We start from the raw sequence: 144,179 nt of genomic DNA, 5'->3' as shown, positions 1-144,179 counted from the left end.
TTCTCATCAGGAAATTGCTAGTTAAAATCAGTGTGGCTAGTTTGGGCATGGTTGAGCTTTTCCAGTTCAGTGGCTAGGATTAAAATGACTTCTTTTACCTTGACCTCCTATTGGGGAATACATTCAATGCCAATGCTAATAAAAATTTAGTCTGCAGTGCTAGATAATGATGTCTTTTTCAAGGAGAAAATTAGGTCTTTTATCCTCTTTATTCACATATTTACAAACTGTGTGTTGTGTATACTGGGCCCTTTAGGGCGTACAAAAGTCAGTCTTTTCAGAGAAGGAGATGGAGAGAGCTGAAGATACTTTTGGGGTGGGGGAGGAAGAGAGAGGAACGGAATGGGACAGACAAGAAGGAAGAGAGATGAGAAGCATCAACTCTTAGTCGTGGTACATTAGTTATTTATTGATTGCTTTCTCATTTGTGCCTTGACCCTTGGGAGCTCCAGCTGAACCAGTGACCCTTGCTCAAGCTGGCAACCTTGGGCTTCAGGCCAGGGACCCATGGGGTCAAGTCGATAATCCTGCGCTCAAGCCAGTGACTGGGTTTTCCATCTTGGGTCTTCGTGTCCCAGGCCAACGCTCTACCACCTGGTATTAGAAGTACCTTTAAAATAGGTACAGCATACCTTGGAATTACTTGAAATTTGGGATTTAGGTTTAAATAAAAAATAGCTCTGTAAAAATAGATGCCACAGCTCTCTCTCTGCTTTGCTGGGGTGAGGCGCTCAGTAACCATCTAGGTGTAAGGAAGCACTGGGCTGTGTGCTCTGTGTGGGGGATGTGGGAAACTAGGGCCGTGGTAGGAATTTGAGGAAAGGTTTTGCTTCTCCCATAGCAGACTTTTCAAATTTTAGTGTATTTCATAGTAGAAAATCAGTGTAAAATGTAATGAATTGTGTGTAACTTTGTGAATTCTGAATTAGTAGTTGTTATTTGATGGCATGGTCAAAAAGCTAAAGAAAATGAAGAACATATAAAAAATTTGAAAAATAGTATTGTAATGGCAAATAAATGATATGTCAACATCTGTATAGTGCAGCTGTTCAGCATGTTGTGTGAGTGTTGTGGTCATTTCCTGCAGTGAATAATTTTTTGTTAGTGAGCCATGTAAAGCAGTACTGAGAAGAATTAGTCACATTTCTCCCTGGCTTTAATAGTGATTGCTGTCAGCTGCATCTTTTCTTTTCTTTTCTTTTTTTTTAATTTTTATACAGAGACAGAGAGTCAGAGAAAGGGATAGATAGGGACAGACAGGAACGGAGAGAGATGAGAAGCATCAATCATTAGTTTTTCATTGCGACACCTTAGGTGTTCATTGATTGCTTTCTCATATGTGCCTTGACCGCGGGCCTTCAGCAGACCGAGTAACCCTTTGCTCGAGCCAGCGACCTTGGGTTCAAGCTGGTGGGCTTTGCTCAAGCCAGATGAGCCCATGCTCAAGCTGGTGACCTCGGGGTCTCGAACCTGGGTCATCTGTATCCTAGTCTGACGCTCTATCCATTGCGCCACCACCTGGTCAGGCTGCATCTTTCTATATGCCCTACTCATAAACATCTAACCCTGCTAAAACGAAGTAGAAAAGGACACATTAGCTTTGAGAAAGGGGTGTAGGAGTGTGATGTGTATGATGATTTCTCTTTGCTGCGTTCTGAACACTTTACTTGGAAGAGCATAGGTTAGAAAGTATAACTTCTAGTGTGCTCAGTATAACAACTCCAGTACCACAAAATGGTAGAATGAAACATGGAACTTATATTTTTTGATTGGGGGAGAATTAAATGGAAGGAAATAGAGCAATTTGTAAATTATTTACATAATATGTTTGTTTTTCAGAATGCCTAAATCAAAGGAACTTGTTTCTTCAAGCTCTTCTGGCAGCGATTCTGACAGTGAAGTTGACAAAAAGGTGACTATTACTGTGCCAGGTCATTTCTGTGATACTTAATTCAGCAGTATTGCCCATATCCAGTTTTGAAGGACAGCAAGGCATGTCAGAATCTTAAAAGAGCCTGAATGAGTGTTTGTGAAAGTGCGGACGGCTGGCTCCTGGACCACTTCACTTCACTAAAATGCCTTGGGTGCTGGGACATGTATACTCCTAGCCCCTAAATCAGACTCCAACGGGCCTTCAGACTTGAACTTCTGTTGAGGAACCCTAAAGCTGCAGAACTTCTGCCATACACCCTAGTTCTAGGAATAGCACTAGAATTAGGCCAAAGCCACTATTTGCCATTGTTTATAAATCTACCTAATTTGTAGCTATTGTGTGAAGTAGTTGATCCAAATTAAATGAACTCCTTGAATGCTGATGTCAATAATTTTGACAGTCTTCTCTGCCATTGGTGTTTATCCAGCCCACAAGTATTACTTAAAATATAGGCTGGGTACATTTTAAATTAGAATGCTATTTACTCTGGTCCCCTCCTTTTTGTTAAGTCAGCACTCAGCAAAGCTGTCATGGAATTATCCATTTAGACAGAATGGGCCTTTTCTGCATTAGAGGACAACTGCACTGTAAGAGGAGCATTATTCCCCTTGACGGAGCACTTTGCACTTTAGTCAAACCTGTCCTTTATCTCTTAGAAATTTACATGGTTGTGTGTCTGAGCTTAGCAGTATTAGTTAAAAGAGCTTAAGGAAGAATCTTGGAGAAGATGGACCTTTATAGGGAAGTACTGAATATATTATCATCTGGAAGGTTGAAACAAAGCTTCAGAGAACATACATATACTGTAGTAGGAAATCTCTCTTTATATATATATATATATATATATATATATATATATATATATTAAATTTTTTTATTATTTTTTTTTTGTATTTTCTGAAATACAAAATGGGGAGGCAGTCAGACAGACTCCCACATGCAACCAACTGGGATCCACCCGGCATGCCCACCAGGGGGCGATTCTCCGCCCATCTGGGGAGTTCTCTGTTGCAACCAGAGCCATTCTAGCGCCTGAGGCAGAGGCCATCGAGCCATCCCCAGCGCCTGGGCCAACTTTGCTCCAATGGAGCCTTGGCTGCAGGAGGGGAAGAGAGAGACAGAGGGGAAGGAGAGGGGGAGGGGTGGAGAAACAGATGGGCGCCTCTCCTGTGTGCCCTGGCTGGAAATCGAACCCGGGACTCCCACACGCCAGGCCGACGCTCAACCGGCCAGGGCTCTTAATTTTTTTTATCTGTACCCAGTATATAGCATTTGAATATGTTCATTTAACAAATTTTTACTTAGTTTTTATATGACCAGCATGTACCAGTCCACAGATAATATTTAGACAGGCTCTGATTTAAAGAATAATTGCTTTTGCTTATTGAGCTGAGTTTAATGTTTGCTGTTTGTCCCAAATAGTGCAGTTAATTTTGTAAAGACTTACATTAAACACATTCTTTTTCTAAATTTTATTTTTATCTAGCTTCATTTAATTTAGGAAAGTGTTAAAATACAGGGGTAGGCAAAAGTAAGGTTTGTACAGTTGCAATACAAATACAGTGATATAATAATGGAACAATAAACGTTTGCCCACCCTTGTACTGTACTAGCTTATGTTTTCCACCAAGGAACATATTGCCCTCTACTGTTTGGGTTGGGAATTCCATTGGTTTTCATGGGCTGTTAGCTCATTTTGATTATGAGGCTATATAAAAAGCTTTTGCAATTATGCTGCTTTTAAAACATTGTTTTGATTTTGAATGCTAGCTTAACACATTACTGTCTGTCTGCAGTGATTATTTTGTGATGGGGAAGGTTTTGAGTTGTTGACTTGTAGTGTCCATACAAAACAGGTTTCTTAACTTTGCCTACTCAAACTCCCTAAGCCATTTTAAGTCTCTCTTGGAATGGGCAGAGCATAAACAAATAATCATATCCTAGAAATGGGGTAAGTTCCTTATATTCTTTTCCTTACCTCCTTTCCTCCTCTCCCCTCTCCCTTCTCCCCCCTCCCCTTTCCTTCCTTCCTCCCTCCCCCCTCTGCCTCCCCCTCCCTTTTCTTCCTTCCTCCCTCCCCCCTTCCTCTCCCCTTCCCTTTCCCCCTCCCTCCTCCCCCTCCCCCTCCCTCCCTCTTCCTCTTCCTCTTCCTCTTCCTCTTCCTCTTCCTCTTCCTCTTCCTCTTTCTCTTTCTCTTTCTCTTTCTCTTTCTCTTATTGATTTTACAGACAGGAGAGAGAGGGTTGGAGTGAGAAGTACCAACTCATAGTTGCTTCACTTTAGTTCATTGATTGCCATGTGTGCCTTGACCCTGCAAGCCTAGGTTTGGAACCTGCTGGTTGTATTCTTTCTAATTAGCCTATTTTGTTTGTAGCTTTAGTAGGCTTGTGGTTTCTAAAAGTTTATTCAAAAGCAACAAGCCTGTCAACTTGGTTGTTCCTCCCAAAGAAACCTTATGTGAGATCCTGGTCTACACAATAGTTTTCTGTGGTTAATACCGCAGAAAACACTGGTACATACCAGTGCTAGGTTAGTTTCAAAGTTTCATTGTCATTTGAAACTTATGTTTATATTTATGGTTTTTTACTTCATAAATGTCTTTTGATCCTTAAAAAATGTAATAGAATCTTTTGAATTTGTTGATGTAAAATATGTCTAAATCTGTAGAAAATTTTTATTTATGTTTATTTGAACCAAGGTGATGACACAGGGAAGCAAGATCTCAAATGCTCTGGAGAAGGATAGTTTTGTAGTTTCTCTTGTATATTTGGAATTATGAAGGGAATTTAAGGAAGATTACATGAAGGCTGGGAAAAGCAAGGCAGGGATTGGATTACAGGATAGTTAACAAAACCATATGCTCTCTTGAGGGTGATTAAGCTTCCCTGATGTTTGAAAAAGAGGCATTTCAAAGTTGTGTGAACCAAAATGCATATACAAAAAATGGACAGAATTTAGTGCAAAGATAAGACTTTACTAAAAAGTTATATATTTGGGGGTGTGACTGCCTCCCATAACCGGCTCAGGTAGGAATTTATGATCAGATCGCCCTGTGAGGTTACTTTTGGTCACTGAACTTGTACATATCCCCCTTTTATAAACCTGACATGTTTTATTCTTAAGTGTGCAAATTTTAACCATATTCATATTTTTCCTTCAAGTTAAAGAGGAAAAAGCAAGTTGCTTCAGAAAAACCTGTAAAGAAGCAGAAGACTGGTGAAACTTCAAGAGCCCTGTCATCTTCTAAGCAGAGCAGCAGCAGCAGAGATGATAACATGTTTCAGGTAGAGTTGGTTCTTTTCTTTGATCCAGAGGATTTATTCTCTGACTTGATCTGAAGACTGACAGAGGTGCCTTTATATAACAGTGTATAATCTTTGATGTATATTATAGTCTTCCTGATTAAGAATATTCATTGAAATATAAGAACAAGTTAGTAGAAATGAAAGTAATTTATCTGATGCTGGATTTTTAAAATGAGTTTAATTTCAGCCAAATTTACAACAGGAGTAAGATCTCAGTTGCTCCTTATATGATGCTAGAGTATTGTTAAGATCTAGAAGTTTGTACTTTTGCTATATTTAAAACTTTGTGAATTTAAAAGATGTAAAAATCCAAAAGAGATTTGAGAACTGCACATTAGAAAGTAGTTTTCAGGAGGTAGATTTGCTATTGGGCTATGAAGTATAGATGGGATCTTACTTGAGAGGAAATAGCAATATTATCTGCCTAGTTTTGGTTTGCTAAGAACGGAAAACATGAGTGGGTTTACTAAAATAGACCCTCTGTTTATATATAGTGGAGAATAAGGTTGAATAGTAAGGTAAAGTGAGGGAAGTTTATTAGAAGTTTCTCTCTCTTTTTTTTTTTGTGAAAAAGAGAAAGGAAGGTAGAGAGATGAGAAGCATCAACTTGTAGTTGCAGCACTTGTGTTCATTGATTGTTTCTCATATGTGCCTTCAAGACGAGCCATGACCCCTTGCTCAAGCCAGTGACCTTGGGCTAAAGCCAGTGAGCTTTGGGCTCAGGCCAGCCCAGATTTGATGAGCTGTAATAAATGTGCACATTCTTGTAAAGAGGCCATTTCCATCTCCCAGAAAGTTCCCGGAAGCAGTGGGGTGACTGTGAAGGGAGGCTAAGGGTTATTTTTTGGACTCATACATCCTTATTGTTTGTTTCTGGCTTCTTTTGCTCGGCATAACATTTTTGAGTTTCAGTATTCTTTTTTTTGCTGAATTGTGTTGACTAATTATTCTACATTTTGTTTATCCATTCAGTTTGAATTTGAGTTGTTACTTGACTTGGGTGGGCTATTAGGAATAAAACTGTTGTGAATTTTTTTTTTTAATTTATTCATTTTAGAGAGGAGAGGGAGAGACAGAGAGAGAGAGAGAGAGAGACAGTGAGAGAGAAGGGGGGAGGAGCTGGAAGCATCAACTCCCTTATGTGCCTTGACCAGGCAAGCCCAGGGTTTCGAACTGGCGACCTCAGCATTTCCAGGTCGACGCTTTATCCACTGCGCCACCACAGGTCAGGCCATTTTTTTTTTTTTTTAATGAGAGAGAGGGACAGACAAATAGGAAGCCGGGAGAGAGATGAGAAAAATAAACTCATAGTTGCGCCACCTTAGTTGTTCATTGATGGCTTTCTCATATGTACCTTGATTAGGGGGCTCCAGTTCAGCCAGTGACCCCCTGCTCAAGCCAGAGACCTTGAGCGCAAGCCAGTGACCTTGGGTTTCAAGCCAGCGACCTCTGGGCTCGAGCTAGTGACCGTGGGTCATGTCTATGATCCCATGTTCAAGCCAGCAACCTCAGGGTTTCGAAACTGGGTTCTGTGCATCCCAGTCTGACGCTCTATCCACTGTGCCACCACCTGGTCAGGGTAAAAGGCTTTGATTTTGATTGTCATATTTTAGGAATTTTCCCCTTTTTTCGGTTAATGTTTTTTTCCCTATAATGACATATTTCTCTACACCAGGGCCACAAAAATTTTTGCCAGTGTTATTTTCTTAGAATCTTTGAAGTTTTAACTTTCACGTTTAGGTCTGTGATCTGTGTAGAAATAGTTTCTCTGTGTATGGTGTGAGATAGGGGTTGGCAGTCATTTTTCTCCCCTGCATACAGATAGCCAGTTGTTCCAATACCATTTGTCGAAAGGACTATTCACCTTTTTATTGTATCACCTTGGATCTTTATGGAGAAAAATCAGTGAATATAAAAAAAGGGATCTGTTTATGAACTCTATGTATGATTTATATGTTTGTCTTTAGTACTACATTGTCATAATTACTATTCTTTTACAGTGAGTTTTGAAATCAGTATAACTCCCTTAACATTGTTCTTCATCTTTAAAATCCTTTTTGCATTTTGGAATCAGCTTATCAATTTTACCAAGTAACCTACTGATTGGTATTGGGTAAAGCTGAAGATTGATTTGGGGAGAAATTCTAAGCAACTTGACAATAATGAGTCTTGTAGTTAAGAATACTCCATTTATTCAGATCTTTTTGACGTCCTCTGTTTTGTGATTTTCTCTGTAGAGCCCTTACATATCTCTTGATAAGTTTATTAAATATTTTGTTTTTTTTTTATTGTACTGTAAATGTATTGTTTTAACTTCATTTTCCAGTTTACTGCTAGAAAAATATATATAATATTACATGACAATGTAAATCTATATAGTTATATACAATGTTATATTATACATTGTTATATACAATGTTATATACAATAAAATACTTTATTTACAATGTCAAACTTTCCATGTTGATGATATGTCGAGTTTTACATCATCCTTTTCATTCCTTTTCTTGCTTTATTGATATTATTTTCAGTACAATATTGAAAAGAAGTGGTGAGATGTCTTTGCCTTTGTTCCTGATCTTAGGGGCAGTCTTTCTAAGTTCCTCCTTCTTCGAATGCCACTGTTGCTTAGACTCCTAGGGAATGTACATACTGCTCTGGTTTTGCCTCCCTGGTATGGGAGAATGAAAGTCAGGGGATAAACGTGGTGCATTTTCCTGTGGAGCCCATCTTTATGTGGGCATTTGCATTAAAGCTTTTTATGTTAAGGTGAACACTGTTAAATTGAGCAACAGTATACAAAGTGTACAGTAAGTTTTAGGTTATAAAGTGACTCAGATTTTGGTGGAGTAGCAGTTAGTTTGTGTCTCTAGATTTTCCCTTACTTTGAACCCACAGTTGGTGTTCTTTGAAATATTGTTACAGAATTTTAGATTGTTAGTTTAATGACCTATACCTTTTCTCTACTTTGAATAGTCTTATTTAGTATACATCAAATACTAGTTATTTGAAAGTGATTAGGGACTTCAAATTATAAATTCACACAACTTTGAATATGTGGATGGTCAGTCGTATTTAGAAAGAAAATGCCTCTTATTATGTTAACCTGCAGCAAACAAAAATATTTATAATGCACTTCATTGAAATTGTGGATGAGGGCACTTCCTAGAAGTTTCTAGAGAGCAAGGGTAGAAATTAGTGAGCTAACCATTTCTTGTGTGTTTACTGTGTTGTAATAGTCTCTTTACATAAAAAAATTGTGTTACTTCTAATATAAAACTGGTAAAATATCATTAATACACTTACAATATGCTTGACTCTTTTTTAAAAATAGGTTTGCTTTTAGTCTTGATTTATAAACTTTTTCTAGTGAGATTTTAAAGTTTTAACCCTGTTTTCAGGTTTCAGATTTATCAGGAGTATGAGTCTTGTAGATAAGCAGTAGTGGTATTATTTTACTGCTTTTTTGTTCTTGTTGTCCTTGGTGTAAGAACTTATACAGGCTTCATCAGAACACTCTATTTTTCTTCTTTTTCCAAATGAGAGGAGGAGAGATAGAGAGACAAGACTCCTGCATGTGTCCTGACTGGGATCCACCTTGCAACCCCCATCTGGGGCTCATGTTTGCAACCCAGCTAATTTTAGTGCCTGAGGCAAGGCTCCACAAGACCATCCTCAGTACCCAGGGCTGATGTGCTTGAATCAAACAATCCACGGCTGTGGGAGGGGAAGAGGAAGAGAGAGAGAAAGGGGAGAGGGGAGGGGTGGAGAAGCAGATGGTCACTTCTCTTGTGTACCCTGACCGGGAATTGAACCCAGGACATCCACATGCTAGGTGACGCCAGAGCCAGAAATCTCTTACTATTTTTTCAAGTCCTTTTTGGTGTAGCTCAATCTGTTTGGCAAATATCAGATTTCTTTTTAATAGAGACATTTCCTTTGGTTGCAGTTTAGATATTGAGAGTAGTAGTTATTTCTGTAATTAAAAGTAGAGAGAGTATGCAGTAAGTTGTGGATGTACATATGGACTCTAGAAATGAATACCTTTTTATGTTTTGTTTCTTTTGCAGATTGGGAAAATGAGGTATGTCAGTGTTCGGGACTTCAAAGGAAAAGTCCTAATTGATATTAGAGAATATTGGATGGACCCAGAAGGTGAAATGAAACCAGGAAGAAAAGGTGAGATTTAATTTCCTGAATTTGGTCCAAATATTGGAATGAAATTAAAAAGTATTTTAGGGACCTGCCTTGTTTGAAATTGAAATACTGTTGTCAGTGTACTAGGATGACCTTCATTCAGTTGGTTCACTATCTTCTGTAGTGTTTTTGGGTATGGCACTTTAGCTTATTTTAATGAGATGTCTTAAATATAACTTAAAATAACAGTACCCCTAATAACACTTCAGCTGGCTTTTAATTTACTTGAACACAACTTAAATTTTTTTATATATTAATTCTGAATTAGAGGAGGCACTATGGGAGGTTGTAAAATCAGGAATGGAAAATTCTGGTGCACAGTGTCTCTTGGATATTCTTCAGGGCGGTATCCTTTAAGTGGGTTTTTGTCTTTTGTGCTTCGTCCAGCTTCATGGAAGCATACTTTATTAATTCTGCAAATAGCCAGAGACCATTTGTGTACCAAAGTAAGTTTGTATATCTGGGTAGTTAGCTGCTTTGGGTTGATGCTTAGCTAATGAAAAACTGCCTCTTTATTTTCTTCTGTTCTGCCTGTATGCCATTTTGAAAGGTACCATGTGTTTGCTTGATGTAGTTTTTATGTTTATTAAACTTAATCTCTGTGTTTTCTTAGTCTTTTACATTTTCCTGTTCAGTTCACTTCTGGATTGGTCATTCCAGTTCCAGTATGGCTAGTGTCAGATTTCTTGTTCTTGAATACATATACTAAAACAATTTGATTAAAGTCCTTTCTAGGTGTTGTCCCCATAAATTCTCCTCCTTCCTCTCAGGTTCATGGCCTCCCAGCAGTTTTCTGAGAAATACATGAATTTTTCAATTCCAGTGTATTTCTCTATTTGTATGGATCAGGTATTAGAATATTTAGGAAGTTTAAAGTACAAAATTTTTTCTGTTCATACCTTTATATCTTAAATAAGACAGACATGTCATTAGCTAACATTTTATGTATTTACTTGTGCTGAATGATAGGCTAAGCTTTTAATTCACATTAGCTAATTGAATCATTTACAGCAACCGTTTGAGGTATAAGTACTATTTAATGGTGAGGAAACTGAGGCTCAGAGGTAATGTCATTGTTTTAAGGTCACATAGTTATAGTGAGGCTGGGATTTGAACCCTGATAATGACTTCAGAATGTATATTCTAAGTTCTGTAGGAATCTCATCTTAGGGATTTCACAGAGTGAAGTGAATGCATCTGGAAGAACTCAGCACAAAGTCATTCACTTTGAATTCCTGTGGAAATTTTGAGCAGATGTTGGGACAACTGAATGTAGAATGAGGTGTCATATACCAAATTTGGACCTGGTCACTTTTGCTAGCTTGCAAGCATTTGTGAGATATATCTTCAAATCATCATTTTTTCTGACTGCAGGATGCAGTATTAAAATTGATCTCAGATAATTGTGATGAATCTAATTAAATTGGCATTTTGTTCTCAGTATAATTCCATTATGCCATTCAAAAATGGCAATTTTGATAAAACTGTTTTAGTTGAAAGTATAAAAATCCTCAAGAAACCTTAAGTAAAATGTCAACTTCTGATTTTTAAAACTTTGTTTTAGGTATTTCTTTAAATCCTGAGCAGTGGAGCCAGCTGAAGGAACAGATTTCTGACATCGATGATGCAGTAAGAAAACTGTAAAATCAGAGCCATACACACTTGTACTGTTCTAGTTGTTTTAACCTGTCTTTTTACATTGGCTTTTGTTTTCTAAACGTTGTTTTCCAACCTGTTGTATATTTGGATTGCAGAACAATTTGTAAGAATACTTTTTTTTTAATGTGCATTATTAAAAACATTCTGAGTGAAAATAATTGTCAACTTTATTAAGGAAGATTGCTGTGTGCGCCACCTAGTGTAAAATAAAATCAAGTAATACAATCTTAACTGTTGTGGCCTTCTTTGATCAGAACTTCTACTTTGTAAGGCCAAAAATTAACAGTTTATAGACCTTTTAATTTCAACTCGGCTTTTACATTCAAAAGGATCTATATTGTATTGAATTTATAAACTTCTGATTTGTGAAATCCATAGTTGATCTGTTTTATTCTTAACAAAAGTCCAGGCTTTGATTTTCTACCCCAGTGATACATCACTTTCCTCTTTTTATCATTTTCCTTTAATAACTTGTTATATTCAGTTTTCTTGTCACTTTTTGCTTTTTCTTGAATATATTATGCTAATCTGGGATGTCAGTGAAACTGTCTAAATGTTAGTTATCTCAATAAGGTACTTATTAAAATATATGAAAACCACAGTCACTCATCCTGCTGTATTAAACATTAGGAGATATAGTTTGATAAACAACATGGCTTGTATGAAAACTGAGCCAAGTAAGTGTATGTCATTACCTGTAGAGTTCTGTGTAGTAGTTATCTTATTGCTTAGTCTGCAGAATATAATGGCTTAGATGTCTGATTTACTTTCACTTATTAAACATGTTCACCATAGGATGATGTCTATAAAATCAGATATTACTAAATTAGACTAGGACTTAATAAAAATTGTGAAAGCTTACTGGCCTAACATTTTATTTTATAACATTGAGTATGGATTATATATAGCCAGAGATATCACTGAGCTTTACTGTTATAATAGAGGATGTGGTCAATTTTTAGGGGGAAGAGCATATACTTGTGTTTTTTGGCTTTTGCTCAGTAGACTTGGTTCTTTTGCAGTTGATCTACTGGACTTAAATGTTAGTAAGTTTTAGCAGACACGCAGATGTGATTTTCATCGAACCAAGAAGACGAAGCAGACACAGATGGAGGCACAGATTTCAGGGGCTTGACAGCAATAAATAGGGCATGGTGTGCCTTAGGGGAAGAAGTCAGGGAGCTACCGCTGAAGGCAAAGGGGGCAGTGAAGACGAAGGGATTCTCTTCAATCTAAGTGATGTTTTGATCACACATTGATAGGGCACAATTCTAGATAGACTAGTAAGAAGAAAAGTTTAAAGCTATGTAAAGAAATTTTTAAAAATTCTTGTTGACAAATTAGTTTTGGTACTAAAATAAAATAAAAAGTTGTTACTGCCATATCAGAGAGTTGTACTATTATTATACCAAGTTTGATTGCTAACTATGTTTAGAACATTTTTATAAAATTATCAAGGACTTGCTTTCAAAACAGTCTGCCAGGTCACACATAGAATTACCAATTTATCTGGCATCTGTTCTAAGTATTTTTATACATTTTTAGATTTACTTATTTTAATTTTTTTTTTTAGTGTTTTTAGCAGTAACTCTTAATTGGTGCGTAATTGAGGAAATTAGAATTTTTTTCTGGTATTTTAGCCTTCATCAGATAATAGGTACCAAAATGTTCAGATAATAGTTTTAGACAAATTGTACTTGATTGATAACTTTCCCCTTTTTTGGAAGTATGTATGTCCTGTTAATTGGGTAGATTTGTAAAGTATTATATATACAGAAAGGTAGTTAGAACAGAGAACTTTGATTTTGGTGTAGATGGAGAGGTTAATGGTTGAATTTACTAGGTTTATATGAATTTAAGGGGTGTATGCATTTTGAAACAATCTGCTAATAGATGGTGCTGAAATCTTTCATTACCTAGGAATTTCCTAGCTCTTTAACTTATATCATTAAATTTTCATATAAGGAATGGTTCTCTGGCAGAATGTGGTAAGTTGGCTGCTAAATTTATTTAAATGTTACTGGATATGCAGTATATAGACATTATTAATCTTTTATTGTGTGTAGGAAAGGATGAGAACTGGATTAAAATAAAGAGCTAAATTAACTTGTACTGAAAAATAAAGGGTACTTTTTTTTGTGCTTGAACTATATCTTGGTAAGATTTCTTCAGGAAGAAAGCTTGGCATTTGGGGACAGCCATTTCTAACCTTGCAATGCCAAAATGTAGTTAATTAATACCAGCCCATAAATGTACTCAGCAGCGGGCTTTTCTAATGGAGTCTTACTCTTTGTCTTCTAAAGTACAAACAGCATTTGACCAATTTCCCATGCTTTTGTCATATTGTTAAAAGACCAACCACTGAAAGAGAAAAACTGTATATAATTTGATGCTTCTCTTTTGTTTTGCTTCATAAATGCTTAAGAACTTCTTTTGAAGACTGTTCCTACCTCATTAGCTAGCCAAGATCCTGTGAAGCTCAACCTATATTCCACGTAATGTTTTTGGAAAAAAGACTTAAGAAAAAGTATGTACATCTTGACCATGGCTATTGAGGTGAAAAGAGAAAGAATTGAGAATTAAGTGTTTTTGGCTTTGGTATGCAAGAAAATACTATACAAGTTTGAAATATTAAAAGTTCTGGCTAATATTTAGGTATCTCTCCTGATATTCTTTTACTTACTTTTTCTTGAAATTAATCCATTGAAACAGTCAAAGTTGTTTTTTTTTTAAAGTAGTGTTTTTTCCCAGGTAAATTCTAAGGATAAACATTTACATAGTCACAAATATGTAATTCTGTAATTGTGGAATACCTGTATGCTTTGTTGGTACATCTTCCATGGAGATGTCATTGAATATAATACTCCATCTGTGAATATTTTAAATGTTGAAATAAAAAATAAGAAATGCACCTTATGTGTCATCCTAGTTTTACAAATCTGAAGATGAATGGCTGTTATCTGTTGAATGGGTTATAGCCAACAAACACAGTGTCTTTCTGTGTGAGTACTTTTGGAATGTGAATTAGCCTTAGCATGTTAAATCTTCTGAGGCCCTCTGGGACTGGACGACCTACCTGATCCAAATGGGGAAATGCAAATACTAAGGTATACACAGCCTCCTTTTTTCCCTGTGAATGTTTTACAGGTTGATTATTACTTGGTATACTTAACTTTATAACAGATTTTGTATATTTCAAACAGTTTCAGTTATCAAGTGTCTATTTTCATCCTTCTTGATTGGTGCTTTTGCTTATATATTGAGATCTCTTACTGTTTAAATTTCTGTTTAGGGAAACTTACACAGGGATAGAAAGATCCATTGGACACTACTTCTGGCTTACGCTGCTCCACCTAATCCATAGGAAACATTGACTTAAAAATCCAGTCAAGAAAAAGAAGATGTTACTTAGAATCACTGACTTTACAATTTTGTAGTATAGCTTAAAGGTGGAATGGGGCTAGAAAAGGGGTTTGAAAAGCACGAAACATTTATAAATTTATATGGTATTACTGTAAAACAGTTCATTTAAGACTTAATGTCCATTTGAGTAAAAGATACTGTTACCCAGGAATCCCCCTCACCCCATCCCACCTTATAAAATTTATTACAGAGTTCAGACCTTTCCAGACAAGCTTTTACAGCCATTTTAGGCCTAGATTAACAGTGACCCACTGTTTTCTGATGAAAGTGAAACATTTCTTTCTCTTCTAATTTTACTCTTAGGCTTTTGAGAGTTTTAAATTGTTTATCTTTCTGCTGGATAACTTTGGGTTGGGCATTATTTAGGTCACTTCCATTCACTTAACTGCCAGAAAAAGAAATCACATCCTGAATTTCAACAGGATACCATAAACGTAACATTTTGTGGTAAGAAAAACACTGCGTACAAAGTGCTTTCCTACCACCCAAGTCAGAATTTAACTAAAATTGTGTATGTAGGAGCTCATGTGTGTTGGAAAAGGATGTGAAGTTCCACTGGCCCACTTCCAAGTTAAGCCCAAATCTTCGGAGAGCTCCCACTCTGGCTTTGTTTTCCAATAAGCACCTGCTTTAAGAAGGGTACAGACAACTCCCACATATCCCTTTATCCAGAGACCCCAAATTTTGCCAGATGTTCCAATGTCTGTTGCAAAAGCTTCCAACCTACTTCATTGTTATGTCTGTCTAGTCTTAAGTGTGATACAGTTTCTCAGTTTTTCCTTGACTTTTACAACCATGACCTTTATGAAGTTTTGCTGGTTCGCAGGTCACTGATGACGATGACAAGGTGGGGAAGGCAGTGTCTGAAGGAGGCGTGGAGACGATAGCTTGGTTGAGAAGGGTTGAGAAGTGGGATGGTGGCTCCATGGACAGAGTGTGTGATTGCAGCCCTGTGTGACATCTAAGTGATGGTGCTGATTTGGCTGTGCTCAGTGTATGTTTAAATCGAGCTTGGTGTCAGCTATAGTTTCAGTCACTTTCCATTTTTGTTTTCTGGCGCCTTCTTCCTGTCACCTGAACTGTGAGTACTTTTAATTTTAAAGAAAAATTGTGCCTGACCAGGTGGTGGCACAGTGGATAGAGCATCAGACTGGGATGTGGAGGACCCAGGTTTGAGACCTTGAGGCCGCCAGCTTGAGTGTGGGCTCATCTGGTTCGAGCAAAGCTCACCAGCTTGGACCCAAGGTCCCTGGCTCAAGCAAGGGGTTACTCGGTCTGCTGTAGCCCCACGGTCAAGGCACATATGAGAAAGCAGTCAATGAATAACTAAGGTGTCACAACAAAAAACTAATGATTGATGCTTCTCATCTCTCTTCGTTCCTGTCTGTCCCTATCTATCCCTCTCTCTCTCTCTCTCTCTCTCTCTCTGTCTCTGTAAAAAAAAAAAAAAAGTATTTTTAAAGAAAAATTGTATGTCTATTTCATTGTAACATCAAGTGTCTGATTATTTTGGTTCCCAAACCACTTTTTTCTCCTAGGGCTGAGCTCAAAGTTAGACCATGCACTTGGCCAACAGTGCGTTTGGGCATCTGCGTGCTTGGTGCGAGAGCCGGTTGTGAGCCTCTGTTTTTTTGAGGCATGAGCTTTTTCCACTCTGCATGCCTTGGAAGATGAAAAAGAGAAAGAACATTTTTATTTATTCACACTTAAGCGATACAAAAAGACGAGAGGGTAGCGAGAAGGTACACAGCAGAAATCGGAAGATTCTGAGGAATTTGGTATTTTTAGCCTCAATCCAGGATCGAAAGTACCATATCTCCTGGTGTTTAAACTTTTCTATTTTTGAGAAGTAATTTCAGCCCTATGGTTTCCCTTTTAATTCTTTATTCAGAAACAAATGTCTTTTGGTATCTAGGCATTCATAAATAGCTTTTTTTTTGATCTGTGACTTTTCTTGCCTGATTATGGATAAAGGCTTCTTGCTCACTATAGAGTCATTAACTGGTAGAGCCCTTAGAAACAACTGAGAACATTTTCAAAACATTGAAGTCCTGTGACACTGATTCTTGAATTTTTTTTTTCTTTTTTTTCTTTTGGTGTATTTTTTCTGAAGCTGGAAACCGGGAGGTAGTCAGACAGACTCCCGCATGCGCCTGACCGGGATCCACCTGGCACGCCCACCAGGGGGCGATGCTCTGCCCACCCGGAGCGTCGCTCTGTCGCGACCAGAGTTGAATTTTTGAATAGGAGGGGAGCGAGTTATTGCTGTAAGAGGTATTCAAAGCAGTGTTGTCAGTCATTAGAAAACTGCCTCCAAAAGGTTGATGGATATAAGAACTTTAAAGAATTTAAAAAATGCATTGAAGTCTGGGTTTTGCAACATTTTCAACTTGCGCAATCTGTAAAGGAAAAAACTCAAGTATCGTATATTTACAACTCTTTCCTGTAAGTAGTGAATTTGGGTTAGAGAGACTCATCTCTGGAAATGTTTTATCTTAGTAAAGGCAGAAGCACTATGCTCTGAGTTCCATGAGAAGGTACCCTTAATCACATTTTTACATGTGGAAATTGATGTTTCCAGAAAGCAGTGGACTTGGTTATAGCTGCACAAGTGGCAGAAGCAGAATTTGAATCCACATTTGGCCAACTTCAAAAGCTGAGACCATATGTACCTCACTACGTTCCTGTGATACAGGTCTCGGACAAGGGTACAGTTCTCCCCTTGGGCTTTGATTTAGCATTCTACCGAAGTAACCCTCACCCTGATTTTCCCTGGCATCATAAGCTAGGACTAGCATCTGACCTAGTGACTCTTGTTCAGAATTTCTTAAAACCATTTTACCACATCTCCAGCAGCAGTAGGAAGGGCAGTTGTCTACACTTGCATCCCGGCACATGGTTGCCTGCTAGGCTTAGGTGACTGCCAAACCCTTTAATCAAGGCTAAACTCTTAACGAATGTGTTGTTTTAACCAGTTGGATTTTGCCACTGGACAAAACTTCGGAATAGAGGTAGGTTGAATTATTCTGGATGTTATGGACGTTAGGATTTCCTTTTGGGCTGGTCTCTACCAGCTTCGAGGCACCATGGGTCTTTTGTAAGAAAACCTAACTAGCAATGAAGATAATTCTGGGAAAAGAATTATATAAAATCTGGCCTTTTTCTTTTCCATCCTAACTTCTAATGGGTACAGTGAAATTCAAACTAAACAGATACGTTCTGATACTACTCAGTGTGGAGATTCTCTAAACTCTGGGTTGCCTTCTGATGCTCCTCCAGATCTGTCCGCCCCCCAGCCCTGGTAGGCTGGCCTAGATGGGCACAGCATCGGACACCTGCCCTCGGGGTCTGCTTGGGTTTGGCCAGTGCAGAGCCCTGCTAGAAATTGGGAGTGAGGAGGAACAGAGGTCAGATACTGGCTCCCTCTCTTCCTTCAAGGTCATGTTGGCCTGGCTCCCTGTTCCTCACCTGAAGGTGATCTGTTAAGGGCACCTCTACCCAATCTCCTCCTGGCTCCAGTGGTCACTCTTTAACTGTGTCCCTTTGGGCCTCATGGATTGACTCTCCCTGTGGTTTTCCTACACTGTACTCATATATTTGTAAATGATCTTGATTAATCCCTCCTTGGGATTTGAATGTGCCATCTCTGTTGGCACTGTGACTGCTACAACAATAGGTATCAAGAAAGGCCCCAGGAAACTGATCCGTAAGATTGTATTCTGGGATTAGGTGGCACATATTTGGAGAGGACACGGCTCATGTCAACTTGGGGGCAATGGCACATGAGTAAACTGGCAGGTAGTGGTGCCACAAGCACTTAAACCAGGGGTCCCCAAACTATGGCCTGCAGACCACATGCAGCCCCCTGAGGCCATTTATCTGGCCCCCGCTGCACTTCAGGAAGGGGCACCTCTTTCATTGGTGGTCAGTGAGAGGAGCATAGTTCCCACTGAAATACTGGTCAGTTTGTTGATTTAAATTTACTTGTTCTTTATTTTAAATATTGTATTTGTTACCGTTTTGGTTTTTTTTTTTTACTTTAAAATAAGATATGTGCAGTGTGCATAGGGATTTGTTCATAGTTTTTTTTATAGTCCGGCCCTCCAACGGTCTGAGGGACAGTGAACTGGCTTCCTGCGTAAAAAGTTTGGGGACCCCTAACTTAAACTAATCAGATGGTGTGGAATGAAGTACATTTGGAGGTGAGATTGATAGACCCAATGTCTGTGACACTCGTTAAGAGTTGTGACCAAATATTTTGCAGAACTTACTTCCGATAGCCTGGAGAGAAGGAAGGGACTTGGGGGAAGAAAGATAGAAGCTATCAACATGAAAGTCGGACACTTAAAGAACTAGAGAAGCCTCTGTTGCAGCTTTGATGGGGTCTCATCTGTGGTCATGGAGCAGCTCTGGGACAAGCCCATGATTGGGTGTGAGGGCTGCGCAGTTGTAGCACCAGTTAAATGCTCAGTCCTAGCTTTCGAAGGGCACTAGTTGGGAAAGGACATGCATGACATTTGTGCTGAGAACTTTGAACCTCCAAATTTCCCTGGACCTCCCTTGCCAGCAGAGGCAGGCCACACCACTTGCTACCGACTCCAGTTCTGTGCCTGAGTTAGATCCCAACACTTCCTGCTACAATGACAGCCGGCTCCAGGAGCGCCTGTAAACAAAGGGAGGGATTTACAGCTGCCTCCATTCTTATTGGGGTAGCCTGGAGAGCACGCGCAGGGAGTAGCTCCTCAGTGTGTTAGAGCAGTGGGGTCTTAGATGGGAGCGGCCCCTGACCCTGGACATCTAGTAACCACTTGAATATTTGCATTCCAGCCCAGTGACCTTGGACTTCATCCTCTACCTCCCATGTTTCATTTTGAAAAATTTTAAATCTACAGCAAAGTTGAATGAATAGTAAAAGGAACATCCTTATATCCTTCACCTCCTATGTATTTCACAACATCCTGTCTTTCTTTTTTGCTGAACTATTCGAAAGTAAATTAATAGGTACTTACATACATGTACACATATATACATACATATATAAACATTCACACATATGCATAATATACAAATCTTTTTGGATGAAGTATTTGAAAGTAAACTAGAGACTTGATTGCTCAATATCTCAGTACTCATTTCTTAGGAATAAACATGTTAACACATATAATACTTTTAATGGAAAATAACCATATTTTCCAAAACAATTAGCAAGAAGAGTCATTTTATACATTATCAATCTCCTATCTGCTTCTGCAGATTACCTTTTGTAATTCGTTATTTGGATTGAAGTATGTGACGTAAATTCAGCCTCACAGAAACGTAGCTGGAAAATGGAGGAATGTTTTTAAATAGGTGTTTTTTTTTTCAGATAATCGTGGTTATTCTTTGATAAATGCAAAACTTGACAAGTGCTAGTTTCTTAAAGGTTAGTTGCACAATGTAATTTTTGCTTGAAAGGTAAAACCCTACAGGTGACAATCATGCTCTGTGGGAGAAATAACAATTCAGTTCACAGTCCCAACAACTGTGCTTACGCTTTTCCTTGAGACAAACTTCAATATGCCTTTCCCAAGAATAAAGACCTCGTCTTCCTAACCTTAAAATTATCACAACTTTAGTAAAACTCAGTAATTTTATCTAGTATTCAGTTTTCATTTAAATTTCTCCAGGTGTTCCCCCAAATATTCTTTGTTTCTTCCCCTTATAACTATCTGATTAAGGTCCATGCCCTTCATTTGGTTATTAGTCTCTTTGAATTGTCTACTATTTTTGTTTTCTGTAGCATTGACTTTTAAAAGTGCCCAAGCCAAGTATCTTGTACTATTCTCACATACTGGATTTGTCTGTGTCCTAATGGCTCAACTCAGTCACTGTCTTTTGCAAGAATACTATAGAGGTCAAGTTCTGACTGCATGACACCAGGAACCTTATCAGGCCAGGTTTCTTCATTCTGTTATATCACTAGATTAGCTAAGGTGGTGATTACCAGATCTCTTCATTTAAAGACACCTTCCCTCACCGTTTGAATTTCTTTGAAAAGCGGATGAGTTTTGGGGATGGTGATAATGAACTGGCCATCTTAGGCTTTTTAGGCCCTTGAACCAATAGGCAGTTTTTGTATGGATTGAGGTGATTGATCTTAATTGTCTGGAGGAAACTGTGCTGTGGAGAACTATGGGAACCGTGGGACTTATTGGTGTTCTTTCATACTCCCTTGATCAGTTGTCCTTGTGAGTGAAACCTGCAACAACCCACAAAGAAAAGAGTTTGGATTCCCCATCTGGTAAAGAACGCTGGTCCAGCTATTATACTGGGAGAGGTTAAGGAGTACGGGGAATGGGCAGTGGGAAAAGGCAGCTATAGTGACCAACACAGACCTCCCAGAAGTCATAAGTGTATTTTGTGAAACTTAATTGTTTCTTGTCTCCCTCTGTTTTCTTTGAAATAAGTTATATGGATAACACCAATGTTGGCTAAAGTTTTAGGTTTAAGTGAGAGTATGAGAAAGTTGATATTAACTTGCAGTGACGTGGTAGGTGATAGAACTTCATGCTCACTCTGTGATGCGGGCTCTCAATCCTTCACCAGATGAAGGACCAGAGAGGATGCTAAATGCCAAAGGGCTTGGGTGGTACCATGTATATATTCTCTCTATCCCTCCAGAGCCATCAGACTCGTCTTCTGTCCTGGGAGGCTGATGTGTATAGATTGCATTCTTGGGCTGTGAGCTATTGTTTCTGGTTGAGTGTGATTCATGGTGAAAGATGTGTGAGGTGGAGTAGGGTCACATCAGGCTGGCTGTGTTTCTCATCTCTACACTCAAGGTGACTTCTACGTGAATTCCCTTTTTTGGGTTCTAGTAACTGCTCCTTCCCCTCACCTTTTGAGTGTGGGATTGTAACCATTCTTCTGTTATTGCTACCTCAGTGTTATAGCATGGTTACCCTTTGGTTTTCCTAATCCTTTGCTCACATCTTTGTAACGAATCTATTTTAATAAACATACTCTGAATTAGGTTAATTTGAGTGTGTCTTCAAATTGGGAAACTTGATGAGCAAATAGGATTAGCAAACTGTTATCAGGATGGGAGATCTGTTACCTGGCCATGAAGATTAATGTCAAAGGAAGATCAAGTGAGTGTGTCTTCTAACCTGTCTTTGATGGTGCCAGGAACTTTGTGCAGCTGTTTGGTGTGCTTGGTTCTCCTTGTGCTATGTGGCTTCTAAAACCAGGCAGATTCATGCAGGGAGATTGTCTTTCTGTGGCTGTGGATCCCATGCAGATCTCCCTCCAAGGCATCTGTCCCCTCGAGTCTGTTCTATGGGTTGATTACAGCCAGTTAGCTTTCAGGATTCTGTTCTGCTGTTTCATGGCTCTGCAGATCCTGAGAGATGTGGGCACTGGAGAGGACTTACAGACTTCCTTTGTAATTTGGCTGGGATGTAGTTGGCTCCTGTCATGATTATTGGATAAAAGATCTCAAATAGAGGCTTCTTGATGGCAGTGGTGCTGACATCTTTGGTGTATAGATCTGCCTCTATTTATGCGGCAGCCTATAAACAATTAGCAAAATACCTTGATTTGTACAAGTCAACTTTAATATTTACAAATGTCTTATACAAGGGAGATGGAATTGCCTTCTCTGTGGGCTTGACGAATAGGAAAGGAATGACAATTCTGCCTAATTACTCTGGAAAAACAGTAGGAAGTGCCTTAATCTCAATTGGAGGTGCCATTTCAAAGGTCAGGCTAGCAGTCTAGGAGAAGATCCTTGGGCACCACCTAGTGGCCATATAGGGAGCAGCAGTGCTGCTCAAATTATTTGTGGCCCAAGACATGTCATTTCCAAATGGTTGTTGATTAATATTTTTGCAAAATACAACAAAAAAATTGTTAGAAAAATTATACAACAAACAAATACACACAAAATACAGGTCTCGGTCTCAATTTTTATTATTAGACTAAACAAAGAATAACATTTTAATAAATATAATCAGAACAAACAACATGTAGGGAAAAAAAAAGAAAACTTTTGTGTGCATTGTGCATTTCAAGTGTAAATAAAACTAAACAAAAAAGAGTGAAACACCTATTTCACCATATTAAATGCCTAAACACAGTTTTAAACAAACATCATATGTACCAAATATTTGTACAAATATATATCAATATTTAAATTATGTAAAAATATTGTTTTTAATGTGATAGATGAACTTGTTTCTTGCCTAGTTAAGCATCTAATGTAGATCAAATGAATGACAATGTTAGTTACCAGGGATAATGTTTTGTTTTAATAACATTCGTAGTAGAGAAACCGGCTCACAGAGGCATATTAGTAGGGGTGGGAGGAAAAGATACTTCAAAGCAATCTCAGCACATTCAGGATATTAAATTTTTATGCAGAATTAAGCAAGTGAGGTTATATTTTCAAGGCATCGTTGATCCTTCATAAGTAGCTAATTCTAACAATTTATCTTGTTAAACTATCTTTTGATAAAATGAATTTCTGATTCATCTCTATCTTTTGATAGAAAATAAAACTTAAAACATTCCATCCAGGAAGTATTGGCAATTGTTGTTAAATTATGGTAAGTGTTGTTACAATCTACATAAAATTTGCCTTACTAAGTTTTGTTTTTGCCCTTTGATCTTATTTGCCATTGCAGAACATGTTGCATGGAAATATTAAAATCTTTTACAATACTGAAGTTATCCGGTAAAAGAATAAATATGGTTGTTCAAGTAGCATCTTTGCAAAGTAAGAACCAACTTTTTTTTTTTCTTTTTGGTAAGAACCAAGTTTTAAACTAGGAGTTTGTTCCTCAGATCAAACATTCTCAACAGACCCCTCCTCTTTGGTAACCACTGTACCTCAGCAAGCAATACTAGTTGTTTATAATCAGCTTCTCTATTAGCACATAATAGGGAGCATATTCTGGATGTCAAAGCATTAGCTGTTATGCCATTCACAATATTTGCTATGTCAATAAACATTACGATCATCCAACTTTAAAAAAACAAACAAACAAAAAAACCCTTCTCAATGAAGGGAGGAGTACATTGTATTGATTTGCAAAGGGAAATATGAGAGGACAGTGATAAAGAGGCCTTGATCTCCAATGATTTAGGGAAAAAGTGTGTGTATATATACAGACATAATTATAAAGCAAGCTGGTGAAATGTTAAAAATAGGTGAATCCAAAAAAAAATAAATAGGTGAATCCAGGTAAAGGGTATGTGGGGATTCTTTGTATTATTCATGATTATAAACATTAAATACTTTAAAACAATGAAAAGAAATAATATAAATTACTTCTCCACTCTAACTGGAAGTATAAAACCATAAATTTAACAAAATTAACTTGATTAAAAATTAAATGTAAAAATGAGAAGTTGTAAAAACAAAGGCTACATTTTCTAAGATTTCTGTAGGTGATAGTTGACAAATGTATATATATTATAATGCAGTTCTGCTGTTCCTGACCCCTGCTTGGCATGCAGCTTACCATGTGAGCGGGACAGCACCTAAACTGACCATATGTTTTGCAACAGACCCCGTGCTTGAATGTTGCACCAATGTCAAGTTACTATAAGTGTTTCTAAGTACTGACTCTCAATTTCTGTACTTAATTCATCTTGGACCAATACCACACTTTGATTGGCACTGATGTGAAGAATACTGTAAGGAAAAGCTCTTCTGTTTTTCTACTCTGGTTTCCAGATATGTGGGGTTTTCCCCTACACCAAGCAATGCTCCCATTCTCTGTGAATGCCAGTGAGGTGTCATATAATTCAATTCAGTTGTGATACCACCCAGAGTTATTGTCAGATCCCACAGGTTGTCACCAGTGCTTCTGTCAGACTGGCTATGCATGGAAGAACTCAGGAAAACAGTTTACTTAGTGGATTACCAGTGTATTGTAAAAGGATACAACTTGGGAACAGTCAGATGAGAGAGATGTATAGGGCGAGTTGTGAGGAAAGGGGCTTGGAATTTCCAGGTGCTCTCCAGATGTGCCACCTTCCCTGCACCTTTACCTGCCCACTGACCCGGAAGCTCTCCATACTCCTTCAGTTAGGTTTCTTATTTTTGTGTGTGTGACAGAGAGAAAGACAGAGAGAGGCACAGATAGGGACAACAGAGAGGGAGGGAGAGAGATGAGAAGCATCAATTCTTTGTTGCAGCACCTTAGTTGTTCGTTGCTTTGTCATATGTGCCTTGACCGGGGGCTACAGTAAAGCAAGTGACCCCTTGCTCAAGCCAGTAACCTTGGGCTTCAAGCCAGCGACCTTTGGGCTCAAGCCAGAAACCATGGGGTCATGTCTATGATCCCACACTCAAGCCAGCAATCCCATGCTCAAGCTAATGAGCCTGCGCACAAGCTGGCAACCTCAAGATTTCAAACCTGGGTCCTCTGTGTCCCAGTCCGACGCTTTATCCACTGAGTCACCACCTGGTCAGTCCATTTAGGATTTTTAATGGAGACTTCATTACGATAGTTGAGATTGATCAAGTCATTGACCATTAGTGATTAAATCAACCTCTCCCTGGATGTGGGGAGAGGCGGAGGGGGGGATTTGAGAACTGGGATCTAGCAAATTCATGGGCTGGAGACCAAAAAACATCCATAAGCTGGCCTCCTGGTTATGGACTGAATGTTTGTGTCCTCCCAAAATTCACATGTTGAAGTCATAACCTGCAGTGTGGCTGTATTTGGAGACAAGGCTTCTCAGAAAGTAATTAAAATTAAATGAGGTCATATGGATGGGACCTTGATCTAATAGAATTAGAGTCCTTAAAAGAAGATGCACCAGAAAGTGCCCTCTCTCCTCTCTCTCTCTCTCTCTTTCAAAGGAGAAGTCATGTGAGTACATAGTGAGATGCAAGTCACCTAAAAACCAAGAGGGGAGGTCTAGGAATGAAACCTACCTTCCCAACACCTCGATCTTGGATTTTTCAGCCTCCTGAATCATGAGGAATAAATGTCTGTTAGTTAAGCTACCCAGGCTATGGCCTTTTGTTCTAGTAGCCCAAACTGATTAATGCAACTACTATAGCTGCCCCACACATGACTGTCTTGACTCAATCTATTTTTACTGCACAACGAGGTCTTTTTTTATAGTGATTCCATATTCTATTTTTTCAATATGTAAAGCTTTTGTTACAGAATTGATACATATACACACCAGGGCTTTTTATATATAAAATCTCTACATAAAAATATAGAATTATTTTATTCTTAATGAAATCATTATATTTTATAATAAATTATTTATGTTTTCTTCTTAATGTCAGTAAGAAGGCCATGAAACCTTGGGTGAGTCTGTCAGGAGCTAGAGCAGAGACAGACACCCCCAGCACCCATGTGCTCCAAAACGGTCATTAGTTTTCTGGCTTCTGAGTGTGAAGTTCAGTCTTGCCTGTGTGGTTTTTAATGACATGTAGGTGGCACTGTACAGCATGCATCTTTTTCTTATTGGACTTCTTTCACTCAGCATTTGGTTAATGAGGTTCATCCATGCTGTGTGTGTATTATAGGTCTTTCATTATTTTGGTAGTCTGATCTGCCCCATTTCTCTGCATATTGTGTATGTTCAATGTGGGCAGGTGCATTTAAACCTGTTTCCTCTTGCGTGGTGTGGGTGAATCCTGATGTTCCTGACTAGTTTAAGACCCATTTGTCTTGCTCCCTTTGAGTGACAGCTGGATGGCTGCGTATTGCTTTTCCTTCACTTCTCTGTACTCTACGTGTTCCTCGTGGAAGGCAGAGTGTGGAGGGCAGGGTCAGCTCCTTTTGATAAGGTGCAACATTTGGTGGGGATCCTGGTCTTTATTCTATTCTGACCCATTAAAATGTCCTGTCTGGGACTCACTCCACACAGCGATTGGTTTGTTCCATCCTAACGGGATTAAGCTTGTTCCCCCAACTCAACCCAGGGCCTTGGACAAGCTGGCCACACTTCCTCCCTGTGGCAAAGCTGAGAGGGTGGGGGAATTCTGCTGTTGAGGGCTTTCACTTAGAATTTTCACTCCTGGATTTTCTGCTTATTTTCTTGGCCATCGTTTTGTTCTTTTATTGCCACTGCTGAATATTGGGTGTTCAAAACATTAAAAAATTTGTTTCTTCAATTATCAAGAGGGGAGACTGTCTCTTGTTTTCCTCTGCCGTCTTTGCCTTTTAACAGCTTTTGTTTTCAGCCGTGACAGATACAGGGGAACTAAGATACAGGAAATAAAAATTGTGGAAACTCACTCTAGTTAAAAATCATAAGATGTTCATTATTTTGCCAGAAGGTGGTAGCAAAGTTACAATCAGACTTCGGGTAAAAAATTTCAGTGTCTAACGTGTGCTGAAAACCAAACCAAACCAAATTAAAACCAAAGAAACAAAACCAAAAATCAGAACAAACTAGGAAAACAATGAAATGTCACCTGTATATTTAATACTTGATTTTTATCTTCTAGTCCTGTTTTTAGAACTCAGTATTATTTAAAGAAAAAAAATTATAAAACAAATGTCACTCCTTTTTGATGAAATGAATGATTATTAGAAAAAATTTGAGTTTAAGCCTCTATCAAATTAAATTTCTACCGCATGTTAATACCACTCTCTAGTGAATTGAGAGGTTGGAAATGAAAAGTGAAATTAATGGTAAACTAATAAATTTTATTGCATTCTGTAAATTTGCAGAATAGTATGCCAATTTGTGTCAAGTTACAACATTCAACACATTCTCCAGCTGGAAGACTTCAGGAAAGCAATGTTGGCATAGTTGCTGTTTTGAAAAAGAAAAAAAAAAAAAACCCAGGAAAAGGGGAAGAAGAGAATTGACTAGGGAAAACATGCATGTATCTTCTCAGATACGTGTTTGGGGAGTGGAGGGGACAGGACGGGACAGAGCCTCAGGCTGTAGAGGCAGCATCTGCCAGTGGGGGAGTGACATTCCGCCCTGTCTGCGGCAGGGGTGGGCTTGGAAGGCTTCTTTTAGCCTTAAAATTCCGTAATTCTGTTTCCACTGAACAAAATTCCACAGACTCCTCTGGTAACAGAGCCTCAGTTTTCAGTTTCACAAGCCTTAGAGTCAGGGGATTTCGTGGAAGTCCTCAAAAATGTTATAATCCACGGCACACTTCCAAGCGTGTGTACAGGGCAAGGTGGTATTATCAGCACGCAGGGCTGTGGGCTGTGAGGAGGACCGAGAATTAAAGACCGCTTCTCTGCATCTGTGAATGCATAAATGTGAACTTGCAGCCCAGCCCTGGGAATGTTTTACGAGAGGGGTGCATGCCTCTGACATGAAGCTCAGGGGCTTCATGTGCTCTGCCTCGGAGCTGCGGGCCTCCTGACGTCTGCATGGGTAGTTTAGCTGCCAGGATTTCAGACGTGGTGTGAGTGCCCAGTGGTTAGTGCAGAAGCCACATGTCCACCTTGGTGCATTGCATGGACCAGACTTGCCTTTCAGGACACCGGTGTGTTGTAGAATGCTTTATATTCCATCAGAAGTGCTTCATGGTGTTTGCTTTCAGGAATGGCTCCATGTTTTACGGGAGGTCGGCTTTGTTTGCTTGTGCAGTGCTGTCTTTTTTATCTTGTCCTCATGGGGACACACAGAGGACTTGGAATCAGGAGACTCTTCAGCAACGGAGCCTTTGTCAAGTTGCTTAGCTCCTTGGAGCCTCACTTTTGTCATCTGCGGAAAGACGGTGACATTAGTGATAGCATTGTTGAAGTGCCATGCATGTTTTCTCACGTGAATGTGTATAGTCAACACAGTCAAAGGGATTATTCTCACTGCTCTGCTCCTGGGAGCTTAGGGCAATGTAGAAAGACAAGGAGCAATCGAAGTAGCGCATTGTGTGACACACCAGCCACATTCCTACATGCACCAGTGTTCACGAGCCTGTCCTCCAAGTCCCGGTTGGCTGGAATTTGCTGTAAAACCACCCACCGGGGAAAGGTTTAAGAGGAGCCAGACAGGTAAAGGACACGTGTGTGGTAGGCCTGGTGTGTTATGGGCGTGGTGGGACTGGATCAGACTGAGTGGAGCACGCTTTGTCCGAAGGGGGCTGTTACTCGGCCTCAGCCAACTGCGGCCACTTGGAAATGCAGGCCCAGGAAGGCCAGATTTTTTTTTTCTTGATATCAATAATGAATTTTAAAAAGTTCAACATTGTATAGGTAAAAAAGCAACAAAAGCCAAAAAAATCTCCCAAATCTAACCACGTTGGAGACTTGACATGGCCTGTGAACCACCAGGCGTCAGATTGTGCAGGTGGCCCAAGCCATTGCGTTCAAGACAGTTTCTGTGGAATCAGCTTCAGGTGCAGAGGAGTTGGTAGGAAAGTTGGCTGTAGGAGGGCAGGACTTGGAGTGAGCCTCTTAGCAATGGGCAGAGTAAATAAAGATGGTGGTAAGAGTAATAAAACAGCAACAACAAAAACACTTGCATTCTTTTAAGGGGTAGAAGTCAGAGAAATTTCTAATATACACAAGGCTGATCGGAAACAAGTTATGAAGAGTCCTACGTAGAGGCGATGATTTTTCCCAAAGTTGGGGAAAAGTCAATATTCATAACTGCTACGACTCATCGATAGGCAGAAAGAGGAAGTGTTTCCATGTTCCAGGGACAGAGCATTGTTAGTTGTTCAACTGCAAAGTGAAAGCATAGGAAGACACCTCAAAATAAAAATACAAACACTAAGGAAAAGGAATGGATGTGTGGGAATGGTTTAGTTGACTTACAGGGATGTCCATCATCTTAATGAACCCCCATTCTGCTGTTCTGTGATGAAAGTATTGCACATCCAATTCAACCCCGAGTTCTGACTCAGATGGCTTAGAGACAGCTTTCAAATTATCCAAAGGAAAGAGTATCATGCAGAAAGTAACTGTTTTACTAATTCAACTCTGCAAAAAAAGTTGCTATATCTCAATTTTCCAGTCTCTTTAACTATCTGTATTTCTAGATTGTATTTACTGTGTATTTTTGGTTCAGATACTTTGAGAAAAAAAAAAGGTTTATTTGCATTTTAAATTCCTGGGTTATGTCTTAGTTATGACTCAGATGTTCTGCTGATTGTCTTAAGATTGCTGTTTTAGAATGTTTTTTTGACACGATGCCAGGAATGTTGCAAAGAAAAACCAGATTGAGAAACCTTAGTCAAACTGAGGCAAACACGAGCAAACTTCACCCAAAGAGAAAGAACGCACAGTTTTCAGCAGATATTTCTGAAAAGGCTGGCTTATTGTTTTGTTAAATTTCACAGCATCTATTGAGTGCTTGCTCATACCCTCTATTAAGTGCCCTAGGGTTGGGATGTAGGGATAAATTTAATACTCATTTTTGCCCTCAACAAGGTTGAAAGTCAGAAATACAGTCATTGATATTTTCTTCTGAAGTTCCGTTGACGTTGACAAGTAATGGCTGACGGCCTGTTGTGTGAAACAGACTAAGCATTCAAAAGTCCCTAAAGAGACAAACCAACTACATAGCCTACCAAGGAAGACTGTAAAAGACCACCAAGGTGTTTACAGTCTCAAGAATTAGATTCTCTCTGAGAATGCAGATGTTTTCTGGAAAAAGAAATGCTGTTAAACCTCAAAGGTGCCACCATCTTTTGATCATGGAGTCCCTTTCCTCTTGGAGCCTTGGGCAGGTACGGTACTTTGTTCAAACCATTAGTGAGTTTGGGAAGCTGCCTCTTTCCTCAGATTGGTCAGTCCTCGGAGACCTTGTATTAGCCCATGAGTACATTAAATTTCCAGGAGCGAGGGGTCTTGCCTTCTGAATTAGTCTGCTTGGGCTGCCATGACAAAACGTCACAGACTGAGTGCCTTAAACAACAGAAATTTATTTTCTTACAGTTCTGGAGGCTGGAAGTTTGAGATCAAGGTGCTATCAGGGTTGGTTTCTGGTGAGGCTTCTCTTCCTGGCTTGTAGATGGCCAGGTGTGAGGGGCACCTGCTGCGTGGCTCCCTGGGTTCAGCAGGAAACGTCTGAAAATGAGTCAAAGGATGCAATAAGAAGAAGAGGTAGGAACCCAGGCTTCTTGATCAGACAGGGCTCATTTGCAGGAAGATGGGGCAGGGAGAAGAGGAGTGTGGAGGAATGCTAATGTACGCACGAATGCAGAAGAATTTAACAGGCAAATGGAATTGACCGGAAAGAGAAACCTCAAGGTCAGAGTGACCGGCTGAGCTGATGAAGACTAAAAGGCTCTGGCACAGACCCAGCGACTGAGAGCCGCTCTCCTGGAAAGGACGTGAGGACTTCCCGATATCATGAAATCAGTTTTTATCGTCTATAATGCTCTATGACACTTTTTAATCTCTGCAATCTCACTTCTGCTATTAATCTCTCTTTAGATAGTCCATGGGAACCCCCACCCCCATTTAACCTGCTTTTGAATCTTTAAAGCTTAGCTAACTCTTCTTATTTTAGCTGTAAAATGACAGTGTCTAACACAGTCAGTAGATGTCACTGTCGAATAGTTGAGGTGTCCACCTACCCAAACTCTTAGGTCAGAAGCTTCGGGCTCCCTTGGATGGATTTGCTCCCCACTTGGTTGGCCCTGTAAAGTCTAAAACCTGTGTCTAGTATTTACTTCAGACAGTGCTGTTGCCGCCTCTCCGTTTCAGGGATGACAGTGGGGACGTGCTCTGTGCGGGGTCTGTGCTCACTGGCTCTCGCTGGCCTCCCGCTGCGGCCATTGCCTCATGCACTAAGAAGCCACAGTTGCCCTTCAAGGCCAACTCAATGGCATTTAATGGTATCTACCCCTGGCCCATTGCCCTCTGGACTTAGATCTTTAAGTTGTAGCCAAAATCTTAGCTCTGAAGATGGAGACGGGATCAGGTACCACATGGTCCTGAGCGTAGGAGCCAGTCTGAATGTGTCCTGTCACTTGATAGCAGACAGACACTCTTCACCAGCTACTCAGAACTCCAGGCGCCAGGAAGTAAGTTGAGGTCAGGGAGTTTGTTTTATCTACTGATTTGGAAAAATATTTAGCCTCCCTGGAACCGGGATGTGCATTCCGTGTGCCTGAAGCCATAAAATTTGGCAGGTCCCATATCAGATGCTTAAAACCGTTATACAACTTAGTCTAATTTAGATTGTAAGGCTGCCAGAGGGAATCAGTTCTCTCCCTTGGTCCAAAAGTCCCTGTGACAATTCTGAGGGTCCAAAAATCAATATCAGTCCATAGTAACAATGATGATGATGATAATTTCCATCACCCAGATTTGACCTACAGTTCAAGAAACACAGCTTTGGATAATCAAAAGCTAGAATTTGGCCCAGAGGCACATGTGAGTCCTTATGCAATAATTTGGCCAGCCTACAAATGAAGACAAAGGTATTTGACAGTGTGAATTAGAATGAAAACATCTCCCAGCCTCGTGCTTCTTCTGCAATTGGCTCTGGCAACCAGAAAGAAAAGCCATGCTTCTTGTAATTTTTGAAAGAAGAGGCTGTTGCATGCTTCAGATAATTTTTCTTCAAAATTGTCTTAAGAGATACACTCAAAACCAGTAAAGCTAACAGTTCCTTTTCAAATGATTAAGAATACTGGCACTATATTTGTGTCTATGTGTATAGAATTGTGGGAGGAGCATATGTTTCCAACTTGTCACTCAGCAGATCCTTCAGTCTTCTCATCCTTGTGTTCTGTTCATAACAACAAGCGTATTCTGAGGGACGCGAATCATGTAGACAAGAAACGAAGATCCCAGGAAAGAAAATGGGAACTGAAGTTAAGTGGGTATGGGAAGTGCTATGTGGCATCAAGTTCAACTGGCTTTTTTGTGTGTGTGTGTGTGTGTGTATTTTTCTGAAGCTGGAAACGGGGAGAGACAGTCAGACAGACTCCCGCATGCGCCCGACCGGGATCCACCCAGCACGCCCACCAGGGGCAACACTCTGCCCACCAGGGGGCGATGCTCTGCCCCTCTGGGGCGTCACTCTGCCGCGACCAGAGCCACTCTAGCGCCTGAGGCAGAGGCCAAGGAGCCATCCCCAGCGCCTGGGCCATCTTTGCTCCAATGGAGCCTTGGCTGCGGGAGGGGAAGAGAGAGACAGAGAGGAAGGAGGGGGGGGGGTGGAGAAGCAAATGGGTGCTTCTCCTATGTGCCCTGGCCGGGAATCGAACCCCGGTCCCCCGCATGCCAGGCCGACGCTCTACCGCTGAGCCAACCGGCCAGGGCCTCAACTGGCTTTTTAATTGTAGGGTCACTCAGAGCCTTTAATATGTTAAAGTATAATGAGACTTACAAAGAGGGGAACACTATGCAAATTAAAACACAATGAATATCCAAGAGTTGCCCAAACTTATCTGTACAAACTTTTTCTCCTAGAGCATTTCACGAAATTCAGGAAGTTAGGGAAATAATCATTATATTCCTCAGGGCTCTTCAGGTTGTACGTAATAGAGACAAAATAGTAGGTTAGGCAAAAAGAGGAAACTGTTTGCTCAGGTAATCAAGTCAAAGGCAGGACAGGGATGGGGGCAGCCTTGGACAACTGGAGGAGCTTGTAATATATCGTATTTATTGTGTGATGACCATGTACCAGGCACCGTTCACCATGCCACATGCACTGGTTGTTCAATCGTCACAACAGCCCCATGAGTTAAGCACTATTGTTACCTTCTTTTTATAAGAGTGGAGACTCAGGTTCAGGGAGGTTGTTTCACAAGGTTACCTAAGTAGTCTGACTCTAAGCCCACACTTGGAACCACTATGCATTGTGTGTCTCCAGGGACTTAAATGCTGTCAAAGTTCCTTTTCTCTATGTGACCCTTATGTCCTTGAGTCTGTTTCATGCTCTTCAATCAGCTTTCCCCATGAGATTAGAGATCAGGCTCCGACCTCTTAGTTTGCCCCCTCACCTGCTTTTCAGGATAGGGTCCCTCCCCCTAGTATTCTGTTTAAAATATTTTGGAGAAAGGCTATGATTAGCCCCTGACTTGAGGTCATGTGCCTATCTTAGTGGGCGGGTGGGTGGGGCATTCTAATCAGCTCAGCTCATATGTCATTACATGGCCAGGAGAATACAAAATCATGATTAGCTGTGCTGTGTCCACTATATCAACATGGGGTGATGGGGAGCAGTTTTCTGAGAGGTAGAAGGTGTGTTTTTCAGAACAGGCCTTGGGCACTGATATTCCGAACTCTGACTCACCCTGGGATCTTTTAGGATTGAATAGGATGTGTATGGAGAGCTAGCTGCCAGCATGATTCCTGGCACTGGAGTATTTGTGGAATCATCATAGTTGCTTTTTTATTCAGGTGGCTGAAGAGAATGACCTTCCTTTTAATGGAGTGCTAAACCAAGCAGGTGGAAGAACTATCTAGGAAGTGTGCTTTGTATAAAAGTCAGAGTTAGAACAAGACGTGACTATCAAGTCAGGGCCTAGGTCTCAGCAGTCAGGCCAAGCTGGGGACAAACAAAACCAGGTCAGAAGTCAAGGGAATGGGGCAGCAAGATCCAAAATTGTCATGAAGCACAGACATGCTCAGCTGGAACAGAAGTCCAATCTAAGTGAGAGGGCACAGGCTGGAGTCCAAACAGTCAGGAAGTCCAGCCCGAAGCACAGTCTTGATGGACCCACTGGGGCTGGAGTGCAGGATCCCAGCTGGGTGAGGTCAGGCAACAGTTTTCAGATATAGGACAGGGAGGCGGAAAACAATGCCTCAGATTCCAAACTCAGGGACTGACTACAGAGCCAAGTGATGCTGGAGAGAATTTCCTCCCATTCCTAGAAGGGAAAGTCAACACAAACAACATGCTGACTCACTTCAACCAGCTATACCCACAGATTCTGAAGGTCATCTCTGACTATTTGAGGAACAGGTGGTCAAATCCCAAATAGTGCCATGGCGTGGAACACTATGTTGTCAATAGTTTGAGTTCTGATGGGCAGTCTTTCTCATGTCAGGCTGCATAACAGCCAGCTTCGTTCTCAGGATCAGTAAGCCATGCTGAGCCTCCTCTTCTGCGATCACCCGCAAAGTGGATCCTCCCCACCTTTGTTGTTAGCTTCATACTGCTACTAAAATGAACTACCAGAAACTCAGTGACTCAAGACACGAATTTATTGTCTCACAGTTCTGGAGGTCAGAAGTAAAAAATGGGTCTCACTGGGCTAAAATCAAGATGTTGAAAAGGCTGAAATCCTCCTGGAGGCTTTAGGGAGGATCCCTTTCCTTCCCCTTTTCAGCTTCCAGCAACCACCTGCATTCCTTGGCTCATGGCCCCTTCCTCCATCTTCAAAGATGGCAGCCTTGCATCTTCTACCATCTCTCTAAATGATCCTCCTGCTTTTTGTTTCATAAAAGCCCTGTGATTACATTGGCCCCCACCACCCATCCAGATAACCCAGGGTAATCATCTCTTCTCAAGGTCCTTTGCTTAATCAATACCTGTAAAGTTCCTTCTGCTGTGTGAGGGAATATAGTCACAAGTTTCAAGGATTAGATGTGGAAGTGTTTGGGGGTACTGTTCATCAGCTGTCATGGTCAACTTTGAGCCTTCAAACAGCTTTGGCTGTTTGTCATATGCACACATCCTTTCCACAATCTTTCCATTGGTCTGTTCCAGGCTTTATAAGTACTGTGCCTGCCTGAGTGCCTCCAGGAGGAGAGCTGCATGCCCTGGCTGTATTCACTCTCCTGCTGGAACAGGACAGGGCTGGAAGTACATGCCATTCCCCCAGGGAGGCGGGCTCTGAGAGAGCTGTTGCATATGCAAGAGGCCTGAGTCATTCAGAGAGCCCTACCAACCATTCCGTGTCCCTCCAGGAAGGGAAGAACTGCTCAGCAACCTCTGGTTCCTAGCTACAGACATGTAAATTCCTTATACTAAAGCAAACTATGGACAAGCGGATGGGCTGGATAGGTCTTTCTAGAAAAACTCTCATACTTGTGCTCAAGGAAAAATGCAGAAATGCATCACTGTCTTGTCTGTAATGGTGCAAAATTGCAGACAACTAAAATTTCCTTCAGTAGCAGAATGGATAAATCAACTATTGATAGACCCTACAGAAATTACCATGAACGAATTAGTCGTATGTACACTGATATGGAAAAATGTTAAAAACATAATAGTAAGTGAAGACAATAGAATTATATTGTTTATATATCTAGGATGTAAATGTGTAAAAAATGTGCTTGGGATGAATGCTCCAGCTTCACACTGGTGGATTCTTCCTCTGGGATGGAGGGAAGAGAATTGCACCGGGTAAGGATAGCAGCCACATTGACTAATTTCCCTTTTCTAACACAAAAAATTAAAGTGAATATGGCAAAGTGGAAATATTTGCTATATAGTTAAGTGGTAAGGACCATGTGTTTATTATATCATTCTCTGTACTCTCCTATATATTTTGAAATATTTGATAATAAGCAGTAATTAATTTGAAAATCTAAACATAACATAAAATGTAGTTATTTGGATTATTTTAAACAGCAATGGACTGGGATGTGGAGGACCCAGGTTCAAGACTCTGAGGTCACCAGCTTGAGCGCGGGCTCATCTGGTTTGAGCAAAGCTTGCCAGCTTGAGCCCAAGGTTGCTGGATTGAGCAAGGGGTCACTCAGTCTGCTGTAGCTCCACAGTCAAGGCACATATGAGAGGCAATCAATGAACAACTAAAGTGCCGCAATGAAAAATTGATGCTTCTCATCTCTCTCCCTTCCTATCTATCTATCCGTCCCTATCTATTCCTCTCTCTGACTCTCTCTCTGTCTCTGTAAAAAAAAAAAAAAAAGCAATGGCAGCCCTGGCCAGTTGGCTCAGTGGTAGAGCATTGGCCTGGTGTGTGGAAGTCTGAGGTTTGATTGTCAGTCAGGGCACACAGGAGAAGTGACCATCTGCTTCTCTACCCTTCCCCCCTCCCTCCTCTCTCTTTATCTCTCTCTTTCCCTCTTGCAGCCATGGCTCGGTTGGAGCAAGTTAGCCACAGGTGCTGAGGATGGCTCCATGGCCTAGCCTCAGGTGCTAAAATAGCTTGGTTGCTGAGCAACAGAGCAATGGCCCTAGATGGGCAGAACACCGTCCAGTAAGGGGCCTACCTGGTGGATTCCCATTAGGGCATATGCAGGAGTATGTTACTCTGCCTCCTGCATCTCAGTTAAGAAGAAAAAGAAGGAATGGCTTTCATTAATGCAATGTTAAAAAGAAATCTGAAATAGTCTCATTACAAAGTCAAGCTACATACTGAGCCAATGAATGAGTTTCATCTTTTCAATACTCTATTCAACTAAAAATTGATTCAGCACTTAAACTTGAAACTCAATTATTATGTCATTAGTAATTTGCCTCCTTGTCTTTCTAACAAGGCCAGTGAGAATGTATTCTCTTGTTTTCCTTTTACACAAATGCCACTTGAAAAGGGAAGAAGGGGGGGGGTTCCCTAACACTAATTCTTACTAAAAACCTCACTAGTTGGATAATTTCAGCATGGACTTGCAGGGTAAACTTAATGTTCCAGAATTTTTCCCCCCCAGGGACTTATACAACAGACATTAACTTTTCTCTGTGGAACTAGATGAAAACATATGCTAGATCAATTTTTTTTTTCATTTCCCTAACCAATCTTCTGTACTCACATTTCCTTCTCTAGATCAATTTTTTATAATGAATACAGAATTATTTGTTCACTATGATACTGTTGAATATGCAGATAATGATATGAGACTCCATCGTCACCAGGTATATGTTTCTGCCTTATACAAAGTGTTACAGGCAAGTTTAAAAGTAACTGCTGTAAGGTGGTCAGCAATGGGGAAGGTCACATGAGGAACCCAGACCCGGGAACTTTGGCTAGAGCTGCCCACAACCATGCACGCCAAAAGAAACTTCCCAGGAGTCCTTGGCAAAAGAGCGACTGTCCGTCAGCCAGTGAGATTTCACCATGTCATATTAGCTCAACCACCTTAGATGGGACCCTTTAAATACCCCACACGTGGTTTCATGCGCGTGCGACTTCCCTAGCCCATGTCCCCCGTACCAGAGAACCTCATCAGGCGGGATGCTCTGTACTTAAATAAAGCTTTTATTATTCCACACTTCGTGGCTACGCCCTTCTTTCTTCCTCAGAGGGGGAAAAATAACTTACAACTGCCATTTAGGAATTTAATTTAGTCTTTCTGCCCATTCTTTTCTAGTCACCTACTACTTTGTCCAGTCTTTCCTCTGCAAGTGCCTATCACCTTGTACTATTTCTCCAGTCTTCTCATCTGCATGAGAGATCTGGCTCCGTTATCCTTACTTTATTTACTCCTTTGATCAATGTCCCGGTATGTAACCCATCCACTATCTCCACTGCAACCCCTTCCCCTGTGCCGATGTCCGTATTCCTGGGGTGCTGTCCCTGTGTGCTGGGTGTCTTTCCTCAGAGAGATCCTTCTGGCCCCCACCCCAACACCCCAGCTGGTGTCTCCCCCATGGGGACACCCTCCTATTCCTGCTATCTAGCATGGTACGCACCCCCTGGGCTGTCCCCTGTGTGTGACCATGGTGTTTTCCTTGCTGAGCTCTGACACCTGCTCTGGCCCTCATGGCTCTTTCCCTTTCTTGTGCAGAAGGCTGCCTTGTTCTGCCTTGCCTGATCATTTTAAGGCTGAATTGTTAGAGAAGTGGAAGGAGGAGGAGGAGAGGAGGTGGAAGGGAAACAGGAGGAGGTGGAAGAAGAAGAGGAGGAAGGAAGGGAGGAGGAGGAGGAGGAGGAGGAGGAGGAGGAAGAGGAAAAGGTAGTGGAGGAGGAGGTTTTATATATACTCTTTAATAATAAAAGGCCCCTAGCCCTAAACCCACTAAATAAATGTGGAGCCATTTTTAAAAATAGCTTTTTGAAAACGTGCTCCATTGTTGGCCTCCCGGGGCTCCCGTGCCTGCGCTCAGCCCGGCTGTCAAGCTGTCTTATGTATGTCTTAGTTCCTTCCTTCTGTGCAGTCGGAGCACACTCCCCAGGACGCTGGCTCCTCTCATCTTCCTTCCTCTTCCTCAGGCGTCACTGCGGAAACATGCTGTGATTTTCCTTGGTTTTCTATTTTCGACCATCCCACTTCCACCTCGTTCTTCCTTTTCTAAATACGCCTGTCAGGAATAACTTGGCTTTACGGGAATCAAAATTCCCAGGCTTGCCAAAGAGATGTATAGCCGTGCAGGTTTGTTGCTAGAATTTGTTTATCAGAGATCTGTGACTGGACTTCTATACATGTTTGTTCCTGAGTCTGGAACTTTTTTCCATAATTATTTTTGTTTATAGGACATAGCACTGTACCTGGTACATAATAGGCAATCCGTGGATGTTTGTCGGATTGTAGCAGGTGATACTGATGGATAGTACACTCTGCAACCTTGACCTCTTGCAGAGATGAAACTAGAAAAACTTGTTTTCAGTCTCCTGGTTTTTAATTTATCAAGTAGGCTGTTTTTTTGTTCTGGGGGAACTAGTCAGGACAGAACTTCAGTCATGAAAAGTGCAGCAAAGACCTTCTTCTGGAATGGAGAGGTGTGAGGCAAAGGATTGGTGGAGTTATGCCCACGGCGCTGTTGGTGGGCAGGGCTGTCCTGATGCCATTATCTTTCCTTTAGCGGAGATGTCTCAAAGTCCAGATCCAGTAGTGATGTTTTGCATGTCACTGCTCCAGGCAGCGGAGATAGTGTGTCCCTGCTCCCGTATCAGGAGTGGAGGCCCTGAAGAATCTGGGGACATACAGGCCCCAGCCTTCTCTTCCCTTGTGCTGGGGGACAGACTCTGCCAAGGAACTTTGCCCAGAGCAAAGGGATCCGGATAAGTTTGTGGCTGATCCCACATGGTATTAGTAAAGACTGAATAGCCCACTTGGCAAATGCACTTGTAGAGAAATGTGTTCTGTTGTCTTGTGGGGCTAAAGAACAATACTGGAGTCCAGTGGTTGGAGGCTGGAGTTTCCCCTGAAAGGAATGGACAGTCTGACCAGCAGTTGTCCTAGAAAGATGTCAGTCCTGGGGAGGGAGGTGGGAGCATTAGAGGTGAGTTAGAGCATCCTTTTTTCTCTGAGGCTTGGGGTCAGTCAGGCCTGGATGTTGACAAGTGGAAGCATTCAGAAAGCTCCTGTAGTGGTGGGGTGCCCTGGGCCATGTGCCCTAAAGGCAGATGGAGAGGAATCTGGGACAAGGTGCAGGATTTTAATCTATTCTCTCTGTGTTAAGTCACCTGAATTAGAAGAAAAAATCCTTGGAGCTATGGGTTGATTTCATTCAGTCTGTGTACCTGGTCCTATTTTCCTCACTTTGCAGGTGTTTTATTTTGATAAATATGCTCGTGGGTGTCATGGTGGCTCCTAGCAGTTAATTATCTGGCACATCCAATGTAACTATAAAGAAACAATAACATGCCTGACCTGTGGTGGCGCAGTGGATAGAGCATCGACCTGGAACATTGAGGTTGCTGGATTGAAACCTTGGGCTTGCCCAGTCAAGGCACACCCATTCCTCCCCCTTCTCTCTCTCTCTTCTCTCTAAAATGAATAAATAGAAATTTTTAAAAAAAAAGGAACAATGACATAAAATGAAATGATCAAGTGTCAAAGTGAAGAGAACTTCAGAGATGATCTAGGTTAGTCTCACAACAGGGCGATGGTGGTTTTTTGGGTGAAACAATCGTGTGTTCATGGGACTGTCTGCTTCATTACAGCTCATGTAGCATTTCCCTTAGTTTTTGTGACAACCCAAAGGCACCGCACATTTCCTTTTTAAAAAAATATTTTATACAATGTCTTTATTTAAAAAAAAAAGATTTAATTATTCATTTGAGAGAGAAGGAGCAGAAAACATCAACTCCCATATGTGCCTTGACCAGGCAAGCCCAGGGTTCTAACTGGCGACCTCAGCGTTCTAAGTCAATGCTTTATCCACTCCACCACCACGGGTTAGGCCACCACACATTTCCAAATGTCCCTGGGGTGCGAAAAAATTATATTCTGTTGAGAACCACTAAAACCTTCATTTTCATTCGTAGACATGCAGGGCTGAAGAGGTCACACGACTTGCCAAAGTTAGAGGGTGAATTAGCCAGAAAAGAAACCAAGTCCTCTAAGTGCTGTCGGTGAATCATTATCCTTTTCCCTGGATCGGGAAACCAAACTTCAGAGTGGTTAAGGACGTGCCCAAGCTGCACAGTTTGTAAGTGGCAAAGCCTGGTTGGTTTCCAAGCTCACCCACTATATTCCATCACGTGATGCTCATTGGCTAGCTCACATCCCATGAGGGCAAGGAAGCCCTGACGTGCTTGCCATTTTCTGAAGGAAAGGGGCAATGCGCAGATCTTCTGATAGTTCTAAAGTTTTCCAATTTTTCTCTTATAAGGTACTATAAAAAGTGACATTTTAAAGCCATCGGTAATGCAGAGATATCTACAAAAAATTTTTTTTGGTTACTATCCATCTATTAACTCATTTTGAATTGTGCAAATGATTAACCTTGCCCCAGTCATGACCTGGCTCTGCTGCCCCAAGGTTTCCCAGTGGATGGAAGGGATAAAAGTAGAGGGAGAATTCAGTCATCACAAGGCATGCAAAAAGCACAGCAATGCCGAACTCCAAAACGCCTGCAATACGGCGCTCAGAACCATATTCACACTGGGAGCAGCGGCTCAGTTCCAGAAAAATATCATCTGGCAAGTTCAAGTTACATAGTACTTTGAATTATATTATTTTTGTCATTTTGTTTGAATTGAATTTTAAAGTTTGTTGTGTCTTTATAATTTCATAAGTGCCATAAATCCAAAGATCCCCCTAATTTTATGTTTGTCCCATCTGAGCAATGTTGCAGTAAAGCGTCATTTAACATAACACTAGTTGGTTTGTGAGAACTTTTCTTTTAAACACTTTTATTTTTCTAAATTAAAAGTGATTCTTTTAAAAAAATGATGTTTTAAATGTTTTGGGCCTTTTCTTTAGGAACTGCCTTGGAGTGCATTTCTTTGAATATTTTCAATAGAATAAATCTTTCTGCTCTGGTAACGGACAGGTTAAAGTCATTGCAACGCACATTTTGCATTTGCCTGCCTAGCACCCATGAAGCCTTCTTTTGGTCACTGTCTCTCTGGTTTTTCTTTCTTGAGTGCAGTCTTGGTGGGCAGTGCCCAATCCCTCCTCTGCCCTCATCCCCTGGCCCAGGGCTGGACAGGGGATCCAAGCGATTCCAGCCAGACTCTCATTGGAATTCGAGGCTGGAAGCAGAGTGACACAAGGACTGAAAATAGTCAAAGCTGATTCATCGGAAGGCTGGAGGCCCACAGAGACTGCCTGTTACTTCCTGCTGCTTAGTTCCCTGGTTCTACCCAGAGTCTGTCTTTCTCAACAGCTGATCTGCTGTTACTTTGATTCTGGGGGTCAATCCTTATCTTGCAACAAATTCTTTTATTTTTGATTATTTTAGCCAGGGTTGAGTTCTGTTACAGGCAACCATTGATGGTGTCATAAGAGCGAAGACTGGTTAATAATAAAGCCAGGAAATGTTGTTTGGGGTCAACGAAATAGTGTGGAAGTAGGTCCTATGTGTAGGTTTTATTGTGGCTCCTCATTTGGCTCTTCATTCTTTAAACACTCATTGGAAGAAGCTGTAGGGACTAGTATCTATAGAGGGAGATAGAGCTTGTTCTCTCCTTGACCAGCTGTGTATAACCTTGAGCATGTTCCTTAAACTCTCTAAGCCTCAACTTCCTCAGAAGGTGAACAGGGAATAGTAATAGTTTACCATATGGTGTTGTTGTGAAGATTAAATAAGGCATATAAAAATATAAACATTCAAAACATGTATTGTATAAAGTATTAATTTGTTATTCTAATTTTTATATGTTCTATGTGACAATCATTGAGCTCCATGCTGAGGATGCAAAAATAATAAAAGAAATGAAATCTACCCATAATCTTCTTGTCAAACACATGGACTCTGAGAAAGTACATATTCTGCTCCAGGTGGAGAGCAAGGAATTAAGCGCCCGCAAGGAAATGCTTGATGAATCGTCAAGTGAGGATGGGAAGAGAAGAGAAACTAGCCGAAGAATGATAAATTGGAGATTTTAGAGTGAAAAGTGGTGTAATATGATCCAGCCTGTGTCAAATGAGGGAACAGTTGTCATCTGTGTTTTATTTCTAGCATTCTGTGTGGGATTTTTGACGAAGGGACAACACCCAGTTTTAATTTATATTAGTTCACTTTATACTCAGAAAGCAGACCCTTGGAACAGGATTTGGGGATTGGGTTGTGCATATATGTTCAAGAAGCAGAGATTATTTCCCAGATAGGAGGAGAGGAGAATGGGACATAGGTCACTCACAGCATATGGTGACATCATGACCACTCAAAACTATCACTGCGTGATATCAAGAAGTAAAGTGAGGTGGAGGGCAAGGTGTGGGGAGAGCACGTGGCTGTGGGATTTAGTTGCTATAGCGATAGTAGTGTTTGTAAAGACTGTAGAGCCTTCTGGCTTCTTCTGAGATCCTTAGATGATACAAGAGAAATGAAAGGCTATGGATGTAGACTTAGTACACACAGGAATCCAAAGATAGCTTTGAAGGAATTCTTCATCTTTTGTAATTGCAGGATTGTTACAGCTGAGTAGTAAAGGGGGAAAAGTTACAGAGTCCATTAAATGCTGAAAACTGCTGGGCTTCTGACCTTAATTAAGGTAAGGCTGGAGTAGAATGGGAAGCATGACTTTAAGACAGTTGGGCAGACATGAACAAGGCTGAGAACTTTGAATCTGTAAATTCTCCTTAAGTCCTTCGCTAGCAGAGAAAACCCCACTCTTCTCCAAGGGAACAAGCCTTCCTATGCTACAAGCCTTTTAAATGGGAGCACCTGGCAATTGTCTCCCAAACATAATGTCACCACTGATGGAGCTGCACAAAGCCTGGTCTGGGAAAAGAGAGCTCGTGCACATGTTCCAAGATGTCACTGACTGGTGTTGGCAAAGTCTGGGAAGCACACGGGAGAGTAGACTTTAAAGGTGTCAGACCAAAAAGGACAGCACTTGAGGCTCTTCTGGCCTGAATTGGTTAGCACTGAAGCACTCTTCCAGGGTTGGTGCCAGATATATTGTGTTGGCATTAGCGGGCGGAATTGGCTAATCTAAATCTGAACTCAGCCTTGATGTGGCAGATTGTACTTTCCAAGGTGTTGGGAATATACATCCCATCCCTTATGCTCAGCCCAAGGGCTAAGTCAGTTGGCATGCTCTCTATTACAACACAGTTTGGGGGAATATTGATCATCTTGATATCCCACTGCTGATAGAATTATACTCGTGGGACTTGGTCAGGAAACAGCAAACTCCTTGATGCCTTAGCAGACACACGCATGCTGTGGGATGGAAAACAAGCCGTGAGACAGGCTAGGGCAGGCATGGCCAACATACGGCCCGCAGGCTGGATCTGGCCTGTGTAATGAGTTTGTGCGGCCCGTGATTAAATTTTTAATATTCTCCGCTACTTTAAAATCTCAGCTACTCAGAAGTGGAAGTGTCTTTGATTACTGGAAATTGAGATATTTAAGAAGATAGTGATACGCGGAAAAGAATTCCACGTGTGACTAATCTAGGGTTAACTTCCAATAATTGGTTGCATGGATTCGCGATACTTCTTTATTTTTTTTAAAAAAAATTCCATTATAAAGATTTACAACTTTTGTACTCGTCTGTACCAAATATGAACTGTTTTGATGTTTAGCGGTGATGTGAAACCCACATTCTTTTAGGCAGAGTTTGCCAGTGCGCACCCAAGGTCAAACAATTCGTTATCTTTGTGGTCAAGTGTGCTGAATCAAGTGGCAGTGTAGCATAGACAATAGCTGCAGTTGATAACTGAAAATGTGACTAGGCTGTTTGTAAAACAAAATAATTGTTTTATTTGCGATATAACCCCTTTAAGCTCATTCTATTAATTTAATATTGTTTCAATTGATTGCAATACAGTTTGGATATTTATACAGTATGTAATTATATTTTTATTAAAATATATTTTTATTAAAATAATATTGTATATTAAAATTTTTTCACTCACATTTATTCATAAACAAATTACATAATAAAATTTTATTTACTTAAATGAGTCCGTTTGTATTTAACATTTTTTAATTTTAATATTTCGTCCGGCCCGTGAAAAACGTTTTCTTTCTAATCTGGCCCGGGCGCAAAAACTGTTGGCCACACTTGGAGGGCTTTGTCATCTTGGTGAGTTTCTAGGGTCCAGTCCATCTGGGCATTTGGGGGATGTTCCATCTAAAGTGAGAGACATTGTTGGGCCTTGCCTTGCCCACTGTTGAGAGTGAGGTGCGAAGCTTGGTGAGCCTCTTTGGATGTTTGAGGCATTGGATACCCCATTTGGGCATGCTGCCTCCACTCAGTTACTGGGCAGCTCAGAGGGTGCCAGTTTTGAATGGGGCCTGCAGCAAGATATGGTTTGGCAGCTGGTCTAAGCTGTGATCCTAACTGCTCTGTGGCTTGCGTCTTATGACCCAGCAGAACCAACAGTAGGAGAAAATGTCTTTGGGAAAAGAAACTCCAGTAGTCTAAAAATAAATATTTGTATTTTCTCAATTTTATAAAAACAACACATGCTTATTTTAGAAATCTTAAGAATACAAAGAAGGAGAAAGAAGAAAATAAATCAACTATAACCCCACAACCTATATAACTGTGCATCTTATCTTGGGCAGTCTTTCTTTTTGTGCTTGTAAATACTTTCCTTCTTCTTCAGAAAAGCAGATCATATAGTACATGGAATTTTGTAATTCAGATTTTTCATTATGTCTGATGAAAGCATTTCCCACCTTACTCATTATTTTTCAGCAACATTATGTTAAATACTTGTTTCATGTTTTGTTGTGGGTGTAGTTCATGATTTACTTAATCTTCTAGCTTTGGATAGATTGTTTTCATTTTCTAGCTGTTGTGATATGTTTTGCTGATCAACACATCTTAATTTTTATTCTATTAAACTAACACCCCAACCTATAAAAGAAAGAAAACTGTTATCTGAAAAGTAATATATCTTTAAGTGAAAAAATACTAATGTGAAAAGAAATATATACATATACTTATAATTGGAGAGGAGGAGGGTGATCCATCTATCTCTCTTGACAATAATGTTCAACTCCAGAACTTAATTATACTTCTGCAATTTGGGTGATTAGTTCAGTAACGCACCCCATCAGTACTGAGCAGTGCCTGAGACAGAAAAACGTAAAATCCACCGGTTGTATAGATTTTCTCTTGTATTCTCCATAAAGTTCTGGCAAGACATTTGGCTTTTGGTTAACTGCCTGAAAACAACTTGTCTGAGGGTTACCTTCTGTATTAATCATGCTTTTTACTCTCTATATTTCATAAAGCTTTGACATCATAGGGGGCTTTGCTGGCTGGCGAGAGACTGCCCCTTTATAGCTAGTTGCTTCCTAGAGATAGCAAATGACTCTCCCGTGAGCACACCTTTCCTATGCAAACCGACGAATCCAAATTCCTCACCTGATTCTCACACAGTTGACCCATAGTTCCCCTGCCCCCCATCAGGTACCGGACCACTGGAGACCACTCCGACAGCCCATAGTCTCACAGTTATTCAGATCATTCAATCCTGAACAGGCTCAGACTTCTCTACCCTGTTCCCCCTTCCTGTCCGAGGAAACCACAATGAAGGCTCGGGGCCTCACTTTTTCCTCTGCTCCTTCTGCCTTGTGACCGAGGACCTTGCCGCTTTCCCATATGGTCCTGCGGGGTGTGGCCTGCCCCTTCTTTTGGGAAATGTAAGCAATAAACTCTTCTTTCAAAGGCAATTCCTCTGTGTCCGGAATAAAACAGATCTGTCTCTACCTAAGCTAGACACTCTGCAGCTGCCTGGGTCCCCGTTCTTGTCTCCCTGCAGCGTGCTCGCGAGTTCACAGCGGCCATGCAGTGCCTGTGTCCCTACGCGGCCGGAGGTTCTGTACGCTCTGTGGACACATTTTCTTATCCCCCGTAATACCGAATGCCTTTTAGCTGTTGCAATTTATTTTTTAATTTTTCTGTGGGTGTTATTTTTAAGCTGCCAGAGTTACGCAGATCAAATGGGCACTTTGATTGACACATCTGTCACATGTCCAGTTACTGGGCTTTGGGGAAAGAGTCACACTGTGTAAAATTTACATTTGGGTAGCCGAGGCCTATCTTCATCATATAAAGACTAGTGGGTCTCTTGTTTCTATTCAAAGATGTTAAAGCAAAATAATGGAGTGATTTTTTTTTTCTTCTTTTGAACAAGGAAAAAACATGAAAACCCAGTAAAAAAACAAACAAACCAAAAACTGAGAAACAGAGACCGCCTGCTCACAACAAGACTAGGAAACAAAAGGATTTCTAAGAAAACAAGTGATTCACCAGAAAAGGATATATCAAATAGAAATAGAACCCAAGGTATTAAGTACATAGTAAAAACATTTTTTCCCCTGTAAAATAACTGTGGTAGGTAAAAAAAAAAAAAAAATTGACTTGATAAAATGCTGAATTTAGAAAATTAAGTCACACATTGAAAGATCACTGAGTAGTAAGTACCTCTGCACACTTCAGGATAAGAACAGGTCTCCCAAGAGTCCTTAACATAATGTATTAATGTAATATAGTAATACAAACACAAGTATCATACTGAGGAAGGATCGAGTCGCGATGCGCTGGTCTTTGGCTTGGCTTCATTTGGTGGCAATGGACACTCACTTAACTTTCTAGGCCCTCCATCTCTGAAATACAAGGATTGCACTGGCCGAATTTTTCCAGTTCTAAAATTCTAACATGTTAATAATTCACTTGGGATTCTAGGACTCTTGCAAGCCCACTTTTAGGTCTTCAAATAGAATCTCCTGTTCCTTCCCACCTCCCTCCAACCCCCATAGAGACCTTTCCTCTAAATTTATTAGCAGTACCTAATATTTTTGATGTGTTGAAATATTGACCCATACATATACTTACATTCTTTAATAAAGAAGTGAAAAAAGATTAATGGTTAAAATGAAAAGTGGACAATTATTTCTTGAAGCAAGAGGGTAGCTTGTGTTCAGCACAGTTAGGAGCCCGCGGGCCCAGTGTTTGGGCCGGCAGAGGGGGCTCAGAACTGTTCTCTGCGGAGTGACAGTTGACATGGACAAGTTCACTCTCGTTCTGGTTGAATTCAAACCCCCTGTCTTGCTTGTGGAACACTTCTTGGGAAATGGGCTTTAGAGTTAAATAATGGGGTTTAAATCTCAGCCGTGTCACGTGTTACCAGTGCAGATGCAAAGAATTACCTTTTTTGAAGATTCAGTTTCATCATCTCTGAGACTGAACTGACAGTAATGCTGACTTTGAGAGTTATTGTGAGGATTAAGGGAGGTAATGCATGCAGAACACTTAGTGCCTTGTTCTGAATGAACTGTGCTCAAGTAGTTACTGTTCCTATGCTACATTGCCTTTGTGGACGGCAAAGCGGCCACATACCAAACCTGACAAGCTCAGGGGACGTCTGCATGGCGGTCCTTACAAACTCAGAGACCTGAAGTAACTAACTACACAGGATGGTCTGAACATTAAAATTCCTAACAAAAAACTGGTCATGGTGGGTAGTCACGTCTAGGCCTGTAGCTTCCTTGACAAAGGTCAATCTTTACCTTAAATGAGCCTATCTATTGTCTCTTTGCAGCTAAGATAACAGACATTTGAAATGTCAGAGTAATTTCCTTTTCCAGTCCCATCAGGGTACAACCTCTGCACAAAACACTGACCACAGAGACCTCATTGTTATCTTGTTCCTGGAATACCATCTTTTTGTGCTGTGAATGTTACTTATTAACTATCCTGTACCCACCAATGTCAAAGAATATGTCTATCCATTTTACTCTATGCAACCCCTGAGATTTTCCGGCTTTGCTTTCTCTGGCCCCCTTAGTCAACCACCAGTGGATTTCCTGCAGCCCTCCCTACATCTCCTCTTTTGATTCTACTGTATGAAAGCTGCAGAACTGCCCTGCCCTGAAGCAATTTCTCAAATCCTTAAGATTTTGCTTCTTGGGAATTGTCATCATTTTGGCTCACATAAACTCATACACATTCTTTACAGGTTTAGACTTTTCTTTTTTTCTTTTTTCTTTTTGTATTTTTCTGAAGTGAGAAGCAGGGAGGCAGACAGACTCCTGCATGCGCCTGACGGGGCGCCTGGCCGGGATCCACCAGGCATGCCCACCAGGGGGTGCTGCTCTGCCCATCTTGGGCGTTGCTCTGTTGCAAACAGAGCCATTCTAGCACCTGTGGGAGGCCATGGAGCCATCCTCAGCACCCAGGCCAACTTTGCTCCAATGAAGCCTTGACTGCGGGAGGGGAAGAGAGAGACAGAGAGAAAGGAGGAGAAGTGTAAAGCCAGTAGCCAGGGCCACCATCACAGCCGCCTGGCCCATGCAGGTTCACATTGGATTCGGACAGATGGTAATGAAACAATGGAGCCACAAACTGGTGAGCCATTATCTTTAATCCTAGCTTGCACCCGGCGGGCAAGTAAAACACACACTGGGCTCCAAAACCCACTCACATTCAGTGCTCACAAAGCTACTATCTTATCCGAGTTTCCTAGAATCAAAGGTTTCTAGCTCACCAGACTTATTCACCTCTGTTCCCCATCTCCTTCCTTCTCCCTGCACAAACTCTGCACAAACTGCCTTCTCACTCAACACTACACCATCTTGGCTGCTTCTCTTGGCCTCCTCCACGTGGCCTTTCTCTGCTCTCCTCTCTGCTCTCTCCTCTAATGATAATCTCAGGAACCAAGAGAGAAAGCTCCCATTCTGCCCCCATTTTATAGTGTAGAAATCAAAACCTTTAATCCAATATACAAAATAGGGAAGTCTCTAGCACAAAGTCACTTATCAGAGACATGATGGGATTGTACCACTCCACATCAAAAAGGGTGGGAAAGGCTTAATTCCCAAACCAAGCCCCAGGCTACAAAGATCCTGCTGGCCCACAGCCCGCCTCCAACACACATTAATATCACCTGGGCGACGGCTTCCATGTGGGCAGCGCCATCTTTAACAAAGTGAGCATAATATATTTTATCTGCCCAACAAGAAGGGTAGAGAAGCAAATGGTCACTTCTCCTCTGTGCCCTGTCTAGGAATCAAACTCAGGAATATAAAAGAAGTTGGGGGAAACTAGAGTGCCTAGTATATGAGATAAACAATTTTGAAAATGTATAAAGTAAGTCCCAATAGAGTTTACAAAGGCAAAGATTAACTTAAGAAATGACATTTAAAAAATCAGTATCAGGTTGGGAAAGAAAACAACATTTTGACTCTCATGAAACTTTAATGCCACAGACATTTTAGTAAGCAGAGGACCAGGAAGGGTCTGATTGTCATTTTGGTGATAACAGCAGGAAACAGTCAATGGTTTCACACCTGCTTTAGGACAGGGGCGCTCATCCAGTGGTGGGATTCAGCCAGTTTGCACTGGTTAGGCAGAACCAATACCTAATTTTTTGTTGAGTTTGGTGAACCAGTTGTTAAAATGACACTTGTGATCAGGGTTCTCTCTAAGGTGGGCACCTGGGCAGCTGCCCAATGTGGAAATCACAAATTTACATTCCTTACCATTTTTTAACGTTCATCTGCGCAACAGCGTATTCTAAGCGCCCGTAGTAGTGCTCATTCTGTCCTTAGATGAAAAAAACTGCAAGTGAGGACACCAATCAGGAAGCAATATGGAAATATCTTAAATAACAGTTTTATTGTTTTCTTTCAGGTATTATTCAATATTTTTTCATTAATGTTTTAAAACTCATAGTTTTGTGTACCTCTTTTATTGTTCTTATTTAAGTATTAAATGCATGAAATAATAAACTAACTTTCAGTATATCTTTTTTCATACTTAAAACAGTCATTAGGGCAGAGAACCAGTTGTCAAATTATTTGAATCCCACACTGCACGCACCCCACCTGGTGCTGGGAAGTCGGCAGCTAAGGGCTACCAGGGGAGTTACTCTCCGGGCATTGCTTTCAGCTGAAGAAACCCACCTCATCCTAGATCATGCCCATCCTGGGGGTCAGTCTTCAAGGTCAAGCTGGGCACCTTCCTTCAAAATTGCATATTTCAGCTCCTGAGCTCTTGGTGGGATTGCATTGCCGTTAGGGGAGAAGCAGCTGGTGACTTTTCCTGTGTGCCCAGATTGGGAATTTAATCCAGGATGTCCAATATGCAGGGCCAATGCCCTATCCACTGAGCCACCAGCCAGGGAAAAGAGTCAATTTTAAGCATTATCACTCACACACAAATAACTAAATGAAGTGATGTATGTATTAATTATCTTGATCTTGGTAAATATTACACAGTGAATACCACACAAGTTATAAACTTTAAATACATACAATTCTTCTTCAGTAAAGTTTGCAAAAAGGATTACCAGGTCTAAAAATTAAACAAAACCAAAATAATAATGTGAATATTTTACCTAATAGTTAATATCTATCCATGTCATTCTCTGTGAAAATAAGAAATGGCAGAGTACAATTTCTATATTGAAATAACACATTCATGCATGAGAAACATTCTTTTTCAATAATATAGATCCATCTTCATTATATATTCAAAACAAAGAGTCTTATGGAGTAAAAGAATGTGAAAATAGCAATAAAGGGAAGAAATAAAAAAGATACAAGAACCTTGCAGATTAATATTGAATGTGCTAAGAACTGAAGATTAGGTTAATTAAAAAAAATTTGTATCTGAGGTTAAAAACAAACAAACAAACAAACCCAAAGCAATTCACTAGAACATGAATGATTTACAATTTGAGACAATTTGTACACTTATATACACTTGAACATAAGAAATTGCCCAAGAAGAAAGTCATTTCCATGCCATATCACAAGATTTCCAAGAGTCTATAAAACAACAGATTCACGTTAAAATACTCTTTATCATTTCCCCCTAGGCAGTTAGTACAGGGAAAAAGAAATAAAGGCTGACAAGAATATTCTTGTAGAATGATGAAGAACAAAATAGAACATTAATGTTGTGCAGCTACTTGGAAAACAGTATGGTGTTTCCTCAAAAAATTAAAAATGGAACTGCCTTTTGACCCAGCTATCCCACTTTTAGGAATATATCTTAAAAAAACCAAATCACCAATTCAAAAGAAGATATGCACCCTCTTGTTTATTGCAGCATTATTTACAATAGCCAAGATCTGGAAACAGCCCAAGTCTCCATTAATGAATGAGTGGATTAAAAAGCTAAGTGTGGTATATATACACAATGGAATACTACGCAGCCATGAAAAAGAAGGAAATCCTATGTTTTGCGATGGCATGAATAGACCTGGAGAGTATCATGCTAAGTGAAATAAGCCAGGCAGAGAAAGAAAAAAATCATATGATCTCACTTATATGTGGAATCTAATGAACAAAGTGAACTGAGGAATGGAATAGAGGTAGAGGCAGGGTCACAGGGAGCAGAGGGAAGGGGGATGAGAGGACGGGATTGGTGAAGGTGGAGGGATTAGTGAAATGATATATACATAACACACAGATACAGATAATAAGACAGCAAATCCCAGAGGGAAGAGGAAAATGGAGTTAGGGGGATGGGGGCAAAGGAGATATAATGGGGGACATGGGGACAGGGGGTGAGGGTGTTATATAGAGTGGGACACTTGAGTTCATGTTAACACAATAAATTAAAATTAATAAAAATTAAAAAAAGAACATTTAAGGTCAAAGGAGTTACCAACAATTAAAAAGTAACAATCTGGCCCTGGCCGGTTGGCTCAGCGGTAGAGCGTCGGCCTGGCGTGCGGGGGACCTGGGTTCGATTCCCGGCCAGGGCACATAGGAGAAGCGCTCATTTGCTTCTCCACCCCCCCCTTCCTCTCTGTCTCTCTCTTCCCCTCCCGCAGCCAAGGCTCCACTGGAGCAAAGATGGCCCGGGCGCTGGGGATGGCTCCTTGGCCTCTGCCCCAGGCGCTAGAGTGGCTCTGGTCGCGGCAGAGCGACGCCCCGGAGGGGCAGAGCATCGCCCCCTGGTGGGCGTGCCGGGTGGATCCCGGTCGGGCGCATGCGGGAGTCTGTCTGACTGTCTCTCCCAGTTTCCAGCTTCAGAAAAATACAAAAAAAAAAAAAATAAAAAGTAACAATCTGGGGGTTGGGGGGGGGCTGGGTAAAAAAGGTGAGGGGGTTATCAAAGAAAAAAATCACAGACACAGACAACAGTGTGGAGATTACCAGAGGGAAGGGGATGTGGGGGAGGGAGAAGAGGGTAGAGAGGGAATAAATGGTGATGGAAGGAGACTTGACTTGGGGTGGTGAGCACACAATACAATATGCAGATGGTGTATTATAGAATTGTACTCCTGAAATCTTTATAATTTTATTAACCAATGTCACCCCAATAAATTCTATAAAAATTTAAAAAGAATTAAAAAAATAAAAATAATTATAAAAGAAATGTTCTTTAAGAAGAAGAAAAAATAAAAAATATAAATAATAAAATGTCAATAAATACATAGCTCTAAAAAAATAGAAAAGTAACAGTGTCAGCTTAATGAAACAATTTTCTCCACTAATGTCAGGGTGAAATTTAATGTTAACAACATGATCACCGATAATATGAGAGGGCAAATGTTAAGAATTTGCCTGATGTTTTCCTCATGGCATCCTATTCTATTTTAGTCTCGTGCATCAGCTAGCCAAGATCTGATACCTGGTGGAATGTACTCGCTGGAAAGAAAACAAACAAACAAACATATGTATATATATCTTCTAACACTGCACATGGTGATAAAAAACTTTTCTCATCAGCTTTTATTTCTGTTCAGAGCATTACAAAAAATAATGTACTGATTTTTCTAAAAGGATATGGCATTTTCCCCATTAACAAAGAAATAATCATGAATTAAGCATGAGTGATGAGGTGCTAGTACATCAATGTGTTAAGACCTAAAAGTTGTATTTAGGATATTTTGCTTCTTATATTATTTGCATAATCAGAATTCCAAGATGATAATATTTGAATATTTTGGAAATTATTTTAAAAGTTTATATATATTAATTTATATATGTGTGCTAATTTTTTTTTTGGATTTATCATAGGTGAAATAAAATTTTAAGTGATTTTACAGAAACAGAGAGAGGAAGGTAGAGAAGGGGGAAGCATTCATCTGTTTTTCTACTTAGTTGTACATTCTTTGGCCACTTCCTATTGGTGTCCTGACCTGGGATCGAACCCGCAACCTTGGTGTTTCAGGACAACACTCTAATTCACTGAGGTAACAGGCCAGGGCCCATATATCATTCTTGAAGGAGGGAATGAAGGGTTAAAGGAAAAGGAAACTGTAGCCCTCATGGAGTTTATATTCTAATGAATTAGTGCTAGTTAATTTAGAGCATAAAGTGTTCAATATCGTTACATAATAACATCAGAAAAATGATTGTTATGTTTTTGAAATTGAATATATTTTTGTCCTGCTCAAGTTTCTTTTAAACATAACTCATTTGGCTGTTATAATATGATTGACTAACACAAAGTCATATCCCCAAGGAAAACCCATGTCTGATACAATAGGTCTAAACTAGAACACCATAGTTCTTGACACACTGTGGATGTTTAAAAAGGTTGAATTAAACAAGAGCATTAAACCCTGGGCCTGACTGACATCTTTATAGCCTGTGTATGGGGATACACTTTACTCTTCTATAATTATTAATAATATCTTTGATCTAGAAATTAAATCTATTCCTTCCAGTATACTCCTCTTTTGCTACCATACAATCTGTGTATTCCTTTCTCATCCTTAAAGTCCTGCCGCTTTGCACAACCACTTGTATTTTTTCTGGTTTTTAAAGAAATCCCTCTGATGCATCCCTGTCTCTCCTCGCTACCTTTAGTTCTCTAAGGCGGGAGGCAGCCTGACTTCCCGAAGCCCTATATTACAGCTAGCTGATAAGGGCAGGTCTGGGGCGGCAAGTCGATCTCCTGCTGTCTTTGCCAAACTACATAGACACCCAGAAAGAATATTGAGCCAGCTTTTGTCTGAAGCTAACCAGGAAATATCTGAGGGTGGGAATCCAGGGCTAATCTCAAAGTAATTGTCAAGGTCATTCCCCTACGGAAGCCACCATCACCAAATTAACGTTATTAAATAAGGCCTGCTATGATTAGGCAATAGCCAATTCCAAACAAGTTTCACATAGCCATATCATTTTAGGTTTTGGAGTCATTCCTTTATTTCAAAAGCATTTATTGAACACTTGCTTGGTATGACACCCTTTACCAGTCATTAAAGGGACTATAAAAAAACAAGAACTTCCATTTATTAATTTCTTAACTGTATTTGAGGCTCTTTACATTCATCCATTGTTTCTTTCTTTTTTTAAAATTTTTCGTTGATTTGAGAGAGAAAATGAGAGAGCTGGGGGGGAAGTGAATTGGGGGGCACCAATTCATCATTCCACCTAGCTGTGCACCATTGGTTGCTTCTTGTATGTGCCCTGACTGGGGATGGAACCTGGGACCTTGGTGTGAGGGAGGACGCTCCATCCACTGAGCCACCTGACCAGGGCCTTCATCCATTGTTTCTGATCTGTACTTTTGCTAAACCAGCATGATATCATTATCTCCATGTTAGAAGTATGAAAATTGAGGAAAGTGAGGAAACTGAACATCAAAGGGTCTAGATCAGGGGTCTCAAACTCAACTCAGCATGTGGGCCGCAGAGCAAGATCACAGCCATTTGGCAGGCCGCACTAGGTCTACAAAAGGCAACTGTTATGCAACACTTTTCTCACTGCAGTTGAAAACAAAAAAAATCAGTACAACAAGCACAATCGTACATGCAGTTTACTCAGTGTCACAAAACGACCAGAAACTGTAGTTCGCATCACAACTGCTGTTAACTAAGCTAATATCTAGCTAGGATGCTAGAGAAATGAAAAATACAAGTAGGCCCCTAGGCTTACTTAATTTTATCCAAAATATTTTGAATTTCGTGGATTAGTCTGCGGGCCGCACAAAATTGTTCGGCGGGCTGCATGCGGCCCGCGGGCCGCGAGTTTGAGACCCCTGGTCTAGATGATAACCTCCCGATGTGTTCATGAGGCTTCTAAATGCCTGCTGTTTCCACAGATACTGCTCCCAAGACTGGATCCCCACCAGACGTACCTCCCTGTAAATAGAAAGAAAATTGAGTGTGATCGGTAACTTTGTGGAAACTCAGATGGGGGTGGACAATGTCGCTGAGGCTTGGAACCATTAGTAAAGGCTTGAGGACCGAAATAGGATCCAAGAGAGAAGGACCCAGTGGCTGTGCATTTTGTCCTGAGGAAAATTTTCTAAAATGCCAGTTTTTATGTGCCTTCTCAAATCTTTTCTGGAATAATGCAGTGTACTACTTTGTAAACCAATGAAATATAGTCAGTATTGGTGTGTATGAAGCTGAGGTACATCCACTGCTTTTGTGAATGTAATCATCTACATTAAATGACTTGTCTGTAAATCAGTGACATGGGAATTCTTCACAGGGCTTGCGAATCCTAGAAAACTCATACCAACTCTACATTTTTGGGAAGTCTTCCTCATGTTATTTGTGTCTCAGAACATCTCCAAAGAAAAGAAAACAAGACTGTGGTTGATGGAAGCCTGAGAAGACAGTGAATATAGAAACAAATTTATATTTGGCCATCATGAGATCCAGCTGTTAGAGCTGTATTTTCAAAAGATCCCTTAAGGTCACAGTTAAATGGAGTTTCTGATGAAATTGTATCATAAATTTAAGTAGAAAATATATATAATCACTATTAGTTTTAGTGCTGGCAAAAAAAAAATGGTAGATTTGTATTAAAAGAAGGGGGTGGGGGTAAATTAATAGACTTCTTGTTAAGAAAAGTTAAGACCTAGAGGCAGAGTTTAATTTAACTTTTTGGCATTCATTGATTTTTCTTCCTATGTCTTGAATGCTCCCTCTAAAATACTGACCCTCTGTTAAAAATAAGATCTCAGCACTCAGTTACATTATAGAAATGTTCTTGAATTGTGTGTAATATTCTTTCATCTTTTCTGCCTCTAGGGGGAAGTGTGTTTTCAACAATTCCATCCTCAGGAGGTATTTTATTTTATTTTTTTATGGGCTATAGGCTTCCCAGGGACATTCTCCAGTGTGACTTCAGGGCTGGTTTATCAGGGAAAAGAAGAGATTCTTTTTGAGGGTCTGGAAAGGCTCTTACTTTAGAGGTTGCCACCGGGATTCAGAGGGAGAAGGTCACACAGACTATTAAAACTGGTGGAGAAAACCTCTTGGATAGCATTTCTAACATATTGCAAAGAATCGCATGTTAAGGTTCCCTATATAATGTTGTCTTTCCTGGTAACAAAGGGTAAATATAGACACTGGTTTCATGTCAGAGCTGAAAAACAAATAGTTGAGTACTTTATGGAAAATTTGCCACCTTATTTTAGCAACTTAAAGTTAAAAAAATATGGGCTGTGAATATTGATAAAAACATTCCTAAATCCTATAAAAAGTATCCATTTCTGCCACATCATGTGTAGGGCTAACATTGTTTTACAGCTTTCATTTGGCTAATTTTATTTTATTTTTCAGCATTCCCCTGTAACTTTCTTTTGCTTTCATTCAGCATTTGTAGCCTGAAAGAATGCACTCAGAGGACAGGTTAGCAATGCTTTGAGTGTTATTAAAGTGCTTCCCCTTCATTTCAGTATTTTACAGATTGGAAAGGGAACAATATTTAAAAATTGAGTTGAAGGGATGAATTATTTCCATTTTTTCCTTTTTTCTTTCTTTCTGAGTTTGATTCATCTTCCTGATTATAGTGTTGCAAAAATTCTGTTAATAAAATATTTTTCCATTGATTTAGAGAGAGAGGCATCAAGTCTCTATTCCACTTAGTTGTTCCATTTAGTTGTGTACTCATTGATTGCTTCTCTTGTGTGCCCTGACCAGAAACTGAACCTGCAACCTTGGTGGGCCAAGAAGACACTTCATCCACTGAGCCGCCTGGCCAGGGCCTGTTATAAAACATTAGAAATCTTACTGTGATGTATATTCTCAAGACTTCACACAAAGTAAAATTTGGATTTATAGGTTGTTATTTCTGCCCTGGCCAGGTGGTTCAGTGGATAAACCATAGGCAGGGCTCACCAGAGGTTGCGGTTCAACCCTCAGTCAGAGCACACAGGAGAAACAATCAATGAGTGCACAAATAGATGAAACAGCTAAGTGGAATGGTGAGTTAGTGCTTCTCTCTCTCTCTCTCTCTCTCTCTCTCTCTCTCTCTCCCTTTCCCATCCTCTCTCTTTCTCGCTGTCTTTTAAATCAATGGGAAAAGTAAAGAATGTTGTTACTTAAAGTGAAAATCAGCTTTGTTCCCTCTTTTACGTGCTTTATTTCTAATCTAATTCCATGTGAAAATATTCTCAGAGGCTGGAGAATTATTAAATATGCCATTTATAGTCTTTGGGCTTCAGTTCTTCATCTGGAGAGTACTGGGTGTCGGGCTAGGTGACTTCTAAAGTCTTTTCCAGCCTTAATATCAGAGAACTCCATGACATTCATAATATTTATATTTACACAGACTTTCAATTGTTTGGGAAACACCTAATTTGATGGAAAGTAAACAAGCTCATAATATTAAAATCTGTATACTTATATATTACTTGGTGGGTCTTTGTATACTCTGGTGCCTATTTTCACTGGAAACAATTTTTAAAAATCCTAATTTCTGCTCTTTTGAAAAATTTAAGGGGTGCTTTGAGCATCAGCAAGAACAGTAACACTGGCTTTTCTGGTTCTGCTGTCCAGTCCAGGGGCTCTTCCCTTCCACAGCCTGGTTTGCCGGTGCTTTTGAGTGACAAGCTGAAAGTTGAGAGCTTTAATCCAAAGGCCACCGAGAGGCCGATACTCACCCAAACATAAACTCACTGCCCTGCGAGTGACCCTCGGCGCGGCAGGGCAGTGCCTGCGAGGGGGGAGAGGCATTCACGCCCAGTGCCACTGAAATCCCAGCCTCCTGAATAAGCCCACGCTCCACAGTGTGCAGAATCGTATCGCCATTGGCCGGTGTTACCCAGACACAGGGCACAGCCGGCAGAAATAGGAAACCCTGGTTCCTTGACGTTTCCTGGCAATCAGTTTGGAAATCCACTAAAACACTTCGATTTAGCCATTGTTCTCTTCCTTCCTTCCTTCTTTCTTTCTATTTCCTTCCTCCCATCCCTCCCTACCTCCACTTCCTAGGAGTTCGGGGAGGATTCAATCGCTTTGAAGCTCTAAATTTCAATTTCCACTGTGTGCGTAGCACCTTGTTTTTTGGATTTAAATTCTGCTCAGATAGATGTTTCTTTTGCTACTGGTTAGCAACTCTAATTAAATAAAAAGTTTTCGCAGGAATTAGACGCTTCTACATTAGGAATAATAGTGTATAATCTGAAATTTACATGACACAGGGAATGAAAAGTTACCCATAATTACCTTTTCGGTCCCAGAGAGATCTATTAACCGGGCGAGCGCTGATGCTTCAAGTTGTCACATCTCTGGAAATCACAATTTGCCTTTTCATGGTTACAAACGAGAGCGAGAAGGAGCACTTTTTTGGGCCTCGGGGTTTAAGCAAGCAAGCAAGCAAGCAAGCAAGCAAGCAAGCAAGCAAGCAAGCAAGCCAGCAAACAACAAACAAACTCGCAACGCCTGGGTCTGAGGCACCAGATATACCACCACTCGGCTTCAAGATTCTGCCGAAAGAGGGCGTAAGTCCCAGACTTATACATATTTGTAGACACAACGCCCAGCAGTCAAATGAAAGACCATTTTAAAACATTTTCAATTTATTTAGTTTGCGGGATTTAAGTGTCAGAATTCCCCTGTCCAATGTAGCACGTCCACATTGCAAATGACCTCAGTGTGTTACCACGTTCAGAAGGTCAAGTTCTATTCGGACCTGCCCTGCAGCGCGCCCGATTCCTCTGGCCACGGACTTCTCCGCGGCCGTTTCCAGTCTTGTCTCCACTGCGGTTGTGGCTGTGACCAGTGGCAGGACTGGGTCTCCTAGGCAGGACCATTCTCGTCATTGCAGAACTCAGAGCACAGAGTCTCGCGCGCTCCCGAGGAGACGCGGTTGGATTTCGAGCGCTTGGGGTGGAACGGAGCGTTGCGCCTGCACCCAGGGGACCCCTGGGGTAAAGATTTGGGCAGAAGGTCTCTTTATTTAATTACTTGGGTTTTTTTTTGGGGGAAAAAAAAAGGGCCTCGAGGACGCCTTGGAGATGCTTCTCAGGCTTTTTGCTACCTCCAGAAGCCGAACCGTTCGCTCGCCTTTGGGAGCAACAAGTTTCGCTTCCTGCTCGCAGAACGCCGGCAGAGGGTTTGTGAGCCGGTACACCGGCAGAGCCGCGGCGCAGTGACTCTTGAGCGAACCCTCGCTGCCCCGGAGGGGGCTGGCGCTGGGCTGGGGAAAGAGTGGTGAGACTAACGTTTAGGCTAGCGGGGCGTTCCAGGTTCGTGATCTAGCCGCTTGCACAGGATCCATGGTCCCTGCGTTCGCGCCAGGGGACAGGGAAGGTCGGGTCCCCGCCCTAGCGTTTGCGCGTCGGGAGGGAATGTGGCTGGACTGAGAAAGAGGTGAGAGCGAGCCGGACCTACGGATTTTTGCACAGAAACTACCAATTTCTAAGACCACCCCTTTCTGTAATCCTCTCGTTTATTTTTGCACGATGTCTGTGTGTGCCTGCGCGCATTTCTGTACTTTGAAAGCATTTCCTTTTCTAAAGCTCAATGCTGGAGAGAGCGCTCCCGCGCCGGGCCAGGGAGAGGCGGGGACCTCGGAGGCAGTGCGGTGCGGTGGGGGTACCCGTGGGTGCAGACGTGGGCGACTGCGGCATTAAGGGAAAGACCGAGGACTGGTGGAGAGTGGGGGTTAGGGGCAGAGGAGGGGTGGGAAGGGAAGGGGTGCGGGGAGGAGCCCTGATGTAAGAATGTTAATGAGAGGCTCCCCCAGCCCAGCCCCCACCACTCCCCATCCCCATCCCCCCACCCGCTGGAAATACAAGCCCGGCCTCGGCGCGCCTTGTGTGGTAACACGCTCTGCTTCTGCCACGCTATTTAAACGCCAGTTATGGATCCAGGAACCGGCGCGAATCAATGAGATCAAACGCGAGGGAGATGCACCGTCAATTACAAGCACTTGGACAAGTCTAACTTTTTTTTTTTTTTTTTTTACAAATATGCTTTCAAAAGCAACCTTAGCAACGCCCAAATAGAAGCCACCTCTAAGCAAAATAGTATATATACAGGGAGGACGAATACATATATTTATAATAAGTATATATGTATAAATATATTACAGGCGTACAGGTTTACACCCGGTGAACTTTTTCTCCTCTTTCTTTCTTCTTCTTCTTTTTTTTTTTTTTAAACGAGTACAATTGCAAAGGAGGACTCTTCTTCCTCTCTGTCTTTTGGCGAGTTAGCAAAGGGGGTATTTTATTTTCTTAGAGCGCCCAAGGGGGCGCAGGGATCTCGGAGAGAAGAGTGGGGAGGAAAGAGGAAGGGTGGGTGGGGGGCAGAGGGCGAGTCGGCAGCGAGGGCAGGCGCTTTCCTGCGGCACGATGCCGTCCCTGCTGGTGCTGACTTTCTCCGCGTGCGTCTTGCTTGGCTGGGCGTTGCTGGCCGGCAGCGCGGGTGGCGGCGGCGGCGGGGGCGAGGGCCCGGGCAGCGGGCGCCGGGAGAGAGAAGCGCTGCCACCGCAGAAGATCGAGGTGCTGGTGCTGTTGCCCCAGGACGACTCGTACCTGTTCTCCTTGGCCCGGGTGCGGCCGGCCATCGAATACGCTCTGCGCAGCGTGGAGGGCAACGGGACGGGGCAGCGTCTTCTGCCCCCCGGCACTCGCTTCCAGGTGGCCTATGAAGACTCGGACTGTGGAAACCGCGCACTCTTCAGCCTAGTGGACCGCGTGGCAGCGGCGCGGGGAGCCAAGCCGGACCTCATCCTGGGGCCCGTGTGCGAATACGCGGCGGCGCCGGTGGCCCGGCTTGCGTCGCACTGGGACCTGCCCATGCTGTCCGCCGGGGCGCTGGCCGCCGGCTTCCAGCACAAGGACACGGAATACTCGCACCTCACGCGCGTGTCGCCCGCGTACGCCAAGATGGGCGAGATGATGCTCGCCCTGTTCCGCCACCACCAGTGGAGCCGCGCCGCCCTGATCTACAGCGACGACAAGTTGGAGCGGAACTGCTACTTCACCCTCGAGGGGGTCCACGAAGTCTTCCAGGAGGAGGGTTTGCACACGTCTGCTTACAGTTTTGACGAGACCAAAGAATTGGATCTGGACGACATCGTGCGCTACATCCAGGCCAGTGAGCGAGGTGAGCAGGAGGGGGCCCCGGGTCCCCGCTGTAACCCAGCCACTCTCCCTACAGAACCGTCCGCTCCTCTGGGGTCCCCATACCCCCCAGCGTCACCAAGGGCCAGGGGAGGGCGCGTGTACGGGGGCTCGCCTGGTGCGCTGTCAGGCCGCCACGAACGTGAATCGTTACCCATCACTGTCTCGAGGTGTATGTGGCAAGTCCCGGGGACGAGGTGGACCCTGGGGGAGGGGCGTCCGAGCCCGCAGCTCCGACAGGTGCTGTCAAACCGCCTTGGGTTTTTCTTCCTCGCTACCCTTTGTCCGCGTGTGCCTAGCGAATAGGGGCGCACTCCCGGTAGGTTCCCTGCTCCGATTAAGATTTGAAAGCATGAAGTGGCCGAAGGAACTTGTTGCCCAGTCCTTCCCTGGTGCGCGCCCCCTCCCAGTGCGGAAGTGTGTGAGGACGCTGCAGCCCGCGCGCCGCCACATGGCTAGCTCAGGTCTCCGGGTTCCCCCGCCGCTCCAGCCAGCCACAGACCCCAGCTTTCTTTTAAAGGCTCATTTATCGCCCTTCTCATTCCTTCCAAGGCACCTCCAGCCTCTTATAAACGAGCTTCTGTGGTTTCCACGAAAAATGCCTCGCTGTGTCTGGACGCGGCGACACTCACTCAGCCCAGCGTTTTGGGCACCATGGTCTCTAAAGCGTAGGGAGGGAGGCTTTGCGGGAGCGGAACCTTTTCCCCACGTGCTCCCCAAGTTTTCTCCGCGGGTCGGTGGGAGTTTGACTAAACACAGAACTGGACCGAGAGCTGAGGCTGAGGATGTTGGCCGTGGTTACAGGGAGCAAGAGGAGAAACGGGTGGTCGCGGATACGTAGTAGCGAAAGCCCCCAATGTGGCCCATTTTACTGCAGAGTAGACTGCGGGAATGGCGGGCTGAGATCCCACAAAACGCAGTTCCTTCCCTCCAGGTGTCAGCTTTGGGTGCACACAGTTTTGGGGGAATCCCGCCTCTGTTTGTGCTGCGCTCGGATTGTAAGTGGTTCAATCCCAGCACCACTCCCCGCGGTCCCACGCCGGGAGACCGAAGGGGACAGGGGCTGAGCCAGGGGCGAGACTAGCCCGTGACTGTGTGCAGCCGGCCACCTGGGCGCTGGCTGCGGGAGACAGCGCAGCCGGAGGCTGGGGGTATCAAGAAAGATCAGGTGCGAGTGGGCGAGGAACAATGCAGAATGGCGCGGGGCCATCTCCCTTCCCCATTTGGCCACCTCGTACCCGAAGTGAACGCACTCCTCAGAGCGAGTGCGCGGGCGGTTGTAGACGGTGAGGATGCGAGGGCAGAGTTTGAGCTTTCGAACTCGAGGCTGTCCGCGCCGAATCCCTGCCAGCCAAGCAGGCGGGGCGCGCCGGCTTTTCTGATGAAAAAGGGTACTTGTATCCAACCGCTGCCACGTCCGGCCGAGAAGCCCACACCTACTTCTTACTCCCAATCCCCAGGTTACTGCAGACCCTTGCAGACCTTCGGCTGCTCTGGCTCCTGGAACCTGAGCCTTCGACTCTCCACTTTGTTAGGGCCGGGAGCTACGAGTTGGAGACTGCCCAGGGCTAGCTGGGGTTGGGGGTGTGTCCCCCCACCCGCGGGATCAGGGGTCTGCCACCGCGTCTGTGCTGCCACTGCCCTGAAGGTCTCACCGGCCGGGAGCCCTGAGCACGTGACCTGGGATTCAAGGTCGAAGGGATCTGTCATTCCAGAGGGCAGGTCACGGCCACGGGGACTCTCAGGGGGTGGTGAGCCCAGGGAGCAGGGAGGGCATCATTGTCCTGGTGGGCCTGGGGACTTCAGAGGTCTTGGACTACAGTCTGCTGCTGCTGATTAGTTACTAATTCCAAAGTCTCATTGATGTTCCCAATCACTTTGCCTTTTTTTTTTCTTCTTCCTTCCAAGTTTGCATTTAGTGGTGAAAATTTGCTTGGCTGACCTGTATATTTTATGGGTGACAAAGGTTACCATTCCTACTCTAAAATATATTTCCAAACAGTGACTTGGCAGATGTTCAGAAATACAAAATAGTTTCTTCCCCTAAGGCTCCCACTCCCTAAAATTCCTTACCCTCAGGAGAAAATGTTGCTTGATGACAAAGGTCTCTCTGGGGGTCTTTTACTTCTTGCTAATCACCATTACTTTACCATAGGCAGTTAATGGGTTACATAGGGATTCAATGGAATTTGATTTCTAGAGCATTTGTCCTGGTTCAGGCATTCACCAGAGAGGGAGCTTGGGTTGCTGCTAAACCGGTCTTCCTGAGGTTCCTCAGGTAAAGTGGGGGGAGTGGGGGAATCCCCATCTTAGTGGAGCTGTGAGGATTAAGTGAGCCAACACAAGGAACGCACTGAAACAGTGCCAGGCACATCAGTGTTCAGTACACGAGGATTTATTATACGGTTATTAGTGTATATATATATATATATATATATATATATATATATATATATATATATATATATATATATATATATATATATATATATATGACAGTACTTACCATTACTAGAAGGTGAGGCCATGTCTTGGGGAAAGAGCCTGGGGTGAGAAGCAGATGTTCAGGACTTGGCGTCTCCACTCAGCAACTGCTTGGCCTGGGCAAGTCATTTACCTTCTCTGAGGCTGAATTTCCTCTCCTGTGAAGTGATGAGGTCACATGAAAATCAGACCCCTTCAAACGGATGTTTGGTGGTTCTTATCTGTGCTCACTCAAGTGTAAAAATGTGTGACTTGACTGTGTTTTTGTCTTTGAAAATTCCATATTAATCATCATAGAACTAGGGAGTCCTTCCCCTTTTTGAGATAGTATTTTTAGTCATTTTTTGGGACTTAAGTTCATCTGTAAAATCAGATCCAAAATATTTGAATCTTTTGAAAGGGTAAAAACTGACAATGGCTCAAATAATGATATGACTAAAGTTCCATTTGGCTGTGTGCTGTACTGTGGAAAGAAAAACTAAGCTATATTCTTTCATTTTAGGGGTTTATCATTGAGGTCAATAATTAAAAAAAGTTTTTCTCTCATGTCTTTAGCCAACAAACAATACCACTGAATTGCACACATCTGGAGCATATATCATTTAAAGACAAAGATCTTTATTTAAAATGGATTCAATTATACAGCCAACTAACTGCTGCCCTCAATACCACTCAATGATAAATTTATTTTTAAAAAAGTTTAAAAATATATTTTCAAGCCCAAAATGCTAACAGTTGTCTTATATATATATATTATAAGATACAGAACTATTAGTATTGTACACACAAACATTTTGTATGAAGAACTGTATATTTATCCCATTAGTTGTTAATAATATGCCATTAATCTGGGCCTGCATAGCAACTGTAGAGATAACAGTATTTAATCAGTACAGAGTCATGTATTTTTAGAATTAAGCTGAGGGAAATGACTAAGTGGTTGATCAGCAGAATTTTGAAGCAGAGAATCCATGATAAGTAAAATAACTAACACAAAGTAGAGAAAAAATAAGGCATTGTAGGCTGCCCTGTGGAAATTCTGAAAGCCTTTGGAGTAGATCGAGCTTGGTGAATGACAAGAATAAAGGTACAGTCTCCATTTTGCAAATAAAAGTGTTGCTATGTAGTGTAGAAATAGACAAGGAGAAATCCTTTTTCTAAAAACCAGATTTTATTTTTATGAAATTTGGTTACACATATAGAGCTATATAGTTTAAAAAAGTCAGAAAATTATGTGTCATAATAGGAGCACGAGTTTCCTGACTCCTGTTACCCCTTTCTTACTTTTTTTAAAATTCTTATAGCTGTTTCTGTAGGTATTTGATTTCATACCTCTAAATCAAAAGTTACTCTTGACTTTTTTCAGTTTTATCTCTTGCCATCCCAGTGGAAGATGCTGATTTATTTCTTTTCTACTCCCTTTTAACAGCACATTCAAGCTTTCCTTCCAGTCATCCTTTCAATATGACTGTATTATAATTTTGGTTAGCCCAGTAGTATTCAGTGTCTATGTTATCATTACCTTCTAAATGCTCTTTGTAGCTGAGCCATAAAGGCTACTATGATGACATTTCCTTTCTTGCCTGACTTGTTTTCCCTGGGTTAAAAAAAGGCCTATTTTTGTTTGTTTGTTTACTTTCCTATAGACTTATAACTAAATCATCTTCCAATTTTATATTTTAAGTCTTCTGAACTACTCCAGTTTAGTTATTTTCTAAATGTTTCACAGTTGTAATTCTGGGTTCTTTCTTCAACATCCACCTGCAACTCCATCTCCTCTGTCTCAGGTTAGATCCCTCTGTGTTCTTTCTTGGTTCATGCTTTTGTTTTGGTAGAACACATCCTCCAAGAGCTTTCTCAGAAAGGATGAGTTAGAGCTACATTTTGAGACTTTTCATGATTGAAAATTTTTTCTTTCTGCTAAATGTTATATCTAATTATAGAATTCTAGGTCTGAAATTATTTTCCCTAAAAATTTGAAAGTTTGTCTTTTAAATTTCAGTACTGCTATTAGGAAGCTAGAATTAATTCCATTTCTTTGTCTATTGTTTGTTGTATTTTGTGTCCTTAAAATTGTTAGACTAGGCCTGACCTGTGGTGGCACAGTGGATAAAGCGTTGACCTGGAAATGCTGAGGTCGCCGGTTCAAAACCCTGGGCTTGCCTGGTCAAGGCACATATGGGAGTTGATGCTTCCAGCTCCTCCTCCCTGTCTCTCTCTCCTCTCTCTCTGTCTCTCTCTCTCCTTTCTAAAATGAATAAATAAAATAAAAATAAATTTAAAAAAAAATTGCTAGACTATTTTTGTTGCTTCCCATGCTTTAATATTCTACCATGATGTCTTTTATGCTAGTATTCTGCCTCACACCCTTGGAGCCTTCTTTAATCCTGAAAGTCATGTCTTATAGTTCTGGGAAAATTTCCTAAATTATGTCTTTGATAATTTTACCTCTTTCATTTTCTCTGTTTTCTGTTTCTCGAATTTGTTTTATTTGGATGCTAGAACTCCTAGATTGATACCCTATTTTTTCCTATCCCTTTTCTCCTATTAACCACCTGTCTTTAAAAAAATTCCGTTTACTTAGGTATTTTTTTGACTATTCCCAAAGTGACTGTTGAGCTGGGTTTTTTATTTCTCTTTCCATATTTTCAATTTGCAGCACACAGCACATCTTGTTTTGTTTCCATGTAGTAGTTCCCTTTTTCCTTCCAGGTTTAGAGTTAAATGGAAGATGGATGCAGGAGTCCCATAGACAATATGAAAATACCGTTTTTATTATTGATAAAGCCTATTGGAGAACATGGATTTAGATCTGCTGCCATAAGGGCTGCTTGTTACTTCCCCTCAGAATCAGGCAGGTTTATCCATTTCTTATAGAAGCCTCTTGCAGATGACACTGGGGAAAATAGGTAGTGGAGGTGACATGGAACATTGCAAGTTTTTTGGCAAGGTGGAGAAAATAGAACAAAATGACAAAAAGTTTATCCAGAAACTTAGAATCACACCACCACCTCTTTTAAGAATTTTTAGCAGTTTGAACACTAGATGAGTATTTATTTACTTAAATACAACAGAAACTGTCTTAATTGACGTCTATGTAAGCAGTTTACAGGATTAGCTGATGCTCTCTAATCTGTCTGTCGTGAGCCTACAGACCTTTCACCCTTGTTCATATACTTTCCAAGAGCTGTCCCCAAATCTGTTTATGCCAGTTGTGCTTATTATTTTAAGTATGTAGTTTAATGAGTTATGTAAACTGATGAAACATGAGTAGGAAGAGAGTGCTATTTTAATGAAAACTATTTTAATCTTCTGATGGACTGTATAAAGGCAAGTTGCTAAAAATACTTGCTGTTGAATTAGGGTTGAATGAAACAACCGTAAGAGAGTAGGGATTATCCTACCAATCTAGAAGGATTCTGCACTCTGATCGTTTTGCCAGGATCTTTAAGTACTTGCGCCAACTTAAACTAAATCATAATGTGCATTATGCAAGAAAAGAAAAAAAAAAACACCTTGCTCAAGGAACTTGGAAGTTAAGGGTTCCTTTTGAGAGTTAAACCACATGGTCAACACACAATAGATGAGATCTAAAATAATCAAAGTCAGCTCAGACCAGACACAATGCCACTTGGGTCACTCTTGCTCAGTCCAAGTAGGTACTGACATTTAAGGAAAGAATGTGTCTATCAGAAGGAACTGGCCTTGATGGTGATGAGGATAGAGAGAGGAGATGGGCCAGGACTGTAAAAATAGAAGAAGAAGTGATAGAGAGGCCTGTGTTGGGCAGAGCCCAGCTAGGACTTAGAGAAGCTTGTGCTCTGGCCTGAGGACCCAGCCTGTTTGGTCCTGGGCTCAGGATATATCTCTTAGATGGATGCTTAGAGTTATGCAGCCCTGATGCCTTTAGATGCCTGAATCATCCAACTAATTTACCTGATCCTGATTTCATTCTCACTAACATCCTACTGCTTATAATTTCGCTACCCAGTTAGCATGCCTACGTGCAGACATGTTCATGGACATTTTGGTCCTCATTGAATTTAAGTAATCTGCATTCCACATTATCTAAAAATATCTAAGTTAGGTTATTGGGACTCTGTCCTCAAGCAATGACTACTATTTGTGTGCCAACAGCACAAAGTTCTGCATCTGGGGGTTTAGAGACAGACTCTGGACTATGATTAATTGATCAAAAAATGATGAGGGCTGCCCTCATCATTTGACTCAGACAGTTTACCTGAGTCTACTGGACCTTCCTGGAAATGCTCCCTCTTGGAATCTACACTCTTCAAACTTGTCCACTGCTTAGCCCCTTATTGGATATTCTGTGGGACACCTTGGCTCTTTATTTTTTTTTTAAGGGACTAGAATCCAATCATTGCTAAAAACAAAGGTCTAAATCATAATGAGTAATGAGGTATTTCTTCGAAAGCTTCTTTACTGAGGCATCTTGGAATTTGATTATGTATCCCAGATACATAACTATATTTCTGGGCCCAAACAACACCTACTTCCACAGTTATAGCTCTTTATGAGTTTTGTATTGTTTAAAAACAAGTCCTCCAGAGCTTTCAGCCTGTACACGGAGCCCCTTTGCAGTAAGGAATGTCAGAGTCATGATCTAACACTCTGAATGAAGGTTGCAGTAAACGAAATATCAACAAGCCTTAACCCTCCGCACCAGTTGCCAAGGCAGCTTTGGCACAGCCTGAAGTTTGTTTTACGTCTTTCAGCACCCATGCTTTTACAAAGAACATACACATCTCTGAGAGCTGGCACGCAGGGTGATAACGCGGTTAGGGCACCCAGGCCTCTCCAGGGCTCTCCTCTCCTCTGTATGCAGCAAAGCACAGTGGCTCCCATTTGGAGACAAGGGTCAGCAACAATGGTCAAATTAACTAGGTAATGGCCGGGTCCCCACTTCACTGCAGCCTGTCGAAGCTCTTGTGAGGCAGGCAACAATATCCTGGAGTTGCTTAACACCTCTCTAATCCGATTGTGGATAAAACTGAGGGAACATGGGGAGGGACCTGGAATCTTGCTGACTATTTCCTGTATATGTTCAGAAAGCTTGAGAAAAATGGTTCAAAGTTAAGACAGCAGAAAGCTTGAACCACTCATGGCATCCTCTGATAAAGGGCCTCCCGAAAGCCATCCAGTCTGCTATCTCAGGAAAATGTATTTACCATGTGATTAAGTATAAAAAGCAGTTGAAACTCTTCACTGTCTTTTATATTGGGCAAATCTGGTGATTCATTTGAAGTATTCTTTTTTTTTTTTTTTTTTCATTTTAAGTATTCTTAAAACTTTTGTATACTTTTGGAAAAGATGTAAGAAATCACAAAAAAACCTTTGTTATAGACTTCACCTAGATTTTTACCAATTGTTAACAATCTGAAACTTATACTTTATCATTCCCCCTCCCCTCCTCTTCCCTCGCTTTTCCTTCCCTTTCTTCTCCTTCCCTTCCCCCTCCAAATATATACACACATATATCACTTACAAATATTGTTATCTTTTAATGAACTATTTGAGAGTAAGTACAGCCACCATGCTCTTTGACTCCTTCATACTTAAGTGTATTTCCCTAAGAAAAAGGACATTCACTTATATATCCATAGTAGAATTATGAAAAGAAAGAACTTTAACACACATGCAATGCTATTATCTAATTTACAAACCTTATTCAAATTTTTCCAGTTCTCTTCATAATGCCCTTTGTTGATTTTTCTAAATTAGGTTATAAGTTTTTATTTATTGATTTGAGAGAGAAAGAGAGAGAGAGAAACATCAATTTGTTGTTCTACTTATGCATTTATAGATTGATTCTTGTATTTTCCCTGACTGGGGATTGAACCTGCAACCTTGTTGTTTTGGGATGACGCTCTTAACTGAGCTACCCGGCCAGGGCCTAGCAAAACTTTTATTATTATTTTTTTAAGGTCCAAGATCACACACTGCATTGAGTTTCTGTTCCTCTAAGTGTCTTTTACTCTAAAACATTTCCTCAGCCTGTCTTTTTTTCCTTTTCTGTCTTTGTTTTTCATGAAATTGACCATTTTAAAGAGCACAGGCCACTTTTCCGCAGACCGTCCCTCAAGCTGGATTTGTGGCTGCTTCCTTCTGATTAGATTCAGGTTACCCATTTTGACAAGTTTGGTTCTAGGTGTGATACATACGGAGGCTCAGGAATCTGTCCCCATGGTGGGTGACATTGGCTTCCATTCCTTGGTTATGGTGACATCCGCTAGATCTCTCCACTGTAAAGTTACTATTCTTCCCCTTTATAATTAATCTGTAATTTGCGAGGATACTCTAGGACCGTGCAAGTACCTGCTATTTGTCGGCTGTCCCCCACGGTTTCAGCGTCCTCTCTGTGCTCCACGCAGGGGCGTCTCACGCGTGTTGTTTGTTCCTTCCTCCCCAGTGGTGATCATGTGTGCGAGCAGCGACACCATCCGCGGCATCATGCTGGCGGCACACAGACACGGGATGACCAGCGGGGACTACGCCTTCTTCAACATCGAGCTCTTCAACAGTTCTTCCTACGGTAACTCTGCGTCCCCTCTCCCCTCGCGCTGCTAGGGTGTCAGAGAGTGGCGAGAAAGAGCCAAGCCTGTGAGTCACATCAACAGATTTGAGTTCCGTAACTAGGATTTTAGAAATTTGTGATTCTGAACACAGTTGAGACTTCTAGGTTCTCAAGCTTTTCTTCTTTGAGAACTTAATTAGAGCAAAACGATACCATGTACCCGTGATGCCAAGGGCCTTGTCTCCAAGTAATCATAAATCCAGGTCCTAAGGACCCCTCCCAAGTGAGTTTCTGAATGCAGGTTGCCTCCACAATGGATTGTTGGAATAATTTTAGTGAAATTTGGGCAGTATCTTTAATAAAATGGAACAGATCAGAACATATCATGTAGTAGAATAGAACATGTCAAAGTGCATCACATGTAACATTGTTTCATAAAACTTTTATTTTAGGAATATGATTGTGTGTTTCTGTATATATATTTATGCATGTTACCCATATGTTTGTAGTGGGCCACAATGAGGAATAAATAAAATAACCATTACTGTAAACTGAAGTTCAACATTTTGAAAGTCACTGCTCCCCGCCCCCCTTCACTTCAGATTAGAGCCCCTTAATCTTCTGTATATAAGTTCAGGCACCATCAACATAAATGATTGAAAGCATTTAATTTTTTAAAATGGGTCTGGGGAAGTTTCCAGGGTGTTGCGATGGAGGATTTTTAAGAAGGTTATCAAGGTCACAAAACATTTTCCCCAAATGTGGGTGGGCTTTCTGTGAAGTAACTGTCATGTTCAGACACTGCACGTTGGCAGCGGAGGGAACTTGTGTGCCTGACACAAATGGCATGTTTATGCTGAGCAGCTCTTTACAGCTCTGGATGTTGAGCTCGAGTTAAACTCCAGGAGCTAAACCTTACAACACACGCCTCAGTTTCCTGTTCTGATATCCTGACCTACTTAAGCAATAGATCATTACACACAAATAGGAAAACACACTTCTCATGGGGATCAAGAAAAGTGGATGAGACAAAAGTAGCCATTGCTTCCTTGGACTGGGTAAAGTGATAGATTTGAGGCTTTCAGAATAAACACCCAGTGCTTTCCTCCTTCCTGCTGGGGTGGTCTTTCTCTCTCCTCGCAAGCAGAGTGGCAGTTTCACTTCTTGACCCAAGGTCAAAATGTAATTACATTATTGATTACAGTAGTGAGTTCACGGAGACAGTGGCAGGGACTGGTGAGAAATGAAAAACATCTATTCTGAATTTTTCAAGTTGGCAACAGCAAACATAGAATTTCAAATATTAGGTACTGGTATACCTTTTATCCACAGCTAAAGATTGTATTACTTACCCGTGGTCATTTCAATATATGAGTATTATAGAAAATATTATGTTTTCTATCATCTATCTATCTATCTATCTATCTATCTATCTATCTATCTATTGATGTGTCTATTGATATGAGAAATGTAAAAAAGCAGAGGGAAGAAAATAAGTTACAGGCCCTGACCAGTTGGCTCAGCGTGTGGATGTCCTGGGTTTGATTCCCGGTCAGGGCACATAGGAGCAGTGACCATCTGTTTCTCAACCTCTCCCCCTCTCCTTTCTTTTTTTTCTCTCTCTCTATCTTTCTCTTTTCCTTTTGCAGCCATGGCTTGAATGGTTCGAGAAAATTGGTCCTGGGTGCTGAGGATGGCTCCATGACCTTGCCTCAGGTGCTAAAATAGCTTGGTTGCCAAGCAATGGAGCAATGGCCCTAGATGGGTAGAGCATTGCCCCATAGGGGGCTTGCTGGGTGGATCCCAGTAAGGACGCATGCAGGAGTCTGTCTCTCTGCCTCCCCACTTCTCACTTAAGAAAAAATAAAATAAAATAAGTTACCATAATTCTGTCACCCAGATCAAAGTATAATGATAATATTTAGATCTTGTCTATTTTACAAAATACATATATTTACAAAAAACATTTTAAATAAAATGGTTACACTGTTTCTAGTCTGACTGCACAGTATTTTATAATGTTGACATGCCATCTTTACTTTGTTAGCCTTCTCTTTTCGTGCTGCTCCCAGCTTTTTTTTTTTTATATTTCTCTGAAGTGAGAAGCAGGAAGGCAGAGAGACAGACTCTTGCATGTGCCTGACTGGGATCCAACCGGCCAGCCCACTAGGGAGCAATGCTCTGCCCATCTGGGGCGTTGCTCTGTTGCAACCAGGGCCATTCTAGCGCCTGAGGCAGAGGCCATGGTGTCATCCTCAGCACCTGGGCCAACTTTGCTCCAATGTAGCCTTGGCTGCAGGAGGGAAAGAGAGAGATAAAGAGAAAGGAGAGGGGGAAGGGCGAAGAAGCAGATGGGCACTTCTCCTGTGTGCCTTGGCCGGGAATCGAACCTGGGACTTCCACACGCTGGGCTAATGCTCTAGCACTGAGCCAACCGGCTAGGGCTTCAGCTTTTTGCTGTAAGAACAAGGCTATGTTGAGTTGGCTTGAGTGTGCATGCATGTGACATACACACACATATTTATTCTGTAAGATAAATTTCTAAAAGTAGAATTTCTGGGTCAAAGGTTATACACATCTAAGTGTTGATAGACATTGCCAAGTTGTCTTCTAGAGAGGCTTAACAATTTATACTTTTGCAACAATGTATGAGATTGTTTGTTTTCCTACATTCTTGTCAATCTTGCATCATCTAACTTGTAAAGTATATTATTTTAATTTGTTTTTATGTCTCTAAGCAAAGATTTGTACATTTTAAAATTTGAATTCTGCAACATTCCTGTTGTGTTTATTCTTAGATATTTTGTTTTCTGGTTGTTATTATCATCTTTTCTCCATTGCATTTTGTAATTGTAGTTGTTATATAGAAAAGCTATGAGTTTTGCTTATTTATTTAGCAAGAATTACACATATGAAACTCCCTGCTCCAATAATTTTTATATCATTTTCAAATAATAACTAGTTTTTTCTTCATTCTGATAGTTAATATCTTCTTTTTCTTTTCTTATTGCATTGACAAGAGCCTCCAGAATAATATTATATAACAATGGTGATACTTTAATCTCTGACTTTCTGACTTTAAGTACATATACATATATATTACTATTGCTGGTGATTTTGGAACAACTCAAAACTTATTTTTCTGAGGTTAGTTTTTCTGCTTCTTGAAACATTGCATAGTTATACAGTCTATACAGGGTGCTTTTATACAACTTAAAAAGTATCCTTGGTGTTTCTGATTAGATTCTTTTTCTTTTCCCTTTGTTTCTGAGGTGTTGAGCTCACATGTCAGTCTGTTTGAGAGACTGTGCCTTAGTTTCATCTAATGATAATAATAATAATAAATAATAATAGTACTTACCTCATGGCATCAGGCTGAGTAATAATGAGATAATGTGTGTGAGACACATAATAAACTTCTTGAGTATTTAATAAATGTTAGCTATATTTCTTATTAGTTTTAGTTTACTTTGACTATTACACATGGAAATTCAAAAAATAAATTAAGTTTGTACATTTTTCTGTAGTATATTTTCATAGATTAATTTAGATTATACATTGTTATCAAGTTAACCTTTTATCTAAACTACTGTACATCCTAAAGAATAATGTCTGCATGTAAATAACCAAGACCTCCAATGTTAGTGATTTACCAGTGTTTTTCAACTTTTGTTTCTCACGCACTCATAAACTAATTACTAAAGAAAAAGGGGCCCTGACCTCTTCTCCCTTAGTAACTAATTTATTTGTGCCATGAGATGAAAATGGTTGTATTTAGTCAGGGGCACTGACCTTAGGAATTAGTGTGTGTTTGTGCCATGGAAAAAAAAGGTTGAAAATCACTGAACAAACGTAGAGGTTTATTCTCTAACCTGTAAGAAGTCCAGAGGTGGGCAGTCCTGGGCAGGGATGGTGGTTCCATCATGTCACCAAGGACCCAAGCTTCTGCTTCTCACTGCCTCAATCTTAGTGAATAGCATTCATCCTCCAGGACACAAGATGGTGGCCAGAGCTTCTGCAATCGTGTCTTAATTCTAAACAAGACAAAGAAGGGAAGATAAAGGCAAAAAGAGATCTTCTCAATTGACTTGATTCTGCTTGAAAAGCTCTCTGGAAGCCCCATTTACTAACTTCTGCTTACATATCATTGCCTACCTCTAGTTGTGAGGGGAGCCAGGAAGTGTGTGCTTTTAGCTGAACTCACTGCTACTTCTAAACAATTCAGAAATCTGTTACTCAGGAGGAAGGGAAAATGGATGTAGAGAGGCCACTGCACATGTTTGTCACAGACCCAGAAGCACCTTTCCTTCTCAGATGAGAAGCAGGAAACAGAATCTTACGACAGGCAGAGTGACCTAGAGCAACAATGGTGTCCATTGTCAATAAAGGGCCTTCTCTGAGACTCCGTGCCCTAAGAATCAGATATACATCGATGAAAGTGCTCTAGCCTCCTCTCCTTGTGCTCCCTCGCACCAAACTCTACACCCACTCTAGAAAAAGATTCTATTTTATTTAATACTTATTTGATATTGGGTTTTAAAAAATACATTGATAGTGTGTATTTACTGATTACTAGATTGTTTGTCCTTGAGTACTTGAAAATATTCTCAGATATATCCAAATTATATTGTTATAGGACTTCAGAATATAATATTATGGGGGGGGGGGGGGAATTCAAGTGATGGAAAGGATGGGTTTTAAAAAAATGTAGAGAGAAGAGAAGATGGTACACATTGTCCTGGAGAGTTTTTAACAGCACTCAGGGGCATTCTCATCCACTGGCCTTATCTTCTTTGGATATAAGCTAGTTGGAAAGCTATTTGGGCAATCCTGTCTGGCTGGGACTAAGAACTCTCCCGCCTTCCTGAGAACTCACAGGGCACTAATTAAGCTGAGGATGGAAGTATAGTACAGCCAGGTGATCCACATACATTGCCTGACTCACTAAAAGTGGAAAAATAGCAGAGAAACTGGGGAGTGTTTGGATTATTTATGTTTTGTTGTAAAAGTGATACATGCACATTAAAGTCAGCTTGAGACAGTGAGAAAAGGAAAAGAATTATGACACAATCTTTCAACTGTTACAGTTTCTAAACCATATTTAGAGACTTCCCCTCAGAAAGTTGGGGCTCCATGATGCTTTAGACAGAGCGGAACAAAGTAAATCAAAGCAAAACGGCTTCGCTTTCCCTTATTCCTGAACAAGCGCCTTCTCTGCCCCACTTTTCACTAACAGTCTCCTCCTTTGCTTAATCTCTTCTTCAGGACCATTCTAAGAGTCTGACATTTGCACGTGCCACTCCTCAGAAAGTGCTATCCTTTGGGTCACCAGTGACCTCCTCATCACCAAAGCCATTGGCCTTACCTCAGGCCATGCCTTGTGCCTCTAAAGCAGCGCTGTCCCGTGGGACTTTCTGCCCTGCCAGCTGGGTTCTGTTCCGTGTTGAAATGTAGCAAGTGCAAATGAGAAACTACATTTTTTAGTTTTACTTGATTTTAATTAATTTAAGTTTAATTAGTCATGCCTGTGATGGCTACCACAGTAGGCTCTAGAACATTCACTATTATTTCCATCCATTTCTTTCTGGAGAGCTTGTTTTTCCAGGTTTTGGGAGCACAGCATTCTTCTGGTTCTTGGCTCCTATCCCCTCCAACTCCTTCTGCTAAGCTTCCCAAGGTGTCTGTGCTCAGCGCTCCTCGCTTCTCTGCGCTCTCCCATACAGGGCAGTCAGGCCCCAGTTCTAATTCCCAGCCGCGTGAATATGACAGCTAACACTCTCTTAAGCTTTCCTTTGCTCCTCTGTCTGTCTAGACCACTGTCTCCCACACCAGCCGGGCGTTGTCACTTGGGCATTCTGTCATCAGTCCCCATGGTGTGACCGTGACTCTGACTGAAATCATTACAATTTCCGTCTGACTCTGCTCTTTCCTCTAATGACAAACAGTGTGCCTTTCCTGTTTGCATCATTGGCGACATGCCTCCCTCTGTTGTTCCTCACTCCCTAACGCCTGTGGAGTCTTGAGATTCCTCTTTCACAGCTGTCTGCTTTCATTTTCAAGGTCTCTCTCTTTTTATGATTAAAAAGCAGTAAATATTATTGAAGACTTCCTATATTCAGAAGCACACACATACAAAAAAAAAAAAAAAGAAAAAAAAAAAGAAAAAGGAAGAAAAAAAGAAAAGGAAACTTGCCCTTGATTCTAACCACCCAGAGAACCATGTTTAATTTGGGGGGGGGGGGTGTGACTTCCCACGTTTAACCTCTCGTAACCTCTTGCCTGGATTACTGTGGCTGCGAATCCTCAATGTCTCCTCACTCTAATCCAGTGCTGTTTCCCAAGGCAGGATCCTGATCATGTCATTCTTCTGTTCCACTCGTAAATCTCCAGAGGCACCCAGTTGTCTACTGAATTAAATTTGTCTCACGAATGGGGCGTCAGGCCAAGCTGACCTCTGCTTTCCTCCTGCTCAGCAGCCCGGTATGGGAGATGTTCCTGACACACTACAATGAGAAACACCCACAGAAGCAGGAAGTCATAGTACTAGTTATGTTTGGGACTAGATACCTATTTATTTTGGCTTAAATGTATTAAGCACTAGTGTTTCCATTCTTTTTTCTAGAAAACACAACTTCAAAATTATCTTTTAGATTATGGTAGACAAATTCTTACTGGATTTCATTTCTTTCAAAATAAAAAAAGAGTTTTTTTCCCCATTTTAGTAACTGAGATAGTTGCTGTTTGCAATCCTGTATTTTCTATTGTACAACATAACATTTGATAAGGCTAGGTATTCCTAGGAGAGAGCTCTTTCCCAGAGCTGAAAAATTCTGACTTCTCTGCTTATGAGACATCACTCTTGTTGAGACTTGACACCTCAAATCAATTAAAACTGAGTCAATAAATATTGATTGCATGCTTATAAGAAGTGGGTCCCTCCATGGAATGAGGGTGTTCTGGACAGTTTCAGACTTTGGGGTCTTCATGACAAGTGGATTTGGCCCCTCCACAAAGGCCACGACGTCTGTCCCCAGCCCCCAGCTGGGTTTACCTGGCTGATGGCAGAGATGAGCAGCTTACTCGCTCTCTGGGCACAGGGGTAGCTGCTGGTTGCTTGTGCTGGGGCCTCCGTGTTTGAGAAGTTTCATGTGGGAGGAGGAGGACTTTGTCAAGTTCCGTTTGGTGGCTTGAAATTTAATCCTGTGCTCACTGAGGACAGATCTAGCCCTTAATGAATTTTGTCCTCAGCTCTGTCTTATTTTAACAGCTTGCTGCCAACTGGATGTCATGTACATTTGCACCTTAGCTTAAGCCGTAAGCTTGGCCAAGCATGCCTGCCCGTCCTCCTCTCCTCCTGTGAAAGTCCTACCCACACAGGACCAGGCTGTACCCCCTCCTGATTGCTTCTTCCTCTATGTTATGCATTTTTCTTTGTATCCCCAAAACTTCCCCACTCCCCCAGTAAGCTGTTACCCTGTAATAACTTCAGTTCTTACAAGTCTGTCTCTAAATCTTTCTTTTGAAGGCAGTGAAGACTGTGCAAGACATTTATAATGTCCGTTGTGGTGGTCACCATAGACCTTCGAACATAGTTTGTTAATCCATGTCTGTCTGACTTAAGCTGTGGTAGAAATCCCAAGGCCACCAGCTCTTTTTCTGTAAGAGTGGAGCAAGAGCCGTGGAACCCTGGCCCCACCCCCCAGAACCATCCTACTGCTCAGCTGCTGGGCTCCAGGTGTCTGCTGTGGATTGGGACTCAGTGTGACCAAATGACTTTGGTGTTGGACTCCAGAGGTTGAATTTCGTGTTGTACTTCCAGATCTCTGGGGATCATAATGATAATACATAGAAACAGCAACTTATTGTCAAAAGTTAGAGGTCCCAAGCCCTGGCTGGGCAGCTCAGTTAGTCAGAGTGTTGTCCCGAAGTGCAGAAGTTGCCAGTTCGATCCCCGGTCAGGGCACATACAGGAACAGCTTGATATTCCTCTCTCTCTCTCTTCCTGCCTCTCTCTGTCTAAAGAAAAGAAAGGGCCACATATTTTCTAAAAAATGAAATAATAAAGAGAAGAGTAATGATTTTTATCCACGCCATTGCTTTTGTGAAGGGAGAGCTGTGAGGCAGTGGGGTACCCAGCTTCTAATGCCTCAGTTTCCTCATCTGTACCCTGGAGACAATAATTGTACCCATATCACTGGGTCTTGCGAGGATTAAGTGAGTTTCTAAATATAAAGTGCTCATTAAATAGAGATTATTATTGTATATCTGCTCAATGCATGTTAGCAATTTTCATTTATTACTACTGATGCAATGGTGAGCACTGTCCAATAAATAATTTAATGATGTTGCCAGTGCTAGAGATACAAGTCCTCACATCCACCTAAGCTACTTCTCACTCTGAAGGGATTCCAGAAATATTTCAAGAACTAGCTGTAACCTCTAACTTTTTTAACAGTGTCAATTTTATCATAGTTGTGCATCTCTGTTGTCATACAGAGCCCTTCCTGCCACCACACCTACATAGCATCAGAATCTGACTAGTTGCCCTAAAGCCCTGGTCGGCAAACTGCGGCTAGTGAGCCACATGTGGCTCTTTGACCACTTGAGTGCGGCTCTTCCACAAAATACCACGTGCAGGTGCTACCTTGATAAGGAATGTACTTACCTATATAGTTTAAGTTTAAAAAATTTGGCTCTCAAAAGAAATTTCAATTGTTATACTGTTGATATTTGGCTCTATTGACTAATGAGTTTGCCGACCACTGCCCTAAAGCAACTTGGTTGACCTCCATAGTTGAGTGTAGGCATTAAAAACAGAGTGTCAACGAGGAGGAAGAAAGCTTAGGTCTTATCCTTGCCACGCTGCAATTCTTGGGGGCTGAGAATCACAGTTCCATGGTTATTAGAAGGTAGTGAACACCACATTGCCTTTCTCTCACATTTCAAAGGAACATATGTCCAAAGGGCCTTCTTCTCCTTTGAGGACCTTGACATTGTCACAGTATACCTGAGTACAGAACTATGACAATGCCTCTTGCCCCAGCTGCCAAGAGTAACGTGTTGAGACACATTGCATCTGAAGAGGTAGAATGGCCCCTTTATGGTGACTGGCTTGGAATGATAAGTATTTTTATTTCTCCCATAGGAGATGGCTCGTGGAAGAGAGGAGACAAACATGACTTTGAAGCTAAGCAGGCGTACTCATCCCTCCAAACAATCACTCTACTGAGGACAGTGAAACCTGAGTTTGAGAAGTTTTCCATGGAGGTGAAAAGTTCTGTTGAGAAACAAGGGCTCAATGAGGAGGATTACGTAAGTGCTCGATTACGAGCCTAGACCTTCAGCATTCTGAAAACAGTCTTCTAATTAAATCAGAGGTGACAAAGTGTCCCATTCTGAACCATTCAGAAATTCCTAGGTTCATGTCTGAATGTCACTGTGCTTTCTGTGTGTGTGTGTGTGTTTTTTTTTTCTGGCCAGCTTTCCTCCCTCCCTCCCCCACCACACCCCCATCACCCCCACCCTGCACTTAACGCTTTTCCAACTCCTGCAGGAAGGAAAATGGCTTTTTGTGGGTACTTGTGGTAATGCTGAGCAGATGTCTGTAGACTTCCATCACTTAGCCGGCTCAGAGCGTGTTGGGGGAGAAGATGGATGAAAGCCTGCCAGGGTTTTGCATACCTAATTTTTCCAAAGCTTGGTGGCAGACGATATTTTGGGTTTTAGAAGACTCTTTCCTTTGGCATTCTGTCCTAGCTCTATGGCGAGTCTGCGTCTCTCTTGTGGCTGTGTCATTGCCCCTTTGGCTGCAAGCTGTTTCCTACCCAAGTGTTCCAGAGCTTCCCACTCAATTAGTGCTGCTGTTACTGAGGCATTTTCCAAGAGTGGACCAGAGTCAGAAGGTTAGGCCGGGCTATGGATTCAACAGAGGGACTCGGCTAATTGGTGGCCCCGAAGGCAGCTGGCCACACCTCACTTGGGGCCCTTGTTTTGCTGTCTCTGGCCCATGTTGCTGTGGGCCCCTCATGCCTCCTTTTTTGGAGCAGGTTGAGCAGTGGACCCCTCAGGCTGGTGGGGTAGGTGTACTGGTGTTCAGAACTGTTCAGTATCCAGAGCAGAATAGGAACACCTTCTTAATTTTTTAAAAAAAGTATTTAACTTATCAATTACAGCCTACTTTCAGTATTATTTAATATTGGCTTCAGGTGTACAGCATAGTGATTAGACAATCATATACTTTACAAAGTGTTCCACCCAGATACTTCCAGTACCCACCTGGCACTATACATAGTTACCACAATATTATTATTGATTATTACCTGATGCTGTACTTCAGTGGTCCTCAACCTTTTTTGGGCCACGGACCGGTTTAATGTCAGAAAATATTTTCACGGACCGGCCTTTAGAGTGGGACGGATAAATGTATCACGTGACCGAGACAAGCGTCAAGAGTGAGTCTTAGACAGATGTAACAGAGGGAATCTGGTCATTTTTTAAAAATAAAACATTGTTCAAATTTAAATATAAGTAAAATGGAAATAATGTAAGTTATTTATTCTTTCTCTGTGTACCAGTACCAAATGGCCCATGGATTGGTACTGGTCCACGGCCCGGGGGTTAGGGACCACTGCTGTACTTTACATCCTTATGACTATTTTGTAATTACCATTTAGTGCTTCTTAATCCCTTCACCTTTTTCCCCGAGTCCCCCAACCCCTCTCCCCTCTCTTCAGCTGTTAGTCTGTTCTTTGTGTCTATGAGTCTGTTTCTATTTTGTTTGTTAGTTCATTGGATTCCACATGGAAGTGAAGTCATATGGTACTTGTCTTTCTCTGATTGGTTTATTTCACTTAGTATCATACTCCCTGTGACTATTCTGTTTCTACCAATTAGTACTTCTTTCATCCAGTCTCCCGAACCCCTTTCCCTTTGGCAATCACCAGTCCGGTCTCTGTGGGAGCACCTTCTTAATGACAGATATATGATTTGGATAGTCCCTGCCCAAGGTGAGTAGTGACCAAGTTCACAAGAGATGGTTCCTTCCAAACAGGGCCTCTCTCAATTTCTTTCCTTGAAGTACTACAGGGTATAGGCATTGGTCTCAGATAGACCCCCATTCAGAGCCTGAATCTAGCACTTCTTAGCTGTGTGATCTGGGGCAAATTACTTAGTCTCTCTGATCCAAATTATTTCTCCCTGTTGGGAGGATTACAGATAATCTATCTGAAGCATTTAGCAGTATTCCTCTCAAAAAGTTGGAACTCAAAAAATGATGCATCTTTTATACTATTGCTGTAATATTATACTTGACCTTACAGAAATTTGCTATCAAATGACCTATAAAGGGTCTTATTTATCAATGTCTTAAGTGTTATATATTTTATATACATACATCATTTAAAATGCCTTTTGACCTTCTAAGTCAGGACTGTCCCTGAGCTATGCAATGTGAACCACAAATCAGCCACATGAATAATTTAAAATTTTATTGTAGCCACATTTTAAAAAGTTTAAATAACCAGGTGAAATTAATTTCAATAAGACATTTTATTTAACTCACATATCAAAATATTATCTCAACATTAATCAATATTACAATTATGAATAAGATTGTATATACTTTTTATTGTACAAAGTCTTTGAAATCCAATGTGTATTTTACCCTTACAGTGTACCTTTAGTTCAAGGGCTCAGTAGCCGTATGCGACTAGTGGCTACTATATTGCACAGTGTGTTCAGAGTTGTGACAAAAATAGGCCTACTGAAATAGAGCCCAAGTTTAAGGAAACCTATAATAGTATTGTCATCATCTACGTCCTTTGCCCCAGGAGAAGAGAACACAAAGGTTCTGAGCTTCCTTAAGTAGCACTGGCTAAGGTGACCTAAGCCAAATTAAAACCATCTAAGTCTTTCCCATATGCCACTGTATTATTTGACTTTACCAGGTTTCTATTAATTTTATGGCTTAAAAACTAGCTCAGTAATGGTGGCGTTTATGTCTGCATCCTTCCTGAGGTTGTTGAAAGTTCAAGTACTTCAGTATGGCTTGTTCGAAGTAATGATACTCTTTGGGCAAAAGTTGTGAATCCAACACACTGCTGGCTGATTCTTTTTGGTTATCAGTTTTTCTGTATTCAGAATAGTAAATCTGGCCCTGGCAGGTTGGCTCAGCGGTAGAGCGTCGGCCTGGCGTGCGGGGGACCCGGGTTCGATTCCCGGCCAGGGCACATAGGAGAAGCACCCATTTGCTTCTCCACCCCCCCCCTCCTTCCTCTCTGTCTCTCTCTTCCCCTCCCGCAGCCAAGGCTCCATTGGAGCAAAGATGGCCCAGGCGCTGGGGATGGCTCCTTGGCCTCGCCCCAGGCGCTAGAGTGACTCTGGTCGCGGCAGAGCGACGCCCCAGAGGGGCAGAGCATCGCCCCCTGGTGGGCAGAGCGTCGCCCCTGGTGGGCGTGCCGGGTGGATCCGGTCCGGCGCATGCGGAAGTCTGTCTGACTGTCTCTCCCCGTTTCCAGCTTCAGAAAAATACAAAAAAAAAAAAAAAACCACACAAAAAACAAACAAACAAGAAAAACAGAATAGTAAATCTTATTTTTAAGGGTAGTCTAAGAAGAATCTCATTGGGATGGTATACCTACTACAAAGATCCATAATGTAGTCCAAACTAAGTGCCTTCGAGATTATTCGTAGTCATAGATTACAATACTGCTTCTCTCTGATGGCGGGATCATCTCAAACTGACTTATAAATAAATAGAAATGAACATTATAATAACTTTCTGCAGTTCTGAAGATGTGCCTTTGGTCTTTCATATCCATGATGTTTTACTGAAGCTTTCTTGAGTGCCTGCTGCAGCTGTTTGTCAGGGCAGGGCAGGGCAGACAGGTGGTTGTGGTGACCATAATGGAAGATGGAAATATGGATGCCCAACAACCAGGAGCTAGTGTGGCTGGGACTTACACGTGCTGCACCTTGATCAAATGCAGCAGGACATGCTTACCAAGGCTGGCAAGACTTGGTGGTCTTCATTCTAAGGCTCAGCTCTTTTCTAGGTCTTTGTGTTTCTCTAACTTGTACTCATCTGCTTACGTAGAACTTAAGTTTGTGACACCCATCATGGGCTTTTCAGCCCTTGCTCTGGATCTCAGATCCAGAAACGCTGATGGACTCTCTGATGGGGTGAAAAATTTACCATGTGTTTTCTAAACAGTCACGTGGTCTGTGGATGGGGACAAATATTTTTCTTTACATTCTTCTAAGTATGCTTAATTAAGTATGTTAAATACAATAAAGTATAATTAATTAAATTGAAACCTTTTATGGAACTGGCTAGGATCCCAAAACAGAATTAAATATAGGCAATGATGGTGGGCATCCTTGCCTTGTTCTTAACTTTAATATGAAGAACATATAACAGATTTGATATCTGTTCATCTCACCGAGTAAGCATGATGTTTACTGTAGGGTTTTTGGGAAAGTCTTTATGAAATTGTGAAAGTTCCTTTTTATTCTTTGCTGATGAAGTTTTGTTTTGGCAAAATTACACCTTATATTATAGGATAACTGCAACAAAACACAACAAACATCACAGTTTATATAATGTAGGTTAAGGGAAGGCTTTGGACACAGGATTTTATTGCAAGCATTATAAATTTTATTATATCCCTGATTCTATGTCATGTTATGTTTATGTTAATATCACATTCATCATATCAGCATGTTGGCAGCCTGTGAACTCAAAATGCAAAACTTTTAAAGTTTAAAATTTTTAATAAGGTTATATTGAAACATTGGAAAGATGGAGTAGATTTTTAAAGTGAAGTTATTATGTTATATTTTTAACTTACTAACTTCTGCTGGATTAATGAAATTTTGTTTTCATAATTCTTTTCCTCTCCTTTCCTCCACCTCTCTCCTTTCCCTCTTTCTGTCCTCCCTCAATCTCAATCTCCATCTCTAATCTTTTTATTTTTTTAAAAATATTGACTTTTTAATTGAGATAATTGCAGATTTACATGCAGTTTTAAGATACAATACAAAGATTGCTTGTATACATGCCAGTTTCTCCCAGTGGTAACATTTTGGAAATTATATATAAGATCACAAATGGATCTAGACGCTGATACAATGCACTGATCTTACTCAGATTTCCTCAATTTTATTTGTGCGTGCACACACACACACATGTGTATGTGTTTGTGTATTAAGTTCTAAGCAATTTTACCACCTGTGTAGGCTGGAGTATTGAATTTTATCAAATATATTTTTTATATATCTATTGAGATAATCAGATTCTCCCCTTTATTATTTTATAGTGTAGTTTGCTGCATTAGTAGTTTCCCACTCCCCTCCCCCCCAGTTTTGTTGAGATATAATTGACATATAACATTGTATAAGTTTAAGGTGTACAACATAATGATTGGCTATATACATTCAGTGAAGTGGTTATCACAGTTAATTTAGCTAACATCCATCACCTCACATAGTGTGTGTGTGTGTGTGTGTGTGTGTGTGTGTGTGTGTGTGTGTGTATATATATCATATATCGTCAGTGAGAGTGAGAGGAGGGGAAGCAGAGAGACAGACTGCAGCATGGGCCCCTACTGGGATCCACTTGGAAAGCCCACTAGGAGGTGATGCTCTCTACTCATCTGGGTCCTTGCTCTGTTGCTCAGCAACTGAGATCTTCTTAGCACCTGAGGTGGAAGCCATGGAGCCATCCTCAGCGCCTGAAGCCAACTTGCTCCAATTGAGCCATGGCTGCAGAAGGGGCAGAGAGGAAGACAGAGAGAAAGAGAAATGAGAGGGAGAGAGGTGGAGAAGCCGATGGGCACTTCTTCTGTGTGCCTTGACTGGGAATTGAACCCGGGACATCCATACTCTCGGCCAATTCTCTACCACTGAGAAAACCGGCCAGGGCCAATATTTTTTCTTGTGATAAAACTTCTAAGATCTTTTCTTTAGCAACTTTCAAATATATGATACAGTTTTGTTAATTATAGTCATCATTAGAGCCCCAGGGCTGATTCATCTTATAAATATAAGTTTGCACATTTTGCTGAGTTGCATTACTGGATTTTTCTAATTTTAATAATCTCTGCATTCCTGGAAGAACTTTGGTCTCTCTGTACCTGAGGACTTTGAGCTCCTCTATTTCCCAGGCCATATTTTGGAGAATATAATTATGGTTGAGCCTATACAAGTTTGCTAGGCTGGGTGGTCTCAGAGGCTCTTATAGCCTGTAGATTGGCATCTCTGGCTCAGCTATCCACTCTTGTTTTATTCATCTCTGGTGGGTGATTGGGTGGGTGCATGTGTGGTGTGATATGTGATAGAAAATAAGACTGCTCAGGGCTGGGCTCTCACTTGGGCTGTGGGTGTTGCATGTACTGTGATGATCTAGTTATTAGTACATGTATCTCATGACAGTTTCTCCACATCTATTGGTAATATGATAATATTTTTTAAAAATACCTTTGTCCTCTTACTAGTGAACCAAGTGGAAAGCAATTCCATTCTGATACATTGTTTTTTAATAGAGCCCAGTGGCCACCACTGGGGACAGTATGTCCTAGTGGTTAAATAGGCGGGCTTAGGGTTTCATAAACTTGGCTCTGCCTCTTATTGCTCTTATCTTGGGCACATTTCTGAAATTCTGTACCTTAGTTTCCTGACTATAGAATGGGTAGAATAAATTTTAACTGAGAAAGCTGTTGAAAGAACTTTATCTTTATATATACACATAATATTGAACACAATACCAGGCCCTTAGTAAATATTCAATGGATGGTAGCTAGTATTTCTTTTATTTTTGCTTCTTATACTCTGGCGAATGGATATGATGTTCTTGCATGCTTAATGGACCTAGAACTCCCACTCACCCTCCAGACTCTAACTTAGATGTCAAAACCTTCTCAGGACAGTCCTTCCTGACACTCCGGACTGTTTCATGGCACTCGGTCCCTTCCCCTCACAGCATGCCTTACAGGTTGTCATCACACACATATGGGTGGGATTTTCTAAGTAACTTGGGCCTCTTCTACCAGACTGTCAACTCAGTGAGAGCAGGAAACGTGTCTATTTCTGCTCACTTTCAGCATTTCCTTCCTATATGCTTGGCACTTAGGAAGCAGCCAATAAAAGTAAGTTATTATTATTATGCTCATTATTTTAGTTACTATTGAACCAGAGGACCTAGAGGAACCCACTCCTTGTGAAGTGGTAGAAGCTGAGGCCCAGGAGCTGAGGGGGCTTTTCCAAATGTAACTAGCACACTGCCATCAGACAACAACAATGGGTGGCGACAGAGTCCTATCTCTGGACCTTACTGGGTACACAAAGCCAGGAGTTCAGTTTATGGTATACCGTGTGAGGTGGTGTTTTTTTTAGGGGGGGGCAGTAGTGGGCTTTCACAATGATGGTTCCAAAGATCCTTTGAGGGGTCATCAGAAATTTAAAGAGAGAATTCAAGCCCCACTGGAGAGGCCCTCAAGTATCAGTGGGCTCTCAGCGTGGCCCAGACGGTGTTTGCCAAGTGCCTGCCCGGGCTTCCCTACTGGTTCTTATTGGGTGGCCCACTTGGGCGGCACCTTTCACTCAAGGGTACCTTAATGGAGGAGTTTGGCCTCTGCCACGCAAGTGGTTCCAATTCTAGAGCTCTGGTGTTTGATTTTAGAATGCGCTGTGTGGTGGCCAAGCCAGGATTAGTTGCATCCCCTGACTCCTGGTTCAGTGACTTTCTTTTTCCACTACATCAGTCTGACCTTTTTAATAACAAGTGCCTAATGTGAGGGTAAACCCATGACCCAAAGATTAGGTATCTCAGGCCTTACAAGTGAGCCTGGCAGGCAACGCAGGCTGTAGTACGCCTACCCTCCTTTGCATCCTGCCGGCCCAAATGCACACTTTTAAGGTATCGGTTTCTCTTGACTCTTTCACACACTTGACAGAGTCTGGCCAGGCTCTGCCTCCTCCTCACTTGCAGCTATCTGTTTTCTCCTGAAGTGTAAACCGTCATTTCCTAGCTCGTCAGATGCTTTTATTGAGTCCTCCAGGGAGCATGACTGTGAGCTTGATCCTGGACCAAACAGTGGTCCATCTCGGGTGGGATCCTCATCACCTAACAAATACCGAAGCGAGTATAAAAATAGCAATGCCCGTGAGCTTTGGGAGCCCACGAGAACTTCATTCCTGTGCTAGCATGGGCATAAACTGTCATGTACCTCAGTGTAGAGCACTCAGACAAACTGGTACTCACAGAGGTCTGGACGATTTATCTTGTAACAGAGCAGCTGTGGCACATGTCTGAAAATATCCATGTTACCAGAGACATGAAATTAAACACAGCAGACTGGGTTCACTGTAGTAGGAAGCTACTTCCAGATTCATCCAAGTTTCCATGACCTCTTTAAGTGAATGAGGGTTTCTTGACTTAGGGTGCATTGATTCTTTATAATTATGTACAAAATTTTGTGCGTAAGTGTACATGTGTATATTTCTGGAGAGAAAAGCCAACATCCCTCATCTGATTCTGAATGGGGTCAGTGTCACCAAAGGTGAGAATCGTTGACCTAGACAGTGGCTGGTCAACATGCCATTTGCCCAGTGGTTGCCTCAAGCCTGATTTATTCCCATGGACAGGACACAACATTGTACATGCAGGGGCTACATTGAAGACTCCCTCCCCCGGAATAAAATGAAGAAACACCTAAATGCTCTATTATTTCCTAATCTCACCTTCTAAAACCAGTACTTTTATTTCGGAGATGAAAAAGATACAAGTTCATTTCTTTATTTCTTCATTCTGGACTAGGGAGTCAGTCCAGTCTTTCCAATTCCCAGAGTTTTCACATTATGTCTTTAAGAGGTAGACTTAAATTTGTCCCTGCTACTAATTCTCAGTTTGCAAAGAGCCAACATTGGAGACATCTTTGCCCCTCTGTCAGCTTCTCTGACCTCTTGGGCCTGTAAATCCCACTCTTGGCCTTGCCCCGGACTCCACTTCTGAGACCCATTCACTGGCCCGCCCTTTAATAGTTGGCTTTGCCCTTGCGTGAAGCTCACCTTCTTTCCCCGATGTTATTGTTTAAATCAAAATAATGCATGGCTTTCCCAGACTGAACACACGAATGAAAAGACCCACACTGAATGAAAAACATGTTCATGGTACTCTTAGAGTTAAGACAAACGTGTTCTATTTGCTCTTCCTCACTTCTGACTCTTGTTCCTTAGAGGCAATAATCCTTAATGTTTTTGTTGGCTTGTTATGCTGTTTCTCTCCATGTTTCTAAAGAAACTGATTTATATTGCTGCTTTTGATATTCAAAGTTTTGATATGTCTCTTGATCTCCCTACATACTCTTCCTCTACCAATACTTCTTTTTCCTCTCATCTTCCCAATATTTTATAACACAGTTTTTGGTTAAAGGTATGGTCACAAAATAAAACCTAAAGAAAACCCCCCATTATATATACAGAGCTTTTGATATTATTACGGCCATCTATAGTTATATTTATGACAGAACTGTGTAGTGCTCTAGGGTTACATTTTCTTTCTTGTGTAGCTTTTTGTTTTCTTTGGAGTTAATAATTTCTTCTTCTTTTTTAAAATCTGCTTTCTTGTAGCTCTTACTATTTCATTCTCATTCTTTCTGTCAAAACTTTTAAGTAATTATGTTTTAGCTCTTTGTCTTCTTGGCCCCTTTGAGAGTAATTGCTTGCTTTAATAGCAGTCTTCAGTTCTCTCCTGTATCGGATGCTCTTTTTCTGGGGTATCGAGCTCCTTCTTTGTTGAAATTTCACCTTAGTTTTGAAGGAAAAAGAGGGTATAAGTGGAATATGTTTTGAGGCTTTGAATATCAAAACCATTTTGTTTTATTTTTATATTTTATTGATTATTTAGTTTGGTATTAAAGTTTTAGTGTGAAGGTGATTTACCCTCAAAATTTCAGGTACAGTTGTCTTGTATCACAGCTTGTGGTGCTACCGTTCTGATTATTTATCTTTTTCATGCTACTTTCTTTTCTTTTCTTTTTTTTTTTATAGGGACAGAGAGAGAGAGAGTCAGAGAGAGGGACACACAGACAGGAATGGAGAGAGATGAGAAATATCAATCATCAGTTTTTCGTTGTGACACCTTAGTTGTTAATTAATTGCTTTCTCATATGTGCCTTGACCGCGGGCCTTCAGCAGACCGAGTAACCTCTTGCTCGAGCCAGCGACCTAGGGTCCAAGCTGGTGAGCTTTTGCTCAAACCAGATGAGCCCGCACTCAAGCTGGCGATCTCAGGGTCTCGAACCTGGGTCTTCTGCATCCCAGTCCGACGCTCTATCCACTGAGCCACCGTCTAGTCAGGCCATGCTACTTTCTTTTTGTCTATCTGTAGAAACCTTTACTATTGTCTCTGTATTGTTGATTGTATCAGTCAGGATCTAGTCAGTAAAGTAGAACTTACACAAGGTATTCAACAGAAGAAATTTAATAGGAGAAACTAACTTTAAGATGTCAGAAGAGCTGAAGTGCCAAATAGAAGAGTAAAGCAAGTCAGAGATGAGCAGCAGCAAAAAGCCACAACCAGCTCCAGAATAAGAAGGACCAGGGAAGAGGCAGTTTATTTTTTTTTATTTATTTTATTTTATTTATTTATTTATTTATTTTAAATAAATTTTTATTAATGGTAATGGGATGACATTAATAAATCAGGGTACATATGTTCAAAGAAAACATGTCTAGGTTATTTTGTCATTAAATTATGTTGCATACCCCTCGCCCAAAGTCAGATTGTCCTTCGCCACCCTCTATCTAGTTCTCTGTGCCCCTCCCCCTCCCCCTAACTCTCCCCCTGTCCTCCCTCCCCCCACCCCTGGTAACCACCACACTCTTGTCCATGTCTCTTAGTCTCATTTTTATGTTCCACCAATGTATGGAATCATGTAGTTCTTGTTTTTTTTTCTGATTTACTTATTTCACTCCTTATAATGTTATCAAGATCCCACCATTTTGCTGTAAATGATCTGATGTCATCATTTCTTATGGCTGAGTAGTATTCCATAGTGTATATGTGCCACATCTTCTTTATCCAGTCTTCTATTGAAGGGCTTTTTGGTTGTTTCCATGTCTTGGCCACTGTGAACAGTGCTGCAATGAACATGGGGCTATTGGAAGAGGCAGTTTTACCAGGTCCAAGAGTTAGGGCTCTCATGAGAGCTAGAAACACGGGAGGAACGCGGCCCCTGCCAGAGACGGTTCCTAATGCAAAGAGAGACGAAGAAACATCCTGGCTGTCCCATTTTTCCTGGCTTTTTCACCGAGTTTCCTGTCGGAACCAAGCAGAGGTCAGCTGATAAGGAAATGCAGCCTGGAAGGGTCCTCCTACTCTAAGCAAAGTCAGTGTAGGGAGGGGAATGAGTTGAAGATCAGATAGGCAGACAGTTGACTCATTGGTGTTCTGAAATTTAACAATGGTGTGTGTTGATGTGGGTGTTTGTGCTGGGCACTTCGTTCTTTCTGTAAATGTCAAAGTTGGACGTTAGCTCTCTTAAGTTAATTTTTAAATTTTCTCTCCTATTTGCCACCTCTGCTTTTTTCTTTTACATTTTGAGAGATTGCCTCAGTTTTATATTCCAACCTGTCTATTGAATTTTTAATTTCTGCTATCATATTTTTAATTCCCAAGCGCTCTCTCATATTTTCTGAGTGCCTCTCCTTTAAAAAAAAAAAATCACACCCTGACCTTGCTTCCTTGATTCGATATCTTATTTTTCAGTGTATACCCTTCCATTAGTTCTAGAATGCACTTTCCTCGCATTTCAACTTATCTAAAGTTGGTATTCATTTTACAATTGGTGGGCTGTCATCATTATTCTTCCTAAAGGCTTATGAAACAAATGGGCTTCTTATAATTGCTGGTATCTATATTTGTTAATAAGGTTATTTTTTTGAAGTTTTCTTTTACTTCTTGCATTGCTTATTTCTTTCAAATTCCTTTTTAAAATAATAGTTTTGATTGTTTTCTCTTTCATGTTAGAAGCTTTTCTTAAACTGTTGGTAATCCATAGCTGCCTGTTTATATTTAAGGGTGAGCCATTCAAGAGCTCTTCAGAATGTCTGTGTGTATGGGAACGTACCTAGTGGTAGACTTTATTGCGTGGTAATAAGGGGTCAAGCCAGCTTTTGCAAAGGGTTATTCTGAATATAGTTATCTGGAGGTTTTTCTCTCTTAGGCTGGTCAGTTTCACTAAGTTGTCACCCAAACCCTTTCTTGAGAGTCACACATCCTGGGGGCCTCCCTGCATTCAAGGACAGGCAGTCTCACTATCAGGATTACAGACTTTTTCCTTAAATCTCAAGTTTCAGTTTTATGCTTCACCAGGTCTCCTGCTGTGCCCCGTACCCGCCTACTCAGACCTTTATGTCAGCATCTTCAGACAATAAATCTCCTGGCTTCTGCCTGGTTGGAAAAGGGCAGTTTCTCCTCTGTAAGGTTGGGGGTTGAGGGGCATTTCAGTGCTCCTTATATGGATTTCCTGCTAAGCTTGCTATTTCTAAGCCTCCCCCCGCCCCTGCCCCGCCCCCAGCATCCTCACCTCCGGAGGTGACTAGTGCCTCTGCCTCTAGAGCCTCTGGACTGGCTTCTGGCTGGAGTTCTCTGCCATGGAGACACTTTGGTGTCTCGGATCTGAGTCAGTTATCCCTTTCCAACTTCTAAAATTTTTTCTTTCTTTTTTTTTAGATTTTATTTATTGGTTTTTAGAGAGATAGAGACAGAGAAAGAGAGAGGGACAAGAAGAGGGAGAGTGTGAAAGAGGGGGTTGAAGTAGAGAGCATCTACTCATAGTAGTTGCTTCTTGTATGTGCCTTGACCAGGCAAGCCCAGGGATTCGAACCGGCGATGTCAGCATTCCAGGTTGACGCTTTATCTACTGCGTCACCACAGGTCAGGTTAAAAATTTTCGACTTGTATGTTTACACCTTAAAAAATTTATTTATTATCATTTTAGTAAGGATTTTTGAGAAAATATTATTTTATAAAATTACATTTAGTGAGTTGATACTGGTTAATAAAATTATATTGCATTGTGTGCCCACCACCCAAAGTCTAGTCTTATGTCACTATATATAAATATTTTGCTCCCTTTACTCTCTATATCCTCTCTCACCTCCCATCTCCCGCTGGTAACCACTGTACTGTTGTCTGTGCCTATAAGTTTGTTTGTTTGTTTTATTTTTTCATTTGTTGCTTTCTGTCTTATATTCCACACATGAGGGAAACCATATGGTTCTTTCCTGTCGGACTTACTTCGCTTAGTACGATCCTCTCAGGTCCGCGCTGTCCCAAGTGGCAGTATTTCATCCTTTCTTCTGGCTGAGTAGTAGGGAATGTGTGTTAAATGGCTGTGATTTATCAGAAGTCTCTGGACTTTTGAATCTCAATGCCATGCAAGCGTTCACATGGTGGTGCCATCTTTCTTTTTTTTGATGAGAGGTGAGGGATTAATTTTCTTATATTATAACCAAAGAAGAAAGAGGGAGAGAGAGTGTGTGTTGTAGAAAGGGAGCCAGCACATTTTTCGGGGCCAGAATGCTCTAGCTCCCATTCGGTTATAGTGTCCTTGCTAGTCGCTACGTTTTCTTGATGTACTACTAGCTCAGTGCTTACTTTTTTACCCTCACAGACACACCTCACTTCTGTGATTGTTTGAAAGCAATTGTACAAAAGCCACATATATTAACAATAATATACATTCCCTAAGGAAAGGGTTGCTCTTTTACAGGTTTGTCATACAGGTGTATGAAGACTTTGTTTTACTTTGTGTCCAGGGCTAAACTATTTCTTCCAATACAGCACTATGCCACTTTCATTTGAAATAAAGAGCATCTGCAGGGGTCACCAAACTTTTTACACAGGGGGCCAGTTCACTGTCCCTCAGACCGTTGGAGGGCCGCCACATACAGTGCTCCTATCACTGACCACCAATGAAAGAGGTGCCCCTTCTGGAAGTGTGGTGGGGGGGCCAGATAAATGGCCTCAGGGGGCCGCATGTGGCCCACAGGCCATAGTTTGGGGATGCCTGATAGGAACATCATCTAGGAATCCTACTATCTGTGTAAGTAGAAATTTAGGTTTTAAAGTGAATTTCTTTTCTTTCTTTCTTTCTTTCTTTCTTTCTTTCTTTCTTTCTTTCTTTCTTTCTTTCTTTCTTTCTTTCTTTCCTTTTTTCTTCTCTTCTTCCTCCTCCTTCCCCTCCTCTCCTCCTCCTCCTTCTTCACCTCCTCCTCTTTCTTCTTTTACTTTTTTTTTTTTTTTTTTAGGTAAGAGGAGGGGAGATAGTGAAGCAGAGTCCTACATGCACCCTGACTGGGATCGGAATCCACCTGTCAACCCCATCAGGGACCAATGCTCGAGTACTGAGCTGTCCTCAGCACCCAGGGCCACACTTAAACCAATTGAACCACTGGGTGTGGGAGGGGAAGAGAGAGAGAAGGGGGATAGGGAGGGGAGTAGGGAGGTGGGGAGAAGCAGACGGTTATTTCTTCTGTGTTCCCTGATCGGAATTGAACCCGGGACATCCATATGCTGGGCCAGAGTTCTATACACTAAGCTACTGGCCAGGGCCTTAAAGTGGATTTTTAAAAGCAAAGTTGACTCAGTTTTAAAGCTAAAAAATGGGAAACTTACATAAAATTATTGGACCTGTGTCCTGACAGGTTTTTGGTAATTTATTATAATGTAGTCGTAGAACTTTCACCCCCTTTTTAGAATCTATTAAGATCCTTTTATTGTAAAACAAAATACTTTGGAAAAAAAGTTGAAAAACTTTTGAAGACATAATGTTAAGAGAGTTCCCATGTGGGGCTCAGCAGGGACCATCTCTTCTGAATAGGGTCTACTTCCCGGCAATCTCCAAGGTTGCAGACAGCATCATAGTAAAGCCAAAGTCCATCCATCTGAACAGAGCTGTAGGACAGAAGGCAGAGCTCTTGACCCTGGACCAGAGCAGTATACTTGGGCTGAGTACCCCTTGACTGGCCCCTTTTTCTTAGAGTTTCTCTGTTGGAAAACCCCAAATATAGACCACCACCTCTAAAGGGCTTTTTTTCATTCCCAGGTTTCTGTTATTAGTTAAAAGTGTCTTTCTGCCCTGGCTGGTTGGCTCAGTGGTAGAGTGTTGGCCTGGTGTGTGGATGTTCCAGGTTCAATTCCCAGTCAGGGCACACAGGAGAAGCACCCATCTACTTCTCCACTCCTCCCCTTCTCATTTCCCACCCCCTCTCTCTTCCTCTCCTGCATCCATGGCTCAATTGGAGTGAGTAGGCCCCGGGTGAAAAAATAACATGTTTTTGTAACTTTACTCTTAAGTTAGAGGCTGCATTTCATTGTCATTATCTGGGTATGGGCTTTACTTGTCCTTTATTGAAAAATCAGTGAAACAATCATCACCCCCCCTCCAATCCCCTTCCCAATCCCCTCCCCAGGTTAGGAGGGTTTTATTACAATAAGGTATACTGCTGCTTGTAACAGTACATCAGAAAACTCTCGGAAATTTTTGTTACTCCAGCTTTAAGATACAAGGAACCAACTCTTCTTCAGCTCTGAACTGGTCACCATTCTATGACGTGTAACTATTTGTATGTGCAAAACTCACCTTTGTGTACACAAAGTAAGTAATTGCAATGTGTTCTGTCCAATTTGCGTTTGTAAGGCTACAGCTGCAAGTGTAGTTTTGCAGACACAAAATTACAGCCTGGTTTTTAAGAGCATATGAGAAGGGTTTTTTTTTTTCCTTTTTCTTTTTTTAGTATTTCTCCAATTAATCTCAAAGATGGCATTTTGTTGTTATTGTTGTTAGAGAAAGGCGTTTTAGTTTTAAAGAGTGTGTAGAGTCCACTTTTTAAAATGCAGTAATGCGCATCCTTAGCACTGTAGCTTTCAAATTCAGTTTCATACTTCTTAATGCGACCTCTGTTCTTGTCTTGGGGTTGAATTTGGTAAATGCTGTTTTTATTTCTAACCAAGTATTCTGAGCAGGGGGTGATTTTATAACCTTGGATATTTGCTCGTTTGAGGTTAGCGGGCCACCCATAGCTTGTTTTTTCTCCTTATTTAAAAGTTGAACATTTAACTAATTAAACAAATATCCCGGCAGTGTTTGAAGCCCAGCACTATTGTCAGGAGGGTGGGATGAGTCCCGGCCGTCCCTCTCTCCCAGGTCTCCCTCCGACACTGCTTGTGAAACGGGAGTCCGGGGAGCCGGCGATTCATTGGGCCAAGGTATTTGGACAGAGACAGGGTTTAATAAACCATTGTTTAGATAGGCCAGGCATTACGTTTTGGAAAGTCCAAAATGTTGGAAAACAACGCTCTCATTTCCTTCAATGAGGGAGAGGCCCCGCCGTCGAGCTGTCTAAACTGGGCGTGTATTTTGACACTGGTTTTGCACAGAAGCAGTGTGGGAGGTTGACATCAGTTGAAAAATGATCAGATCATCAATAAAATCTTGGCCAGACACTTCACGCCCTCTTGTTTTACATAATATCATCTAATTGGAACTGTACACTCTTACATTAAAAAAAAACTATTCAGTAAAATAATGAAAGAAAAATAAAAGTGCAGGAGATAAGGGCCATATGTGCCCCACTTCCGGGGAGATTGCGCACAAGCAGGCTTTTGTGTCTGCAGAACAGCATCGGAGTGGAAGGACAACCCCCTCCACTGCCCACCCTCTTGGCCCTCACCCCCTTTCTTTAAAGCCAGCCAGAGAATAATTTGTCCAAATGAAAAGGCCCTTTCAGGCACTGGAGAGCTTTGCTAATTGTATTTAAAAGAATAAAAGCAAACCACAAGTTGGTGTTTAACAACAGAAAAATAATGAGTTCACATGCCAGCCTATTAATAAGATTAGTTTTATTAGGAAAATGTAATCAGGCGGGCTAGGCACTGCCAGAGGAGTGACTGATTAAAAGCCCTTCTTTTTGTCTGGCCAAAGAAATATCAGTTGGCTTTCAAAATATAATTAAAGATTTACTAAAATCTAAAAACAAAATACATCACTTTCATTTTCTTGAAATAAGAGAGAAAATTGCTTTAAAGCCATTTATTCCTATAATTTTTAAATAGCTTTATTTGTGCTAAATTAGAATATTAAGAAAACTTGGGACTCTCCTGATTAAAGATCTTTTTATTTTTCTTTTCTTGATTATAAGGAAGTAGCCATTTATTTGTGATTTCCACATCTTGGCAGGTGTGGATTTATTAATTGCGAAAGCATATTGAACTGGTGTACTGTAATCTGAAATGTTCAGGGACCAAACGCCGTACTTATGAAAAATGACTGTTTAAACAATAGGCTTCACTTTGACCTTTCGAAAGACAATCACTGTGGGGTTTTTTCCCCCCCATCATATATGGAAATGTAATTTCAGTTAGAAAGATACTTCGCAGTCGTAGTGACAATGTACACAAAAGTGCAGGACTAAAATAGCAAGGCAGTGTGGAAATCCATTTTGCAGTTGAAAGGCTCAGCTGTTATACCATCTCCCCCTCCCCATGCCTCTGTGCTCCTGGGGCCTCAGGGTCTCAGCATCCCCCCTTCTCCTCGGCAAGGACCTCATTTACATACACAAAGCTCTTGAAGGGATCAGTGGATTAGCTTTACTAGAATGTTGCATTCAAAGGAGGAGCCTGGAAAAGGAAGGCTTAAAGTAAACAAATCTCCAGGTGCTATTTACTGTCAGGTGGAGTAGGTGAGAGCCTCTCAAATGCCAGGACTTATTCTTTGGACAAGGGAGCTCTGCTCAGCAAACAGTTCTTAGCCCACCCCCCACCTGGAGCGTTGTGGCACTTTCGGAACTGGAAGTCCCTGACACGAAGCTTTGCATTTTACTAAGAGGGCCGCGACATGAGGACTGTGCCTTTCACAGAGTTTGACAGGCATCAGAAGGGAGTGCCCCCCTGTTTGGCCTTCCAGCTGGGAAGAGGGGAGGCTGACAGGCCCCTGGCAGCTTCACCACCACTGCACTAACAGAGGACTCTGGTGTGTGATGCTGACAGCAGCCGCAGGTTTTTAAAGTCTTAGGGCAGAGTTTTGGTTCATGAGGCCTGGCCATTGATGCTGCTGTCGCTGTGGGTGGATGTGGCGGAGGAGCCCAAGGCAGTGGTTCAATAAATATTAATGGATGGGCATTAAAACAATCGATGACCCCGGGGCATGCCACCTTGGGTGCCAGAGACTTTAATCTGTGAAAGGAGAAAACCACACTGAGTTGCTCTTGGAAGTTATGAAAAATGATTGTAAAGGGGTTTATAAGCTTAAGCGCTTGGAGTGATAGTGTCCAAAGAAAACAGCCCCAGCAGCTGGGAGCAGAACATCTCTGTGGCCTGCAAGCTGTGTGGAGTAGCAGTTCTAAATGACATTCTTTCTGGGCTCCAGCCAATTGTAAAAAGAGAGGAACTAGAATAATATATTGCTGGGGACTCAACCCCCTTCCCAGTTGGGAAATTTGAAAGGAGCTCAACTGTAGAAATTATTCTGGATTAGTCTTTATCTTCTGATTTTTCCCCCCCCTGGAGTAAAATTTTCTTCATTTTTTTAAAATTTAATTTTTTCCCTTCTTTTCCAAATTGAGAGGAGGGGAGAGAGACAGACTCCTGCATGCGCTCCAATTGGGATTCACCCAGCAACCCCTGTCTGGGGCCAATGCTCTCCCCATCTGGGGCCATTCTTGCAAATGAGCTATTTTTAGCACCTGAGGCAGAGGCTCCATGGAGCTATCCTCAGCTCCTGGAGCCAACTTTCTTGAATCAGTTGAACCATTGCTGCAGGAGATAAAGAGAGAGAGAGAGAGAGAGGGAGAGAGAGAGAGAGAGAGAGAAGGGGCTGGGGAAGGGGTGGAGAAGCAGATGATTGCTTCTCCTGTGGCTTTGATCAGGAATTGAACCCAGGACATCCACATGCCAGTCCAATGCTCTACCACTGAGCCTACCAGCCAGGGCAATTTGCTTCGTTTTGTAAAGTTCTAAAGATCGCACCCCCACAGGATGTGATTTAAAGATAAGGAGGAGGCAAGCAGAGTATTAAAACAAACAAACAAACAAACAGACAGACAGTTTGACAATTGATCTAAACTAGGGAACCTGTATTAACTATTTCCTTTACTCAGTTATCTCTATGTGGGATAATTGCTGAATCACTGAAGTCAGATAACTGTGTTTTTACCCTATCCTACCTACCTCAAAGGGATTTAACTTATTAGTAAGTAGCCCTGCGTCAGACTGGCACCCCTGTTTGCCCACCATTGCCCTACAAATTACATTTATTTCAATTTTTTAAAATGTACAAATATATATATATTTTAATTATTTTTATTTATTCCTTTTAGAGAAGAGAGAGAGAGAGAGAGAGAGAAGAGGGGAGGAGCAGGAAGCATCAACTCCCATATGTGCCTTGACTGGGCAAGCCCGGGGGTTTTGAGCCTGTGACCTTAGCGTTCCAGGTCGACACTTGATTCACTGCACCACACATTCATTTTTAATTTTAAGGCTGTTTTTTATTTTTTTCTGTACTCAGCAGTGACATGATTGGACAGTAACCACATGTCCCATTATTTCCTGGGTAGAGCAGATATTAGACACAGTTCATGTGCCATCTAGGTGCACGTGTAGTTTTGTTGACCCCTGACCCCACGTACTGCCATACAGATGGCAAAGCCTATGGGTGGTTATTGATCGAACCCATATGCATACCATTGTGCACACTACTGTGCCCCTCCTTTGGGACAGGCATTGTGCCAGGTCCTGTGAGGAGAGTTCACACCCAGTGGGTGTCTCTTGAAGAATGGGTAGGAAGAGATGGGTACAGATGAGCCTCTGAAGCGAGGCAAACAGTGAATCCAAACTTAGAAGTAGGACTGCACCAAATACATTTAGGGAATAACAAGACAGCCTGGCATGAATGGGGGATTTTGTAGAGGAGTCGTTTGGAAAGGCCCCCCTCTGTTGATATTAGCGCATCCCTTGGCTGCCATGACACCACCGTCTCCCAGCCTTCTGCCTACATTGCAGGTCTTCTCTCATGACTAGTCTTCTCTCATGACTCTTCTTTTCCACGTGCTCCACAGTATTGGTGTTTCCCAAGGTTCTGTCCTTGGCCTTTTTTCTCCAAACATTACTTCTGGGCTGCACATCCACTCACCTGGGTGGGATTCTCACCTCTGTGCGGATAACACCTATGTTTATATCTCCAATTCCAACCTCTCTGAGTGGCAGGCCGCTGCTCCCAGCTCCCCACTGGCACCTCTGCCTGAATCACACTGTCTACCCTGCCTCATCCTCCTGTTGGGACCCGCTCCATTCTGAGCTCTGTGGGACCAAGCATAGAGAGGAGTGGAGGAGGATCAAGTTGGAGTTCAGAGAACTTGTCCTGCACACAGAAGAAAGTAGGAAGTGAGAGAGCGAGACTCTCATCAAAAATTGATTCTCAAGGCTTGTGGAAGTAGAGCAATTCCAGGTGATGATAAGGTCTGGGGCCTTGCTACTCAAAGGGCAGTCTATGGACCAGCCGCCTTAGCCTCACCAGGGAAACTGTAGAAATGAGGAACCTTAGTGCCCCCATCCCTCAGACCCACTGAATCAGAATCTGCATTTGAATAAGATCTCCAGGTGAAATGTATGGTCTAGGGCAGTGGTCCCTAACCCCCAGGCCACGGACGGGTACTGGTACCGGCCATTTGGTACCTGTCTGGCAGAGAAAGAATAAATAACTTACATTTTTTCCGTTTTATTTATATTTAAGCCTGAACAACGTTTTATTTTTTAAAAATGACCAGATTCCCTCTGTTAAATCTGTCTAAGACTCACTCTTGACGCTTGTCTCGTAAGTTCGACAAGTATATTTAAAAATAACAGTTTTTACGCCAGTCACATAATTTTATTTTGTGCATTTATCCGTCCCACCCTAAAGGCCGGTCCGTGAAAATATTTTCTGACATTAAACCAGTCTGTGGCCCCAAAAACGTTGGGGACCACTGATCTAGGGTACTTCTGTGACAGAGTGAGTTGATGAAACTGAGTGGAGATGAAATTCATCAAATAATGGTAGTTAGGGAACCAAGAGGCTACAGTGTTGAATGAATGGGTAATGCATAGGGACCCAGTATGAATGCAGTAATGTGGGTGGGGAGGAAGAATGTGAGCTGCCTGCCAGCCTCCTTAATGCATTCATTATGCCCTGGGAGTGAGGGAGGGTCCTTGCATCAGATGACAGTGATATTTGATGTCTCAGTTCCTTGAGAACAGTCTCTGATTAGGATTTTTCCATATCTCAGCTCTTAAAAAAATACAGCAGGTGCTTAAGTAATGATAAATTGACATTATGGTCAGTAAGCTCAAAAAGAGTAAGTCTCCCCCCACCCCCTCCTTTATGTCAATTCACAATTGTTTTTAAAACAACCCTGGAGCTCACTTTAACAATCTGGTATGCAGTGTTACCTTCTTCCTTCCTTTGAACGTGTCTTTCTGACAGTCAGTTATAAATGTATTTGCGAGGGCAAACTTTCTCATTCATTTTTTTCTCCCTCCTGATACGCAGGTAACACCTTGGAAGTCTTACACATGTTAGAGAAGTCATAGTAAGTCTTGGAAAAAAGAGGCTGTTAATCTTAGTACACTATCCCTGGGTGTGAATTTGGTCTTTAGGGAGTTGCTGGGCTTGATAAACAAATTGACACAGGGTTGAGGTGCTGGTATGGAGACAGATGACTTGAGTTCCTTTTGCAGCTGTGTCTTTACTAGCTGGGCAACATTGAGTGAACCAGGTGACTGCTGTGGGCTTCACTTTCTCATTTACACAATAGTTAGACTATATGAGTTCTACATTCCCTTCCAGTTGTAAACTTTCGTGATTCTGTAATTCTTCTGGGCTGTTGTGCAATACCTATGAGGTTAAAATAATGCATTTCCCTGAGACATGTACCCAAGGGTCTCTCATATAGTGGCCAATATCTTTATTAATCTCAGCATCATTCTGCCTTTCAAAATACTGGGACTCCCTCCATGTTAATATGGATACATCTGCATCTAGAATACTCTGTGTAATTTTGGTAACTTTCTTAAGAAAAACCAGTCTCCTTACATTAGCAGAAGATGTCAACCTTAAATGTTTAAAAAAAGATATATTGTATCTTTTAATTTCCCAAGGGAGTGAGACACTTTTCTTATGGAATAGATTTAAAAAGATAAGTGTCTTCAAAATGTATAAGATGTAGTACGACCCAACCTGTGAAGACTATGGGGCATTTCTTGAAATAACACAACTGAGTTCTCAAACTCTAGACCTGAAGGGATATTTTCAGGCTAATTACAAGGAATGCTTATTTTTTTCCTGGTAGTTAGTAAGCATATGAAACTCATTACTTGCATAGTTTCCAAAAGCTGTCTTAAATGGGTTCCAGAATGATTTAGATCAGTTCATTATGATGGCTCCCGAAGGGGATTGAGAGCGTGTTCATCACTTGGCGTGTTGCCCTATTCTTTTAGGTTGATATTTGAAATCTTTTAATGTCTTTTAAAAAAAATGTCTTTTAAAAATAATTATTGGCTTAAAATGAAAAAAATTGTATATATGTATGTATATATTATATGTATATTTTCTTTATCCACTTTCTTTAGCCATTCATCTGTCAATGGACACAAGTTATTTTTATGTCTTAGTTACTGTGAATCATGATGCAATGATCATGGAGTACAGATATCTTCTTGAGATACTGATTTTATTTTCTTCAGACATATACCCAGAAGTGGGATTGCTGGATGATATGTAGTTTTTGGAGGAAGTTTCATACTGTTTTCCATAACAGATGTAGTAGTTTACATTCCCACTAACAGGGCACAAGTTTTCCTTTTTCTCCACATCTCCACCAATACTTACCTCTCTCTTTCTCTTTTTTTTGATAATAACCATTCCTTTAAAGAATTTATTTATTCATTTTAGAGAGGAGAGAAAGAGAAAGAGAGAGAGAGAGAGAAAGAAGGGAAGTAGAGCAGGAAGCATCAACTCCCATGTGTGCCTTGACCAGGCAAACCCAGGGTTTTGAACTGGCAACCTCAGCATTCCAGGTTGATGCATTATCCACTGCACCACCATAGACCAGGCAATAATAACCATTCCAACAGGTGTGAAGTGATATCTCATTGTGGTTTTGACATACATTTCCCTAATTATTAGTGATGTTGAGTACCTTTTTGTGCACCTGTTGGACATCTGTATGTCCTCTTTGGAAAAAAGTGTCTATTTAGGTCTTTTGCTCATTTTGTTAATCGGATTGTTTTTATTTTTGCTGTCAGGTTGTATGAGATCCTTAGATATTTTGGATATTAACCTTTCATTAGATACAAGGTTCGAAAATATTTTCTTCCTTTCTATAGGCTGCTTTTTATTTTGTTGATGGTTCTTTGCTGTGCAGAAGCTTTTTAGTTTGATATAGTTCTACTTGTTTATTTTTGCTTTTGTTGCTTGTTCTTTTGGTGCCATGTCCAAAAACCAATTGCCAAGATCAATGTCAAGGAATTTTCCCCTTGTTTTCTTATAATAGTTTTATGGTTTCAAGTCTTACATTTTGAGTTAAATTTTTTGCGTGGTATAAGATAGGTGTTTAACTTCATTCCTTTGTGTGTGGCTGTCCAGTTTTCCCAGTATCATTTATCGAAGAATTATCCTTTCTCCATTGTGTGGCTTCCTTGTCAAAGACTAGTTGACTATATCTGTTGTCAGCTTTTCAATTCTAGTGCTTCTATTTGTCTATTCCTGTACTAATTTCATACTGTCTTCAATAATGTAGCTTTACAGTAAATCTCGCAATCTGGTAAGATGAGTCCTATAATTTGTTCTTACATTTTAAGAAAGTTTTGCCTATTTTGAGTTACTTCTTTTTTGATATATATTTTAGAATCAACTTGTCTATTTCTGAAAAAAACTTCCTGGGATTTTTGATTTGCATTGTATTGAACTATAAACTTATTTGGGAAAAAATCAATGGCTTAAAACTACCCGATCCATGGACATGGAATACCTCTCTCTATATTTGGGTCTTCTTTAATTTTTCTCAGTAATGTTTGTAGTTTTCAGTATGGCAGTCCTGCATATCTTTGATTACATTTATTGATAATAATTTTATGTCTTTTGACACTATTGTAAAATTCAGAATAAAAATTCATTTTCCAATTGTTTATTGGTAGTATATAGAAATGCAATTGGTTTTTGTATATTGATTTTGTATTGTTTCTGTTCTTTAAATAGTGATATTTACTATTGATATGTCTTCATAATCATGGACTTCATCTGCTTTTAAGGCTATCCAGTGAATATTTCTTTTTTCAGTATTTTACCTTTCAGTCCTAGAATATCCACTTGTTCTTCTTTATAACTTCCATTTCTCTGCTGAGATCCCCCACTTTGTCACTCCTTGGCCATCTTTTCCTTTAAGTCCCTGAATATATTGACAATAGCTGCTTTAAAATCCTTATCTGTTAATTCCAATATTTAAATCATGCTCCTGCATATTTAGTTTTTAAAATTTTTGATTTTATACTGGTTGTTGTAGATGGTATTTTATAGCGATTGTGTTCAGTTATGTTCTTCTGAAGAGTAAATTCTGTTCTAGCAGGCAGTTTTACTGACTAGCCACTTTAAATTTTTGGAAGGTTTATTTTTTTCTTTCTTGAAGATATAAAGTGGCTCTGTTTTGGTTTTCTTTTAGGATGAATCCTTAGTCTTTAGACATAGTCTTTACTTCTTTTTTAAAGATGTTAATGATTGGTTTTACAGAGAGAGGAGAGAGAGGAAGGGGGAGTAAGAAGTGTCAACTCATAGTTGCTTCACTTTAGTTGTTTATTGATTGCTTGTCTTATGTGCCTTGACCAGGCAAACTCAGGGTTTCAAACTGGCAATCTTAGTGTTTCAGGTCAACACTCTATCCACTGTACCACTATAGTCCAGGCAGTACATAGTCTTCACTGTTAAGGTGTAGTTCATATATACTGCTCACAAAAAATTAGGGGATATTTCAAAATGAATATGAAGTGATAAAAAAAGAAGCATTTGATTTTTTTTAATTAAACAAGAACATCAGAAAAGCAAATGACAAGTCATAGAAAGTTGTTTGATTATGCAAATGAGATGCAAAACCAACTCTGATTTCATTGGTGAAAATGGACCATACAAAAGGCTGAAAGTACAGGAGCATCTGCATGTTCCCTGATCCCTTAATTTTTGTGAGCAGTATAGACTTCTATTGGGAAGCCTGGGATATTTCCCAAGTTCCTCTGACCTTGTGGTATTCAAGCTCCAACTCTCTTCCACGCAGAAGGCAGAGTTGCAGATGTTCCTCAGCCTCTTCAGCCTCCCAGCTGCTGCTTTCTACTGGATGCTTTGGTGTCCATCCTGTGTGTGTGCCATTTAAAAATCAACCAAGGACAACAGAGGTTTATGGACAGGTTTGGGCACTCCTATTTTTGTGGCTTTCTTCTCCTCAGGATTTACTTCTCATTGCACATCCTCAGTATCAACTCTGACCTCTAAAGCCAAGAAGCTGGTGACTTTCAGCTTGAGTTTCAGCTGCTCCTTGCCTCATGGGTCAGGAGTGCCATCAAAAGAAAAGCCATTCATATTTAATTCTCATGTAATATGGTCCCTTCTTTCAAAGGCAACTTTCCTCTAGTTTCTGCCTGCTTTTGGTCACTTTCCAGTGCCTTCAATTAGTTCTTTTGAAAATATTTTGTCCAGAGTATATAATTTTCCAGGGAGGTTAAATTGATACTACCTACTCTGTGACTACTAGAATTTTCTTAAAAAAAATAAGTATAATACTTTTATTACACTTGAAAATTTCCAATAATTCCTTAATTTCATCAATAAATAGTGTTCAAAATGTAAGGAATTAAGTTTCTTGTGAGGAAGATATTTAGTTTAGTTTTATTTGTTTTCTTAGTAGCAAACGAGTTAACGATGGAAAAAAAACGAGTTGACTCATTCACTGGCTGCAAATTATATTGTTAGTTTTGTTGTGAGCATTCTGTATTGATATTAAATCTTATTCTAAGGTTTCTTAGCAGTAGCCGCTGACCTAGTTTTTATGGCTATCTCAACTTCATGGGACCTAGTTAAGAGCAAAGAAGTATGTGAGAAAGGCTGGTGAGCAGTTAAAAATGGGCATATAATCTTATTAATTTTATTATAGAGGGATCTCTGAAATCCTCACTCAGAACCTATTAACCCCATTTTAAGTAGAGCTATAACACATTTTGCAATTTCTTCCCCCAGTTTATAGAACATTAGTAGTGGCAAGTATAAGAGAAGAAGAGGACATGCTAGGGGCAGGCACAGTGAGAGCAGCAGGTAGTGACAGGTGACTGTGGAGTTACCTTGAGTGAGGGCAGTTTCTCTGTATGAGAGGGAGGGCTAAGTCCTGGGGAAACTGATATTACCCACCATGTGCCCCAGACATCAAAGAGCTGTGGAACATCAAGGTACACAGGCACACAGAAATAAGACAAAACTGTGATAGAAATAATACAAGTTTGCACAAAGTGTAATATGGAAGAAAGGGGGAAGGAGGTGGTTCAAGGCCAAGCTTGAGTGGCTCACAGAAAGTAGGTATATCCATCTGGGTCCTGGAAGGAAAGAGAAAATGCACTGAAAGGAAATGAAAGAGAACTTAACAAAGTTACTGTTATAAAGGTATGTGTGTAGGTAAGGAAGTCTGCAAAGGATGGCAGAGAACCCCAGGGTCTGCACAAGTGGGAAGCTGTTACCACCCTTAGACCAGAAGGGGCAAGAAGAAGCAGGGTTTACTAGGACCTGCAAGGCCTATAGCAGTTGGGAGAACCAGCTGTGGCATCTGGTGAGGGAATGCAGCCTCTAATATCCTGATATTTTCCTCCTGCCCTCGCATTACCTGTTGAATCCAACTGGAAGCCAGAGATAAGGGGACCCAGTTGATGTTATCCCTATATGTCACCCTTCCAGGGCACAGAGCTGCCTAGAGAAGGGTGGAAGGTGGATCTGGAGGGGGTAATCTGAGACTGTTCAGCGAAGTTGAGTAGGAGTTTGCTGTGGGTGAAACAAGACCCCTGGGGAGAGCTTTCTAATCCCAGAGGCTAATGTGTAAAGGCACTGCATGCCACACTAGGAGAATCCAAGAGCCTTTGTAAGGAGTAGGGCATTGAGTTTATATAGTGATGTGGCTAATCATGGAGAGTGTCCTTCACCATCCTGAAGCATTTAGACCTATTTTTTTAACTGTTGAGGTTACCAGAGAAAGAGCTGGATCAGGAAATGCAGAAAAATCAGCAGCCAAGGGCAAGAAGCATTTTAGGAAGGGAAGAGGGTCCTAGCTCACATTCCATCAGCATGGAAGAAGAAAATTTATCTAGAAACATACAAGTCTAGTGTCGACATTGTGTAAACAGCACAATACACTCTCCAGTTGTGATGGAGGCTACTGGACTCTTCATTGTCATAGCCATATATATGGAGAATTACAATAAGTTAATATCACATTCAGCATATTTCTCTTACCAAAGCAAGAATGCATGTGGTTAATTAGAAGCACTTCCATCAAAAGTGTTTATATTCAAAGAGTTTTGATACTTGGAGGGAAGAAAACCTTTAAAAATCTGGAATATTTGCTTATATGAAACACCCCCCCCCCCACACCATGAGACAGTGTACATGAAGCTTTGTTACATTGATTGTTATTTTTTGAGGTTATCAGAATAAAGACCCTCCAAAACCAAACTCATCAGATTTCATATTGAGTACTAGTCAGAAAGCATTGAGTCAGTAGATCCTTTATCACCTGCTCTGGCTGCGGATGTGCTTGGAGCAGAATGGTTCCTGAAGTAGGAGCCTTGTTCGTCACCCCCAGCTTGTTTAGCTGCTCCTTTGGCATAGCAACTCTTTTTATTCACAGCTGGAGCAGGGTCAGCTTGAGCTGAGGCCATGACTCATCAGAAATCTCGATTAATTTGATCTGAGTCATGCTGTATTAGCTGCTGGTTTAAAAACTTGCTTCAGAGAGAGCGACAGCTAGCTTGTTCCCTTCATTTCCCCCTCTCTACTTTCTTCTTCTGCCTTCTCATTCCCTTTCCAGGTGTGGGTTCTGTCCCTCCCTCATACCAGGGTATATCGTCAGTCTTCGTATACTCTTCCATAGACTCTCATTGGTCTTTTCAGCCTACACACTCGGCTACCCAAGTATTGGCCAGTTAAAAAGAGAAAATAGAACACAAAGTGGATTTCCAACATTTAGCTGGCTGAACGTATGTGTCAATAAGATAAATGATATTATTATTCAAGCCTGGATTGAACTCTTACTTAAGAACTTGCCCACCTAACATTTTCTGGAGTTTTGACTCCATCCACTTACCAAGATCTCTTCTTTTCTGTTAAGATGTTAGTCAGGTTGGATGGTGGTTGTGTAGTGGATAAAGCATTGACTCAAAACGCTGAGGTTCCCAGTTCAAAACCTTGAGGTCGCTGGCTCAAGCGTAGGCTTGTTGGCTTGAGCAAGGGCTTGCCTGCTTGAGCATAGGGTTGTTGGCTTGAGTGTGGAATCAACAACATGATCCCAAGGTCACTGGCTTGAGGCCAAAGTCTCTGGCTTGAGCAAGGGGTCACTGGCTCGGCTGGAGCCCCTCTCCCCTGTCAAGGCACATATGAAAAAGCGATCAATGTGCAACTAAAGTGAAGCAATGATGAGTTGATGCTTCTCATTCTTTCTCTCTCTCTCTCTAAAAAAAATAAAAGATGTTAGTCAGTCTCTCTCATAGGGTAGTAACAGTACCCATCTATGACACTTTTGTAAAGATTAAATGCAATGAAATTTAAGTTCTATTTAGTTTAGCTCCTAGAATATAGGAGATGCTCCGTTAGAGTTAGCTATTATAATTATTACCTGGAAGTGAAGAGAACTGCTTGATTTTAGTCAATCTAGTATTTTGTAAACCTGTTTAAGCAGAATTCTGGCATTTCTAGAACATCTGTTATAATTTTCAAGAATGCTGCTGCTCTATGGAATATAATGTGGGAAACCCTGAGTTAGGAATTGAACAACATTAGGCTGCTGACTGTTCCCAGTGAGTGAGTAGATCAGTAATGCTGGACTAGGAGTTGGGTTCTGGATCTTAGCTCAGTCTTTACCACACCTTGAAATTACTGAAATAAAAAGGGAGAGGTTTCATCCTAAGATGTAAAACAGAAGTGAAAGAAAATCACTCCTATTCAAAGACTAAATATCTTCTCATTCTTCCTTGTAACCACATCTCTAGGTGACTCATGAAATTCAGGGGATGCCATCTAAAGTTCTCAGGACCAGTTTAAAAGGATGTCATCAACTTGGAAAAATTAGAATTTACAAATTGACATGATCCTTCTGATCTTGACTTTACAGAAATGAGTGCAGAAGTTGTCCTCCTGTGATCCGCTGTCTCCATGTCCCCTTGATTGGGCCTTCCCCCTTTCTGTCTTGGGCCCGCCTCACCGCCCAGCAGTGAGCATCGCAGTGCACCTGTTTCCTGGCTTGCCCCTGCCCCTGCACATATCCTATTGGGTTTTGGTGTATGTGTTTACCCCCCCTCAACATTGTGCCTGACAGGCACACAGACCCCTGGGGAGCGCGGCCAGCATGTGCCCAGAGCGGTCTATAGGGGACAGGTCACCAAGCTTTCCAAGGCCACACCTGGTTGGGCACTGGTGGGACATCAAGGCCAAGGACAGACACTGCTCACTTGATCATCTGAAAGCCAGGGATGATTATATTATTGTGTATGTGCATTCCTCAACTAAACCTGCAAAAGTGATGGGTGATGGGAAATAATCTGTCTATGATGTGTGTGACACATTCAAAGGCAGCTTGATCAGATGACTGAATTTCTGCATGATCACTGGCAGAGTATGTAAAAGTCATTCTCATTAGCTTGTGCTTCACACCCACCAATTCCGAGAGTCCAGTTGCATGGAGGTCTCCTCTACCTTGTCACTCCCCGCCTGGCAGGCCCTGGGCAGCTCTTCCTGCTGAGGTTTGCTCGTGAAATGGGACCGTATGCCAGCATGGCAGTCCCTGTGCTCAGCACTGCTGCTCCATTCATGAAGGGGGCAGCCAGCCGTTGCAGCACAGGTGAAGGAGAGGCTGCACTCGGATTAATGATCTTCCCCAGACTGCTTTTGTTAATTGATCCATTTTGTTTTAAATGATCAAAGAGAAAAAGGTCTTCTATCTTCTAGCGCCACACTTCAAGTTATAAGATCTGAGTTCATTTGTCAGTCTAGGGCGTTGCTATGGGGGCAGAGGTAGGCCCAGGGCGGAGATGGTCATTTGGGCAAGTTAGGACACATCCCCAGCCCAAGTACGTCGTGAGTTCAGGATGGGCAGAAAGAAGGCTGCCAGGCCGTCTGGAGATGCTTCGGTCAAGCACAGAGGGGATGCAGACTCTCTCCCTGATCTGCGGCCACACTGTTAGTGAGAACTTTGCCTTTTGCATGTCCTCAGAGTTCAAACAGGGTAAGGGTGAAGATGTTCAATTTTACTCTCTTCAAGGCTACACAAAACCAGCAAGTGACCGAGGGTGAATTCCGTGAAGGCCGGCCCAGGATAGACATTAGGTGTCTGTCAGTAAGGACAAGAACCCCCTTTTTGGTATCAAAAAGGTTGTGATATCACTTGATTTATGGAGTTCTTGCTGTTATTCTAAATTGTAGATGTTTAATTTTATAGTTCGAAAGAAAATGGAATGAAAACAAGTAGTATCTGTATTTTTATTGTACAAATGCATGAGAGTTTTAACTTTTGGCCATGCTGCATGCCCAAGGCCACTTCCTTCTGCTGGCCACCATCTCCTGTGGCCCAGGAAGGGAGGGCAAAGTCATTTTCAGCGTCTCACTGTACTAATTAGACAAGATGATGCTGTCATTTTTCCTGCTGTGATGGGGAAAGGCAGGTCCTGAACCCGTCTCTCCGCCTGCCTTCTCCCATCTTCTCTTTAGCTGAATGGGGAGTTAAGGGCCAGGTCTTTTCTTTTCTTTTTTCTTTTCTTTTTAAGTGAGAGAGAAGGATGAACAAGGACAGCCAGACAGGAAGGGAGAGAAATGAGAAGCATTAACTCATAGTTGCGGTACCTTAGTTGTTCATTGATTGCTTTCTCATATGTGCCTTGACCGGGGGTTCCAGCTGAGCCAGTGACCCCTTGCTCAAGCCAGCAACCTTGGGCTTCAAGCCAGTGATCTCTGGTCTCAAGCCAGTGACCATAGGGTCATGTCTATGATCCCATGCTCAAGCCAGTGACCCCATGCTCGAGCTGGTGAGCCCATACTCAAGCTGGTGACCTTGAGGTTTTGAATGTAGGTCCTCAGCATCCCAAGCTGATGCTCTATCCACTGTGCTACTGCCTAGCAGTCATGTCTTTTCAAAAGACTGTTGAGATATACTATCCAACACTCTCTACTTTCCTTATTTACCTTGGGAACCATTGGCTTGTAGTAAGGAAGATAGCTTGTGATCCTAATATGCTTGAGTTCATGTAAACATGACAAGCAAGACCCTGGGGCAATCAAGCCTTGCATTCAACTTAGGTAGCTTTCTCCCAGAAGTCTCAGCGGGAGAGCTTTATAGGCGTTCTCAGATATCCAGATGACCTGGGAGGGAGAGCACTGCTGTGTTATTCAGTCTCACTTTACAGAACAGCTGAGACACGCAACATTCTTTGCTTACTTGTTTGGAACACAAGCATTGAAGAATTCCTTCTGATTTTGCCTCCCCAAAGAGAAATAAGAAAGACTTACTCCTGTCACAGATAGGAGCCATGTCATGAATGGCCACTCTTTATGCTCAGTTAAAAAAATGCAAGGTTTCTATTAGCTTTTCCCATGATATTTTTATTAAAAAGCAAAACAAAATACAAATACATAGACATGGTTGCAATTGCAATCAAAGAGAAAGGCCAACGACACAAATGGCATTCTTTCATTTGTCATACCTGCTGCTGGCCAGCTATAGAGGAAAAAGTAAAAGAATTGAGATGAAATGACAGAGAGTTAATGGCAAAGTTGCCAGGCTGAGTGGAAGTCGGGGTGTGGTTTCCATCTTGCTTGAGTGCTACACCGCACAGATAATGATTACCTGGGGCTTGTTCCTCGTGGTGGTCCACTTCACAAAGGCCTTGCGTGGAGCTCCTCTGTGTGTTTGTATGAGCTGTGACACCATTTAGAGAGACTGTGAACTCCCAGGGCTCATCCATTGCATCGTTCTCTTGATTCTGCTTGTTTGGTATCTAGCCAGGGAATGGCTGCATTTAGGAATTTAATGAGGACTTATGACTAATGGCAGTAAGGAATTGCTTTCTGGCTAGAAATGATGCTGAATACTAGAATAGGTTGGTCAGAAGAGGGAATCATAATTTCTGCCATCAGTAACAATCCATCATTCAGGACTTTGAGGTCCAAGTGTTGTTCTGACCAGAGGCGGAGGGACAGGCCAAACAGCCTTGCTCCTTCAGCCTGCAGCTCTAGTGGAAAGTGATACAAAGGCAACTAACTAAGACTCTGGATTTTTCTCCCCCTTATTTTTTCACATTTACACTTCTAATTTTCAGTGTCTATAATGTGCTAACAGGCTTTCCTCTTATTTAAAAACACATGTGAATGTGAGAATGTTCTCCTGAAGAAAAGAAGGTCTCTGGGGTTTTGCTCTGGCTTGAGGTCCTGTGAGGTAGGTGTTATAAAGCCTCCTCCTCCACGGGCTGGGGTGCCAGCAAGCCTCGGTGGGGCTCAGCAGCTCTCCTGCTAATTTTGGCAGGAGAGGGAGACACTCAGCTACTTTAAAAGGTTAGAAAGTAAATTTTGCGATCCATTTGCAAATCGAGATAGAATGAGTTTCAGACCTGAGCCTGTGTTCAGAAAAAATCTGTTCTCTTCTACTATGAAGCTTGGTAGGAGAAAAGTGATCCAACTTCATGCTTCTCAGCCAGATACTTGTTCTTCCCACCCTAGGTTGTAGAGGAGGCAGCTCAGAGGGCAGATCAGTAGAGAAGGATGAGGAAAAGCCAGATGAGGGGTGGTGCTGAGGATATGTCCCATCGTGGCCTTGGGTTAGGATTTTGAGAAAGAGCCAAGAGGTGGAAGAAGAGAGATCTATAGGTGATGCCCAGCAGGGCTACTCTGCAATTGAATCAGGGTCTATCCTAGGCTCCCCAGAATCAAGGAGTATAAAGGGAACAACCCTCAGTTACAGAATGCAGGAAAACCGAGGGTGAGCAATTATCTTTTGGCTTTAAAGTAAGGAGAGGATTAGACCAGAGCTTTGCTGAAGCACTTTACATCTTCTGTATCCTGGGATTCTGTGATTTCCCTCTGTAGCATGGTGGTGTTTTTACACTTATCAAAGAGAAGAAAGATCTTGTTAAAAAACATTTTTAGTGGCCTGAGAATTAAGTTACATAGCTAAAGTTTACTTATTAAAACTCATTAACTCGTCAGCATGCATACTTTCTCAAGCCATGATGACTTCATGGTCTAAGTGACAATTTCATAGTCCTTTGGGAAATTGAATTAGCATTGCCGAATCAGCAGAAAATTACCTTTGACTAGTAAATGTTATTTCTACACATTCTGCCTTGCCTAAGAAAATAATGACTCTGAGACTTAAACTTGATGGCTAAGAGCAAGAGCCATTGTCTACTATTTGCTTTCATGGTCCCAGGAATTGTTTTAGATGTTTTACATGCACTCATTCATTTAAACCCCAGAATTATTCCCTGAGATGAGTAGATACTAAATCCCAATTAAACCAATGAGGGAACTGAAGATTAGAGAGGTGAAGCAATGTGTCAGGACTAGGATAAGATTTGGGGTTCAGCCACTAACTCAGAGCTCTCCTGTGCACCTGTACTCTCTCTCATCCTCTTCCCATCCCAGAGGGTCAGTGCAATTGGTCAGCTTGGGCTGTGGCTATCATACTGGGACAGAATTAAGGGCCGGAACTGTGGAAGTCAGAGAACTATGTACTTGGGGTGTCAAAGCATAATCAAGAAGTCTTGTTTCTGTTAAGTATAAAATGTATCACTAAGAGTTATATTAGTAAGTTGGTTAATATTGCTAGAAATTAGAAGCTAATCAGGATCCCTAGGTTTATAATTCTCTGTCTCTAGACAATAAAAACTAACATTGAGAACTGCCTTTTTCAGACATCTTTTATATCTACTGATTTGTTTAAACCTGACAGCAACCCGATAAGGCAGGTATTACCAATTTGGTCATTTTCCGGATGGGAAAAACTGAGACCCAGAGTGGTGCAGAAAGACAGCTAGGAAGTGGCAGAGTTGGGTAGCGAGCCTGAGCTCTTTAATCATTGTTCTAACCTGCCTCTCAGCAGTAGGCTTTGCAAATCTGAAATATTTGCTTCCGAGACACACACAGGAATCACCGGCCCCTGGGGTGGGATGAGGCCGAGTGGAACTGGATGTTGAGCTGCGTCTTCTGTGAAAGTTTATGTATTGGAACCAGGGGCGGGGCAGAGAATAGCCCTCACAGAGCTTCACCGTGGTCGTCTGTGGGGTGCCCAATTCATTCTGCTGCGGTATTTCATTCTTGACACTTTCTCCTGAAATAAGAAGGCTTGAATCTTTTTTTGTACTTTTACACAGAATGTGTAAACTACTTAGTGTTTCAGGACTGTATTTGCTTACTTCATGGTCAATAAATGTTACAGCGAGTTTAAATGTGGTATTAGAACTTACCAAATGGTGCTTACGGAAGGAAATAAGGCTCGAAGAGGTTGAAGTGAATTCCCCAAGTTTACACGACATTGTAAGTTTCTTGAGGGCAGGAGCTACTTTATTTGAGCCGGGACTCAACTGGGTTAAACTAATGGTTCAGGCGTGTTTTCATTCCTGCCCTTGGAGCTTGGTGGGAGTGGAGCTAAGGAGTGCTCAAGTGCACTGAAACAACTTAGAACACAAATTAAGAAGAGCAACTGAGATGTAATTGTTGATAGAATAGAGGATAAATGCTGGGCAGGCAGGAAGGGCAGTGCCCCTGCTCTTTGCATCCTGAGCATTCTAGTAGGAATTCACTAGTAGTCTTTGACTATGAATGAGTGGATCCCTACTATTCTTTTAGTCCTATTCCATATTCAGAGGGGCTGTTGAAGACGGAGAAAACTTCAGGGGGGAGGTTGGCCTCAAGTTAGCTGGAGGTAAAGAGCAATGTAGGGAAGAAGAAGGGTGCATGTGCAGAGGGAACTATGGGCAAAGGCTGATACACCTGGAATACTTAACTTGGTCAACAGGTACAGTTTTTTTGACTTCAATAATATCTTGTCTGCTTTCCAAATTCCTGAATTGGGGAAGTGTTTTCCTCACTGAACTAGTGGCAGGAAAATCATGTCATGATTCTTGTTAGCTACTCTTCTGACCACTTCTACCATGCTTATGGTCCTGGAGTCTAACTTGTTGATCATTTTGATTTGCTTTCATTGTTCCTCAACCTGAGCCATTTGGTGTTTGGTCTCACCCAACTGGGGTTTCCTTTCCAGGTTAACATGTTTGTTGAAGGATTCCATGATGCCATTCTCCTCTACGTCTTGGCTTTACATGAAGTACTCAGAGCTGGTTATAGCAAGAAGGATGGAGGGAAAATTATCCAGCAGACTTGGAACAGAACATTTGAAGGTGAGGATTCTGTCTATAAGCTGACGACACTCTGCAAGCCCATTGAGCTGCTTCTTTGCCGGTTCTGTTTTTCTCTGAGCTCATTGAGATCTTGCTTTTCTCAGCTTTAAAGTAAGGATAATAAGTCAAGGTCACCCCACCCCACAGGCTTGCTGTGAGAATTCAGTGAGATAAAGATTGTGTAAGTGCTTTGAAAGGGTCCCACTGAAACAGGAAGTGACTTATCTCCTTCTGATTGTTGGGTAACAACTCCACGCTTCTTAAAATTAAATTCATCACATGCCTCATCCACAATAAATATTCAGTTTCTGAGGAGTTCTGTAATCAGTCTTAAAAGGAAAAATCCAAGATGTACATTTTCCTGTTCAAACTTGAGTGGTATGAGATGATGAGCAGGTCCAGTGACTCTGCTTTTACTTGATGTTTAAATTGGTGACTATTAGCTTTGGCTTTCTTAAGAACAGAGAAGTATAAGAACAACAGCCAAAAAGTGGTCCATCATCTCATCACTCAAGCAATCTCTGTTGACATTTAAGAATTATACACGAATGAGACTATTCTTGGCTGGAAGCTTTAAACAGTACAAGAACGTACAAGATGAAAAGTGAAAGTATTCCTCCCCACCCTAGTCCCCTCTCCCCAATGTGATCACTAATAACATTCTCTCTGATTCAGTCTAAAACTATTTTGTGTCTTCTGCCAGCACACATGCATTTTTTATCTAAAAAATTTATACAAAAGGGATCATACTATGAATGCCATTCATTCTTTCTCATAGCTTTTTTACTTGTATGTCAAGAATTATCCATATGAACACTCATAGATTCAGCACATTTTTTGTGATAGTTTCGTTTATTTTCATCATATGGTTGTGTAAGAATTTCTTTAACCAAGCTCTTACTGATGGACACTTCAATTGTTTACAGTTTTTGTTATTATGCAAAATACTACTACGTGCATCTTACACATCTTGTTGAATTTTTGTGAATACATCCAATAGGGAACATTCCCAGTTATGGGATACCGGGGCCCAGAAGTATGTTGGTGCCTTTTAAAGTACATTAGATATTACAAATGTCTTCCAGAAAGGTCTACTAGCTTATATATTCTTGCTAACTGTGCACAGAGTGCTGGTTTCCTCTGATGTCACCAGCACTCAAAAAAATTTAACATGAGACTCAACATGAGAATGAACTATCTGCTGGAGCCCTGTAGATCGTATTCATTCATTTATTCACTAATTCATTCGTTCATCAAGTATTCCTGAGCGCCTGCTATGTACCAGGCCCTGTTCAAGGGCTGAGGATTTATCAGTGTGCTAAAGACATTCCTTGCAGTCACCTGAGCTTCCACAGTAGAGGGGGAACTAGTGATAAGCAAATAAACATGCCATTTTAGGGGCTATAAAATAAAGCAGAATGGGGAGATAGAAAGTGTCGGGTGAGACTGCTAATTCAATGATCATGGAAGCTCACTGGCAGTTGAGGAGAGACCGGAAGGAGGTAAAAGAAATTATGTCTATGAGAGAACATTCCAGAGGGATCAGCAAGTGCAGAGTGTACCTGGTGGGAAAGTCCTGAGTGCCCTGGACAAGCAAGGAGGCTGAAGCAGACAGAGCACATGAGAGGAGTGTGACGGCAGCCAAAGTCAGAGGTCACAGAGGCTAGAGCACATGGACCTGGAAGCTGCACCAAGGACTTTGGCTTCTACCCTGAGTGGCATAGAAAGCCACCTGAGGATTTTGAGGGACATGATCTTTCTCAAAACTTTAAAAGGTGTCCTTATAGAGGCTGTGTAGAAAACAAACTATAGCATTCTAATGGGTATTATGTGAGAACCACCGACATATAGAGTACAGATTGCTGGACCAGAAAACCTGCATCCTAGCCACTGATTCCACCCTCAGTCCCTTGGCCTTCTCTCATCACCTGTATCTAGGGGGTTGGACTAGTTGGTGAATGACAAGGTTCCTTTCAGTTCTGCAGCGTGTTAACTCTTCTTTTGAATCCTTTAACGCATTGGGGGCCATGCCTATATTTGTGATCCAACTAATGAAATTTTCAATGATGTGAACAAATATTTCCAAGTCTAGATTTGAGGCACACATTTTTTTTTTCCAAATTGGGACTCCTATCTACTCTACTGTTTCCTCTTGTTCTCAATTATTAGAAGGAGTAGGACAGTAAAAAGAGGTCAGGTACAATCTGGAATTGTCTGGGCTGTAGCTACAATAATAGTTGGTAGGTTTTATTTCTCCTTGATGGTTTTAGTGGATGTTACATCTTACTCAAAACTAGAGTGACATTGGCTGAACTTTTAGACAGATTGTAGGATGTGAACAAATAACCCTCCTGGATTGTCTTCCTCCACATGTGACTGCTTCAGCCCAGGAGCGGGAATCAAGTAGAATAATTCAGGGGGCATATTAGGACAGAGTCACATTTCCCAGAACTTGTGCTCAATGCACTGAGAAACCAGTGTGTGTGTGTGGACACAATCTTAGTAAGGAACATCCATTCTTAGTTATTCTTCACTATGTGGTATGGTCATTTGTTCTTGGTCTTCTGAGGGAGGTTGTTAAGAGAAGGGCAGGTGCCCACAATAGCTGAAATTCAGTTTTCTTTAGAGGGTATGGAGTAAAGTTTCCCATAGGCCATCTTGATCTTCCATTCTAGGGTCAGGTCTACACAGGCAATATAAAATGAGTCTTAAAAAAATAAACTGTATAATTCAGCTTAAACTTAGAATCTCATTTGTCCAAAAATAAAGATAATTGAAGCCAAGGTAAGTTTCCATCTTATTTGCTAAACAATGATCCAGCTGAGTGTAGCCCCCAAAAGAACTCTAATAAAAACTTTAACCTTTCTAAAATTAAAAACAATTTAAAATTTAATGGTCACCATAAGTAACCATTAAGTTCTCAAAGGAAAAATACTCTGGATGCTATTTGACAAATTTAGATTTTATTACTGAGAAACCTATGACCAACTCTCAATCATGGCCTGGGAAGAAGCTAAATTTCCTTTCTGTGTGAGAGGTCAGAGTGACAAGGTAAATAAGAGTGTGGCTCAAACCTTGAGCTCCATTGCAGGCCAATAGAAAGGAGGGTAGAAAGTCTCATTATTTATGTACAGGAAAATTCTGCTGTCAGCCTGACAATTGCACCTTATGTATATACAATACTCTTAGGTGAAGTCTCACTTGCTTATCAACCACTTTGAGGGTTCTCACCTCATTTATTGGCGGAATTGTAATAGCTTCAAGTGTAATGAGGTCTTGGATTACTAGGGCCACTTTGTCTTATAAAATACTCTGCAGAGACACTTACAGAACACACCATCACAATCCTCTCCTAACAGAATTAAAAAAAAAAAGATTTTGGATAACCAATATGTTTAGAGATAAATATATATATATATATTTAAAAATGACACTACTTAAAAGTTGTATAGGCTGTCCAGGACAAACAAGTCTGAGATAGGTGTATCCTTTGTAACTATTCTATATTAAGAAGACAAAACCTCCTGCTGAATGGTAGCTCCATTCTGTTTCTGGCTGAACAGACCAAAGTCTGGAAAAATCAGCGGGCCTTCAAACCACAACCCGAGGACAGTAAACCCAAACACTTGCCTTCTCCAAACCACACTTGAGGATGGAACTTTCCCTTGGGATCCCTTTTCCCAGACATTCATTTCACTTCCGGAGAGAACCAGATCAATGGAAACACCAATTAAGAATTACACTGGGCCCTGGCCAGATGGCTCAGTGGATAAATGTCATCCCAGCATGCCCAGGTCACAGGTTTGATCCCAGGTCAGGACACATACAAGAAGCAACCAATGAGTGCACAACTAAAAATGGAACAACTAAGTGAAACGAGTTGATGCCTCTTTCTCTCTGTCTCACCCTCTCAAATCAATGGAAAAATTAAGAGAGAGAAAAAAAAAGAATTACAACAAACTCTACCACAGTTGGAAGTAAAAGAAAGCAAATAGCCTTAGTTACTTAGAGTGTAGCTGATAAATACCCTCTGTGATTTAGTTAATAAAAATTATAATAGAGACATTTACTGTCACCTAATGATACATACTTGCATATATTGATTAGCTGCTGCAAGCCACCATTGCTAGTCAAAGTGATTTCAAGTCTTTGGGGTGGGTACTCGAGCCTCTCCACAGCCTGGCCACTCTGTTCCAGCCTTCTGTTTCACTACTTCCTTCCATGCGCACGAGCCATCTCCTGAAAACCTCATGGCCACTCTGTTTCTTTTCAGCTTCTGTGCCTTTGTAAATACTAACAAGGCTAGCCTTTCTGCCTCAAATACTCCCACTCTCTGATGGCTGCTTGTACAAATCATAGACTTCACCAATGACCCTATAAAAGACCTGCTGTTTCATTGAGGCCTCCTCCTCTGAGTGGTCTGAGCATTGCCAGAGATCCTCCCCGGATTTTAACCATAGTGATAGTAGTGCTAACAAAAAGAAGAGAGCAACTAACTTCTCTTAAACCTGTGTTGAAAGGACTTTACCTGTTTTACCTCCTCACCAGCCTATTGGCAGGAAGGTACCCTTATGACTCTTTTATAGTCCTGAAGGCTGAGGCTCAGGATGCAAGGTCTTTGCTCAGTCTCACAGAGCTTATAAATGTGAAATCTGGGATTCAAATGCAAACCTTTGGATTCTACTGCTAAGAAGCTAAATCCTTAGTCGTGCCTGCCCCTCTCTTGAGCAGAAAATGCATCCAGTTCACCTCAGTGGCAGCATTATAGGCAACACCTAGTAATCACCTAGAAAACATTTGGATAAACAATGGATGATTTATTGTATCTCTATGGGATAATAAATATTAACTGAACTTATGGTGGTAATCATTTCACAATACGTGTAAGTAAAAACTTTATGCTTACATCACTAGAAACTCAAACAGTGATGCATGTCAATTATATTTTGATAAAACTGGAAAGAACCTCTTAAAAACGAAGACAAAATGACGAGTGAACACAAGTGGGATAAAGAGTCGCTTTTCCTTAGCTCTTGGCTCCCACGACCCCAGAGGCAGGCCCTCCGCTCGTCTGTGCATCAGAGTCCAGAACCAAGCACTCACTGAGTCCTGGGCCTGCAATAGGTTATCTGTTATGATGTTTTTCTAGTGATAACGTGAACCCACAACAAGTCCAGGAACATACCACCCCTCCACACCTCCCTCTTGGCAGTTTGTTTTGTTTTAAATTAATAGAAAACTCTGGGATAAGCATGTTACTTTCAGGATTAGCCTTAATCTTCTTCTTCCTCTTCTTCTTCTTCTTTTTTTTAAAACATATTTCTCAAAGAAGGTCATTTATTTCTTTTTCATTTTAAGTGGAGAAATGTTAAGAATTTAGGAATGCAGACACAGATGAAGTTACAATGTCTTTCCAAATGCCAACAAAAATGCTCAGCGTCTGATGAGATTCCCTGTGGCATGAGTTTGTTTAAAAAATCCTGTCAATTCACTTTCCTGCTTTTGTTGGAAGGCAGTGCTATTTTAAGTAATGAACTTGGCGCTCTTCTCATCTCATCTTCTAGGCATCGCGGGGCAGGTGTCCATAGACACCAACGGAGACCGGTTCGGGGACTTCTCGGTGATCGCCATGACTGACACAGAGGCGGGCACGCAGGAGGTCAGTGAGCCAGGCATCAGCACAGCTGCCCCTTCAGCGTGTTAAGTTTCCAAAGAATGTATTTGTCCCTGTGTCCAAAAAATAGCTGTCCCCAAGGCAGCCTCCAAATAAAAATGAGCCAGAAACCCGAAAGTTTCCAAGTAGGGAGAGAGCTCACTTCTGGTTGAGGGTATCAGGGAAAACTTTGGGAAGTGGTTCTGTGTTTGTCCCAAGTGGGGAAATCCTACCTTTCAAGTGGCTACAGATCACACCTGGCGGGCTCCTAAGCTACAAGAAGGGTCATCGAATGAGAGAAATAAAGTGAAACTGTCTATTTAAAATTAAAAGAAAAAAAATTTTTTTTTTGGTGGTGGTGGTGGGGGTGGTTACAAACTAGACATGTGTTAATATTTCAAAAGATGGCAGAGTTTCAGGACAGCATCACGAAGAGCTAAAGGTCCCCTGGACGCACAGATGAGCTTCTGACACTTACTGGGGTGTGAGCTCTTCCTGCAGTTTCCTTGATTGTCACGTAGAAATCATATCTTCCTTGATCACACATGATTATTGTGAGCACCAGCTGAAACGAAACCTAGGAAAGTACTATGTAAACTTTAAATGATAAATATGTAAATAAGGGTTACACAAATATGCAGTGTTTTAGGTCAAGCCATGCGCTTGGACTGGTCTGGGTCTCATATGTAGTCTATGCTCCCCCTTTGTAAAAGATGGGCAGTAATTGTCTATTTTTGGGTCACTGTGAGGATTCAGGAGTGAATGTGTATAAAGTGCTCGGTAAGTTCTCAGTGTATAGTGATTGTTCTATTTTGGTGATTATCTAGATCTTTTTACGATGAAATGAAATAGCCTGCCTCCTTCCAAAGAAGGGGAGGAGATGTCACAGGCCACTCAGGAGCACTGTGCTGGTGCCCAGATAAAAGAGAAAGAGACCTTGAGAACCTGGACAGGAAAGTGCTTCTAGGTCAGGGCCTAGGGATGAAACTGCCATTTAACCGAGACACTGAAAGAGAACCTTGAACTAAGTAAGCATAAAAGAATATTGATTTTTCAGGACCTAGAGGAACCAATCAAAAAAGAGTTCAGCCTGGAAATGAGGGTACAAGTAAGGTAAATTTATCAGTGAGGAGACTGTGGTCCCCCAAGTTAGGACGGGGAATAGCCTTCCCACCAGAGGAGGGTGAAACGAGAAGTTTCTAAAAGATACTCTTTCTCTAAAGCTGTAATTATATGGGAAGCTGACAGAGTGGTGCGAGGCTGTGTACCTGTAAAATGCGTCCCCTGAGTGTAAGGTGGACCCTGATTTTGCTCATACAGCCCTGAAAGGAGCCTGGGCCTTATGAACAGCTGATCTGACTAGTGGGGCTGCTCTGTGGCGATGGGTTGGAGCAGCAGCCTCTCTGATCAGCAAGGGAAAAGCCATGAATTCCGAGATTATTGTTTTCTATATAACCAGCTGCTTTTCTTGCCTTGAGGAGCCACAGTTCTCCCTAAGTTATGCTCATCTTAAGACCACCACGGGTGACTATAAATCTTGACCCACCTGTGTGCCTCCTTTGGAAACAGATAACTTTGACCTCTCAGTTTGTGTATTTCTTTCTTTTCTTTTTTTGCCTTTATATAGGTTATTGGTGATTACTTTGGAAAAGAAGGTCGTTTTGAAATGCGGCCCAACGTCAAATATCCTTGGGGGCCTTTAAAGCTGAGAATAGATGAAACCAGAATTGTGGAGCACACCAGCAGCTCTCCTTGCAAATCGTGTAAGTTCAGAGACGTAATTCACCCTGTGTTTCATTGTCTATACCACCAGTATGATGCAGGTTTAAAAGGTGTGTTATCTGGGAGCTCATGCTCTGCAAGTTCCAATTTCTTTTTCTGACATGGTGAAACCTACAGGAACAGTTCACAAACTAATGAAGGCATTCCACCTTCCTTAGAAGCTTCTAGGTCTTTCTTTTTCATCCATCCTTTTCCAAACTGGGAAAGGCTTCACCTTGTTTTTACATCTCTTACTATAATCTTACTCCAAGCAAACTGAAAATCAGAATGGGACTTGCTACGAGACGTAAGTGAATGGCGGTTAGTGTTTGAGTTTCCCCTTCTGGATGGGTCAGAGTATCAAATACTAGATGTAGCTCGTATATTTGTCTCTCCTAGCAAGTCTCGTTCTGGCTTCCAAAGTTTGTAGTTATCCTCCGACTTCTCTGAACCAAACAGATGATGTCTCTTAAACACCTACACATTTAATAATTGGCAAATACATGTTAAATTTCTTATTGATGAGCGGTCTTGTCATAAATATAAAGCAAGTGTATGTTCTTATCAGGTGCTTACAAATGGGAAAATTGTTAGAAATCATTGCTTTAGAAAGACCCTTTTAGAGTGCTCACAAAAATTAGGGGATGTTTTATTGCTTCATATTCATTTGGAAATATCCCCTAATTTTCACGAGCAGTATATAAGCTAGTGAGGGGGAACAAAGCTAGTATCGATCTTTTAGGTTATTTAATGTTAGTATATGTATGCACATCATTGTGTTTTGGGGACTGGCCTTCAAACTGTGGGGTATTTATGTGTATGTAATAGTACGGGAAGGAATACAGCAGAAATGTGTTAAGAACATAGTCTCTGGAGTTTGGAGGCCTGGATTTGAAGGCCCACCCTTACCACTTGCTGGTTTTGTGACCCCAGGAGTGTTACTTCCCTTGTTTAAGCCTCAGTTTTTCCTCATGTAAAGTGAAGGAAAGGCACCCAACCATTAAGACTGTTTAAGTAAGGCCATGCATTGAAAGCTGTACCCTGACCGCTTTATAGACAGGCTAGCTGTTTATCATTTTTGTATAAGAACTGGGACACCATTGAACTTGATTGTTTTGAACTGTTCCATTTTTTTGAAGCTATATAGGACATTTTGATATGAAACTCTGTCTTTGGCGAGAGAACATCTAAAAACAGAACATTAACCCAATAAATTTTTCACCAAATGTTCCAGCACTTTGAAATGTCCCCATCCATCTGTGAAAGCAAGACATGCGGGGTCCGTTCCATGGTCTGTCCAGTTGTCCTCTCCGAGTATAAACTCAAAGAAGTGTGGATAGGTCTGAAAACTCCAGTTTCCAGTTTCCCTCAAATCCTTCTGGAACCGGCTTTATTCCTATTGTATTCACTGTCCTGCAGCAGTATGTTTGCTCATCTAGTATTTTCTTAAATACTTCCCAAGCTTGGCACTTGGAAAAGATGTAGGATCCCCTAGAAATCTTCCTTAAAAAGAAAGGAAAATTTGCCTCAAGTAGGAAATTGAGAAACCCTTTCTAATGAAAGAAACTTTTCAATGAATGGAAAGTTAGAATGAGGCATTTCTAATTCTTTCTCAAAATGAACTCTGATTATCTATTTCTTTTTCAAGCAGGTGGCCTAGAAGAATCGGCGGTGACAGGAATTGTTGTGGGGGCCTTACTAGGAGCTGGTTTGCTAATGGCTTTCTACTTTTTCAGGTTAGGACCTCATTATAAGGTTTAAAAATTCACTCTTCTTTATTATTGCCCTTGTCACTTGCCTTTGCATGATCCTTTTGTGATGGGCCCGTATCTTGGCCTTATCCCAAAAGCATGGTGGTTAGAAGAACAAAACCATCTTTTGGTGTGACCCCTGGTTTGGTGGTCAGTGGGCTAGCATGCTGGGTCAGGGGTTTCTGTTGCATTCCTCTGTGGGCCACCGAGCTGCTGCTGTCCTTTGATGACAAATATTCTGACCCGAATTTCTACCGCCCACTGGATGCTTAAGTTGAGAGGGAATCTGGACAAAGGGGAAATAGATGACCCCGTTCTCAGGCTTTCTCCCATTCAGAAATAGGTGCCTGGGTTCACTTTCTGGAGAGGAAGAGGTAGCTTCAAGCAGCCCATGCTCTCAGGCTGGCCTGGGCTCAGCATTTGGAGCACCCACACACTTAGTTACCACTGTGGTTAAGCCCCAAGGCTTGTAAAATTATAATATTTCTGTGTATCCAAGTTACCAACAGTTTCACGCCATGAGGGCAGTCCATTCTTTTGTAATCTGTGGTGGTTGAGTTTGTGGCTTATCCTTCAGTCATTATACCACGATTTCCTCATTTCTGCATGGAAATGCAATTCCGGATATATGTGACTCTTTCTGGGAACAATTGTATTCCTGTTCCTTTGGTCACAGTGCCCATAATCTGATCTTTATCTCAGGCCTATCCTGGGAGTTGGGGAGAGCTTCTGAAGCAGAATAGACAAGACTCAACCCACAAGGCGCCCTGGGAAGAAGGGGGAGTCTTGTTTGATGACATTTCAGAGAGCAGGCCAATTTTCCTCATTAAATAAGGGCAGAGAGCCTTGGGGCACACTACTTTAATCTCTGTCTAAGGTTTCATATCTGTCACTCTCATTTATCAACCCAAACCCAGATGTCCCTGGAGGGCTTTCTTTGTAAAGAGAAACCATAGTATTTTGTGGCCAAGTGAGATTTTATTACTACATTCACTTTCCCTTTACCCAGGAAGAAGTACAGAATAACCATTGAGAGGCGAAACCAGCAAGAGGAAAGTAACGTTGGAAAACATCGGGAGTTACGGGAAGATTCCATCAGATCCCATTTCTCGGTGGCTTAAAAGGAAGCCTTTTCTTTCAGCCTGAGATTCTTTGAAGAGATTGATGGGATGAAAGACATCAATGGAACAGAAGGGGTGTTCGTGAAGAACTCATTCTTTTAAGCATTTAGTCATTTTGTTGTAAAATTTCTTTAGAAGCTCAGGAACGATTATTAATTATCATGTGCCTCCCCATCTTTCATCTCATGACAAACAAATACAAGAATATAATGCCACCTGCTACATGTCCATACTGTTTCAAAGGCATACGATTAGGTTTATGTTTTGAGAATCTGATGTCTCCATATCTTGATAGCTTTGGGGGACATTTCACACAAGGCTATAAAATGTGGTTTTTCTTAAATGAAATGTTTTATAGCTAGAATAAAGTCATTTTTACAAGTAGAACATTCTTAGAAGGAATTTAGCACCCAAGAAGAGAAAAATGTAATGAGAAATGTCCAGGTTGGAAATACAGCGCTCCTTTCCCCAGTGCTGGCTGGCCGTTCGGAGTTGAGGACAGCTGTGTCTAATGTATACACTCGAGTCTTGACTTCATGTCTTGAAAAAGAATTTCCTCCCCGTCTCCTCTCATAAAAGCTGCTCTGGACAGTTGCAACTATGACTGAGATAAGAGGAATTGTATAAGAAAAGCAAATCTAAAATGTTTCATTTGTTTTTTTAATGTAAAAACAAAAGCCCTGTTTCACATTAACATTTTATTTTTAAGTATTTTAATCTTATATTTTGCTATTAGAAAATGTGTCTATTTTTTCATTTTGAAGATTAAATTTCACTTCTATTTGAAAAGCATGGGTAAAGTACAACACACTGACAATGATGAAAGATGCTTTTCTTTTGCCCCGTCACCTTCTTCCCCTTGACGAAACCTAAATGCAAATTGCTGCTTTAATTACAAAGACCTAGAGATGTATTCAGATTACAGGCTCTATAGGAGTCCATTAATTTACCTGTTTTAAATGCAAATTGTTTTAGAGATCGATCCCTTCCAATTCTGGCCAAATGATGAGTTTTAGGATTAAGGGTGAAATTTACTAGAATTAAGTAGGATTTTTATAAGGGGAGGCAGCCCTTTTTCCTCGAGAAGAACGTTATAGAGAGTTAGAACTTGACGGCAAAGAAATGTTAAATTAAAAAATTCATACATGACATTTTGCTAATATCTACAGTGATGATTTTGGTTAAACAAGGGAATTTAAATAGTTATTATATTCCCTTTCAGTTAATTCCAAAGAGGTCTGTAGTCATCTACTACTAACCCATATCATAGTGGTTGTGGGTGTGGACATTGGGTATTTGGATGAAGTTGAATAACTATCTACTAAATATCTGTCTTGCACCTAGTACTCTGCACACAGTTTTAAATTCAGGTTGACACTTTGATTTATGATTTGTGGAGAAAATAAGGAAGAATGGGACATTGCTGGGTGAGCATACCACCTTGTAATCATGTTATTCAGTCCTCAATAGCATTTTGAGCATCCGGAAAATAGTTTTAAACAATATGTTAATGTCTATAAAAGATCACGCATAGAGAGGTAAATAGGGGAGTTTGGGCAATGTCCTGGCAGTGGTGGAGGTCACAGTTCACACAGGTAATGGTGGAGGCAGATGAGTGACAGCTGAGTGTCTTGGAAGTGGGCCAGCTTGCTTCCTGGAGGAGTCAGCCTCTGTTGCTCCTACTTCAGCCAGTCATAGTGAACGGATTATTTCTGGGGAGGCACATTTCCCCCTTATGGCTTCAAGATGTTATGTAAGCAGCTGGAGAACATGATAAAAAAATTAATGATGATAACGATGATCAATGAGACCACTGTTGTAGTTCTCCATGTTGGATGCAAAGGAGAAAGGACCCAGTTTAAGAAAGGATGAAAAAAGAGGGCAAGGAAGGCAAGCTCTGGAAACTCTAATGTAGGAAGAGAGTTTGGGAACTAGAGTCCAGGAAAGCAAAGCGTTTGATAGCTCAGGACTCCTCCCTGTGAAAACAGAGTGGAAGGTTTGCATCCATTTTGTTTTGCATCCATTTTGTTTATGAATTGAGGACTTATTTCTCTTTAATTTTTATTTTTCAGTGATGTTTTTCATATATTTTAGAGATATCCATTTTCTTTTACCTTGTGTTTGTAAAAAATATATACATTTTGAGCCTGTGTGCTTATTTCAGGGGGAAGAACACTCTACCACTCTACCTGGTTGCAGTCTTTGGGTATAAACATTTCTAACCTTTCTATAATCTACATAAGGGCCTGTTAACTCTAACATTTCTAAAACAAATATCTTTTATTTCTACTTTAGGTAGAAGAAGAGTTCTAAACTTAATATTATATCCCCAGATAAAATTATAAAAGTGAGACTTTAATCTTTTGAAAATGGCAGAACAAATCATGAGGGTTCTCATATGTGGATGCTGCTCTCTTTCAATCTTAAAGCAATTTAGGGTTCTTAGGATTGATTGCTTATGTCTGTTGTCTATTCTTTCTTTCTTGAAATCATCATATGAGTTACCAGAACTCACTTAAGTTTTGAAAACTCCATTCCATTGGAAATCTTCGCTGAAAGTATTGGTGTTTGGCCCACGGTTATCTTGGGTTCACACCTGTGGAGATTATAATTTCAGAGTTAAGTTCCTAACCGCTAAGTAACATATTTGACAAATAGTCGTTATATTCCGCCAGTAGCCACACATCACACAGTAAAATAAATAGGGCTTTAGTTCTTAAATCATTCTATATACTTTTACCCTGAAGTGTGGGGTGTTCAGCTTTAAAAAGAGATACTTCATCAGTATTTTCTCATCTGGCCAAACATCAGCTGACATTAATACAAGTCAAAGTATATACTTTTTGTATATACTTATGGTGTTGGAATAAATGTAGGTTTAATGCTCATTATTGTCACCTTTTCTCACCCCCTCCCCCAGACTCAGAAGTAAAAGCTTTCTCCAAATGATCACTTCTATCCAGAAAATGCTTTCTGTATAGAATGCCTATCTTCTCCCAGACTGACCGCGGGTTCCCCGAGGAAGCCTCTGTAAACATTTTATTTCTCAGAAGAACCATTAGCTTGTCCTTTCCTGGACCACAGACATAGTTCCACAGGCTTTAAAATAGTTCCTTACCTTTCAGAAGTGAAGTTTAATGGAAGGAGGGGAGAAATGTATAGAAATAAATTCCTGAAATTCAAAGACTTCATGTTAGACACTGCTCCCCATTCACAGGCTTCTAGGGTCGTAAACCTCTTCAAGGCCCCTGTGCCCTCATTGCCCTTCATTTACCACTTTCCTTTGGATTGCCGCTGATCTGGGCAGCATGAGCTAGGCTGTTGGCAGTGAAAGGAAGGCCATTGCGTAAGTCTCCTGCCGACAGTGACAGGAATCCAGAGAGCGGGTTCCCGTGGCGTCACCCCCACGTGAGCGAGTGTGTAGTGGCTATTTGTGAAAGAAGTCTCTTTAGGAGACATTGTGCAATATTATGCCACTGGTATTAAGGGAGTTCTTAGAAACTGAGGAGGCAGGCACACCTGTGTTGCTCGGGACACAGAGAACTTAGATGCCGAGTGGACAGTCGTAAAGCCCAACGCCAACCAAAATTAAGCCTCTTGATGTATGTTTCGTGGGTTTGTTTAAGTGTGCCCTGTGGTTCAGTCCTTCATGACGAAGCTGATAGCAAACTGAACTTGGCCCGTGGAAAAAAACTGAAATTGTCTAAAAAAATGTGGCATATGGTTAGGGGCAGTGTGGCAGCAGAGAGAATGAGATGGTGCTGTTCAGGGGATCTGCTTCTTTTCTCGTCGATCTCTAGACGTACAGAATAACCAATAACTTAGTCCCTCTTCAGTAGCCAGACTCGGCAGGAAGCTTAGGTCCCAGCCCACAAGAAGAATCAGGAGCCTAATTCTCCAAAAGAAACAGAAGAGGGTACAGTTGCGAACTGCCTCCTTCCCTCTCACCCTTTCCTCCCCCAGCCCCCCTCGCCATCCATCATGGCTCCAAAGATGCATCAGCATGTTGCCCATGCAGGCAGAAACTTGCCGTGGGACCTCCCTACTTCTTCAGAGGGGAAGAAGACAGAACGTGCTGGCTGTCAGAAGGTGGCTGGCTTGCGATCAGAACTCTTACATGAACTTGACCACACACGCTCTCGGGGCAGTTCAAGCCTGTGATGTGCACAGGCTCCAATGCGCCTGGCTTTGGTTTTCGGCATGTCGATCTCCCAAATATCTTGTGAAGGCGTACCCCACAGCTAGACTCTAGGATTAACGTGACTTTCAAAAGGTGCTGGATTGGAGTTTGCTCAAATTTCTCATTAACCACTAATGTTAATTCACACCAAAGGCAAAGCAATTCTAAAGCAGCTGATGCTGTTAATGTTCATGTTTTAAGCTACTTCAAACACAGGGGAAGGGTTTCAAAGGGAGCCGAGTCTCAGAAGTAAAAATCCATATGTTATACTAGTTCTTTGATGTATCAGGTGTGGGATGATTTCTAGGGGAGATATTTGAACAAGCAGAATTAAGACTTTGCAAAAAAATGCTGCAATGCTCTGATTCACGTGTTTAAGACCCAAATTCCTATGCAACAAGGGATAAAGGGCCCGTTCACCAAGGGTAAGGCATAAGATGACCTACCAATTTTATGTTTTCTATTTGCAAGGAGAACAAAGCTCTCATAGCACATAATAATTGGGCAAAAATGGTTGAAAAAGGAAATTTTGGGTTTTGAAGCAGGATGTCCTATTTATTGTTCAATCCCAAATCTGAACATGTTCAATATGTTGTGTCTTACTTCCAAAATAGCAATGAGGTGCCCTAGGCAGACTGCCTGGAAAGGCTGTGAGTTTGCAGACCTTTTTGCTTGGTCCTGGGAATCTGAGCTCTGGTCCCTGTGCATGGTGGACAGGTGAAACCGAGAGGCCACAACATAGACACTGTGGGGGCTTACTTCTGCAGAGCTGGTCTTCTCGGCCAAATCAGTCATTGCTAATTTAAATACAGGACTGCCAAACAATACAAACCTACCATAAGTCTGGTAGAAAAATCAAAGTCAAAGCTGCAATAAGCTACATACAGTTTATTATTCTGATGTAAGTAGAACTATGCATATATTGTGATTTAATTTATTGTTGTATTATGTAGAAAATGAGAATTAATGACTGTGGATATAACCCCTGTTTTGTATAATATATTTTATTTCTGGTGCAAATTGGTCATTTAAAGTATCTACTTCATTTGGTGATTGGATATAAATGTGTATGTGTTGTAAATGTTTCTATTAAGCAAGAATGCCACATGCTCACAGTATAACAATGTGTTCTCATTAAAAAAAATACATCCCACAGAAAGCTTTTCCTGTTTATAATTCAACCACCATACACTGCCGGCATCCATGTTATCTGAGGACTGTCTGTTCTCCTAGGAGGAGTTCAAATAAAAGATCAATAGTGGGTGTGATGGACTTTATTGTTTGAATGGCATCTTTAAAAAAACTCAAGAATTTCTGTCCAGAAACAAGACACTTGCAGAAATTAGAAAATAGTATTATTAAAATGACAGGCCAACCTAGCCTTGAGTATCTACAGCTTGAGGACACCACCTCATTGCACAGTAGGTCTCATTGACTCATGAAGCCCCTTACCCACTTTGAAGAGGTCCTAAGTTGGTGTTGTCATTCTAAAGAACACCGTACAAAGCAGACTACCCAGCTTCAAGCATCTCTAGTTGCCTCTGGGTTGTAAATAGTTACTCATGCTTTATTTTAAGCCTCAGAACCACATCGAAATTCTCATGATTGGAGCAATGTGTCCCTGGTCTTGCTGCTGCCTCCACTATTGGTGAGGTCTCCTGAGAATACAATAGCCGCTCACACTGGGGGCTGCTGTTGGAGAAGATTCTGCAACAAGATGCTGACTTGGGGGTTGGGAATGGGAATGGGGGGTCAGGTGTGGGGAGCACTGTAGGAGTGAAGAGTGAGCCAGGAAACCTCCAGGAAATACAGGATGTCTCAGTCCATTTGGGCAGCTGTAACAAAATACCACAGACTAGGGTGCTAGAACAACGGACATTTATTTCTCACAGGTCTGGAAGATTTGGGTCTTGGTGAGAGCATTTTTCCTTACTTGTAAAAGCTGCCTTTTTGCTGTGTCCTCACATGGCCTTTCGTGTGTGTGTGTGTGTGTGTGTGTGTGTGTGTGTGTGTGTGTGTGTGTGTAGGGAAGTGGAGAAGGAGGGGAGAACTCTTGTGTCTCTTCTTATAAGGACACTAATCTTATCAGATCAGGGACCAAACTTTATGATCTCATTTAACCTTAATGGCATCCTTAGAAGTCCCATCTCCAAATACAACTACACTAGAGGGTTAGGTTTCAACATACAAATTTTAAGGGAAGTCAGACATTCAGTCCATAACATAGAGCATCACCATTACCATCCCATACCACCTTGGAGACCAGGGCTTCCTTGAATCTTTCCATCCTATGTCTTACCTCCTCATCCTTCCTGAGCTTCTTCGCACATACCCAACATCACATGATGGCCCAAAAGAAGAAGATGCCTCTTGACTGTGGCTGGTAGGGGAGTGTGTCCCTTAGAGGAGCCCTCGGGAGGTCCAAACACCATTGGCTTAGAGCCCCACCCTAACCCTGAATCATGGGCTTCTGGGGGTGACTTAAATAGCAACTACTTTTAGATTGGGAGAGGTACCAGTGTCTGTGTGTCTTTAAAACAAATAGTAATTTAATGAACCATTTATTTGCACCAAACTAGAACCAAAATAAATAACTCCTTTTGCAGGCTTTGTGCATTCCTGACCATCATTGGCTGCTGAGGCTCCATCATCCCATTTCAGAGAGGAGGACATGCTGAAGCCAGACTCCTCGGGTGTGCCGCCTGGCTCTGATGCTGGCGGCCATGCGGACTCGGTGAAATGGGGATAATCATAATCCCAGCCTCACTGGGCAGCTGTGGGACTTCAAACTGGGCACATAGTGAAGCGTTCAGTGGAAAAATTGTTATACCCTCCTGTTTCCTTGGAAAAGGAGACAAAACCTTCAGCTGGCCACTTCTGAGGCCGTTCAGGACAATTTGGCTTGGTGACAAGTAGTCCTGCCCTTTTGGAAGATCAGATGAAAGGCAGCAAGGAGGAAGAGGTCCCTTTTCTGTACACTGTCCCCACTGCAAAGGGTATATATAGACAAGGGCCAAGAAGGGGGAGAGTGACAGCTACATTGCCTCTGAAGCTCAGAGTGTCATAGCAGTTTCATTCAAATCTGCTTTCTGCATAGAGAGAAGGTGCCACACCTGCCACGCACACTTGCAACACATACCTGCAGTACACACCTGCAGCATCCCTGTCACACACACCTGCCCTGCACACCTGCCCTTCACACCTGCCACACGCACCTGCAGCACACACCTGCAGCACTCCTGCCTCACATCTCCCACACACACCTGCAGCACTCCTGCCTCACATCTCCCACACACACCTGTAGCACTCCTGCTTCACATCTCCCACACACACCTGCAGCACCCCTGCCTCACATCTCCCACACACACCTGCCCTGCACACCTGCCCTTCACACCTGCCACACACACCTGCAGCACTCCTGCTTCACATCTCCCACACACACCTGCAGCACTCCTGCCTCACATCTCCCACATACACCTGCAGCACTCTTGCCTCACATCTCCCACATACACCTGCAGCACTCCTGCCTCACATCTCCCACATACACCTGCAGCACACACCTGCCTCACATCTCCCACACACACCTGCAGCACACACCTGCAGCACTCCTGCCTCACATCTCCCACATACACCTGCAGCACTCCTGCCTCACATCTCCCACACGCACCTGCAGCACACACCTGCAGCACTCCCGCCTCACATCTCCCACATACACCTGCAGCACTCCCGCCTCACATCTCCCACACACACCTGCAGCACTCCCGCCTCACATCTCCCCCACACACCTGCAGCACTCCCGCCTCACATCTCCCACACACACCTGCAGCACTCCTGCCTCACATCTCCCACACGCACCTGCAGCACTCCCGCCTCACATCTCCCACACGCACCTGCAGCACTCCCGCCTCACATCTCCCACACGCACCTGCAGCACTCCCGCCTCACATCTCCCACACGCACCTGCAGCACTCCTGCCTCACATCTCCCACACGCACCTGCAGCACTCCTGCCTCACATCTCCCACACGCACCTGCAGCACTCCTGCCTCACATCTCCCACACATACCTGCAGCACTCCTGCCTCACATCTCCCACACACACCTGCAGCACTCCTGCCTCATATCTCCCACACGCACCTGCAGCACTCCTGCCTCACATCTCCCACACGCACCTGCAGCACTCCTGCCTCACATCTCCCACACACACCTGCAGCACTCCTGCCTCACATCTCCCACACGCACCTGCAGCACTCCTGCTTCACATCTCCCACACGCACCTGCAGCACTCCTGCCTCACATCTCCCACACACACCTACAGCACTCCTGCCTCATATCTCCCACACGCATCTGCAGCACACGCCTGCCACTCACACCTGCCTCACATCTGCTGTGCACACTTGCCACGTACACCTGCAGCACATACCTGCAGTGCACACCTGCAGCACACCCCTGCCTTGACACCTGCTACACACACCTACCACACACACCTGCAGCACATCTGCCTCACATCTCCCCCACACACCTGCCTTCCATCCCTGGTCAAGAGGGACCTAAGAACCACTCCCTGGACTCCACCTCCCTGGGAAAACACTGCTGACAGCTGTGACCTATCAGAGCAGGGCTTGCTCCCCACGATGAAAAGGACCTCAGGTGTCCCCTCAGTGGCTGTCCTGGCCTTCACTCAAAGTCTCCCTGGAGAATGCTGGAATTTGTCTCAGTGCAACAGCAGCACCTCTTAAGGGTGCTAGTGGATGGGGCACTTTCCGGTGTAGACGAAAGAGGGTTCTTATTCCGTTGTTACTCCCATGGGTCAAGAGAGACCAGAAGTAATGCAGGATGGTGGAAGATGACAGACAGAGCAAAGGCACAAAGTTCCTGGTATGTATGGGAGCCTTCGTCTCCCAGGCCTAGCGACCCCAGAGACCAAACAGAGACAAGATTTCTCTTCCAAAAAGGCCTTCGACTGTCAGAATGAGGGGCTGCATTCAGGTCCTGTCAGCCCTCCACACTCTTAGTCCAGTGGCCTGTGCTGGTGCCCAGTGGCTGGGGTGGATTGGCCCCCCGCAATGCTGGACCAAATCCAGCCCCAGAAACCTGGGTTCCCCTGGCAGTATCCTGGGTGCTGTCAAAGACATCTCATGTTTCCCCGCAACAATCCAGCAAGAGATTGTATCTAAATAGAACTTGCCACCTGGTATCCTAACTGAATACCACTTTATGACTGTTCTCCACATTTCATTCAGGAGGAAAACGAAGAGTGAGCAAGAGTACAAGCCTTCTCAATTCAATAATGGTAGCCATTGATTGAGAACTGTAGACAGGCCACGATTGGGCTAAGCACTTCAAGTGTGTTCATGTATGTGACCTTTATGGCTATCTACCTGTCAACCCTATGAAATAAGACTGTGGTCATTCTCCTCCCTTTAGAGGTGTGTAAACTGAGGCACAGAGAGGTTAAGTAAGTTGTCCAAGAGCTCCCAGTTTCTAAATGGCAGAGCTGGGCTTTAAAGGGAGGCTGCTGGCCCTAGAAAGTGACGATGCCAAACCGCCCAGCCCAGTACTTGGAGGTCACTCTCAGTCTTCTCTGATAGACCTGGCTTTCTTCCCATCACCTTCCACATTCGATCGGATTCCTGTCCCCCTCCCCGCTTTATCATGGCCAGGGAACAGGACCTTCGTCACCTTACCCTCAGATCGGCAGATAGCAGCTTCCTGCCTTCTTATCTCCAAGGCCTCCTCCTTTGCTCTTTTTTACTCACCGCTGCCAAGTCAGTGTTCCTACAATATGGAGCTGACAATGTCACGCTCTTGCTCAGTGACCTTTAATGACCTCCGTTCCTCACAGATCAGATTCCACATCTGTGCCTGGTGTTCCCAGCTCCCCACCCTCAATCTTGCTGCATTAATTTATTATTCACCACTCCTTTGGTTCAAATTGTGCTGAATTTGATTAACTCAGACTGGCGTACTTGGCACCCAAGAACTTAGTGTTCCCTGCACTTTCCCACCTGCCATGCTTCAGTCCCACTGTTCCTGCTGCCCGGAAACCCTCGCTTTCTGTGGGGTGGGGGGTCCATCCCTTATCTGCAGCTCACATCCCGGCTCCTCTGTCAGCATCCCTGTCCACCCTAGCCCCAGGTGAGCTCTACCTTGTGGTGTAGCGTTGTCTCAGGGGTTATGAGTTGGTGATCTGCAGACACAGTTTGTTTGTCCAGCCAGAGTTTAGGAAAAAAGAAAGGAATTTGAATGCCTTTGCATGGGGCAAATGGTCTCTAATTTGTCAGAACCCATGCCCACCCAATGTTTCTACATCCAGCTTTCCTCACTAATTCCCGTCAGTGCTTTGGAGCTTGCAAACTCTGCTTATACAGTTAATGGAAAATCAAGTAGAGCTTGATGGTGGCAACTCATCTATTACAACTTTATTTACCTTTTTAACAGCATAACTTCCAACCTGCTGGTCTTCAAAAAATTCCCTGACACTTCATCTATTTTTATTTTGTATTTGTTTCAGGTGTACAGCACAGTGGTTAGAGTGTTTTTTAACCGCCAGTCCATAGACTGGTCTGTCATAAATTTTGTGCAGATCCCTGAAAGGATTAACCACCCTGATGTTGAATGAAGGTTACAGACCCAGTGATATTAGTTGAATTTGCTTATGCTTAGGATGATTTCTGGCTTATTGGTCCCCAAAATAATTCTCCTATTTTCACTGGTTATCAAGTGTAAAAATGTTCAAAATCACTGGCAACTATACAACTCATGAAGTGATCCCCCCGAGCTGGCCCCATACATAGTTATTACTGTACTATTGACTATATTCCCTATGCCATGCTCTGCATTCCTGTGACTAGTTTGTGACTTCTTACTCTCTGTGCCTTTTTCACCTAGTCTCCCAGCCCCTCCCCTCTGACAACCCTCAGCTTGTTCACAGTATCTAGGAGTCTGTTTCTGTTCTGCTCATTTTGTGTTTTATATTCCATATGCAAGTAAAATAATTTGTTATTTGTCTTTCTTTATGCCTTTTTTCACTTAGCATAATACCCTCTAGGTTCACCCATGCTGTTGCGAATGGTAATAATTCATTCTTTTTTATGTCTAAGTAATATTGCATTGTAAAAATATATGCACCACACCTTCTTTAACCAATTGATGGGTACTTGGGTTGATTCCATATCCTGGCTATTGTAAATAATGGTGCAATGAATACAGGGTGCTTATATTCTTTAGAAGTAGTGGTTTTGGTTTCTTCAAATATAGACTCAGAAGTAGAATTGTTGGGTCATAAGGCAGTTCCATTTTTAATTTTTGAGGACCCTCCATACTGTTTTCTACAGTGAATACACCAGTCTGCTTCCCACCAGCAGTGCAGGAGGGTTCCCTTTTCTCCACATCCTCGCCAGCACTTGTTGTTTGTTGATTTATTGATGAGCGTCATTCTGACAGGTATCAGATGGTACCTCATTGTGGTTTTAGTTTTTATCTCTCTGATAATTAATGATGTCATTGAGCACCATTTCATATGTCAGTTAGCCATCTGCATATCCTCTTGAATTCCCTGTCAGTTGAGATTTGTCTCTGTCCCTTTAGCTTATCAAATATTAAGTTATTCTGAAATAAAATAGTTCCTGCACCAAGGGAATTATTACCCTTCAAAACCCCATGTTGTTTTTGTAATATTAATACTCCATAATGTTTCTTCTTTGTAATTTTTTTTAAAAAACTAAGATATTCTTAAATAGCCTCTGATAAGAAGGACTGAAACCTAAATCCCTGGTTTTCTATCAATTAGCTGTGGATCTCAACAGACTCCAGGCCAGTGGTTCTCAACCTATGGGTCGCGACCCTGGCGGGGGTTGAACAACCAAAACACAGGGGTTGCCTAAAGCCATCGGAAATACATATTTTATTTAAAAATATATTGTATAATAAATATGTATTTTCGGATGGCTTTAGGCGACCCCTGTGTTTTGGTCATTTAACCCCTGCCGGGGTCGCGACCCACAGGTTGATATGTATTTTCCGATGTACAATCAGGAAGAGGGTAACTCCTCTGCAGCATTTTCAGTGGTCTGCTACAGGCAGAAGGTCACTACATCGGAGCTAGGACTGCTTCCGGGGGGTGGCCTCAGTCCCTCAAGGTCTGAGGCTCCTGGTGTCAAGCCGGGGCCTAACTGAGACCCTTTTGGGAGAGATGGAGCTTTTTCATCCTTATCCTCATTTCATTGATCAGAATATTGGGGGTGTGAAATTGTGGGTGTGACATTTCTGGCTCAGCACAATGACAATAGCTCACACCTGTGGCAGGGACCCTGCACTGGTGCTGGTCTAAGTCCTGTATCTCACACCGTCCCCACCATAGCCCTCTGAGGTGGGCAGTGTGGTCATCTCTGAGACACACAGCACCTTGGCCTGGCCCCCCAGAAAAGAAAATGACAGAGTTGGGGCCTGAAAGAGACCAAACGCTCCTCCACTCTAAAACAGAGCTGCAGCTGCTCAGTGTTGTTGCTCACACCTCAAACGCCCTCTGCCTTTACCCCTGTGTCACCTCGGCCACCTCACACATCAACTGTGAGGACAAGACAGCGATAGCACCTTTACGAAAGAGTTCAAGGCCATAGCTCAGACTTTATCAAATACCATCTGCAGACCAGTGCCAGTCAGGGAGTTTTATCAGTCTGTGTTGAAATAAGAAACGTTAGGACAATAATAGGCAAAGGTCACAAACACAAACTGATTCAGTGCTTCAAGCGCTGGCTTTTTTTTGAAATTATAACTTTGTGATTTTGTGTCTGGACTGTGAAAATACATTTTCTAATTTTTAAACAGTAGTGATACTAATTAGTGGAGTTTTCTTTTATGTCTTTGCTTGACAAAAAAAAAAAAAAAAGTGGGCAGAAACAGTTGAAATTTGTGAAATCCGTCAGGCTAGAAACATTGCGTTTGTCTGCTGTCTGATGAAAGGGATGTGATGTCAACCGTGTAATCTCTGTAACATGAGAACATAGCTTGTCTCCCAGGACAGCCTCCTTCTTGTGCATCCCAGCGGCTTAGAGATACTTGCTGGCCGATTCTTTGGAGGGCCACACAAAACCTGTGTCCCAGCCCAGATTCCTAATAGTTTCTCTTTGCCCTCCTTTGAGAGATCCCTCACATTCTGACTTGTCAAGTGATTAACAAGTCAGCTTCAAACCAGAACTTGTTGGCAATGCAAACAACTCAGACCACGGCTCTTCCCTTCAAACGCTTTCATAGCTGTTCCTCAAAACCAGCCTGCAGCGTTGGACTTGTGGCTACGGTTATAAGCTGCTTCTATAAGTGAAACAGATCGCTACTTATCAGCTTATAGGAACAACAGTCGGGACAGTGACAACAATGCACAATACTTCACAGATATCTACTTAGCGTATCCTTCTAACCAAAAACATTAAACCATTTTTCTTTAATTTTATTTTAAGTCCCCTTTAAACTTTACTGTGTTGCCTGAAGAGAATAAAAGTGCAGCTCCTGATGCCCTAAATCCAGCATATTGGCAGGGATACTTTTATTCTTATTTCTACCCATCCAAGATCCTGTATCTTCTCATTCAAGGAAGGGTTGGTCCAAAGACTGTCTGAGATGTAATTTAAGAATTAGTTGCCATTCTCTGGTTTATTTCTGTCATCCGAAAGAAACCCAAGCCACTGGTGATGTGCTGGAGCTGGCTCGTATTAGCTTGTGTGAGCAATTTATTAAATTTTCGGGAACTTGTGTACTGGTTGGTAAACAAAGCCATTCTTAGAAACTACTAAACTATATAAACTTACAATTAAATACATTTCATTAAAAGCAAAGTTAATAAAAACTCAAACTATCATTTTCTAATCCTTTCACAACATTTTACTATTACTTATACATTTGAGGTTATTTATATCTAGTTTCTTTCTGTAGGGGGTGTTTATACAGATACACATAATAATGGTGTGCTATCATACATCTCTTCCTGCCTCCACAGTTGGTCTCATCACATTGGTAGCTTGAAATCAGCCATCGTACAAGAATTAACACCCTGGAAATCAACAAATGCTACAAACCATGGCACGTTCCCATGGGAGACCTGGTTGTTAAAGAATTACCAACAGGCCACTGACTGTCATTTCCTTCTTCAAGGCAAACCCAGAATGCAGTCCATCAATGACCTTCTCTCACTGACAAGGAAATTAATGTTCTGAGAAGATAAATGATGTGTTCAAAATCTCACAGCTGATAACCAGTGAACCCAGGACTAGGGGTCCAGGCTTAGTGCTCTTTTTATGCCATAGAATGAAGGACACCTCAGACTCTAAAAAGAACCTTGAACGTGAAGATGAACTTGTCACCTTAATAATGGCGCTGGAGAAAGTTTTACCCTGAGTATCTGCTGAGCGATCAAAGGTTCTGATTCTTGTAACAAAAATTTTTAAAATACATAAATGCTTTTATGGGCTCAGCTAACATTCCCAAATTATCTCACAAGAAACCCTCAGTATTTGGGTGAGATTTGTGTATACATTGCAAATTGCATGATGGGAAGGGGGCGGGGTGCCACGGAAGGATGAGAATCACTAACAACCCAATAGCTGGAAGCTTTGCTATTGAGCCTTGTAGACCCCTAACTCCTCCTAAATTTACAGCCTCCACCCCACACACCACATAGTCAGACACTGCTGTTGGGCAGATAAAATATATTATGCTCACTTTGTTAAAGATGGTGCTGCCCACGTGGAGGCCCATCGCCCAGGTGATATTAATGTGTGTTGGAGGCGGGCTGTGGGCAGGCAGGCTCCTTGCAGCCTGGGGCTTGGTTTTAGGACTAAGCCTTTCCCACCCTTTTAGATGTGGGGTGGTGCAATCCCATTATGCCCCAGATAAGTGACTTTGTATTAGAGACTTCCCTATTTTGTATATTGGATTAAAGGTTTTGATTTTTACACTTTGAAATGGTGGCAAACGGGAGCTTGCTCTCTTGGTTCCTGAGATTAATATTAGAGGAGAACAGAGAAAAGCCACGTGAAGGAGGCCAGGAGAAGCAGCCAAGATGGTGGAGTGCTGAGTGATAAGCCAGTTTGTGCAGAGTTTGTGCAGGTAGAAGGAAGGAGATGGGAACAGAGGTGAATAAGTCTGATGAGCTAGAAACCTTTGATTCTAGGAAACTTGGATAAGTCAGTAGCTTTGTGAGCACTGAATGTGTGGGTTTTGGAGCGCAGTGTGTGTTTTACTTGCCCGCCGGGTGCAAGCTAGGATTAAAGATGATGGCCCATCAGTTTTTGGATCTGTTGTTTCTTTACTGACTGTCCGAATCCAATGCGAACCTGCATGGGCCAGGCAGCTGTGATGGTGGCCTTGGCTACTGGCTTCACAACGGCACACATGGAAAAGTTGGAAATGTGATAAAAAATATAGACATTAAAATTCAATTAGGAATAATTGATATAGAGCAGGGCTGCCAGGTGAGACTTCAGTTCATATCTGTTTGCATGGTGCTACCTCCTGTGACATTTTTAGTACTATATTTATAGTGTAGAACCAATCTAAGCACACTGATGGAGGAGCACAGAAGTTCTGCAGGCTTCCTCAAGAGTCGTGAATGTAGTTTCCTGAATAGACTGAAGAATCCAGCATCGGCCTCCATTTAGGAAACCATTTGTGCTAACTCTATGAACTCTAAGAGAACTACTAATATCTTTGTAAAATCTCTTACGGAGCAAAGAATGTTTTAAGTTAATGACTTGCCTCATCTTTTCTAAGATGTTATCTGTGTGGCCCAGCTAATGCCGTCACAGGGCTAGAGTTTTTTTCTCTCTACCCTCACTGGCCACATATGCTCCGTGCCTCCATAAGTATCACATCTATACTTCTGTAATGGTATTTCCTTGTAGTATTATTATTATTCAGTGAGTGGAGGGGAGATAATGAGGCAGACTCCTGACCAGAATCCACCTAGCAATCCTGTCTGAGTACTGAGCTATTTTCAGTGCCTGAGGCTGATGTGCTCTAATCCTCAGTGCTCTGGGCCAAGCTTGAACCAATTGAGCCACTGGCTGCAGGCAGGGAAGAGGGAAAGAAGGGGGAGAAGAAAAGAGGAAGAAGAAGATAGTCGCTTCTCCTGTGTGCCCTGATGGGGAATTGAACCCGAGATATTTATATGCCTGGCTGACGCTCTATCCACTGAGCCACCGGCCAGGGCATGATATTTCTGACTCAGTATTTGACTCTTACTTTCAACCCCCAGCCTATCACCCAAAATTTACCTTGTAAATATTTCCCTTGACAACCACAATGTATGGTGTTAATAATAAAGTTTGTCTAGATGTGATGTTATGCTACTTAAAGATGGGCAGGGAATGTTCTCCATGCTACGCCACAGACTTGGGTATTCTGGTTGCAATGATTCCCTGAGTTTTTAAAGTTTTTAAAGGCATTTTCTGATATATAAATAAAAGGTTGTGACCAGGCAAGGAATGGAGATGGTACATCCAGTCACCTTCTTGGGGTCTGGGGATCATTTAGACGTCCACAAGATTCTTCTCCTCACTACTCTTACATCAAACATAGTATCGAGTGTAGGAAACTTGCCCTGCTTAGTTTAAAACAGAACTTTCAATGAGGAAGCGAGAAGATCTAGCTGAGTCACCCTGATAGATTTTCCATTGCTGTGCTGCTCACATATTGTGCACGCCCCACATCTCAGTTCTTCATTTCCCTTGCAGAGGAGGATTCTTGATGCGACTCAAACTTCTTGCCCTCTGCTTGAGAAGCCCGTGGTAACTCAGCTGAACTGGTTGGTCCCCAAGGGCTTCATTCCTTAAATCCCTTCCGAACATGTACAGGAGACATTCCTGCAGCCTACTTAGGAAACTATTTCTTGAGGAACAGTCATCACATTTCTGAAAAATTATGGTGGCAGCTGATCCAAAATCTTGGCCTTGAACTCCAGCCAATGTTTTCTTGACTCCAAAGTGTCCTGCCAAAACAAAGTAATTGCACAGCAGACAGAACCTCTCTTGTTACCTCTTAGGAATGACCATAATTTACAGCCCGTAATGCCAATGGGGGTCTCCCAGTGAACATACAGCTACTCTGGGTACATTTCAGTGAGTCACCTCAGGGCTCATGACCTTCTCATGTTTGCCTTCTCAGGAAAACACGGAATTCCTTGTTTGAGGAGAGCGAACATCACTGATAAGAAGCTGTTTTTACTGTAACTATGTGCTCTTTTGTTCCTTTCAGGTGTCTACTGGTTTCCCGACAGGACAAGCTGGTGCCATACCCCAAGGCCTCCAATTCATCTCCCAGGTGCTGGCTCCAGACTTATGGTGGCCATGACCAAGCTGTCACCAGGGAGTTCTGTTAAAGGAAAGACATTCTATTTGGCTTTAAATAACAGGCAGGCACCCTCCTTCTAAAAGGTATAAGTGTTTAATTTTTCTGAAAGATATTCTGGGCTTGACTGTTCATTTTAAGACAAGGTAGGTTCAGGACCATCTGGGCTGTAGATTCCAGAATCTAGAAGCCCTGTTACAGAGCAGTCAGAGAGACGTAGCTTTTAACTTCGTGAACCTTGCTGAGCAGATGAAGCGGCCGGCTCACAAGTGACTAAACCCTACCATGTCTGGAGGACTCTGGGGGATTTCAGGATTTGTCATTGTACTTAAGAGGCTTCAATGTCCTATGCTTTTCTGACATAAACATATCTGGAAGAAACACTGAAGAAAGTTCATCGTGTTCATTTTCAAGGTCAGCCAGTGGGTAGAAAGATCTGGGGGCTGGTGCTGACCAAGAGGCTAGCAGTCACCCAGGTTAACCCAAGAGAAATACATGATTAGAGTAAACTTTCTCGGAAATATTTACTCTCTGTTCCTGCATGGCTGTTAATACTCAAATCCTGGTTTCTGTAAACTGGCAAACTCCCCTCCCACTTCAGACCCAGGGCAGTGGTTGGCTCAGGCTCTTCCTGCCTTGGTGTTCATTCAGTTCCTTTTGAATTTGGGACCTTGGAACTTTTCCTTAATTTTTGGTG

The 144,179-nt window shown here is 41.8% G+C and overlaps 2 protein-coding genes across 3 annotated transcripts in view; both read left to right on the top strand.

Annotated features, from left to right (window-relative positions):
• Positions 1 to 14,005, top strand: part of SUB1 (SUB1 regulator of transcription) — a 15,358-nt gene extending 1,353 nt beyond the window's left edge. The window contains exons 2-5 of the mRNA XM_066373765.1: positions 1,840 to 1,912; positions 5,095 to 5,217; positions 9,309 to 9,417; positions 11,000 to 14,005. Of these exons, the coding sequence (XP_066229862.1) occupies positions 1,841 to 1,912; positions 5,095 to 5,217; positions 9,309 to 9,417; positions 11,000 to 11,079 (384 nt within the window). The 5' untranslated portion in view covers position 1,840 and the 3' untranslated portion in view covers positions 11,080 to 14,005. The remainder of the gene's footprint in view (positions 1 to 1,839; positions 1,913 to 5,094; positions 5,218 to 9,308; positions 9,418 to 10,999) is intronic.
• Positions 14,006 to 60,618: 46,613 nt separating this feature from the next.
• On the top strand, positions 60,619 to 126,496 carry NPR3 (natriuretic peptide receptor 3). 2 transcript variants are annotated; one of them, XM_066373751.1, is made up of 8 exons: positions 60,619 to 61,928; positions 70,860 to 70,982; positions 80,110 to 80,276; positions 115,542 to 115,677; positions 121,242 to 121,336; positions 122,958 to 123,093; positions 124,743 to 124,827; positions 125,852 to 126,496. In XM_066373751.1, the coding sequence occupies exons 1-8, from the start codon at positions 61,172 to 61,174 to the stop codon at positions 125,961 to 125,963; spliced, it is 1,611 nt and encodes a 536-aa protein (XP_066229848.1). In that variant the 5' UTR covers positions 60,619 to 61,171; the 3' UTR covers positions 125,964 to 126,496. The 2 variants fall into 2 exon arrangements, with proteins under 2 accessions (XP_066229848.1, XP_066229839.1); XM_066373742.1 differs by having other exon boundaries at positions 124,740 to 124,827.
• The last annotated feature ends 17,683 nt before the right edge of the window (positions 126,497 to 144,179 follow it).

Source organism: Saccopteryx leptura, chromosome 1 (genome assembly GCF_036850995.1).
Source record: "Saccopteryx leptura isolate mSacLep1 chromosome 1, mSacLep1_pri_phased_curated, whole genome shotgun sequence".
NCBI classification, from domain to species: Eukaryota; Metazoa; Chordata; class Mammalia; order Chiroptera; family Emballonuridae; genus Saccopteryx; species Saccopteryx leptura.
The sequence above is the reverse complement of the archived record's forward strand: the minus strand, read 5'-3'. Positions and strand labels throughout refer to the sequence as shown.

What these genes read in the sequence shown, in the direction of transcription:
- NPR3 (XM_066373742.1), top strand. Translation starts at nt 61,172, where the DNA reads ATGCCGTCCCTGCTGGTGCTGACTTTCTCCGCGTGCGTCTTGCTTGGC. An exon ending in CTTCAACAGTTCTTCCTACG is followed by an intron (nt 70,983 to 80,109) that starts GTAACTCTGCGT and finishes TTTCTCCCATAG; the next exon opens with GAGATGGCTCGTGGAAGAGA. An exon ending in ATGGCTTTCTACTTTTTCAG is followed by an intron (nt 124,828 to 125,851) that starts GTTAGGACCTCA and finishes CCCTTTACCCAG; the next exon opens with GAAGAAGTACAGAATAACCA.